We start from the raw sequence: 144,179 nt of genomic DNA on the forward strand, positions 1-144,179 counted from the left end.
CTAGCGGATAGGAGAGAGGAATGGAGAGCTGCATCAAACCAATCTTAGTCTTGCTGATAATCCATGATGATGACCCAATTCTTGGAAATTTGGATACATTTCCAAGGTAATCTCATCCATCTGCACTAATTTATCCAAATTTTATATTATTCGACTATTATCATCTGGACTTAAGTCTAAGTTCGCGGTATTAAAAGTGTAATTACAGTTAATCATCAATACGATTATTAGCAATGACGAAACTCATGATTAGTTTACACATCTTATCCTCAGCGTTTATTCCATTTGAATCTAGTTTCTTTATGTGTCGAATACTGTCTCAGTTTCTCACTGTGCTTTTTATTTTCTCGTTACAGGTAGAGTTAACTAACTATTTTACATCTTGTGCCACTCAAAATCATTTCCAAGGATATCGTGTTTTCTAGCCAACACTCACATAAATTATTCAGGTCTCACCTCTCACTAGTTTTTGTTAATTACCTATTCCGCGATGACCAAGCACAGAGCTCAGAATCCAGCCCTCGAAAAGGTGGCAAAAAGCTCTCCAAGTGAGTTAGGTTGGGTCTCTCTCTAAGGCGGAAATTTCTACAGTCTAGAAATGAAAACAAACGTCATTAGAGTTTTATTGTGAAAAGAGCTAACATTGCGAAGGAGCAGAGGGCGGAACGCAGAGAAGAAAGATGAATAGCGGGGAGCGGTGCTCGCTCACCGCAGGTGTTTCCACTTCTCATATCCCACTCGAGAGAGAGAGAGTCAAGTCAGTTTGAAGTGTTGGCAGTCGACAACGGCGTCGTCACGAACGTGGCGTATTAGAGCTTAATGGAGGCCCGTTGGGGAGGGGGGGGAGAAGAGGGAATATTGGGGGGGGGGATGTATGGAGGGTAGGAGAGGGATAGGAATGAGATGGCATGGCAACTGGGGAGCAGAACAGATTAAGTACTTCACCCTATCGATTATCGCTGCTTCAAGTACGTTTCAGTACCGGGGACTGAGTAGCGATTGCAATGAACTCGAGATTTTTTATTTGATTTTTCAAAATCACAATTTCTAATATTTTTCTTAAAGTAGACTTTTTGGAAGTGGTTTTTATTACGATATTGAAGAGACACTAAGGTAAGAGGACGAGAGACGACTGGAGGCTTTGGAGATGTGGGTGTGGAGAAGAATGGAGAAGGTGAAGTGGACGGAGAGGAAGAGGAACGAAGAAGTGCTGGACATGGTGGGTGAGGAGAGGCAGCTTTTAGATGAGATACGTAGGAGACAGAGGGTATGGATACAGATGGTATATTGAAAATAGTGTTAGAGGGCAGCATGTTGGGTAAACGAGGGAAAGGAAGGAAAAGAATGGGATTTTTTAGATAGGATGAAAGGGAGCAGGCCTTATTGTGCATTGAAGAGGGCAGTGCTGGAGGAAAGAGGATTTTCCCAGAAGGATTCTTAAGTACTTCATGGAAACCTTTCTTCATCGGTAGGAAACTAAATAATATTCCAAAGGATCCCTCTGGAATTGGCCTATTTAATTTCCGAAGATGAGTGAATAAAATGAGAAACCAACAGATTTCGATGTTGGATCCAATATTTTGCCCCAGCGTTGTATCTACTGTTTACAATATCAATGGTATGACTTTATTTGCACTTTCTCGCATATTTTACATTACATTTTTGTCTTTATGAGTTGTTTCTTTTACAGCCACCATTGTCGGTATTTTTCTTAAAGTAGTCCTTTGTGTATTATTTTTTTGCAATATTAACCTCAGACCGGACTTGATTATGGAAGACAAAAACATAGGTATAAGGTATCAGCTAACAACAAAGGCGTAATTTAAAGGTGAATCAGTAATTTTTACCAAAATTTTATAAAATTCGAATTTTTTTTTTTAATCCGATATCTTGGCTACCCTGGATCAGTGAATGTTTATATATAAAAACTGTTGAGTTTTATAAAATTTTGGTAAAAACTAAGCTTCATCTTTAAATTAAGCCTTTTTCAGCTATTATATATAACCAGTTTTTTCTCTTCCATCATCAAGCCAGGTCTGAAATTGGCTGAAAATGCGTGTCCATTATGTGGGAAGCCGGGTCTATATGGGTTAAAACTTCGTTTAACTCGATATCATGATAAATGTAAAACGGTCACTTTATTTCCACAGATTTTATCTTAACCCACCTAGGTTTCGACAATATCTGTACACTATCATTATCAAAGTACTTGACACTGACAGACAGATACTGAAAAGTGCCTTGAAGAAGGCTGTGTATATTGTCAAAACCTAGGTTGGTTAAAATAAAATCCGTTAAAATAAAGTAACTGTTTTACCTTTCTCACGATATCGATTTTCGATTTCCTCAAGATATCGCCAAAGACGTAAAACTCAATTCTTTTTACTCGTCAAGTTATTTAAAATTTAATTTGAAAGGCATACGTCTATATATGCTCTATTTAATATCAGGAAAACCTTCCCAAGAAGTTTGAATATGAGATGAAAAAATTAAAAGATGCGTGTACCAAAAGATCAGTGGCGTAGCCAGGATTTGAAATGGGGGGGGAGGTTTACCGGAGATTTTGGGGTCCTTCCTGGGTGTATGGAAAACACCCCAGGACAAAAGGGGGTCCTCCCCCGGAAAATTTTGGGATTTTTGATGCTAAAAACGTGATTCTTTCGGACTCAAAAAGAGTAATTTTGTACGAGTATTCATTATTGAGGCCGTGTTTTTAAAGGATCAAGGGGGGGGTAACCCTCCCCTCCCGTGGCTACGCCACTACAAAAGATTGACGAAGAGAACGCGGAGATAAAGACGAAATTCAAAAGGGAAGAAAGGAAGGAAGATAGAGGGGGCAAATTAGTTCGGGAGGAGGAGGGCATGATGGAGTTTCGGCGGTTTGTAAAACGGCGCGTGCATTACGTGAGGCTGAGTGTATTCGTACACACCCCCTTCCAGGGGGGGTTTGAGTTTGTCGCCGGCTTTTCTCTGGCGGGACGTTAACGGGGTGAGTTTGCTTTGTGGGGAGGAGACAAAGCACACACCCTCCCCTTGCTCCCATGTTATAATGATTTTAATAGGGCGCGGTTTTCGGGCTCTTATTTTTTTTCCTGCGCCCCGGAGGCAAATTGGCGTGCGATGTCTTGCGCCGCAGAGCGCGGCAAAGGGTGGCCGACGGCGACGGTGTAAAGGGTGCAGAGAGGGAGAGGGTTAGGGGGGGGTCGCGTGTCCCCCCCTCCCTCCTAAAAGCCCTTTGTCACGTTAAACCCTCTTGCGATGCATCTCCATCGCCTTTGCATTTACCTCTCTCCCTCCATTCAAACTCCGCTCATCTCCGCGTATATTGCTCCTGAAAACGATCTTTAATGGAACGGACTTGTTCACCAATTTATTAGCAAAATTCAAGTTAGGTTAAAGAATAAACTTTGTTCTATTCCACACAGTATTTATTAAAAGACTCTACCGGCTCACCACTTGCCAATTACTCTAAATGCGGAAAACGGTAGTCTTTTTTTTATAAATACTGAGTGGAATAGGGCAAAGTTTATTCTTTAATCTATCATGTGAAGATTCCACAAAGTAAAATCTCAATACATTGATTTCAAACCACATAGTTTATAATAATTCAATTTTGTATTTTTAATGACAAAATTAACATGAAATCTATGGGTAATTAAGAGCGTATCAATAATGTAAGCTATATTAAATCTGTATCTTGGAGTGTAGGTCTCGAAAAAATTGAAATGCAACTTTTTTCAAGGCATGAATTCCAAGATACTGTTTCAACATTAAATATAGAGATCAAGAGAAAAATTAAATGATGAAAGTTATCAGTGTTGGAAAAGTAACCTTCTGTTAACAAACTCGAAGACAAAAGAATATAAAATTCTATTCAAATCCTTGGGATCACTCTTTTCAACCATTTAGCCCCGCAGAAATTTTTAGAAAAGACCAACTTATCGAGATGCTTTCTTCACGTTCGGGTAGGTGCCTTTATAATTTTACCGGCTTTCGAGAAAAATCTTTGACTAGGGTCGGATGACTTTGTCATAGGCCGGTAATGACGCTGGTGATATCAAATGAAATGGTCAAGATCGAAGTTGAAAAATCGAGTTATGATCTAAAATCGAATATCATGGTTCGATCTCGATTTCCTCAATCTTCTAATATCAAAATCTGATTTTTATATATTTATTTCAATTACCCCCGAAAACAGCACAATGAGGCCCTCACATCGGGAGTTTTAACAATCAATAACAGACGGGAAGGGGCAATCTATCCAGGTGGGACTCGAACCCGCGACCTTCGGTATGGTAGGCAAGGACTTATCCCCGCCCTAACGGAGGCTGACAAGATTAGATTTCATTAGAAATCGATTTTTCCATCATGGCGGACTCCCTAGTATTTAAACGAGAAATTGCGCAACATTTGGTTACCATAATAGTGCATTTTGAGGGTAAATAACTGTAGCCTGGGCAGCGAATAATTTATATTCCAAGTCGCAACATCATCCAAAATTTATGAGCTGACAAAAAACTCAAAGTTGCGCGATTTCTCATTTATTGAAATGTATTTATTTTAACTTGGTGAGGGAATGCAATTATTCCATTGCTTAGAGTTCAGTGGTTACACACCAACAGTTATCAGTATTCGATCGTTTCCTTTGACTTCTTTTTAATTACATCCCCTTTTCAGAATTTCATATTCCTCCCTGACCACCCAACGCATACCATACTTCACGGGGAACTCGGGTTTTTCGCATGGCGTGGCATAGAAACCGCTTCGGTAATAATCTTCGTAATGAGAGGGGTGATGAGGGCTGGGAAACGGTGACCAGGTCCTGGAAAACAGCGTCCGGTCGGGGGGTTTGTGGGGTGGGGGAGGGTGAAAAGGGGTTAATAAGTGGGTCGCCGGTGAGCAGTGAGTGATAGGGTGTGGGTTGGAGGTCGGACGACGCTGTGAGTCATTTTGCGAGATAAAAGTGTCAAAGTGGAGGGAAGTGCAACGCTTTTGTAAATGCTTCAAGGGGTCATCCTCCCTCTAAAATAACCGCTAACGAGGGGGGGAGGCTTCACGAGTTGACTCCGCGATTTGAATGCCGTGTTGTTTGTTTGGCTCGTAAGTAATACGAAAAATGTTAGTTAATAGTTTTATATATTAGGGTCCAATCTTATTCATTCCATCTCTCATATAAATTCCACATTTTTAGAAAGAAATGTAATGCAGGTCATTTCTCTTGGCTCTGACGTCGGAAATCACTACATCGCTGTAATAAGTGATCAAAGCTCAGGAATTATTAATGGGAGATGGTTTTGTTGTTTGAGTGCCTGTGGAATTATTCAAGTGCTAACATTGTCTTGTACTGATTTTGAGAAGGTGTGTTACTCGGAAGAGTTGTAATGTGATAGTTTTGCACATATTTTTCGGTGTTTTTTCGTGGCCCGATTACGAACTAGCTTTTCCACACACCCCGAAAACACTTGGTAGTTTACACCGAAGATCCAAAAATTTAACAACTTTAAAAACACGAGCACTTTGGTTCAGATAGTTATTAAGTTTTAATTGAATGGTAGGATTTATAATCAGTCATATCATTAAAACAGAAACGCTGATAGACTGGTGAAAGCTAGGAAACGTCAGCGTATGTTGCCGAAGTGATAGATAGGGGTAACTTAACCATGCGTGACTCGAACCCGGAACCTTAGGATTAGTAGGCGAGGGCTCTACCCCGTTGCCACCGTGGCCAGCCGGAGTTTACTTTTATCTGTAATGCTCTTCAGTGAAGAGCTTAAATCATGAGCTCAACGACCATGAAGCATGCTCCATTACGCTCTGAAAAATCCTGTTTGAACCTCTTGACGTAACCGTGTAACTTCCACTCTGCTCCAACTCATTTCTTTCCCCTACCCCTCGTATTTTGTATCTATTGATTTTGCTCTGCCTTCATCAATGATTATTCCTACGGTTGCTGGGTTGCGGAATTTTGCGAAGTTTTAATGCTTTTTTTAAACTATGACTCCATGGTTATCTGCAATATTCATTCATCACAGGGAAATGTACTGAGAGATACCCTGTCATTCTGTTAATGATAATAAACTATAGTTTTAGAGAAATCAATTGAAGTATTGTTTTCTATAAAAATTACAATTATTATTTTACTGTAATAAGTAGCATAAGTACGTAAATTAATTGCTTTCTTTTTCGCTGCTTCATATTCATAAGTTTGCGAACGTTTTTATGACGCTCATTCGTTGTCACTGGCGTTGGTGTTGAATAAATATCTGTAGAAAATGCGAAGTGTTGCCAAATTCAGCATTTATTGTTCATGGCTGAATCGGGACTCGTTAAATTCTCGCGCATACATACTATTTGCATTTGTTCTTTAAGATTGGTCCCATTTAATTTTAATAAGCAGAGCTCCGCTGAGGAAATTTAAGGTGGAAGTAAGCGAGGTGGGTAAAAGCGAGTAAGAGAAAATAATGATGTGTCCTTTGGGGGACATCCTCATCAAATGGAGAAACATTACATGATCAAAGGAATCGAAAAACGAGATGATAAGGGGAGAAGAGATGTGGTCAAAGAAAGAAAAATGAGGAGAATTGTGAATTATTTGAAGTTTGTTTTTCCTTTTTTGATTCTGCTCGATTACTTTTTCTCTTTCCGGTGATCTAACGGAGATGGAACGAACGCAAGGGTGGTTTATAAGGGTCTTTCGCTCCGGTAAGGAGAAACGCGGCTAAATAAACCAAGGAAAAAGCGACAAGGGCTGGTCGGAAGCAATGCGTTAAGCGGTAGAGATAATGATTCCGAATGATTACCCCCGACCCAACCACGCGGGACAGATTTAAGGCTTCGGGTGGAAGGTTTTTGAGCTATGCGCCTTCTCAATGGAAAAAAAATAATTTTGGCATTATTCACCGCTGCTGGCATGAGGTTAGAGGCATGGAAGGTGTTAAGAAAGAATTGAAAAATATTTTTCCGCTCTTAAAAAAGTTTCTCATATTAAGTCTTAACCCATTATAACCGAATTTTGCTTCTAAGCAGCATCAAAAATGTATTAATTCTCTGCTATATTTAGGAAAAATGTGAAGCATGTTTTATTTTGTGTTGTAAATTGTAATGACGAAATGTTTAGCTGCCACATACATTATGATTGAGTGGAAATATTTCAAGTTATCAAAATGAAAAATTTTGAAATTTGATTTCTCCCATAAACAGCTCTGGGTTAGAAAGGGTTAATTAGACGCTATCCCCAAAACAATCTTATGGATGGGAATTGTTAAAAAGAATGGAATTGATCGTGTATTTATTAGAGTTCATTTAACTGTATTAGGAGTGACGCTCATATTTGATACCTAGTACTTCCGTATCAGAGCAACAACTTATGAGGGGTAAAAATGAATTTAAATGTTGAAAAGGCATATGTATAAAATTAATTGAAAGAAAGCGTCCATTGTTGGTGAAATTAATCGGTGATATCCATAACCAATGAATATAATTAAAGATTGAAGTAACTTGGAAGAAGTATTTGTAGAGGCCAATACTACGTTTTGGCCTCTATAAATACTATGCGGAACTCCTTGGGAACAGATAAAACTCATTATTTTTCCGTCAAAGTAATTGTTGATCCAAGACTTTATTTTGCAGCGTACTCTCGAATTAAATGGAAAAATACCAATGGAAATTATTAGGATTGATTATTATGGCATCACTGGTCTAAATAATTGTTTCAAGTCTGCCTAAGGGATTTCCTTAGTGTTTGGTTAAAAGTGAGATGTTATTTATTTTGTTGCACGTCGTTGTCTGTTCTAGGAACAAAAGCAGGTATAGACGGGAAAAACATAAAATCTCTTTGAAAAAAATAAGATATCCCTTTACTTATTGAAAGAAAAGAAGTCGTGATAATTTTTTTTAAATGTTGTACGGAAATACTAGAACAAAAGTTCTTAGCGGCACCTTTAATATTTTTATCTGTTTAAACTAGAAAAATAGAATAGTCAATGGTAGTATAACTTTTTAAGTTTAAAACCCACTGCTGGGTGACACGTCTCCCGTTAAGGCAACATTTGCGATAGCCCAGCGTGTCTGGTATAAAGCCTAAGTCCTTATTCAAGGGCACAAATCAAAGGCGGGAGAGGGTAGGAACACAATATGGAGATTTGAATGCGTGTGCCTCCATTCGTCTATGGAAATCTCAGCGGGGTCCCTCGGAGGGGGCCTCAATTAGTCCGGATTTTAAAAGTGCCGTGGGCGATCGGGCGCATGCCGTTAAGCACCGCGTGATTCAACGCTGGGAAAAGGGATGATGGCCACACGCACGACTTTGAATTTATTTGCGTGCGGAAGGCGTGACGGAAACAGGTTGGTGTGAGTTCTGCCTCCTGCGAAGTAGTCTCGAGAATGCTTCCTTACCAGATGACATGTGTTATCTAAGTACAGCGCTCTTGAAGACTTATTATTTCCAAAGAGAAGACTCGAAATATGATAACTCCAAAATGAGAATCTTTGGGAAATTGACGGACGGAATTAAGGTTTGTTTAAATTTTCTACGCTTCATCTATCTACATCTACGTACTATCCCGCAAGCCGCCTAAAAGGCGTATGGTAGGGGGTGTTAGGACACCTGCCATTTGCACATTAAAGGAAACGCTGCAACAAAATTTATTAAAATCCTTTATGACTCGAGGGAAAAAGAAATTCGCATATCTATCCGTTCCACAAAATATCTCTCTTTATGTATCGCTTCTGTCGGACCTGGAAAAAAAGTGGGGCTCTAATATTATGTTCTCCGTGTCACTCTTACAGATATACATTTTCAATTGTTCAAACAATCTAAGCCTAGCGCGCAGCCTGCGATTCTCCAGCGGCTCCAAGCTTAATTGACTTAACATCTGGGTAACGCTGTCTGTACGCCCGTAGCAGTTTCTGACGAACCGCGCAGACTTCTGGTTGTGCGGGCTGGAAGAGCCATTATTTCCAAAGAGAAAACTCCAAATTTATTCATTTAATCATAGCCAAAAACATCATGAAACTTTTACATTTAGTTGGTAATCAAATTAAATAAATTGATAATTAACTAATTAAAATTTCACAAGCGATAAATAATAATAAAAAGTTGTAGATATTAAGTGGAAAGCTGCTGTAAGTGTCGGTTAGAACTATTGCGTTAGTCAGATAATGATATGGCAGGAGAAGTGACAGAGAGGCTGTTGGATAGGGTAGGTAAATGGTATAATATGGGTGTGTGATAAAATTATGGGCGTGTTGAATTAAATGGAGCGGGAAAAATTTTTTTTGTGTCAGCGAGATCCATAACTTCCATTCTTCCAACTTCCAGCGAAATCCATAACTTTGGTGAAGCCATAGACTCGTAACGACATCATGGATAGGTTATTCATCGAAGGATGGGTGTATAGAATGTGAATATCTTTACATGGGGAACATTATGCATAGTGTGAACGAAGTTAAAAAGTAATAGTTGAGGAGATAATTATGAATAAGAGTTTTGTGGAATACTCTATCTAACAGTTGATTACCAATGGTTATTAATTCTATGTTATACAATATTTATTTCGCACAGTCAAACAAAGTAAAAAGTCTTCTTCCCTTCAAAATAAAAATCTTATTCGGCGTTTATTTAGCTCAATTTTGGTGGTGTGTAAAATAAATGATAAACGTTGAATCTATCGGACTAGTTCCTTGTTGAAGACGATGTTTCCTAACCTGCTTCCAAGAGCAATGGTGTCATTCACCAAGGCCCGAAATAAAGATTCATCAAGATCATTCCGTAAATGTTTGTGATAGATAAGTTATAACGAAAAAAATCTTCCTTACTCAGCTATTTTATCATAACATGCACGTGGAAAAAATGCTCAATTTACAGCCGACTTTTCATGAGTGAGTGACATCACTCAAGTTCCGGTTCGTTCCTTGAGGGAGGGAATCGCTTGTTAGAGTGTTATTGACAACGAGGCACGTGAGATGGATGCTCTAGGCCTAGAACAAGCGGAGAAGTGGTCAGCCGCTCGGCAGGAGTAAATGACGTCGTAAACTTATCAGTAAAAATGATAAGGTGTTCGCTTTTTCACTGCGAATTGCTCGAGAAGTAGTCGACCGGGTTTAAAATGGAAAAGTTAGGGCCTCTTTATTTTTTGCTTTTATATATTGCTATCAAAAATTTTCAGAAATGGTGAAGATTCAAGTTCTGATTCCTTTGCGAATGAGAACAATGGCGTGTGTCAGATAAGCCAAGTGAAGGAGCAGTGAGATAGAGGATGTTGGATAGGTAATTTACGGTAAAATAAGGGTGTGCATTTGAATTAAAGGGTGTGGAAAAAAAACATTTTTTTTATTGTCAGCGAGATTTATAACTTCCATCATGGCTAAACGAGATACTATGACTTTTTTCTTTGTTTAACTGTGCGATATAGATTTTGTAAAGCATGAAAAATATAATCATTCGTAATTAACTGCCGTATAGAGTGTTCTACTTAATTCTTACTCACAATTATTCCGGTTCATTCTGATCACTTGAGGACATCTTGGACGAGTTTAAATTGAATTGCGCGACCGGGAATACGATGGACGACCGGAATAGCAAATGGGCCGTGAAAAATAAGCGATCCTCCGCCCGAAGGGGTGGTCACGCAGTCAACAAGCGGCGACACACAAGATAAATATCACACGGATATCCCACCCTCCGCGAAGCGATGAATTCGTAATGTGCTGGGAGGCAAGCCTTTGGTTGGGAGGTGCGGGAGATGAGCGGGAAGTTTTTGAAGGAACCCAATCGGCAGTTAAGGTTTGGAAAGCGGACACGCGACTGCCACTCGCCTCCTCTCCCCCCCCATAAAAGCCCCAAAGTAAACCCTTCCTTCACAGCGGTGTGGGCGCGACGCCAGCCCCCCCTCCCCCCTGCACTCTTTCGAACATGAGCGGGGGCGATGGCTAGGGCCTCCCGTGGTCGCCGCGTGCCGCACACAATCTGCATACCACTCACTCTAAACGCGTGGCCGCTTCAGTGAGGATAGGGGTACGTGGACGGGGAATTACGATGGCCGTCCTAAAGGGAGTCATCCCTTCCCTCTCGTGCGCTCTCACGATTATGTCTTCGGCCTAATCCGACCAGATTCAAATCGACGGGGAGTCTTCCATACTCCTTACTTTTTTTTGCGACCACACCCGTTGACAATCGGTGAGCTAAAGAGGCTTATAAAGTCCTCCCTCCGCCATCGTCGAGGTTCGCTAGAGGAAAGCAAAACACGTGAGATAGATTCAAGAATAAACTTCTTTATATTTAATGAAAAAAACTTTCCTGTTTCGACCTTTTCAGGTCATTATCAAGGGGTAACAGAACTTTCTCTTACTTTTGAATCTATCATTTCACCATTCCACGAAGTGAACTCGCAAACCATCGATTTGTCATAACTCTTTTTCCTGGTAGGGATTTGACAGTTCCCCGTGACGTAATCCTTAGAGGAATTGGGAGGATACTGAAAACCCCTAAAAATTCGGATATGAAGCAAAATTTGATGCATAATTAGCCAGTTTGGTATGCTATCCAATCTAAACCATACCCCCGCAGAACCAAGTACCTGTTCCACCACTCGAAGTACCAATCTTCCTTTCGCAATTACCATGGCTAATGGTCGAATTCGAATGATCCAAGCTAATTATATGGAAGACTTTCGGAGTATATCGGGTGAAACTGTTGTCATCATGGTAGTAAGTACTTAGTGGGAGACCCGAAAGATAGTCAACCCTTCATTTCCACCGCCTGCTCCTCAATTGATTTTTTTCCCGAGAGTAGAATCATGTGCCTTACATCTTTATTGCCAACACCCGTTCCTTCTGCCCCACTGATCGGTGAGCATAAGAGGCTTACAAAACTCCCAGTTAAAAAGCTCAAATCCAAGCTAATGCACGGCACAAGATCCTCAATTTTTTCAGCGAAAACTCGTTATCATGCCCTATCCGAACCGTTTCGTTGGATTTTGCATCCAAATATCTCCTCCGAGGGGGTTCCACTTTATGGCTCGAATGCCAACTTTGCCGCGGACCGAAACAATTGAAACACTGTACTATCCTTTCCCATTATGCACCTAATTTTCCACACCAATGGATTTTCTATTCAGATTTCCAAAAGATTTACTCAAGAAATTTTTGCCAAAGTCGATACAAAAGGCATTTTAAATTGCTCCCAAGATTTAAAAAAATTAAGAACTAGCAATAGGCAGCCGTTGCAATTCAGCGAGTTATGAAGATTAAGATGTAGCTTTGCAATTATGGAACCATTGATTTATTCTTCACAGTGTTTAAGTACATCACAGGTTGACCTTCCAGCTTTCGTTAGCGCCGATTGCCGCAGTCTTTATCACTATTAATTGGAGATTCCCAAACGCGCAATAATATTCAGAAGAAATTGGTAAACCCACGAACCGGATTAGTGAAAAATATGTTTTTGAAAGGAATGTGGTTGTATCAGCGTTTCATCCCTAATTCTTCATCTCTACATTCCCCTTTTCTCCGTGATATATTCTTCATTACCTTAAATCTCTAGTATTTTTCATACCTTTAATATCTCATCACCTCTAACATCTCTCATTTGATCAACCGCTTCTCTTAACGTCGCGTCGTCAAGCTATCTCAACCGTTCTCTCAAATCCTCCTACAGGGTGGAGATAACTTTTTTCACAAATGTTTAATGCTGTATAGCTGATGCCAGTAGAAACCAAGATTACAATGCTGCTAAGATCTAAAACGCACCATTTATGAACTACAGAAACGTTGAGCTAAGCGCTTCGATTGCTACGTTGCCAGATGCTCTCGACAACTCACGACTTCGAATACTTTGCCTGCCGGACATTGCGAAGTAGCCAAGGCATCCGGCAACAGGGCAAACTCGCGGCTAATTGGAGCGCTTGGCTCAAAGTTTCTGTAGTTTAAAAAGAGTGCATTTCGGCCTAAACATCATTGGTAATTTTAGTTCCTACTGGCATCGGCTATCCAATGAAATTATCAATGGATTTTTATCCTCATAGAAAAATCTGCAAATTTCGTTGTAAAATCAAGTAAATGGTTTTGCTAGTAGTGGACCCCGTTGTCGTAATGGCCACGCGGGTATTCCCTAACCCACCCTTTCATCCATTTCCTCTCCCTACAAGGTTCGACGGACTCCTTTCGCGGCGCGCGACTTTCAAGTTTTCAAAATTATTATTAATCTTGTTATTCGATTTCATCCAGGAGTAGCTCTGGGTTAGAAAGAGTTCAAGAGTACTAGGTTATGTCTGAGGAATATGTTATCATTCGAAGTCTTTCGTTAATGACCAGCTTGCATGACACAATAGCGAAACTGGATCAGCCGAGACACACTTCGGCGTCGCAGTCCACTACACTCATTTCCTAATATTAGAAAATGAATAAAAGGAATGAAACACTGTAATTATAAATAATTCGTTGTCTTTCCAGGATGAGTATAATAAAATAATCAAATCTGATATTTTTATTGCATTAAAAGTGAAACTTTCATCAGGTTGCTCCGTGTTTTCTTTGTAGAGCCGTTAGAGGATTGGATTTCCACCCTCTTCCACGGTGCATTGTTCTCCTTACAATCGTATTTTCCGGGAAAGTGACCAAGGAAAAATGCGGGTACCTCCTCTGTAATGTAGCATATATACTTTCGTCCGGTCGATGGGACTCATTCTATTGACTTCTCTGTGTTATTAAAGCATTTTTATTTACACATTTATTTCTTGGCAGAAGTCAACTCTTTTTTCGTGGGTCCGATATAGTCCCTTGCTTCCGTATTTGAAGGGACAATTTCGCTCCAGTATCCGGGCACCTGGTTTCACAAACATGAATTCCAAAACAACGGACTTTCATCGTCCCTACCCGCTGCTCCCTTCCCCTTATATCTCGACGGACCCTACCGTTATTCCATACCCGACTTCGCCGCCAGATCCCAGATGACTCCATTTATATCGCACGCCGGGAGGACGAATCCTCGAATAATTCCCAGCTTAGTTATTTCCCGCGCGATGAAATAATTTTTCCTGCGAGCGCTCGGCCCGGAACAAAACATGCCCTTGCCGCTCAGAACCAGGAAACGTGAATTGGGAAGGATATAGAGGCCACATCAGTCTGTTCGATGTCCTTCGACTGCCACGCCCATTGTCGCGAACGCAAACAGCTTCCAGACCCCTGTGACGATTCTAATTGTGGATCATGGATTCCCTCCATTTGATTACGGCGTTTTGATGACTAATTATGACGCGGCTTAAAGCATTGTATCATCCTCCCAAACTACCCCCTTCGTCTCCGTCCTTTGTAAATAATGTGGACGAATGGTAAAATCTCCACTCACCCCAATCGTAACCATCTAAAATCGGAAACAAACCCCCTAGTGAAATTAAAAGAATATAACTTGGTGGATTTGATGCAATATGAAGATAAATATCAACATATGGGATAGCTAACGTTTTTTAGCTTCCAGAGGCACCTCTAACGATGCTGGAACGATCTAGCAGTGAAGATTCTTGGACCCTTCCTAAAAACGTAAATATATTTAGGAATAGGTTGAAGAAGGATTTGCTATCATTTGTTTGTACGATATCACTGATGAGGGTGAAGATGCATATCTCTAAAATTAAAATTTTGAAATTTTAAGATGCTACTAGTGGAAAAAAGTGGGCAAAAACGTTGCGGTCCTAAAATAGACATGCATGCTAAGCATTTTCAAATACTAATTACAACAATCAAATTCCATAACGAATAATATTTACTCTTATAACCAATCCAATGGATATATGGTCGAATAATGACTTGATTATGAATGAAAATGGATTTTTCACCCGATTTCTAAGATATATAATCAAAGAAATAACAACATTGGACTATCCCCCGAGACTATAACACATCTCGGTTAGCATGCTTTCGTTTACAACACACTTTTCTTATCGCACGTCAGAAATTATTTTCTATCCAATTCGTTTAAGGTATAAAGTAAAGGAAAAGGTCAATTTAAGGTATATGAAATGATATAAAGCGTACTTAGAATTTACCAGGCGATAGGTATTGTTTTTCACGTGTCATCTCTTTGTAGAATCGACCCTGAATGTACTCTGTGCGTACAAGCTAGATAACAATTAAAATAAATGGGAAACGGATAATTTTGTGTAAAATAGGTATCGTAAGGTAAAAATGATAATCTGTATTAATCTAAAATCATTTATGAAGTGTCATAGTGGTAATGAAGGTAGTAAATAATACAAATTTCATATTTCTAACATATTTTAAGGAGAATATATATTTGATAAAGGACATAAACAGTATATATGAAATATCGGCCAGAACATGTGTTTGAAACTTAGGGCTATACCTGGGCACACTTAAAAATATGAAGATCATTCCGAGATTTCATATTCAGTTACGAAAAATATCTATATAGTTTTGCATCTTATCATACCTTTTGCGAATCATTCACTTATTAGTGGAGCAGTCGAGGTTAAAACGTGTAATTTAAATCAAACGTCGGTAAACCTTACTCAAACATCAGGATAAAATTGTAGACATTATATTAATTAATTTTACCAATCCTTGTGCTGTGTACATTCATGTTTGATAAAAACTTTATTTTTTCCTTAAAGACATTTATCATCAAAATATTGTAGAATTATCATTGCTAAAGATAGAGGAAAATTTATGAGTGAGTCGTATTTTTTAATAAACATCCGCGCCCCAGGTTCATTTAATCTAAAATGCATTCTCAAATATATTTATCATACTAGGCTATTTTTATATATTTCCACAAAAAGAGGCTCAATTCTCTGTCTTCCTACCCCCACTGATGCTCCGGCAACAGCTTCCAGTTACGGTATATATAGTCATTTTTTTATTTAAAGATAATTGCAACAAAAGGCTATTTGCGGAGTCACCATGATTAAGTAATTGTTTGGAAGTATATCCGCAGCCGAGACTCATTCAGTATTAATATTTTGTTAAAATATATTTTGGAATATAAACATGAATACTACATTGAATATTGGACATATTTCAACAGTAGGGATTGTAATTTATGCTTTCGATGGAGTGAAAACATGAATTACGTTTTGTTTTGTTGTCTTTAACGCTGTAATGTGACTGGATTAAGAAATGCTGGTGCGACTACTCTGGCATCTCAAACTTTTTTTCAACCACAGCAATGGAAGAAGTGAATCCTTCCTTGTTAGCTAAGTACATCTTCCTTGTGGTTATAGCTCCCCTGCCTATTCTCCCAACCGTTGTCTCCAGCTTTCAATTACGTTCATTTACGTTCAATGTATATATAAGTTTTTATATGACGATACGTATCATTAATGGAGATCTCTTCTAGCAGTATTTCACGTGATGATGCATGAACAGTTATGATTAAGTAATATTTTGGAATCACAGTGGCGGTTGAAACTGATTATGACGTATGCGTTTTAAAGTACATTAATCCCCGTCTACAGCTTCCGATTTATCTTGAATATAATTTTTTTTTATTTAAAGGTACTTATTCCCAATAGGAATTCTGCAGAAGCAGTATCTTAAATAAAAAAATAGGAAAAGTTATGATCAAATTATTGTTTTAGAATGGCATCCGCCGCGCCGCATACAATCATTGCATTCCGTCGTGTTTTTAAATGCTTTTTGTCAGAGTTAAATGCGTAATTGAACGTATTTTCACCAAATAAAACGTAATTAATTTTTAGTTTGGTTACGACAAAATTAACTATAAATACTTTATTTTGCCCTCTTTCTGTTGTTATACGACTAAATCATTGGTTGTGGTGGTGCGACCTCGCTCTGATATCTCGTCGTCTTTATTTTTCAACGACAACTAGGGATGAGGTGGATCCCTTCCTCATATCCCTTATAAAATCCCCCTTCCCTTGCCTCCTCCTCATCGTCAGGGTCTCATTCCCCCCTCCTAAATCCCCTCCCCAGCTTCCAATTACCCCCATTGTTTGGCTACCGTTCCGTCGTGTTGATTCTGCCCCTCCACTACCCTTGCTTGCTGCGACGCACCTGCCTCTCCGCTGGAAAATGGCTTTTGCCTGCCCGTGACGTCTCGGGCCACACAACAGACTTCAGCTCCGCGTGCTGTTGGACAAAAGGGCTTATATTTACCCGCGCGCCATCGAGGAATCCGCTTCCGCACCAATGGACGCATGTGCCTCGGACGGGACGAGTATGGTCGTCAAAACGACGGAGCCTGGGAAAAGGTAGGATTTGATAAGGCGCTCAGTCGGTGGAGAAGGGGAAGACAGGGGAAAAATGTTCTCACGAAAGACACCCTCCTTCCTACGATTTAATTACCACAGAGGATGTTTTCCAGCCGGATTCTGGTTGCGCTGTCAACCACCGCGTATTTGAATGGGTTTTCAATTGTCACCACGCGCGTCGCTGATAAAAATAATAATTAGACGACGAAAATAATTTGGTAAACGAGCAAATCAAAGGAAGGGCCCTAGGAAAGATAGAATTTGACAAGGCTTTTAGTCAGTGGAGAATATATATAGATAATAGTGGATAATATATATACCTATAAAAGCGAACCTATTTCTTAACAATATTACAACAGAGATAATTCTCCTGTCGTCCAGTGCTGATACCCAACGCGTACTTCAGTCAGTTTACAAGTTGACACTCTCGTTGCTACAAAACATTATGTGTTGTCAAATTTTACTGAAATAAATTTAAACTATTTATAGTTAGAACCTTAAAATATCTCTTACATGGAAATCAGAATCGGTATCAACAGTTGTGTGTAATACATTACTTAATGTAGGGTCGTGCGCTAAGTTTGGACTCTTTCTGAGTGACTCTGAACCAAGCTTCCGCAGTTTCTGCGAGGTATGGTTTTTTTCTAGTCTGATTGGTGCAGTCGAAAAGATTATTAGTGTGCACTGACTCTTTGCTTGGATGCAATGTCATTTTAGACTTCACCCACACACAGCGATTGTTTGCTATCCATAAGTTTAGGGATGAAAATTTACATTTTTACGGGTTGCCGAAGTCAACGGTTGCTTTTCCATTGTCTTCCATAAAAATAATCTTTCTATCTGCCGTAGTATTTTCCAGCAGTATCTGTTTTCCAGGTGATGATTATCATATATTAATCTTTTGAGGCTTTTGCAAATATGCTGAAGAGCCCAATTTCAACTATGATACTCCTCCTTAATTGAATTACGGAAAGATCAACAATTTCTTCGTACTGATTCCCATGAAAAGATGTATACATAATATTCATAAGATCGAATTAAATATGTTAATTAGGTGATGCAATAAAATTGTGATGAGGATGCACGGATCACTTATTTATTGGCATTCGAGCTGTTCGAAATGCGATTAGATTTATGAGTTCCCATTGCTGTCGATTACTTAATAAGCTCAATTAGAAATAATTGGCGAACAAAAAATATTTGAATTCATAATATTTGCTTCTAAAGTTAATGCTGGTGGTTTTTGTGCTATTCATATGTAAATTTGAAAATTATAAAAACCCTGTTTTAATATTTTCCACAATCTCGGATTCTTTCATTCCCTTCTAAATTGATGATTTGTTATTTTCCAAACTTAAGCGATCATCAGAAATATACCCTCATTCTATTTATGAAAATAATCTTCGCTTCACGATATGGTTATAATGGAAAAAAACACGCCAAAAACACGAAAAGTGAGAGGAAGACCGGCAGTCGCTGACTGTGCTCCTTTTGTTTAACGCTCATTTTGAGCGCCTCCTATCCCAGCTCAGTCTACCATATCATCGCTTCGCTCTCGTCATCCATTCAGTGCAAACAAGCATTCTCGACCCGAGGTTGGGGGTAGCGCGGGGAGGCAAGAACGGAGGAACAGAGAAACAAACGAGGAGCATTAGTCGCAATAATCAAAACATCGAGGGCATTTTTGTGGTTCCGCGCTCCGCTGGATCCGTCGCTGTCCTGCCCTGCTGTATGCCTGTCTGTTCCTCAGCAACAACCACTCACGTGAACGTGTAATACCCGTCAGAAGCACTCTCCGGTAGTCGCGGCGAAGGGTTTTGAGGGGGAAGTTTACCGCACCCGCCATCCGTTCCCGCAATTCCATAACCGATGTCTCGTGAATGTGTGTGTACTTGACGAGAACAAGCGGGCTTATGCCGCTCAAGAGTGGTCAGTAGTTCCTCTCTACCTATTGCTAACGTACAATTCTTGAAGGCAAAAATCTGCCCACTATTACATGATTTTCACAGCTCATAAACTATCCAACTTTTGCCACGATTATTTTTCAGAGACAAATGCAGCCCTATGATTTTTTGTGAGCCTGTCCAATTTTCTCTCCATTATCTCCAACAATTTAATGGGAGTTTCATTTCAAAGCCTTGCAGTCCCCTATTGAGAAGAGCGTCAATATCTCGAGTAAATGCATATCCTGTAGAACAAGTTCTACTTAACACCATGCCACCCACGTCCAGAGTATTTGTCAGTGATCCCCACATTCGCACGACAAGGAAGTAAAAGAAAGTACATAAAGTAACAGAAGCAATGTATTCATATTCATGTTGGTGCCATGAGCTCGCAAGTTATGAGGTCACAATATAAATAAACTCGAGCGTTTAAACAAACGGTCTCTTTTACGTATCTGCTACATTCAAGTTGATTGCTTCATTTTGTAGATAGTGCTCCTCAAACCAGGGTATCTTGCATTTTTTTACAAACTATTAGCCATTCAATCATACGAGTTTTCATATTCGGCAGTAACGAAATTTTCAGGTAGGCTTACTCATACTTGATAACTGATTTTGAAAACTTACACACTTTCCAACTTTTCCCATGATTATTTTTCAGGGACGATTGGAGTCTATAATTTTGAGTGTGCATGTCCAATTAGCTCTCCATATCCAACAATTTGATTGGAGTTTCATTTCCAATTAATGAAGGTCCCTATTGAGGAGTGCGTCAATATCTCGAGTAAAATACATATCTTGTAGATCTATAACAATTATTCGCTAATTTTTTCACTATTAGCGTTGTAAGTCAATGCCAATTAACGAAGTTATCAATTTGAAAAAATGTCAATTTGGTGAGCGTGGTGAAAAGGTCAATTTTCAAATGTGATGTAGGCATTTAAGGTCATAATGCCGTTGATCTCTTTTTGGGTAACTATTTGTTTCGTACTTGCTATTAATAGCAGGAAATAAGTTTTAGGTTGCATATTAAATTGCGCACAAAATTCCCGATGACCTAAGGATCACAAAAGTTTTTGCCAATAATTTTTTGGAACCTTGAGAACTTCTTTAAGAACAAAAATAAGATGTATATATAGTATTTCTCACACGTGATATTGGCAATGTTTCTATTAATAACAGCAATATTGTTGCTGTTCTATAAATATGCTTGTGAGGAATTAAAATTTATCGGAAAAAGGCATTAAAAATAGACATCTTGCTAAATTTATTATTACTCTCTGAAATTTTTTCATAGTTTTTCACGCATGCCTATCATTTTGGAGTTGAAATTGATTTTTAATTTTCTCAATTATTTTTTCTAACTTTCCACCTCTGTTGTGTCAGAGAACCCCAGTCAAACATTATAACAGTAATGCCTGTGTAGTTTGTGTATTTCTTGTAATGCCTGTATCTTTATTCGAGTGGTTTCTTGCGCCAATAGGTATTTTATAATGTTCATGCGACGAATTTTTGTTATTTAATTTCTTGCAGTATTTCAGCATGTACGAGTTTCATAACACGTCAACCGTTTACCTCAACATAACCCGTACCTCTTCTGTTTATCGTGGGTTCTCAGAAACATCTGAAACTATTCATTTACCTCCATGGGTCTGTGATAAATTGTTTGCTCTGTGTTGTCCACGAGAAAGAACATCCCAGCCATCCGCGCAGTTTTCATGCGTCGATTTATAGGAGGAGAATGAAAAGAGCTTTGGGCATATAAATAGTCGCCGCGACTCCGGCCCTTCAAAGCCAGGCGAGCAAATAGAAGGAAATTTTGATCCGTAAAGGTGCTGAGAGCAAACAATTAGCGGTCGGCGGAGGGTCCTGTTTTGACAGCATCGATGCGCTGAAATAAATTTTGACGAAGTCTCACCACGCGCCACGCGATTTCCTCGTCCGCATCTCGAGCCTGCATCCCCTCACGTCCGCGGTCAGGCGTGGTTAAATGGCCGCTGCCCTGCCCGCCCTGGAGCAAGCGTGAGACTTTGGAACGGACGCGGAAGGAGAACACAGACTTACTACTTCGTTTTCATGGGTTCTTCATTAGGCTACTGAGAGGTTAGGAGCCGACAAACAGTCACTGGGCCACAAAATGGGATTTATAGCGCGTTTGTATGCCACGTAAGCAGAAAATGGAAAATGGAAGAGTAGGTATATTATGTTCGGTTCACTTATATATGTAAATATATATCTCTCTGAAAAAGCCCGACCCGGATTTCATAACATAGTTACATCGTCAGGTCATTCACACAGGCCTAAAATCATCAGTTACAAGTAAGCGGTGTTGGCTAAGTTACAAAAAATTTGGCTGACATAAGTTGCAGTTAATCTCGGTAAAAAGGGGATAATTATTTATTTTTTCCTTATCTTGACCTCGTTTAATTCATGCTAAAATATTTCTTGGGGTGTAGGTCACGTTGACCCACACTCCAAGAAATATTTTAACTTGGGGATAATTATGGTAAAAGTTGATTTTATGAAATACTTTGAGACTGATTAAATTTAAACTAGTGATGGGTCGGTTCGATTCCTCGATTCTTCGATTCCTCGATTCTCGGCCAAGAACCGGAATCGAAAACGAGTACTTGCCAAGGCGAAAAATCGATTCCGATTCCAGTAGTACTTCAAACAACAAAATAAACGACCGCGTTTCCAACAGTCATTTGAATTTTCGCGCCACGTAATCGTAATAACAAAACACATATCTTCTTGGGATGTGCGAGTACTCAAAAATTCAGGTCGATCGAGTAGTTAGTACTCGACTCGAGCGTTTCGAGTCGCATTACGAATGTCGAGTCGAGTAGTTAAGGTTACAGTGCTTTCGAGGCTAGTAAGTCCAGCAATCTGCCGACAGGAAGCGCTATCATGAAACTCATGTAATAATGCAGTTTTTAAAGCCGATAAGTCATTCTAATGCCTTGGCCTGGTAGTTTCAGCTTGCCTAATACACTATAGTTGTCGACGTGGGCGCCGAATACCTTTACGCCAGCCGCGGCGGCCGATCGTCTTCCTACCCGGAGCACACTGGTCTGAAATCGGAAAAAGCTGGAATAAAGTCCAAAATGACCTTTTTGGGGATAGAGACTTGAAACTCAGCATAAATACTCATACATCATTACCAAATATTGCTTTATATGCCATTTCATATAAATACGAACCTTTAGTGAGATACAGAGGCCCAAGCATGACCAATTTTTCAATGCCACGCGAGATATCGTTTTTCCTCAAAAAATCTTTGAATTTATCCAAGTGGTTTTGCGTTGGTGTGAGTTTTATGGAATATAAAACGCAATATTCCTTTGATCTGGTGCTTTGCCTATAATTTCAATGACTTTCGAAGATTTTGGCTCTCATCTGTCGGGTTTTACAACGCAAAATGGCCGACCCGTTTTTCACGTGAAATTTGACATAAAGTAGACATTATCTTTCGTTTACGAAAAATATAACTCGGAAAATTTGTACCACAATATAAAGTAGAGATTTATAAAGAGTACTAATAAGAAATCTTGAAAAAAAAGTTTGCGACGAAGGAAATAAGAGCGATTTTTCAATCGCGCGTCAAGGCTGAGCTACACGTTGCGGAACTTTAAGGCTCGGTAACTGAGGCCGATTTTTCAAGTTTTTTAAAACATTAGTCTTGAAAATCGTCATTTAAAGCATAGATAATCGTCTTTATAGACTTAAAACACTAAACTGAGGATGTTAAAAAGGATTATATATAGATCGACTTGACCATTTAGCGCATTACTCGAGTGAAAATACTAAGGATTGGGTATTTTTTGGAACCATCCCACGCATAAGAAATATGCCTCGGGTATTGAAGTAAAGTGAAGAGATTAAGTCAGCATGCTTAAGAGAGAGAAAAAAGAACTATTTCCGTGAAAGGCAACAACCGATACCCTTTTTCCTTTTCCACCTTCGCCGAGGTGAGTCGCGCGGTAGGGGGAGTTTTCACACCACAAGGCTCTTTTAGCCTTTTTTATTACTGCGACCGTCCGATGTGATATTCATTTGTAGCGTTTAGTTTCTTTATTGAACTTAAAAAAAGCAAGAGATTTTAAGGTTGATTAAATGACGTGAGAAGTATAGCATTTTTTTTGGCTCTACAAAACTAAAGTTTAGTTCTATAGTTGTTCGCTTCGACCACTTGAATTCCATGAAGATTCAAGATCCAAAAAATCGTTGATATAATTTTTAATAAAAATTCCAAAGTCTCCGAAATCTTGCAATTTTGGTGGGAAAGTACTTGCCCAATAACACACATGTGTAGCAAAAGGCAATTTTCAGGCAGGCAGTAATACTGTAACATGGAGACGTCAAAACCTGCTGGCTGAGCATGTAGAATAATTGGTTTTTCTGCTTGAGAATTTGAAAGGGCCAAATATTACATGATTCATATACGTAGTATGTAATCTTTATTACAGCTATGAAAATTTCTGTACTCAGGTATGTTCTGTTTTGAAATTAAGCTATTAAATTTTAATTACATAGTGATTATTTGAAAGATGCTTTTGTCAACTGACTCTTTCACAGAGTAATATTTTTAGAAGTGGTTTTCTTGTTGCCTGGAATTAAGTGATATTTTTCTTGGAGCCTATGGCATCAGAATCGATGGAATCGGTATCGGTAGAACCGGAATCGAAATGTCAGAATCGGAATCGGGATCGGAATCGATAAAATTTTGGAATCGACCCATCACTAATTTAAACTTTTACCTTAAAAGTTATTTTTTAATCAATTAAAAACATTCTAGTGTAAAATTATCATAAAAATCATTGAATGGTGACCTTTAAACCGTATATTTTTCGAGCATTCTTTAGATACGCTACTTTGAACTAGCACCCTCCTTGTTACTCGGTTTTTTGTCACCCCCTTTCTCGTGCTCAACACTCTGAAATGGTTTACAGGATATCGCCGCTGAGGCATTCGTACCATCGCGGACATTCCTTTTGAGTGGTCTCCACTATTGTCGGTAAAGGGTACATTCCGAAACTTAGCTATGTTTGCATTCAAGCCCGTAAATTCACACTGCCCTGCTTTTTTTTGGATGTATTCGTTCCGGGCATATTCATTGCCTTATTGCACGACTCCCCTGCTATAAAGGAATTAGATACCGTTTTATTTTCCCTTTGTCAGCTCCGACAAGTTCCGTGCCCCAAGTTGAACAGATCGAAATTCACCAAAATTTAACGAATAACTTCAATTGAGGTTAAGTTTGATTCGATTTCATAATTTTTTTACGAATAAAACCTTAATATCTCTACATTACTATTCTACAGTTAAAGAATGGAGTCAAGGGTTCCACTATAAATTCAATGATTTCTTTGGTGATTGAAAGAATTGGAGAGTTTGTATATATCTACCGTAAGATTATTTTAGTCTTCCTTATGTTGTAATAATATCCAAAGGGGAATCAGACTTTAATTTAAATATTACGTCATGAGGGGGTACGCTTTTAATGAAAATTTCAATCTTGACAGGATAAGTGATAACAACAGACACCATTTTATATATAGAATCCACAAAATGATCACGTAACTGATTAGCACGAGGTGGAAAGGTTGAATTATTTTGAATGTAACCAACCTCGTTATGAACCACTTTCCACATATCCTTGCTCAGGGCCGGATTTACCCAAAGTTACGCTGTAGGCACCTCTCCATTGAGCGCCCCTCAACACTTGAGCCCCTCCCCCTCCCTCCCAGAGTTTTATGATAATGCATAGCCACTAGAATGAGGTAAGGTTCGGAAAAAAGGAATAAACACATATATGGCTGACAGCATAAGTTTATGCTTGAATTTTTACGCAGGGAAAACATAGACAATTCAATTAAATAAAACAGATATTCACAAAGTCAAAACTTATGCTTTTGAAAGAAATTCCTTAAGTTACCAGACATAATTAAAGATCCATCATACACGCTCCTCAGATCTAAACAAGTAATAATACTACAATGGAAATAAAATACGGATAAAATATAATAACACAACAGCGGAAAGTACATGGCATAAATGAAACTAGAGAGAGTCTTTTCTTAGTAACCACACAAAACACAACTGAATAACGATCATTATGATTTCACGACAAAACACGAAGATAGAGACCGAGATAGCACCCAATGTTGTTAATTACTGATGCTAGAGATATAAAACTATCGCATTTGAAATAATATCGCTTTCAGAAACATCGTGAATATCCGCTTCCGTCATACACCATTAGAATTTGTTTTCGAGAATATTTTGCATTTTATCAAAAATTAGGCGCCACAGTTTCATGATGCTATTTCTACAACTATGTGAATTTTGCCTACAAAAAAATTTAAAATGGTAGACCATAACCTGCACTTTTCATTTTATAAATTTTGTGGTGATACGTTAAAAAAATAGCATAGGAAAAAAATTTCATGCGGTGCGAGATGGAAGCGGAGACATTACTTAACGTAAATCATGCTTTCTTTATATCTATTATTTACGTTTGTAGAGACACATTTTCACCCTCAGGAACTTTTTTCCTCGAAGAGTACTTAAAATTGCACCCCCATACAACGCAGTGGTTCACCATTCTTCTTCTAAAAAGCACCAAAATCGGTAAAAGTAGCCGCTCTAATACACGGGTGTTAATGGCACACGAGTAGCGGTCGGCGAAGGCAAGATGGCTGGTTGCGCAAAATTGTTCTGCCGGCCGGCTTCAGCGCCACCGTGAGGAAAACATAGGGACTGCCAATCTAGAAGTATATATCTGTGATACCGACGACCGTACAGAATCTCTGGAAGTGCCGTCGTCGGTAGGGAAACCGTTGTCGGTACGGGTTGATGTACAGTCGGTGGGCTCGAAATGGAAACCGATCGGTGCGGTACTGACGAAATACAGAATACGGCCCCAGGTCAGTGGAGGTAGAGAGGGGCACAATAGATGGCCAGTGACGGTGATAACCTTCGGAGCAGCCTGCTCATTTTCGTCCGCCCGAGATTCGATCGATTCGATCTTCACAATCCCAATGGGAATGCGGAAATAGAATTTACCGCTCCCCCCCAACCCCCAAGTTATCTCGTCAAAAGAATATGACAACCCTTCCGCCGTAATTTCCCAATTGGACGACAGGCGCGAGCAGAGTGCATAAATAATAGTCTGCTTCCTAAAACCAGACGGATATAGTCATTGATTTTGCGTCAATGCGCCGTTAAAGCAACTAATTCGGCTGGTAACTTAGTAGCCAACTTTGGGCGCTTAGACTCGTAGTAAGAAAAACTACAAACAGACGATTTTGGAGATATTAATTCCTATTACAAGGTTGGATCCTATGAAGTGGGAGATATTAATTGATATTATAATTGGCTTCTGGAGATTCTCATCTATCTTTAATTACATTCAATTAACAGCTCCAATTTTGTGCAGTCATGGCCTTCGCGCGAGCTTAATAAATTAAAAGGCGCTTGGAGATATTTATTCCTAAAATGATTGGATTAAGGAAATACACTTATAAAATTCACACACGGTTTACAATTTACTACTAACTTAGTATGCAACAGGCGATGCTGTATTAGTTACGGCAATTGGCTAAATCATGGCGGCAGTTAAGAGCATGAGCTGTAACACACCGTTCGTCAAAATTCGATCGGAAAAGAATTGCCCACAGACAAAATTCATCGGTATCCGCCTCTATATTTGAGTTTAACATGAAATCTGCGATCATCTTGCAGCAGTAAGCGGTACACCGAATTAAAAAATAAATCAAACCTTCCAGGCAAGAGGTATGCTTCAATGGCAATAAGCGTAATTAAAATTCCGAATGAAAATATAATTAATATATATTTTTTATAATTATTGCGATAGTTCTGTTTTTGGTGCTATCGTAACTAGTAAGCACATCTTAATTCCGGAATGAATTCAAGGATTATCGACTTCTTGTACTAATAGTTAATTTCTCCGTGTACCTAAATCGGGTCGCTCAACTGTCAGCGACGCCAGTAACGATTTTTCCCCTTTTAAATGCACGGCGGATGACAGAGCATCTAGAAAACGCCCATCTAATCCATCCATCGCGTCGAAAAGCATCCAAAATCATAATCATGTAGAATACATTGAGGGAACCACATTCCAACGCGTAGTAGCTAGATTTATGCTGCCGCTTTGGACGCACTTTCATCGGTTTTCGAAAATGTCCGCAGTGCGGCGTTGAGTGCAGAGCGATCGAATTATTCGCAATATTGCAAATACAGTATTTACATTTGCGAGGAATAGAACTGAAAATTTGTGAATTTCGTATATCACATTATCATTCATATAAATTTCGGTTAACAGCGATAGCTATTGTTTACTTCTCCGCGTAATTCAGATCACTCTGGCCTCAAGCAATGCGATTGGCGACTTCTGAGAACTTCTGTGTGATCCAATTTAAATGCGGGGCAGCTGACAGCGCATCTATGGGCCTATTATGTTGTAATATAGGTGAGTGGACGGCTGCCTGGGCTGTGTTATGTGTGCTGTGGACAGAGGAAGGATGAGCTTGGAAGGGTATCGGCCCATTGTGCTCCTATCATGCCCTGCGCATTGGTTTCCATGCCCTTGGCCCGATGGGTCCATCCAGTAAGTTTTGCGTCCCAGTCCATAGTCATCATGTCACCGCTCAGTGCTCCAGAAACCCCGTTAATAAGGTTTGAGGCCTAAAATGACCTTACCTTCAGATAATTTTGACGGGTAAGGTGTTTCTAGGAAAATTCGTGCTACTTCTATTAGTGATAGTAACATGTGCATGAGAGAACACTGATTGGCACATACCAGTCTAAAAGTGAGCGCACTTGAGTTCGCCACTGTATTCCTAGTGCGCAGGTAAAGAAGTCTCCACTACAGAAGGCTATATCATCACTGCTATTGCACTTATTTGAGTTCTATAAAGTGGGAAAAGTATACATCAGCATTTTTTAATTCAATGCAAAAAATGTACTATTTTCGTATGTTAATTAAACTTTTACGATAAAACGGAAACGTACGTTATCGTAATTGACAAGTAATCAGTTAGGAAAAAGCACCGCACGGTTTTGCAAACATCTTGCATTGCAAAAGTGAGTGATCTAGAATAGTTTGCAAAAACCAGCATCTTACTCTGAAACAACACCTAGTTGAGGTTATTATTCAAAGTTAAAGCTTTGAAGTCCATGCTATATACCGTGCAGAAGCTCACTAAAGTTCGCAAATGAAGACAACCTCCAACCCTGCCCCTTCTTAAACTGTACATTGCCTGTAGCCTTCACTATTAACTTGGGACAAAGAGGAGAGTATTATATGGTTAACATCTCCTTTTCACGAAATCATGATCATCGTGGCTGATGTTCTTCAATTTTCATTAGTTGGCAACAAATAATTCATTGAAACTTATTCTAGGTAGACTAGGTATTCTTGGTAAACTAGGCATACTTTCCAGGTGACAAGATTCGGGATTACCCAAATCCAATGGTATCGTACACTCAGAAACAATACGCAATTTAATAAGATAATTCGGGCAAGGATGGGAAAGATAAGTGATGACGAAAGATATTATTTCTTATTTAGCCATTTTCTTATAATTTATTAAGCTAAATTAAAGTTGTGAACTATGTTTAATGAGTTAGTGACATCGCAAAAGTTCTGGTTCATTTCATCATTCACATATGCCCGATCTTTGATGGAAAGAATCGCTCATTAGAGTGTTTACAACAATAAAGCACGTGGGATGGATGCGCGAGGCCGAGAAGTAGCGTAGAAGCGGTGGAGCCCTCGGCAAGAGTCAGTGACGACATCAACTTATCAGCGAAAGGGGTTTAAACCCGTAGTCGATATTTCATCGCTAATAGCCCTAGAAGTAGGCGAAGGACCGAAAAACGGATAAAATTAAACGGTTCTCTTTATTTTTCAAGCTCTATCGCAATTCAAAATAACTAAAAAATAGTGGGAGAGATTAAGAATTTCTATGCTCGCGTTAACTTTATTTTTTGAAGTTCCGAGGTAAAATTCGTAATCAGCGACCACAAAAATCAATCAACACTGTACTTTGTGCCGTACTTTCAGCATTCTGGACCGATGTACGCCGTTTTCCTGCTTCTGGGTATGATTCTCTCCATTTCGACGAGGCCGTACTTACACAACTTCCTTTCTTAGGCGCGTTTTTGCTCGCTTTATTGTTTTTTCACCTCCCGTTCGATCCTATTCCCCAACGTAACGGATTTAGATGCACCACCACTCTTCATGTGCACTCCTATATCTCCTCCCTGAGGTCGTCAAACCTGGAACCCATCTCTTTTTTCCATCTCTTTGTCCACGCCTCCGGACGTGTTCGTGGAAACCCCGCCCTATTTCGGGGCCCAGTGAAAGGATGTTGATATGGACACCACGCCGGCCGTTCTCTTGGACGGAAGCAGGATGGGGTCCTTCACACACATCCGAAATCGGAATTCCATAAAAGATATTGGCGGACGAATGGGATAGATAAAGAATGACGAAATGGAAATCTTCCTCATTTCCTCGTTATGTTGAAATGAAAAATTGTGGAGGTTGCCGCCCACTTTTCATTAGTTGGTGACGTCACTGGAGATTTAGCTCATTAACTAGCGCATTGGTAATCGCTCGATGACAGAAATAATCCCCCAGTGTTTTTCTTTTGTTTTTGGCAAAATTTTGTCCTGTGTTATCTCGAGCATTATCATTGTGTCTCTTTGGAGATACCATTTTATCACTGTGTAAACTGTATGTGTATGTATATATTACAAATGTTCAAATATATTGTGTGTGATGGAAGATTTAATTTCTGAAAAGACAATATGATTGCAGAGTGACCTACATATCTATTTACATACATGAGGAATGTAGGTCATCACCAATGATAAATATTGACGTAAAGTTATGTTTACATGCATAGATTGTTTTAATTTCCAGTGTTTTTATGCGACAAATACCGCTGATGTAGTCCCATGTATTGGCCACGAGATGACTCTGGGCACATACCCGCCATAAGGGAAGATACGTAGATGAGGAAATGAAACGAAAGATTGACACACTCACACAGACAGTAGGATTAATGTAGCACATGGGTTTCGGGAAACGCCTTTTCCAGCAAGGAGAAATCAACCATTTTGGTCACATAGGGTACACAAACATAAATACAAAGAGAAGATGAAGCAAACAGATAGGAATACCAACATATGACGATGACACTATCGTTTGTGTTGGTATCTCCTTGTAAACAACTCTAAACTGATCACGAAAGTTTCTCACGGGTTTTATTCCAGGTAGTCTTTATCCCCGCAATTATTTGAGTGTGCAATACAACCCTAATTTTTATTACTAATTAATTGTTCATTAAATAGTCGGCAGAAATGAATGATCTTGGCTAAAAGAAGTTATTAATGGATTATATTCCATATTTCAATTACGTTTACAGAGGTTAATGCATTGGCCATTATATTTTATAGTATCGATTTTCTCCATCCAATAAACATTCAAATTATCTCCTAAGATTTAAGGCTTATTTTTAAATTAGACTATAGTTTGAGAGAGATATGTTGCTGAAAGATTCAGTGGCAACAGTGATTTCGGAAGATTCATGCGATAACTATAACTATATTAATGATAACGATATCTAAATCCATAACGAATGTTGGTCTCCATCCGATCATCAATGATAAAAGCTGTAAAATTTCGTTCTCAGCGAAATAATACTCATCTCGAAATACATATCTTTGATTAAAATTGCATCTACGACTAAGTTTGATGGTTCTTCACGTTCACTTAACTCTAACGATAGTTCCTTACGGGATTTGATTAATGATATAAAATTTCAATTCTCGCATAAATTTATTGGAAGGTTGAAATTTGGGTTGGCTTGCGACAGAACGCAATATGAAAGTAAAACAGTCATATTTCAATGTTTATTTCTCTAAATTCTACCATTTTTACGTGCCCTCTCGAGTTGTCCGAGCTGATATTTGGCGAGTTACACTAGTAATCTCAGTAATCACAGAGACCTATGCGGTACAAAAAATCCTGATGAATACGAATAGTACACTGTGGCAAGCTCCTCTCTTAGAAGTATAAAATTTAAAGTATAAAGTTTTAATCAGCTTTTATCGATTTGGGACCGTTTTGCGATATGAGAAAATAATTTTGATAGATTAAAAAGTAAATATTGGTGTATTCCACACAGTATTCCTAAAAGACTTCAACTGGTTTCGACCTTCCCTGGTGAACCTCTTGATGATGACCTTTATAGGTCGAAGCCGATTGAGTTTTTTTATACATACTGTATGGCATACAACAAAGTTTACTTTTTAATATAGCATATCGCCAAAGTGAACTTTCCACAAAGTGAACACGCAAACCATTGATTTCAAAATAATTTTTACCCTTGATTCCTGTCTTTTTTCCTCTCTCTCTCTCCCTCGGAAAAAGTTTCACGAATATGTTACTGTAATGAACATTTTACCTATATGATCTTGAGATTCATTTTTTTTTGTCTCTCCCTTTCGCTGAACGTAGCGGTGCAGAACGAGCGGCAGCCTCGCAACACAGCCACCATCCGACCGGAGGCGCTAGTAGAAATGGACCACGAGAGGGCGCTGAGGGAAGCTGCCGTCGCCGTCGGCGTATTCGGGTGAGTTAAACCGGATTCACCACCAAAAAAAAAAGTACTCCAGCAGGAATCATGCCCTTATTCCATTGCAGTCAGTTTTTGGTTCGTCAACCGGATGCTATTTAGTAGAATCCATGAAAAAAGAGTGTATCCGGGTGATCATTGGATAACGCCTCAAACGCAACCACAAAATTGACCCCAAGGATGAAATTCTCTATGAAAAAATCATTTGCCTTAGTCGAAATTCTGGTTCTACCGATTCTCGTTCAGGTATGCTATCAGCTACTAGTAACAGTAGCAGCGTTTTGATTGCTAGTTCTTGGGTAATGGTTTTTTATTAGTAGAATCAGTGCACTTTTTTATTTTCCACGCTTTATCCACATAATACCACGAAAAATGTTATGCTGTTTTAATCCGTCTTTCTCAAGTGGAAAATTGGATGTGTGGCTATGGTACTTTTCAGTTGACCGTGGAGGAGTACAAACGTTACGCTCAGCAACTGCCGCAAGGCAAATTTACCGACGCTGCACATCGACATGTATATGCTTTTGATTTCATGGATCCATTAGCACAAAGTCAAATTGGAAATACTGCTTGTGAGGCGTTTCACATAAATAATTAAATTTCGTAGTAAATTGAATGTAAATAGCGTAGTCCTTGAAGCATACCTGTTATGCGGTAGAATAATTTTCAAATAGAATCTATAATACTGTTTCCTGAAGTCTGTATCGTTACTTCTGCGTGTAAGTTCTGCAAATCTTGAATTGTATATAGCCGTCCAAGCAAAGAATCGGTAAGGGCCATGAAATTGCGCATGACATTATCTTAGCAAGCTGTATGAGCGAGAGCTTTTATTCCAAAGTAAAATATTGACATATGATTATTCGCATATGAGCTCCTCCGGTTTTACATGTAGAACGTAGCACGAAAAGAATTTACTATTCCATTTCCTTTGAATTTAACATGCAGTGTCGGGATCCTAGAATAAAATTTTTAATGCCTATTTATTTTTGAACGAATTTGCACAAAAACGATTGATTTTACAATGAAAATTATATATAGTATAAATATTTTAAAAAAAGGATCTCTCATGGTGCAAAAGGGAGCACTTTCACTGGGAAATAAATCTTTATTCTAATCCACTTGGCCAATCATCTGGGCTCGCTCGGAATTTGTATAACATTTAGTGGCGTCGCGGTCGGAGGGAAATACAAGTTCGTTGGAGAAACGGGAGCATGGTCGAATGGCGCTCAAGGAACAAATTCGAGCGCGTGTCGCGGGTCCCATTCGGATCGCAGAGAAAGGACAAGGCAGGGAAGAAAACAACATCGCTGCTGTTACGAGAGGAGAGCCGCGGCGAACACCCGTCGCGAGGAACGGAAATAGGAATTGATTCCGAGGCCGACACGAGTCGAGGTGCACGATAATTGCCGTTTTACGCGCCCAACCCCAAACTCTCCCGCTACAATTCACCGTGCACAGATTGAGCAGCCCCGGATAAAGCGTAGGGGGTTGGGGGAGATTGGAGTTAGCAGCGGGCAAACATTCGAAACAGGTTTGTTTATACTGTTGCTGGACCGCGCTGCGACCCTCGATCACCACATATTTCTTCCTCGGGCGCGTTCGGATTGTGGGCCGACTGGGGAACGGGGCTCGGAGCATTGTATACGCTGGGGAGAGTCGCATATGGCCCGGAATATCTGCTATGAACGGGGATAAATATCATCTCATAACCTGTCCTCCTCCTACCCCTTACACCCCTTTTTCTCCCTCCCCGACCCTTCCCAAACCCTTTTCACCCCTCCTGCCCCTATCCACATCCCTTAAATAAACCACCACACCAGGAAGTCTCGTCATTTTTTTTGTTATACATCTGAATCGACGACCTTGACCCGATAATCAATCTAAAAGGTGAATGCGTATGGTTGGTTTGACGCATGCTCTCTCTCTCCGTGTTACCTCCCTGCTCTTATTTCTTCTTATTCCTTTCGCCTGCTAGAGTGATGTGATCCTTAAAGCCATCTCGAACGCCCCCCGACGGCAGATAGTGTGCACATGTGGGCACTTTCCGCTGCCCTTAGACGTTCTTCAATTCAGCATACGAGTGAGAGGCGAACACATGTCATTTAGTGCGGGACACCTATTTGCATTCCAAACGTTCCCCATTTGCTTCGCCACCGCTGAGTCCTCTGAATCATTTGACCAGCATTTGCGAGGCGGTGGCTCCCGTCTGCCATTTAATCATTGCCCCATTCTGATTATTGAGTTCTCCTTGGATGTCTTAAATTATAAAATGCACCTTATTTAAATGCGCAAAAGAAGTTTGTGGGGACGAATTCGTACCTAATGGATGGGTGTACAGTAAAAGATATCCATTAATAGCGTAAATAAGGGTGCATGAGGAGGATAAAATCCTCACCAATAACCCTAAAAATATTCGTATCGCAGCAATGATTCAACAATAGAAGTAAGGAAAAAATGTATCAGAACTTACATTTGGGGTATGATTCTATGAGGAATTGAATCATGGACAATAATAGCGGGGAAGAAATGAAACGTAGAGTCATTCGAAATGTGGCGCTACAGTAGAAAAATGAGTATCAAATGGATCGACTGAGTAAGTATTGTGGAAGTCCTCAGATTGAGTGGGAGATAAGAGAAGCCTCGTGAAAACCTAGTTAGGCAGATGAAATAATATAATCGGCCATATCGAGATAAATGATGAACTTATTTGGAAAAAGAAAACAATATTTTTTATAGACCAAGACGTCATGTACAAAGTGTGTTGCATGGAAGTCATTGATGTGTCGTACGTCACACCTAAATCTTTCATTGTATTAGTTTAATTTGAATCATATTTTATTATACTCTGTATGGTCGGATATCAATAGGGTGGTTTCCTATTATTTTTTTATTGCCTAAATCGAAAGATTATTAATCCTGGAGTGCGTATTTCACGCTTTTAGATTTTTATATGACGATATCTATTTTTCGCGATTAAATGAGAAGTGAAAATTTTCAAGCGCGCGAAAACGCGACGGCTAAGTGTGAATGCTGGGAAAAGCCCGTGTGACGTCGTTCTGGTTCCCGCTGCCGCAGGTGAGGTGACCTTGGGGCGAGGCTTTGAGCGCCGATACGATGCTGGATGCTAGCAGGTAGCAGAGTACCCTGCTAGCTGGTAGCGCTTTGCTTAAATAAGGATTATTAATACTTTATCAAACGAAGGAAACCTTCCGACCTTAGCCAGTTTTAATAGGTGATTATTAAGACATGTTTCCCTGAGCTCTGTGCCTTATGCATGCATTGGTAATCTCAGACGATGTAAAACTCCTATCTACTCGTAAAGAAACTAGGTCCCTGTGACGTCACGTGGAGTGGCATCGCATGGGCGCCAATCTGGCCTTTTTCAAATGAGGATAAAATTGACCATTGCCATTTATCTAAACCGGTATTTCTAAAACCAAATAATTTGTATACTATGAATACACTAATTGTGGGTAACGAATCGCAATCAATGCCTTTCGTTTTCCTTGATGAAGGTAACTATCCTATTCTGATGGACACGCCGAGAAGTCAAAAAGCGCTCTACCCATTCTATGAGTCCTATAGGCACAGCGTAACCAATGGTTTGATCCACGTCCATCCAACTTTCTCTCTACCATTATGTCCTTTCCTTGTCCTTTCTTCCGCTAACTGACTGCCACATCTTCACCTCCCGAACCATTCCACCCCATCTCACCAACACTTTACCCTCTCCCTGTTGTGATGCTAATGGGTTTGGAGGAAGGGGGTCCGCAGCACCCCGGGGGTGAAAGAGGCCGCAGGATTGTTGCCGTCGCGTCGCTGGGTTTTCGGCCTCACCCTCCCCTTCGCCTTCACCCAAGATGGGAGCTCAGAAGGGGCGGGAAGGGCCGCACATATATCCGTCGGGGGTTGCTCTCCCGGGCTGTGATTTTGCGTGAGCGCGTGTTGCTTCTGGGTGGTTTTTGTCCCCGGATGTGTGTGGGCGGGATCTAAGGGGGCGGGACCCCCTCCTTTTGTCCAATCTGTTAGTACTTGATTGATCGGGAGCGTGGATGCAGTTTGCTTTATGAAGTGGGCGTCGGAGACCCGCCCGTGCAGACGTGGCGAATCCATCTTAAACAGTTGTTTTTTGTACTTGCTTTATTGATTGATGATCAGGAACTGATGGTTTAGAGATAGAATACAGGTCATCCCAGAACGGTCATCTTCCTTCTGATATTTTGCTCTTCGGCCTCTGATAATAAATCATGTCGTTGATATTTCCTCGGTTAACTGAGCGGATAATTGAATAAACTCTTGCTAAGCGATCGCTGCGATTTCTTGAGCTATCCCTCACTTTCGGCATTCAAAGCCGCATTACATCGTTAGGAGTCAAGTTTTGATATACCAAAACGGGAGGAATAAATGGCCATAGGTAGTTAATATTAGATTCCATCATATTTTTAATTTCATTAATTTCACTCGAATTACTTAAACGGCTAGGTATGAATGCTGGGAAAATCCCGTGTGATGTCATTCTGGTTCCGTCTGCCGCCATGTGAGGCCACCTTGGTGCGAGGCTATGAGCGCCGCTATGATGCAGGCTGCTTGCATGTAGCAGAGTACCCTGCAATCAGGTAGTGCTTGGCTTAAATAGGGATTATTAATACCCTATCAAACGAAGGAAACTTTCCGACCATAGGCAATTTTAATAGGTGTTTATTAAGAGAAGTTTCCCTGAGCTCTGTGCCTCATGCATGCAATGGTAATCTCAGACGATGTAAAACTCCTGACTACTCGTATAGCATCTGGGAGAGACTTAGCACAACCACACATTTTTGCATATTTATGGAAAGTGGAATTCTTCCATTTCAATGAAATCAATCCACGAAATGGAAAATACAAGCAGAGAGAAGAGCAAACGGCTTTAAACTTCGTAGTAGATGAAGTTTGACGGTAGGGATAAAAAAAAATTTCCTACATTTCATGGGATTTATAACTTTAAAAAAAATAATTTAGTGGCTAAGAGATACAAATGAAAAATGACTGCAAAAAGAGAAACTAATTTTAAATGGCTGCTGTTTCGCCTGCGAATCCTTTTAGTTTCAAAAACATAATTTCGCACCGTCTCCATGGAAATGAGTATTTTTTTTTCAAATGTCCGCTAAAAATGAAGTTAATTTATTACTTCAATAATAGCTCAGATAGGATAGAAAGCCCAATTTTTCAATCAGCTCTTAGCAGGGTAAAGTAAAGCACGGAATGGCATTTTATTTTTATTTAGCTCACTTAATCGGATAATTCGCATGCGCGTTTGTCAGTTTCGCGGGAGCAAGCAGATTGTGCGAAGTACACGTGGAATCACATGGCGGCGACACCACCAGTGCTCCCCTCTGGTGGCGAATGCTGGGACCCTCCCTTGCTTTTATTGCCCCATACTCCGGATGAGGCACCTGCTCTCTCTATCTCTCATTCCACCCCTCCACTCCTCCATCGCCGTGGCACCACATCCGACGCCGATTCCGATAAAACCCCCCTCCCTCTCTGCCGGCCTAACCGCTGCCCCCGGTAGCCACGCCGCCAGAGCCCACGCGATGCCATCCCCCGTTCGCCGCCTTTCCAATCTCACTCCCCTCAAACTAAACTCATCCCTCAAACTCCATCTAAAACCTTAACCTCTTCGCTCAGCTGGATCGAGCTTGTGGATAGCCCCTCCCCTTGGCTCGCGGTCATCAAAAGGAACCAAAAATAATGTACCATAATAGGGTGGTTTCCTATTATTTTTTTATTGCCTAAATCGAAAGATTATTACTCCTGGAGTACGCATTTCACGCTCTTGGATTTTTAAATGACGATATCTATTTTTCGCGATTAAATGAAAAGTGAAATTTTTCAAGCGCGCGAAAATGCGACGGCTAAGTAGGAATGCTGGGAAAAGCCCGTCTGACGTATTTCTGGTTCCAGCTGTCCTGTGAGGTGACTTAGGGGCAAGGCTTCGAGCGCTGATACGATGCAGGCTGCTACCAGGTAGCAGAGTACCATAATAGCTGGTAGAGCTTGGCTTAAATAAGGAATATTAATACCCTATCAAACGAAGGAAACTTTCCGAGCATAGGCAATTTTAATGGGTGATTAGTAAGAGATGTTTCCCTGAGCTCTGTGCCTCATGCATGCATTGGTAATCTCAGACGATGTAAAACTCCTGATAACTCGTATTGCATCCGGGCCCCTGTGACATCACGTGGAGTGGCATCACTTGGCCACCAATCTGGCCTTTTTCAAATGCGGTTAAAATTGACCATTGCCATTCGTCTATACTGGGATTTTTAAAACAAAATAATTTTTATATTATGAATACACTAACGGTGGGCAACGAATCGCAATCAATGCCTTTCGTTGTATTTGATGAAGGAAACTACCCTATTGTTGAAGTAAGATTACTCGATGAAGAATCTTGAGTTTTTTCCAGTGAATGACTTGAATGAATCATTCTCGGCTTTCCAACCGGTTTGGCGTCTGCATATTGTAGGCTGACGTTTCGTTGAGAGAGTTTCCCAATATCTTCAGGGGTGATAATCCGTGGGCCTTCAACATGCAGACTCTAACCCGGTTGGAAACCTGAGAAGAATTTATTAATGATTTCTTGCCTTTCCGCCGATTTTCAGCGAAGAATTCTTCTCTGGCTCTGCGCCGGGTAAGTGAATGTAATGTTTTCCACGTTGCGGATAGCTACTCGTTACCCGTCTTAGAAAGAAATTATATTGAGTGGACGTGACGCAAACCGTTATTCCTGTGAAGAACTTAGCGCGAACTGCCATACTCCTTGCATTGAAATTAAGTGGTTGACAATTGCTTGAAGATGGGTTAAGAGTTGACACCCGAAAGGTTGCATTGCACTCATGTCAGTTACCTGGTGTAGAGCCCAATAAGTGTTTCCCACTACAATTATTGAGCTTTTTACTCCCGAGTTAATATTATTAGAAGGTATTGTATCATAGGAAAATGAAATCAACGGTACGGGGCGATTTAATGGAGAATATTGATGTAAAATGAAATATGAAAAGGATGTAGTAGTATATAAAAAGGCTAGGTTATTGATTTTTGCTACTGATTAAATATCACTTTCTCTTCAACCATCAAACTCCATCTAAAACCTCAATCTCATCGCTCTACCTTATGTATCTTCACAAAACAACCACCCGCGGAAGGCTGCATAAGGAGACCTTATGATTTCTTAAAATGTGTCAAAATTTACATCAAAATGGTCGAAAATTCCTGCATTCAAATCGGTCTTACGGGGATCATTTTTTGTTTTCAGTCTTGTGAGTGATTTAATCTTTTTCGGAATGATACCAAATCAGGTTTCAAAATTAATGTTAAATCTTTGAAAGACTTCTCGGTGAATATTCGTGGCGGTTTTCTGAAGGAGGAAGTTCATTCCTTCACTGGAATGAGTGAGCCCTAGTTAACCAAATTATGCCATGGGATCCTCTGTCGCTTTGTCATAGATTGCCCTCATGCTAATCTTTAACTCATTATGCGTTACACTCTTATTTCATGAGATGAGCCATCGTTTCTATTAGGTTTCCCCAGCTTTAACACCTGCTACTCTTCCACGCAAGCTCCTGCGTTCCAAACATGGATTTAACACAGCTCTACGTGCAGTCAAATGGGACTCGCGAAGCGCGCAATCAAATGGGGGGCTTTAATCTCTGTTTCCATTTCGTCTCGCTACCCCATCCCGCTGAGCGCCACTTCGACAGCCATTAACCGAGCACCCCGCTCCAGTCAAATAGGGAGGGGCGTCACTTACCCTTGACATTTCGGCACCATAACTCCCAGCGATTAATTTCAAATGAGCCAGACGGATCAGGTTCGTCCCTCCCTGCTGGTAGTGTTTGTGTATTTATTTAAAACGGTTCTGAATCTGTTTGTGGAGGAGAGGGACCGTTTACGTTGGGGGAGGGATAGTGGATGGAGCGAAGGAAGAACGCATGCATTAGAGAGGGGATGTAGGAGGTGACTGGCAAGCGTTGTCGTTCCTCGGCTGTGGTTAGAGCTGGGTCGTTCATGAACGAATCTAAAAAGTGAGCGATTCATAGTAACGAATAGAAGGATTTGATTCACGATTCTCCGGTGAAATCGTTCAAAACGTAGAAAATCGTTCGTGATGAACGATGAATCCTAATCCTGTTGAGCTGATTGTGGTATGTCATTACATTTAGAGGAGTCCAGCAACAGCTAAGGCCATTTATTTATATCACAGAAATGAGTAGGGTTGGAATGAAGTCATTTACGATGAACGATGAATTAAAAAATCAGTCGAGTTGACTGTGGTACGGAATTATATTTGGAGGAGTCCACCAGTAGCAACCTAGGCCATTTACGCCAGAGAAATAAGCAGGGAAGGAAGGGTGGAGAGAAACCCGGCGTCGGCATTAGCCTGCTCTTAACGAAAGACGACAATAAGACCGCGTTTTAACGTCCCATCGGAGCGATGTACCTGAAGTGCCCTCCACCAAGGACTCAAGTAGGGCTTTGCCACCGCCGGGCATTGAAACCGGGCTCATGGCATGTAAAGCCAACACTCAAGCCTCCAAATCATCGCGATCCCTACATAAATCGTTCTCAGTGAACGATTATTATTCAGAGGATTCAGATTGCAGCAAATGTGGATTTGTGAAAAGGTTGAAAAGGTATATTCTAGGGGACTGGAGGTTAATCCTTCTTTAGAGGCGTTTTTTGACGTTAAAATGTAGGTTAGTTGCGGAATTGAATCGTTTTTTATCGCCGTGAACTGATTTTGACTTAGTTCGGTATACATAATACTAATAGAAATAAAATATACTGATATCCTTGAAGGTTCATCTACAGTGACATCAAGAATCACTTGCAAGTGTCATGGAATCGTAGATTCGGCGCACTCTGGAGAACCGGACATTCTATAAACTCTTCAGCATTGAGGTCTACACAGATGTGCATCAAAATGCGATTTTTTTCTTACCTATTGTAAGACGCAGACACAAATTTTGACGCGGATTCTTTTAGTTTGAAAGTTTTTTTTTTAATTCAATACGAAATGATTTCCGTAAAGTTTTTCATTTATTGGCCATAAATCTTTTTCTAGCAAATACTAGTAAATATGGAAAATAGCGTCAAATTTATTGTGCAGTCCTGTAAATCATTATTTTTTTATTTTTATAAATACATGGTATTAGTAATTTTATGCACTTATAGGGCATTTCCATGAAAATTTCAACTATATCTCTTAAATTTAAATTTAAACAGGAAATATTTTATCTTGATAAATCAACAGCTAAATGGTTGAATTTTATGAAATCAGCATTTGAAACATTATTGAGAGCCTTATTAAAAGTTTTCAGATTATACTTCGATTCACAGAGTTTTGAATATGTTTGGAAGTTAAGAAGTTGACCTGGAAATAATTCCGTCACATGTTAATTTTGGGCATATTTAGAAGGTATTTCGATAGTTAATTTTGTTTCTGTATATGAGCATCACCTTCATAAATGTTTTAGATCATGCACAGTTAGAATTTTTTCATTTTTTTTTTGTATTTTACAATTTTATCGAAATATCCCATCTCTTACTTTCCTCTAAAGGTAATTCCGTCACAAATGGAATTGCCCAAAAACAATGAAAAGTTAATACTTTCTTTGTCATTATGGCCAGTTCCACGGTAATTTTAGCTGACAGAATTTGGGACCTCATTTTTGGACTTCATGGCTGAACTGCAACGGCGTACGTTTTTGATTTTTGGAAACAAATGATGATATTATTACCATATTCCGAAGAATAATCTCAATTTGTATATATGTGCTGGCATATGCGGCAGTGTATGCCAGCATGATGACCATGAGAAGCCGGCATCCATCTCCTTTATATACCATCGCTTATTTATATATTTTCAATTCCTGTAAACAGCAAAAACGGGATTTTTACAACGGGATTTCCAGTATTAACGAGACAAACACCCATGCGCTGGATTGGGACCCCAATTTAGGTGGGACTCGAACCCGCGACCTTCGGTTTGGTAGGCTAAGACTTTACCCCTCATGTTTTCCCTTTTGTATTTTGGAAGTCTTAAGGTCCATATAATAGGACCTCCAATTATAGAATACTAAGGTAGATAGCATTTTTTACGAGAGGATTGTTTTGCGTTACTCATTACGAATAGTGAATTTTTTAATGAAAGCGCTGATATCAAGACTAGATAGGTTTTGAACGATTTGAAGAATCGAATCACGCGAATCAAATCCTCAAAATGAATCGAAACTCCCAGCTCTGGTTATGGTTTGGGGGTTGAGTTGTCACGGGGGGGCGAGAATTTTGAATGGGAAAATAGGAGAGAGGGAGGTGTGGGGGGAACGGAAAACCATCGCATCTTCCCCTCTTGGCAATATCCCGCCTTGATGAATGCGTTTTGCGGGTTCCGGAGTGGGAAACAATCACACCCAAACGCTCCCCTGTCGATCGTCAACCCCAGTTCTCCCCCCTTTTCTTTTTTTTAATGCTCATCTCCCGCCCTGGATATCCTGACCGCCTCTCCCTTCCCTCCCCTTTCGGCTCAACGGTAGCCTCCGATGTGTAGAGGCCAGAACACCCGAAATTCGATCGTCATCTGTTTGAAATTAGTTGGCCTCTTTCTCTCTATGTACTTACTGAGATTCTATTAATTTTTCTTGCATGGTGCTATTCGGACAAAATATATGATAAAATATAAACGTTACATAATAATTTTCACATTTAAATATACAGAGTTAAGATAAATTATGTCACAAAATTTTAACCATGGATAGCTGATGCCAGAAGGAACCAAAATTACCAATGATGATTAGATGGAAAACGTTCCATTTTTAACAGTCGTTCACAGGAACTTTTAGCCAAGCGCTCCGATTGGCTGCGAGTTTGCCTTGTTGCCGGATGCTCTGGACGAAGGCAAAGGTTAATGCAGGCAAAGCATTCGAAGTCGTGAGTTTGTCTAGAGCATCCCGCAACAGGGCAATCTGAGTGCTAAGGTCAAAGTTTCTGTAGTTTATAAATGGTGCGTTTTCGACCCAAACATCATTGGTAATTTTGGTTTTTACAGGTATCAGCTATCCAGGATTAAAATTTTGTGACATATTTTTTCTCCAGCCTGTTTAACTCCACTATTGTGGCGTAACTACGGGGGAGGATGAGGGGATAGATAATAAATAAAACATAATATCTAAAACTATTGTCTAGTTTTGACATTAAATAACTGCATCTACTTAAAGTCATATTCCTAGTGCCAAAATTATGTAAAATGTGTTTCCAGTCCCGTCATTTTTCAAAAATATTCCTGGACCCCTGGATTTTCTCGGGGGGTTCGCCACCCCAGACCATCCTATCCCCGCCCAAAGCGTATTCCTAGTTACGTCACTGCTCCACTACCGATCGTGGTTTCGACACTATGTTATTTTCAAGGACAGAAAATGACTTCACGTCCGATGGTTGAACCCATAGTCATGTTCGGTAGTGGAATTATATATTGGTGTTTACATTACCGTTTGTTCTTTATATTTTATCATACATATATCGCATTCCACCATGTCAAGCCTTATACGAATTCATACGTTATTTGGGCTGCTAATAGTTGGTCTGTGCCGTAAATTTCTGTGTATAATTAATGTAGTTATCAAGTTATCGCTACCTAAGGCCAATTAAGCTTTTAATGCGATTTTATCAAACATATTATCGTTTCGTTCAAAGGTACACATCAATTGGAAAGATTTTTATTTACAATTTGTCTGGATCTTTTTTTTACCCCAGGATGGTATAATGCAATATTGTTAGAAATCGAGGATAGGCTACCCATAAAATAATCCGTTTGAATAAGTTTAATTTTTTGTGCTTTTCGAAAATAGCCATGAGAACACAGTGAGAGGCGATGAATATTTTTATTGTTTTCTGGTAATGAATACGTTAAAATCCGTATCTAAAAATACTAATACTTTCTATGAAACATAAATGCTTTTCATGAATTTTAATTGATGAAGTATCTTGAGTTTTTCCCGGTGAATGACTTGAATGAATTCTCAAGTTTCCAAGCAGGGTGAGGATGTGCATGTTGTAGGAAGAAGTTTGGAGAGTCTCTTAACGAAACGTCGGCCTGCATCATGCAGACAATGACCCCGAAAATTTCATTGAACGAAATTCAATTGGTACATAAAATGAGGCGCGCGACAGGATATGAGCGGGTTGGAAGCAAAGGGGACATGTGATTTCTTTTTTATATACAAAGTTAGGTACAGAAATCAGGAGAAAACAAACGAAATCAATTAGATGCTTAGTATTGCATTTCATTTCCCACTCGATGTCAGCATAGAACTGAGACTCACTCTTATCCCTTGGCAACCAATTTTTGTGTATTTCTTCTAATAAATAACTTTACCTAACTCTGTTTTGAAAGAAAATCACTTGTATCCCTTGGCTTCTAAACCCATCATGTGAATTTTAAACCCTATTGAACTCGACTATGAGAATACCACCGAGGGCGCATATCCCTCGCTTCACGTATGCCCTCTAAATGTAAGTGGGGAAGGGGGTGGTACATCTCTGAGCCTACGCCTCAACGCTGCGGTGGATGGTCGGGGGCAGCCGCCAAACCCCCTACCCCCGCCCACGCCCCCTCTATTCTTTCCCGCCCCCGCCCGGGGCAATTCGTTGAAGGGGGCGGCGGCCCACAGTGCTTGCGCTCTCCGCTAATTGATTTGCCTCCGCTGCCGCTGCCGACGGCCGAAACGTGATTTCCATCGCAGTTCCGAAAAATGTTACTCGTCACCCTGCTAACGATAAGAGGCAAAAGTTTTGCGCCCGCTCGGGTGAGGTTGATTAAAAATGCGCATTAATTAGCCGCAGTTGCCTTTAGCGAAGCCGACGGGTGGGTGAATATTTTGGCTACAATTATCTAGCGAGTTGATTGCGCCAATAAAAAAATTCTCTATTCTGTTTGGCTGCAGTAGATTTAATGATTTTAATATATGCAAATCAAGGCGTAATTTTACGCTTTTTCACTCCCGATGAATAAAAATTATGAAGCGCAATCAGTGTCTATATTATCTTTTACAGGTAATTATTTAAGACAGGAATTTTCATAACTGTATGAAGTGCATACGCTCCTGGAAATCTTTTGGAAAATCTACCGAAGTAAATAATTACATACGGAATCTTTTTCTGTAAAATGAACGTTATTTTTTTGGAGGTCAAAGCATTTAAGTATTCCTTGAAAAGACATTAACCATCAGTAATTTAAAAAATACCAATTTCTCTAGAATTCATCATGCATTACTTAGGTAGGCTTTAATTGGAGATAGTTAATGGATTTTACTGCCTGCGTCAATCTTCCCATATGACAGTTTCGCCGGAATTGCAACTGGCCTTTACACGTCACGTAAGATTTCTCTGCTGAATTTTTCATGCAGTTTTTTACTTTATTTCATAATTTCAATGAAAGACATTTTCCTTTCGCTTATCATGACGAAACGGATTTTTTTATCCAGTTGTGAGAATTGAATATTTGCGAATCCACATCGCGGCATTTGTTTTCACGGCAGCTTTAGTAAAAGAATGCCACTAATCAAGCTTCAAAATAAGGATACTTATACATATTTAATGTATTGATTTCAACTTACTTCTTTCAACAAAAAGTGCATTTGAATGTCCACTTCAGCTTGTTTTATCACTTGAATCTTTGATATGTTTTTGAATTATCATCGCTATCTCAATCTTAAGCTTAGAAGTTAAAAATCAATATAAACGGCTGAATAAACTTATAACTACGATTTTAATATCAGAGTGAATCGATACCTATTATTTTAACGAATTAGCAGCTTTTGAAACCTAAATGTCTATTTTATTTTATACTGTCTAAAATTAGGCTTTCGAAATTCCAATAGACTTTGTAAATATTTATTATAATTATCCCGAAATTCGTGCATAGAAAGTTGTAATAGATATTATTCTGACTTATTTCACAAAGACCATGGGAAGGTATAGAAAATTATCGAAAACACACAAATATCTCACTATTTTTCTTAGTTTACATATAAGGACGTCATTCTATTAAATATCTGAGTGTCATTCTAATTAAATTTGTTTTTATGAAATTAACTGTTTTCAACCCAAATTCATGAACTGAGAAATTCAAATTTTACTTAAATTTATGATAATTTTTTGAGACCTAATGTTACCTCCTAAATGCGTTATAACAAAGTTTTTATTATTACAGTGTTTATTCAATATTTTAAGTAAAATGTAAGAACCAATGTTTTTAAGCATATACTTGAAGAAAATGGTTTACTCTCTTTAGAAATAAGTCGCCTCATGTAGCAATCCTCCAGCAACTGTTGAAAAATTGGAAAATCCACACCGGATTTCCAGAATTAAAAGAGGATAACTATGTTATGACAAAGAAACCGTTGCCAGAAAAATCTTACTTTGAAAAGGCTAAATATCTTTAACTAGAATCAATGTACTAAAAGATAAGCTGTACTGTAGTTATACTCGCTCACCTTTAGAGGCGCTGGGCTCGCCACACCTCAAGTCGAGAAAGTGGTCCAGTTGAAGATTTCCGCCTCCGAATTCTTTGAAAGTTAGCCAATAAACTATAAAATGCAGTGCATCGTGAGAGTATGAGTCAAAAAACATGAGTGACATTGACTGGAGTGACGCTTCCTCTCTGAGGGTGGTTTCAACCCTTTCTCGGGGGTGTAATTTTTTTAACGCCGGGAATCGATGGGGGATCAAGCTTTTAGCAAAAAATGTAGGCAAAAGTTTTTGATGAATCATTCATTTTAATTTATTCACGGTTGAAAACTCAGCAATTTTGGTGGAAAAAAACATTTGTTCGAAGGATTTTAATTTAGTCAATTCACGAGTTGGTTAATCAATAATAATTCAGGGAAAATCTCATGGGATGACGCGACTGTATAGAATGTGGTGGAGGAATGAGGATAAAGAGGGAGGGTGAGGATGTTCGAATGTGAACGGAAACGCCGTCCGATTTTATCGGAATATCCCGAAGCCTCCGGAAAATCCGATTCCCGATACGTCACTTTCAACTCCGAGATGGCTCGATTAAATGACGATAATGAGAGTGGATGCGGTCGACACGGCAACGGAGGGGGAGGAGGATGTGGATTTTGAGTCGGAGCCGAGCGGGAGAAGGAGAGCGGAAAAACAGAGAGAAATGTCCATGAAATGCATGGAAACGGGGGGGAGAATTTCAGGCGTGCGAAATATGGTTTCCCGGGACAACGGAGCCAGAGGGGGTGAGAGTGAGACAAAAGAGGAGAGAGTCGCGTGCGGATTTGTTCATTAAAAATTAACGGAAGGCCTTATGGACACGAAGCGAGGAATATCAAACGGTTAAAGCGAGGGGAGGACACGGCGCATTTGTATGCGAGGCAGCGTTCTCTGCGGCTGGATGTTTCCTCCTCCAGTACATACCTACTACGCTGTGCCGCCACACGCTAGTAGTATGCAAAACGCGCCACATGCGCGCGCTGCGGCGCTGCTGTTCGCGGCGCGGTGGTGAGGATGGAATTTATGGGCAGGAGGACTTGGCGCAATTGGTTTATTCTCTGATTTCGGGGAGACTAATCCGGCGCTGGGCCGGAGTGGGGGACGAGAAGGAAGGGGGAATATGAATCATTGACGCCGTGTTGGGTGAGGGGAGAGCGGTCATTAAGGCTGGTGGAATTAAATATTTCGCGTTTTGATTCGACCCCTCGCTCCGGTCGGATTCCGGAGGGCTTGGTGCGTGCTTGGGTTTTATAATCGGGTACCGCCATTTTCTCGGCGATGCGGGCGGCAATGGGGATTGAACCTTTCATTGAATGCAGAGTCCTCTGAGTGGTCATTCTCAGCACTACTCTCGCATTATTTGGAGGTAACTCGTAGCGCTCGTTTAAGGGCACCGTGGAGCTAGATACCCCCGTGGACGGCAAGTGCTGTTCAACGTGGGGCAACAGCATAGCAGTTTAGTGTCGGCTTTTTAAAGTTTTCAAAATATTTTATGGGAAATTGATGGAAACTTCTAGTTTTGAAAAAATTACCGAGCGAGACACTTAATTGGCTCCAAACCTATCAAAATATTAAGCCTACACTTCATTAGATAGAGGCCTAAAAATATTTTATGATGTATGAGTGTAGCCTCATTCACCCGTTGTAGTCCCCAGAAAATTTTTTTTTGTTAACTTCAGCTTTGGCCGGTTTTCTAAGAGCCTTGGTCGAGTTTAGAAAAATGATAGGCACATAGTAAGAATTTTGCACCCATCTAGTATTTGAATAATAAATAACACGGTAAATAATTTGAATACTTTGGAGTCATTCAAGTGCCGGAATGTACCCCAAAACTTGAAATTAACGTTAACTTGTAAATTGTGTTGGGGAAGGAGTGGAAAATACGGGGTTTTCGGATTTTTTTCTATCATAAATGCTATTGTTTTTCTGCATCCATTAATATTTTCAGCTCTACAGCTCTTCCACAAGTGGTCGGGAATTTTTATACGTCTCCGATTAACACACCCAAGGGTCTCTATAAGATATAGAGCCTCACTTTTAGAGCCCATACCCACGGGAACGTTTCATTTTCAGAGGGTCATAACTGTTTCCTTGAGCAATGAAGGACTTATTTAAAGATTCATATTAAGATCCAAGAGTTCCCCGAATGTGGTAATTTTCATTTGGAAATGCATCGAAAAAATAGTGCTAGAGATGAAATTTTAAGCTACATCTCAATGGAATGACTGTTTATGTTTTATAATATTTTATTTTCATCTAATTCGTATAAATTTGTTGGTTTCATTTCCACAATATGGTAGAAATTGTGAACCTGAGTCATGTTAATCAAATAAAAAAAAACAACTGGCCAGAATTCACTGCATGATGGAAATCAACGTTTATTTGGTGTAACTAAGCCAGTTGGACAATTTAAAATGATTTCAACCATGTTTTGGTGCTAAAATGGGCAGATTATGTAGGTATTTCAGTAAAAACAATATCCTCTTAATAGACCTTATGGAGATTTGAAAAGTTACTGATAGAATGATTCTTGATCCAGGAAAGGTATGGTGATTTTAAAAAGAGAAAAGAGTCTCAAAGCGTTTTATTGTGAATATTGCATCCATCTAGTATTCGAATAATAAATAACATGGTAAATAAGTTTAATACTTTGGAGTCATTCAAGTGCCGGAATGTATCCAAAACTTGAAATTTACGTTAATTTGTAAATTGTGTTGGGGAAAGAGTGGAAAAATAATTGTATTTTCATAAACACACGGAATTTATCTCATCGCATAAAGCACTTTGAAATGAGAAATTATTCATATAAGAACATACGTAAGGATCGTTGTTTAAAATCGCATCGCATAAAATCATCATACCTTTCCTGAAATAAGAATAATTCTATCAGTAACTTTTCAAATTTCCATAAATTCTATTAAGAGATGTTATTTTTACTTTTCGGGGTCTCATTTTTTACTAAATCTTGGGCATGATGTGTATGAAGGACAATCAAAACATGATATGATAGTTACCGGTTGTATTTTGGTGAAATGTTACCTATTTTTGCGACATTATCCTTGTGTATTTTTGCAAGTACAATTATCGCAGTCAATTTTTTCTCCACAGTCCACCTGTGTCTTTGACGATGGGTCTCTCTCCTCTGCGATATTCATCGGGGATACTCGGCCCAACACCTTCTTCGCCGCCGCAAGATGGCTCCACTAAGCAAGAGATGGAAGATGGTGAGTAATGAACGATGGATACTAGCATTCATTAGATTCTTATATTATAAAAGATTGCAATAAAGTTGCAGATATGTAACCTTGTCCCTATGTGTGTATGTTTTCGTCCGTAGCGAAGACTGTTTCGAAATATAAAAAAGGAACTACTTTCCTTTACCTTAAATCGAACAAAATCTTGAAAATTTATGATTTTACAAAAGATTTATTCAAAAAATGAAGTTTTTTCGAATATGAAAAGTGTGAAAGTTAGCTTAAAACCCTCTACTTAGTCACCCGTTTTTCAAAAAAAAATTCCCCTTTTTTCGTTAGATGGAAGATGGGACTAGGGGTTGGATGGAAGATGGGACTTTCTAGTCCCAATCTCGCCCAATAAAGACGTATTATTATTATTATTATTATCCCCCCGAACGAAATACCTGGCTACACCACGGGTGCTTATCGCACTTTTGTGGCTTAGTTTTTGGCGAGCTTTACCACCCACTAGCCCAAAGTATAATCCTTTTTGAGTTAAAGAAAATATTGTATTTTTAATGATGAATCATTCAAGTTATGAGACCATCGGTAGTCCCAATGCGAAAATAATTGTATTTTCATAAACACACGGAATTTATCTCATCGCACAAAGCACTTTGAAATGAGAAATTATTAATATAAGAACATACGTAAGGATCGTCGTTTGATAGATGGAGCATTACCGCATTGAGTACTTCAGAAACTATTTTCTGCGTTGAGGTTTTCAATTACTTCACCATTTCCTCCATCAGCGCATAAAAACATGTCGTCTTGCATAATCCTATACCTCGCTTAAGCCCTGAGGTCACCGGCAAAATTAAAAATAATTCAAACTCGGAGTAAAGAATTTCACGTATGCATAACCAAGAGTTGAAAGAAAACGCTTACTTTTTGCGGGATAATCCGATTAGGGAGGGAAAAAACGGATGAAAGGAGAAGGGGCAAGGTTGCAAGAAGAACCCCGCACAACTTTCATCCCCCTCCCAACCCCTCCTTTGCTCCCGAAAATCCATCCCTATCCCCTCTTATTTATTTTTTTTTAATTTACTTTTTTTCTGCTTCCAACTCCTTTCCCTAACCGCTGCATCCGATATGTACAAGGAGGAACACTACACCTACCATTTTTACGTAGACGCGAAGCGCGGGATATTCGCTTCCAATAACATTCTTAAAGCACGCATCAATGAATTTTAACTGTTACATTTTCGCAGGCCTAATTTTATATACTAATTTAATTTTTATATTTATGCACTATGGAAAGCATTCTTATTATTTACAAGGAAATTTTTGGTTAATCATTGCTAGAAAACAAAAATAGTTACGTCGCTCCCCACAATATTCTTATAGCACATTGTGAGAAACATAAAAAAATTCATATGTTCGCACGAATCATTTAATAGCCACTTATATTTAATTTTAAATATCAATTCAATATTTATTCTACGAGGAAAAAGGGAAGCAAAGGCAAAAAAAAAAACATTCCGATTTACGTGTATCTTTCAACGACGCGCTAAAGTCATATAAAACGCTTCAAGTGATTTCGATGGCCATGATAATTATTGCATGGGCATTTATGGTACTAACCAATTATTATCAGTCCATATAACGCTACGTAAGAAATTTTTGTGATATCCCCGTAAGGGAACACAGAAAAATAGGCTTAGTAATTTCAAACAGATGACGATTGAAATTCGGATGTAATGGCGTGTACATCTCGGAGGCTACCCCCTAACGTATCATTCTACATACAGGAGACCCCAGTCCGTCCGATTTGTCTCCATTTTTGATCCCACTATGGGCGCATTTTAATCTGTTTTGGAAAATGTCGGAAGCACAGCCATGATTTCAGAGCGATCCTTGTAGTCTTTATATTTTCTTCGTATAATATGCAATCGCGACCTTGAATAGCGTTGAATAAATATGAAATTTGTAAATTAAAGTATCACCAATACAATTTCCGGTAATTGCCCTAATAATCATGGAGTTCGGAACGCTCTTTACGACAGCGACTTTGGATGACCCATTAAAATGGACGGTGGTCGGCAACACATTTGGTGGCCGACTTGAGAATGCTTTACTGAAATATAGTGGTACCATCACCAACATCGCGGTTGTTGCTAGAAAACAATTAATAGTTTCGTCATTTCCCACAGTATTCGTAAGGCACAATTAAAGGGCTAAAACAATTATAATCTTAATGGTTAATAATTATATTTATGAAAAACTAAATTTAATTGCCATTAATTAATTGTGATAGTTATTATAATCGTTGAAAACGTAGTGACGTCTCAAAGAAGGTCAGAGTGTTACCGGAGGGAGTTTAATTATTGAAAATAAGGATAATATAAAACTGTAGCGATATGACTGGGACACGAAAACGGGAGACAAGATATCGGATTATACAAGGGCAAAGCTGAGCGGAAGCCAGAAGGCGAAAAGGGGGGACCCTCAGGTAACAAATTATAATACATTTATTTCCAAAGACCATGTCCAATGGAATAACATAAATGAATTATACTGTGAGACTCAAAGTGGTAATCAAAAGAGGAACCTGCCATTGAAGTATTTTACATGAACGAGGCTGGTAGCTGCCATAGACTCGTAGGCTAAGTGATTGGCTTAGATATCTTGAACAGCTGCTAGCAAGTATCTTTAAGAGCGATACAAAGAGCATCTTGTTTAAACATCACAATATCTCTAGGTTCGATATGAACGATCAATTAAGAGTGATATTTAACCGAACGTTTATAGAATCATAAGGGACTCTAATAAGTGATAGAGGGAACTCATTGTGGGCATTTACATTTAGTAACGGCAGGTGTCCAAACCTCAGAGTAAGGATGGGGGAGAGTGCGCTTTGGCTACTGCGCATGTAGTCAAGATCCCGCATATACAGCATATACATCCCACACTTCCCACAATTCTTCCCACAAGGGATTCCCGCACTACTTCCCACGATCACGTGGTAACCATGTTGACTACAAGAATCTGCTACTGCGCAGCCTGAAAGCGCCCTCTACCCCAATCCTTACTCTGAGGTCCAAACACTCCATCCATACGCCTATTCAGGCGGCTTTCGAGGTAGCATGTAGATGTGTGTGTGATCAAAATAGATGGGAAAGGACAGAATAATTGAGCAACTCAGAAATCAATATAGCCTACTGGATAAAATAACTTCAAAATGAGCCAGTGATGCAATAATAGGTCCAGTTTTCCTAGATTTAAAATTACCTAAAATTAAATTTTTACGATGAAGCCATTTTCCTTCTTTTTGGAAAGTTTGTTAACTATTTGACCAAATCCCATGTAACTTTATGGAACTTCTATGAAAGCAGATGTTTTGCAGATGGGTGTAAACGCTTACGCGATATGCCACGCTCAGTAATTGCTCGGGCTAATCCAAAAGTAGGTATCACCGATGATGATCCACGTCGGGAGATTTTGGGGTGGATAAGACACGAAGGGAAGAATAATTAAAGAATGAAAAACACACAAGTAAGGACGCCATAAAACGGCTATAAGAACAATACTTAATGATAGGATGAAGGGCGCGGATCTTTCGGGGTTAAGCTGCGTATCTCAGGAGGGCGAAAAAAAAATAAAGACGGGAGAGGATGAGACGCATGGGATGACTAAGTGATATCAACCCGCTTCGGTTATGAAACCACGAAATTAATTAACGATCTGAATGCGCCCTTTTCTGCGGAGGCCCCGGGATTAAAAATACGCCGAGAAATTTGAATGGAGGGGGATAGGGGAGTGGGCTTTGAGGGGAAGGGGGTGAGATGGAAATGGAGAAGATGGAAGTCAAATTATGAGCGGGCGTGGTGCCTTGGTGGGGGGAGGGGGAGGAGAGCATGGGGAAAGAATTAAGAGGGTGTATCCGTCAAATGGGGTTCCGCCCGAAGAAAATGGAGCTAAGCTGAGTAGGGGAGGGGGGTGGGCAATTTCTTATGTAACCTTATTTGTGCTGCTGGTTAGTACAGTAAATTTCAATGCAATAATGGTCATAGCTATCAAGTTATCCTTATTGATATCGATCAGAATGATTCTTATTTGCCATTTGTTAATTTCAAATGTTTCTTAGTATACCGAATTCAATAATTAACCTTACATTACCGCAAATCAATTCAAAATTAACATGTACCCATATCTGTTTGAAAATTTGAACTGTTTAAAACTGTAATAAGATATCACTAAATTATATTTTTAAGTTTATCTATCCTCTGAGCTTCGCTGCTTTCTGAATATCCATTTTAAACGATTCAAAATTCTGTCTTTTTGTACTTCTATTTTTATTGTAATAAATACTTGTTTGGTATGTTTCTAATTTTCACGGCGCAGTCTCACTTTTACAATAATTTATGTGATTCATGGATAAGAGTAAAAATGTATTATTATGAAGACCAGTTTTGTAAATTATGGTTAGCATCCACCGGAATATAAATGAGCCGCAAACCTTGAGAATATTATATCACAACACTATAGTGAAGTAGTTTGGAATATAAGTTAGTCAAACTTGCATTGCTTGATCATGCATGGAAGTACCTACTCGTTAGCTGCGAATTTTTTACGCTTTGCAACAATTTAACTATCATCTACTGGGGTAAATTTGGCCCAACGATTTATGATTTCTTGAAACAAACAAACTTATGTAATTGTAAAATTAATAAACAATGTAATTCAAATAGAAACATTTTTGACAGGCCATGTAATTTCAATTTATCCTGTTTCTAAATCTCTATTTTAACAACCACGAATTTAAAAAAAAAATTTGAGCCAAAGTTACCTTGAATTGAAACTTTGACCCAATCTTATAAAAATATACTAATCTAGTTCTAAACCATAAGCTGGAGCAAAGATACCCACACAAAATATGTCTTAGAGTTCTGTTTTCAAGTGTGCCTTGATTTTAACTTGTAAATTTATTTTATTCAGGCAAATATGAAAAATAAAAAAAAACAATATATCTGCTAGGAAAACCATATTATATCACAATGTATCAATGTACATATAACCAGTTTATGTTCAGAATTCCTTCCTAACCTTCATCCGAATGTTAATTAATCTTGAACACAAGAAGAGTGATAACTGTCAGCTATCGGATTATATGAGAACTAAGTCGATAATTCATTAAAAATGGCAAAATAGAGAACTATGTATATTTTGTACGTCTCCGGGCCAAAGTTAACCCAGGTGACCGCAGCAATTATAAAACTTACCCTTATTATTTCATCCCCCTCCTCATGTTATCCCCCCCTCCTTACCGCTCTGCCCTCGCATAATCCGATATCTTACCTCCCCTCTTTCGTGTATCAGTCATCTCGCTCCATATTTATCTTCTCGTTATTTTTTTATTAATTTTTTTTCTCTGTCCCTCTTTGAAATCTCACCCGCCTTAACATCATCTCCACTTCTCCTCCCTTAAACCCATACCTCCGGCTTTTTTCTCCGTTTCCACAGACTGATACCTACCCTTCGCAGGAAAATCGCCGCTGTTGCTCCTTTTTTCTCCTTAAGCCTCACTTTTTAATTAAAAGCGCTTCATTTCCCATCCAAAAAAAGAAGATATTTGAAGTCCAAGAATTGATGGATATGGTGTATACATAGGTCTCTTCTCCCCACGGTTATTTTTTTATATATAATTTTTTCATCTCCTGTCAACTCCAATTCCTGCTAGCGCTCCCATCTCATCTACTTTTCCCTTGTGGACGACTTGAAAGATTTGGTTTTCTATAGACTTAATCCAAAGGAACGATCAGTTTTGAGTCCCGTGACAGCATTATGCTCACAATTGGCGAGCCGAAATCGGTACTATCGAAAAAAGGTTCATTTGTAGTTGGCATTTCCTCATGGTGTCATTGTTATACGTCTAACCTCATTCCAGTTGTTCTGATGAGACAGGCACGTAACCGAAAGCTCGTATCTTGTACTTGCCTAGTATACTCTTAAAGTTTGTTGTTAATTCGGTCGTAATGAAAAACCATGCATCTCACTAAATCAGCTATCTATATATTTCGTCTGCATAATTCTAAAATTTAAAATCATCTTAGGTCATTGCCACGCGTCATGAAATGGAGTGTAAGAGGATCGATGCCTCTGGGCTAGTGGTCTTCTCAGCTTTTACATATGACAAGTGGCTTTTAGATGTTCATCAAACATTTTTAATCGTTGCATACGAGGCTTTTGAAATTAAAACTGTCATAGGAAAATCACTTCAATGATTACAATATCTTCAATATTTCCAGAAGTTACAAGGGGCCATGCTTTCCCCTTAATCCGCCACTGTGCACCTGTAAATATGAAGTATTGTTGGCCTTATTTCCTCGTTTTTTTTTTTTGCTGCAATGATCCACTTTTTTTAAATACCGAAATTTATCAAATTTTTGTGACAGTTAATCAACGCGGAAAAAACCTCGGAGAGAATACGGTCATTACATTACCGCGTAAGCGTCCATGGCAAAATGAATTATTATTATTTGAAACAATTGAAAATATTTTTATTTAATATTCCAAAATCCAATGCGTGATCTTAGGTATCCAAGGTATCTTTTCCAGCATGTACATTAGCAAATTGAACTACAGCCTATATTTGGTTATCTTGTACCAGCCACGTATGCTGCGATGTAAACGGATGCCTTGAGAAAACAATCGAGCGACGAAGTAGAGCGTAAAAGTGCTCCCTAGCCTTTTGTTCGGGACGAAGCGCAAACCCTCGCACGTAGACTGAGTATCGGAAGAACTATTGGTTCGGGTATACACTCCCGAGTTTTCTTTTATCGTGTCATATAAATCAGACATTGGACGCAATGATATCAGGAGATGGAATCGTCAACGTTGAGATGGCTCCCGTCCCCTGCGACACCGAACCGCTCTTAACGCCAATCCCTCCCCTTCCGTCGTCCTGGCATTTTCCACCCCCGATATATGGACGTCGGAAGGGGGGTGCAAAGTGGTGCACTTGCTACCCCTTTGCTCTTGAAAACATTTTGAAAATGGCTCTACCAAATGATTTTATAATTTGATTAGGGACGGTATACTTAGGAAAGGAAAAATTACAAAAAACAATAAAAAATTCCTTTCTGGCAAAACTAATTTCGTTCACTGTTTAAACAATTGCCTCTTTATCCGTTTCCGGAGACTGATACCGGAAAATTGCCGATATTGCTAATTTTATTCCATAAGCCTCAACTTTTTAATTAAAAGTGCTTCATTTCCCATCCCAAAATAAAAGATGTTTGAGTCCAAGAGTTTATGGATATGATTCATAAACAGATCCCTTCTCCAAATGATTTTTTTTGTTATTTTCTTCACCTCCCGTCAACTCCAATTCTACACAATCTGCATCATCGCACTTTGAATTAGGCATGTGCATTTTGAAAAGGAAAACTTCTGCTAAACGACTAAAGAAGTACTTTTCAGCAAAAATACTATTATTCGCTCTTTAAACAATAGGCTCATTGCCAAACCTGGCGGTATAATATCCCAGAGGCGGCACTGGATGCATCCTCCTTGATAAGTTTTCTACCGGCGCGCCTATGCAGCCCTTGTAAACCCTGGTTCCAGAACACACAAGAGGGCGTACGCCTCTAGTCCCCCTATTTCCTCCAACCAAGTCGATCCGTCCGGCACCACCCCAACCACTCGGTCCTCTTCAATCTTTTCCAAAATGGCTTTCCACCGTCGGGGGAGGGATAGGGGGGAGGGATGCGGAAAGGAGAGAGAGAATCATACCCCATCAATTTTATGATTTGCGTCCGCCCTCCCCTTTTTACGCCCTCCTTCCGAAGGGACAACACTTCCAATATCCCTCGTCCTCTCCGTCGGCACTCGCCCCAATTTCTCGGCCGCCACCCTTTATCTGCCGTTCTAGGGTCTGGAACACGCTTGCTCGATACCAACAGATACAAGGCTTAGGGGGAAACAGGCAAAGCTGAGAATGATTGAGGATTTTTTTATTCTGCACAGGATTTTATCTGATCCGAAAGCTACGAGAAGTACTATCTTTGGCTGGCATGATTTTACATCAAAACACCGATTTATTTCGAGATTTATTTTGTTATATGAGGGCAGCTTCTTTTAAAAATGTTCAATACCAGCAGATACAAGGTTTTGGGGGAAACAGGCAAAGCTGAGATTGATTGAGGATGTTTTGTCTTGCACAGGATTTGATCTGATCCGAAGGCTACGAAAAGTACTACCTATGACTGGCTGGATTTACCGTGAAAAACGCTAATTTCATGTTATTATTTCGCAATCTATTTTGCAATTTCACGGATACTACGTCAAAAAAGAGGCATTACATTTATTTCATCTGACTTAACCATAGCTGTGGAATGCGAAGCATTTTTATGGGTGATGTTATTCTTGGTGCAGATGATTTTGTTTGTTTTTCGGTAGTATTCTGCTGATAATATTCTTGAGGCCAATTGTTGATTTTTCTTGAATAGTACGTATTTATTTTTTTTACTTCTGATGCAAAAATAAACTAAATATTAGCAGTCACACTTACGTGCTCTCAAGATTATGCTAACTTTTAATAACACAGTTTAGTAACTCAACAATGTAGTTGTACTGAACAATGCCGTCATTCAAAATTGTACCCATGTTCAACTCTATCATAGAAAGATGAGGTACTTGTCATTTTATGTTGCAACATGGTGTACATAATTCTACTGGGGTGATTATGATTGAGTGGAGAAATGACTAATTTTTTAAAGTGGAATATTTAATTTTTCGCATTAATGACGTTGGGCTAGAGTTAAAAAAGGCGAAAAAGAATTGTTGAAGATTAATTCGCTAACTCCCAGCTCATCGAAAGTTGGTATGGCGTTTGGAGGAGGAGACCGACAGCTGAGGTCATTTGCACCATGAGGAAAGAGTAATGAGAGAATCGTGGTAATAAACCTGGCGTCGGAATCTACATGCTCTTAACGAAAGGCGCCAAGGGAACCATGGCTTAACGTCCCATCCGACGGACGAAGTGTTGCGCTTGAAATGTCCTCCATACAACATTCAAGCAGGAATCGGGCAGTCTCTGAAAATTCTCTGCCACCATCGGGATTTGAACCCGAGCCCACGGGGTGGGAAGTCAACATTCTAATCACCACACCAACCCGATCCCTCTCATCGAAAGTTATGAAGCATGAACTGCAATGCTTCGCATTCCACAGCTAAACTCGAAAGTAATTGAAATGACATCCATTTTATGCCTCTTCAGTGAAAGTAGCTGCGTTTATACAGTAAAATATTGGCGTTACTAGTAAAGGTCAAGTAATATCAAGGAGAGTGAATGTCTTTCAAAATTTATGAACAATTTATACACATTTTTTGAGTTGCGATTAAGCAATAATAGGGGATATATCATTAAGTCTGGAACACTAGAAGGACCAGATTTATTAGTCATTAGAAGGACCAGAGTTACCAGTCATTTAGACTAGTAACTGACTTAATCATATTACCTATATTTTTTCCCAATGACTTCATTTGTTCTCACTTTGATTTATTTTTTTACGGTACGTATATTAAAATATAATTTAATTATTATTTTTTAAATATAATTTAATATATTCTCATAGAAATGGAGTTGTACCACCTGTCTACCTTAAAATACCAACGCCCATCAAAATAACAGGTTAAGTGTTTATATTTTATTTGTAACGGTAACGCGTATTCACGCAATTTATGAGTGGCGATTGAACAATAATAGAGTATATACCATTATGTCTGGAACACTAGAAGGACCAGACCGTAATTTTGACTGGTAAATTCTACTAAATCATAATGCCTAGAATTTTATTTCTGTCGTCCTAATTTTTTCTGGCTTCCAATTAAATCTTATGGTATGTATTAGATCACGGCATAATTTGATTCTTTTCTCATAGAAATCAATTTACACCACATGTCTATCTTATAAGACAACTACCCGTCAAATTACGGGCTAAGCGTTTCCATTTTATTGGTAATCGTGAGGCGTGTGTAATTCAGGAATTCACTAAACTATATTGCTCTGACAATTTTTATGTTTTATTTATCAAATGTATGCATTTCACATTCCTTACTGTATTTTGAATGGAAATTAGCAGAATATATCTGCTATACTGAGAGGCGTGTGGTGGACCAAGGCAGGGGAAGCAGGAGTCACGTGGCCACTGTTCATTAAAATTTTTTTCAGAATGATTTGTTAATGGAATTGAAATGAAAAAATTACTCAGTCGTATTCATAAATTAAGAAAAAGGCTATATTTCATGAAGTTATCAATCATTCAAGATACATATGCGAATAAATATTAAAAATATTTTAACGTTTTATTAAGCACACTTATGCATTTCACATTCCTTATTGCATTTTAAATGGAAATTAGCAGAATATATCTGCTATACTGAGAGGCGTGTGGTGTGCCATGGCAGGGGAAGCAGGAGCCACGTGCCCACTGCTCATTTAAAATATTTTTTGCAACATGATTTTTTAATGGAATTCGATGAAAAAATTACTCAGTCGTATTTATCAATAAAGAAAAAGGCTATATTTAATTAATGTATCAATAAATCAAGAAATATATGGCAATAAGTATTAAAAATAATTACTACCTTTCAAAATTGCGGATAACAGTCCTTCTTCGTAGCCATACAACTCCCTCGAGTGGCAAGGTCAATAGTCCTCCGAAAACTAACGTTTAATGTTTATAATTAACCCTTAGAGTGACGGGGAGCGCTATCACGCTCCTCCTATCTCTCGCGAAAAGTGCTATAGCGCTCCTCATGCAATGTCACTCCTAGATGCTGACAATTAACTAATCACACAATTGTCAATATTCATTTTATTTTAACATTAACTATTTTCTTCACATTATAAAAATTAACTCATATTACCAAAAATTCGTCAAATCATATAATAAAAAGGTGAAACCGCATGAAATAAGATTTCCTAAAGTTTTTGAACATATACCTTCACTTGTTTTTGAGGCCTAATTTTTTCCCTAACCTACCGCAAAATCAGCAAAAATGCCCCAACACTTTTGGCATAGTACCTAGAAAAGCGGTTAGCACTCAAAGGATTAAGTTATTAGTATTATCTAACCTCCATTCATTGTTCATCCACAGAGGATAGCATCGACGTCACCAACGAGGAGACCCCGCCGCCACTCCCTCCGCCTCCCGCACCGCACCACCAGCACCACCAGCACCCGCACCATCCGCACCCCCATCACCCGCACCACCCCCAAGGGCCGCACCACAACCACCACCACCACTCCCTGCAGCCGAGGGCGCTCTCCTCCGCCAACGCCGCCTCCAACTCCGCCCCCGCGTCCTCCCCGCCCCCGACCTCCAACGGCCCCCAGCACTCCTTCCCCCGCTCGCTCAGCTCCGCCTCCTCGCCCGCCTCCAACCAGACCACCGGGACAACGGCTGCGGCCGCCCCCAACGCCTCGGACCCCAGCGCCCTGGCGGCAGCCGCGGCCGCTGCTGCCGCCGCCGCGGCCGCCGCCGCCGCCATGTACCCGGCGCCCCCACACGCACCGCCCGCGCAGGAGACCGTCTACGAGACATCGGCCCGACTGCTCTTCATGGCGGTCAAGTGGGCCAAGAACCTGCCGTCGTTCGCCAGTCTGCCCTTCAGGGACCAGGTGAGTTGACTGCATACTATACTTCCAGTCTCTGATCTTCTACATGTACAATAAAACTCACTTATAGCGATAATGTAAATAGTACGGATGACACTACATCCTGCTCTGCTGAAATTGCTTGTACCCCTGGCGTCTTTTGTTAAAGGCCTGGTTACTCGTAACATTAACATGTACAAGTTGATGTCTGTTTGGATGCATGATTTTTGTGGACCGGGGCGGAATATGTACGAATGCATGAACAGTTGGGTGGTTACACGGAGCATTTTCGTGTTCATTTATGCGTTCGTACATTTAGACATTAACTTGTATCGTGTAACCAGGCCTTAAGAGCAGACTAATAACAACGCCTGTTTTTTCTCCACCCTAGCATTTAAACCATTCTTTATGGTCCAAATGAATCGGTCGGCTTCTCGAAATACTATATCATGAACGTCCTCTGATTTTAGTTAAATGAGACATTGCGATATTTCCACAGGATTTATTTGTGCACGGCGCGTTTCGTTGTTGAAACAACATTATCAAGTGCAAGTTATAGTTATTGTAATGTTTCATTTAACTAATGCTAAGGACTTTTACCTCATCGTATCGCATGTCATACAAGATTTTCCACTGATTTGTTTCTCCAGGTGATCCTGCTGGAGGAGTCGTGGGCGGAGCTGTTCCTGCTGAACGCCATCCAGTGGTGCCTGCCGCTGTCCGGGGGATCCTGTCCGCCTCCACTTTTCTCCGTCGCCGAGCACTCCAACAATGCATACGGGAACGGCACCCAACAGCAGCAGGGCCAGGGGCAGCAGCCGGGGGGCGGTGGCGGCGGGGGGCAGCAGCCTGGCGGTGGAGGCGGGGGGCAGGCGAACCATGGAGGCAGCAAGGCGGCGCACGCCACCGCCTCCGACGTCCGCCTCCTCGGCGACGCCCTCTCGCGGTTCAGAGCCGTCGCCGTCGACCCAGCCGAGTTCGCCTGCCTCAAAGCCATCGTCCTCTTCAGGCCAGGTACGACAAATCTCATGGAAACTAGAGCGGCAATTCCACCTTACATATTCCGAGCAACCCATCAGCCTAGCTCACGGTTGGCGTTATCTTTTACAGTAAACCGTGTTTTGAGTTCCGCCAGGCGATTTACGATTGAAGCCAACGGGAATGTTTCTCGAAGGTTGACGGTTATCTTCCGTGAGCCTTGGATTATGTCCGAAAAAGGCTATTCGGGCTTCCAGCCGGGTGGTCTCCTTCCATTCTGCCGACGTTTCGGAACAAGAGTCGGGTTCCATCCTCAGGGCTAAAACCCGGCTGGAAGCCCGAAAAGCCTTTTTTTAATATATTTGTCGGTAGAGCATCCCATTTTACTTCTTGGATCATGTGTTTACGTAAAGTCCGAATATCCATGCAAAATGGAGTGGAATTTTTCCATATTGAAAAAAACACTTGCAATTTTCCACAACTATAAACTCTATTCCGACCTAGCTTTCTAAGTTGCTACATCATCTTCAAGGTGACTACATCATCTCGGAACCATGGTCGGAATTAATTTTCTAAATGCAAGTGTTTATTTCAATATATTTTCGTAGAGCCTGGAGACCACCCCATGCGCAATTGAGTTGGAAGCTAAATCTATGTTTAAAGGATGGGTCAAGGTGGAAAGAAGAGGGAAAAGGGTAGTTGAGGAAGGAAATGACCAAGGCCTGGAGGTCAAAGTTGATTCTACGGGATGAGAAAATGTTTTATCACGTCCACCCAGAAAAAGGCTATTTCCTCCTGTCAATGCTATAGGAGTGTTGAAACTGGTCGAGGTTTTGCCAAGTAAAATTTTTTCCAATACAAAAAGTTGTCAATATACCGATTATCAATAACAGATATGGAGCCCTTCGACCACGTACAAGATTCAAGTTTCGATTTAAACTCAATATGCCTATTTCTTTAACCATGAGCAACTTCCATACAGTTATCTTGCATACCCATTCAGGTAAGGTGAAATGGAACCCTATTACTTAAATGCTTCATGACAAGCCTCGAAAGGATTTTCAGCAAAAGAAATCCATATCCAGCTTTAGAGAGCGATCATCTGAATATTGCACTACTTTTCTGTGAAATAAAATCAGTTCTGATCCTATTTTTTGACCTGTGCCTTAATACTTTCTGCTCAAATTTAGATTGCATCGATGATAGTCATATTGTCTGGTTGCTGCGAGTTGAGGCGTGGTTGAGGTCAGTTGAAATTTTGAGATATTGTAGTCAAAGGAAAATAATGCCAGTTTAGTTTACTGGCAATCAGACCTTTGTTTTCGAGTGAATGAGTTGCGGGAGCCATTGGAAGACGGACTGAAGAAGGATAACCAATATGGGATTGAATACGCATGGATGAGTGTGAAGAGTAAAACCGGTATGTCATCTGTAACGAGAATCGCATACCTCTAATTAATTATTAACATTAATTTATTTTTCTTCTCATTTATGGTCCTTAACCAGACAAAAACATTATTTTTATTCTTTTTTATTTTTCAAAGAAGCTTTTCTTACTTATTTATCTATATGCACTGCATTATTCTTTATTTTTTATGGTACGGTGGTGGTCTGGCAGTGGTTAGACGGCCTTCCCGCGGTTTTAGACCTATACCACTACTGCACCAGTGCTTTCAACTAAAGTTAACTGAAGAGGCGAGAGCCCACACATGGATTCCGTTGTTGTACGTTATTTTTTGTTTTCTTATCATATTTGATTTTTGTATAATTTTTATTATGTACTCATTTCTTCAATAAAAAAATCCTTATTTACGCCATAGAGGCACCTGGAGTGGGAGTTAGTGTTCTTACTTAAAACCAGCAGAAGCCTGTTAGGCGTCGCACATAGTTCAGCCATATTGCTCAACCGCGTTTGCTGTGTTTCCCCTTAGTGTTTGTGTTCCATGAATCGTCAATTTAGCTGTAATTCGAGGGTTCCGGAACATTCAGAAGGGAGCTTGCAATCATGATTTTCATCAACATAATAGATAATCAATTATTACCTTTGTCGATCAATGTGTAGTAAAGCTTTAAAATGAAATGTTATTGATCTTTCTCGCATGATTTTCTGGAGCGAACTTTCTTTACTTATGTGTTGAAAAGGGATAGTCTGCGTAAAGTCAGAAGTATTGTGATTTCATCGGTGTTTACATGATTACGCGCCGCGCTGCGCGCGTATGATTATGTATGCTTCTTCTTCACCCAAAGTGGAACAATGAGGTGGACAGGCTAAAATGCCTAGCCTCCAGGTTTCATGTGCCAATGGTAGAAAGTTCTCTATAGGAACCTCATTAAACAGCATTGATATGATACTTACATCATCATCGTTATCATCACCAGTCAAAAATCCTAATATTGATTTTTACGTGGCTTTCCATTCCTATCTCCTATCCGCTAGCCTTTACATAGCGACGTATTATTTTTCCTTTACTTCCTTGATAACTTTTCCTATGTAACTCATACAGGACCACCCCTTTCCCTTCTCTCTACCTGTCTTTCCACAATTATCTTCACCACGCTATCATGCCTCATGATGTTGCCGACTGAGTTGTTCCGCATTCTTCTTATGGCTTTGAGAAGTCTTCTCTTTTCCCCCTCTCTTCTTAACACTTCCTCATTGTTTACTTAATCGATCGATTTCATCTTCATCATTCTTCGGTAGCACCACATTTCTAATACTTCCACTCTTGACTTCTCTACTGCTGTCAGCGTCCAAGCCTCGCTCCCATTATGAAACATCCTCTAAATGTAGCATCTGATGATTTTTTTCTTGCTTTTAAGCTGATATTATCGCACTTGCTTGCCTGTTAACCTTTGAGCTAGTACGCTAATCTTACATTCTGAGCAGGAAAATTTGCCGAGGAGGTCAGAGCCTTTTTTTCTGCCGGAGAGGCGGAGTTGCTAATAGACCCTTGTAACCCCCATCCGACCTTTTTAACTTGGGCCTACGGAGAGGACCCCACCAATTAAGGGATGCATTAATGGAATTAAGATTATTATGTTGAAATTATTTCATTCCCCAAAACCTACAAAACAAAAACTATATGAAGTGCACCTGTTCAATTAGATACTAAACACCATAGAAGTCGTCTGATATTTATTCACATTGGTAGAAACTTATCTAACTTCTCGCATCTACTCACCAGATTGCATTCAGAGAATAATAGGGAAACAGGATATCTTCAAGGGAATGGAATGGAGCCGCTAACGAGCGAGAGGGGGACAAGTTTGGGTAATAAGGGTGGGGTGCCACTTATCCCATTCGTTAAAGAAAGAGTTTGGGCCATAGAGCTAAGATGGGCTGGGGGAACATGTCAGTTGAGATGGTAGGACGTTGTCCTACTTTTTTCACACAGGTTATCTTGTAAATGAACATTTGTCTCGACTAAAGGGTGGATTGATACCTTAATTAAGTTAAGATTTGGTTCCGAAATTTGGTAGTGATTCAAGCATTTTTGAAAAATCCCACGCTTTGAAAGAGTAAAGTTTTAATGTATATTATTTTTGTGCTGTGCAGAGACTCGAGGGCTGAAGGATCCGGCGCAGGTGGAGAATCTCCAGGACCAGGCTCAGGTGATGCTTGGTCAGCACGCGAGGGCCCAGCAGCCGGGTCAACCGGCGAGGTTCGGCCGGCTGCTCCTGATGCTGCCGCTGCTGAGACAGGTGCCCACGCACCGGGTGGAGCACGTCTTCTTCCACCGGACCATCGGCAACACGCCCATGGAGAAGGTGCTCTGCGACATGTACAAAAACTGAGGCATCTCCGCGCGGATCGACTGGAACAAGACGGCCTCCGCTCTCCGCAGATTCTGCGCCGATCGCGTCCTCCTCGGGGATAAGGAAAGAGCCTAATGCGCTCAAGTGCGGATTCTCGAGTACTTGAGTACTCATGCAGATGCTCTAGTTTCCATATGGATGTTAGACAAGGGCATATAGCCCCATTAAAACACTGGTTTCCGCAAGATCCCGGTAGTTAGGAAACAACGTTGGGCACGGGCTCGACGCTGGGTGGGTCAACATTCACACCGTTACGTGACAATCATATGCTTCGTCGGCATGTGTAAGTACCCGTATAGATAGTCAAGTATCCAGAAAGGAGTGTGACAAAGGTAAAACCTCATTAAAACACCGCATTCCGTAAGATTCCGGAAGTTGGCAAGCGATGTTGAGCCCTGGATGGCATTGGATGGACCTTCATCGTGGTGTTCTTGTGCTTCGTTGGCGGATGGTCCCCCATTTATAAATCATCTTCTAAACTACCAAGATACTCAAATACTCAGATCGGAGCTCAGGTACCCGTACCAATAGTCGGCTCTCTTGGATTCCTCCCAGGTCTTGAGTAATCCGACGATTACATAGGCAAGATGCCGGATTAACCCGAACATTTCACTTTTCTTGATAATCGAGGGTTCACGAAAATACTCAAGTTTCTTCATAAGGTTGGGAGGTATGATTTTACCCGTTTGGGTATTCATATATTACTCCCGGTACCTTATTGCTTATCTGAAAATTGGAATCACTCTAGGATGCATTTGGAACACACACTAGGGGATCATCGTGATGGTTTATCAGGATCGGCTCCAAGCGCAGACGGCAAAGGCATCTCACCTCAAAACATTTTGTGTTTTGCTGACACCTCATGCAAATTTCATCGGCGTACTTTTATCTTCGCTAGTTCCCTCGCAGGAGAGGTGGTGAAAAAACATTCACATAACTTATTAAGATGTGAAAACTGTGTGTGCGACGAAGTTGTTCTTTAAAAAAAATCGCTAAAAGTGGTATTGAAACATTGACCGTTGTGTTCCTATCCCATTACAATTGATTCAAAGTGATGATACAATTTTAAACCACACGCGGAATACAATAGTCTTCAAGATCCTATTTTTAGCGAAATTTCATCTGAATTTGGCCATTTTTACCTTTTTTATTCTCAGTTACAGTTAGCTCTGGATAATTTTTGAAATCTGACAGAGAGAGCATATTTTATATGATTATGTGATGGTTAAATGTGCTGAATACCATCCGTGTTCTCCTAAATTATCCCAAGAGCCTTGCAATTAAGGGCGTGTGCGCCCTAACACTGAAGGATTCTTTGATTCTCTTGGAAGAAATGATGCTCTTTATTTATTTTACAATGAAAATGTTCGAAGAAACTGGGGTGTGACTCTTGTTTTCTCGAAAAAATATGTGTTAATGATTTTCTAGTTAATGTACCCTCAAATGTGCAATATTTTCGAAAGTGTTTTAAACCTTTTCGTGCTTCGATTACGTAAGTGAGTTTCTGAGGGGAGCCATACATTATTTTCATATTATAAAGAATTTTCCCCTTCATTCGCTGACTCTTGGAGTAGTTTTTTTTTTTTGGAGGTGGGACATTAATAATGGACTGAATTCTAAACTTCTTCTTTTCTCGATTTTTTTCGAAAAACAGAATTCTTTAGTTTTTAATTTTTTATGCTAACCTCGTGTTCTACACTGATTGCAAAACTTATCTCTATGAATAGATATTTAAAGCACTGGAATCATACCTATCGTAAGAAATAGGATTTTTCATGCTTTGGGGGATGCGTTATTTTATTCGTATGTTTTGCCTACTTTTATTACATAGAGTAAAATAATGCTAAAAAAGATAAATCATGTTTATCGAGGTTTACTTATTATGAATGAGTTATTTGAAATTGCCTAGATAAAAACAATGAATTTGAAGACATATTTCACTGATCATCAGTAGTACACTAATTGGCTAATTGCGTGTACTAAGCGCAAACCAAGGGAGTGAATATTTTTTTCGTGATCGGTAAGTTAAGTAGTGATTCCTCTCCAAATTGATTAAATGGTGTTTTTAATCATGTGCGTCGTTGAGTTTGTTCCAAAGAAGTCTTTTATAAAGATGTGGCCTACCATTAGTGGATGTTTGTTCATATAACTTATGTCTATTGGTCAGCACGGTATATTATTAGTTGCACTGTGTTATAATTATTTAAGATATGTATGTCGTGTGTTGTAAATATTTGTAATGTTTATATGAGAGACTATTACAATATATCCAGGGCAATCCTGAAAAATTTGAGTGAGTTAATGGACTCTACTAAAATGTGTAAATAATTTGTCCAAAGGAAGGAATATATAGAAATTTATTTCTTCATTTTCAAACGAAAAGTACCTATTATGAGGCCTATATGTCACTCACTGTGTAAAAGATCGAATTCATCTTAAAATAAGTGTAAAATTGGAATATATGTAGTAATTTGTGCATATTTCATGGTAAGGGTAGTGCATAATTTTTCGTAAGCACCGAAAAGCTATCTCTAAAAGCTTAATGTTTTGATGTAAAAATTTATTTGATATTAAAATACTGCAAAATATATTATATTTTATCTATATCCATTTGTGATAAGTTTTACTCACAGCGGTTCCAAGGCTGAAGTTTTTGAATTATGAAAAATTAGTTAATAGCTGAGAGTCTTCAACGCTTGGTCAATCATTCATAGATCAAGTTTCTTCCAGTGGTTTTGGGGAGCGGGGGAAAATTAATTTGGGATATTATTATTCGGAAGAGCGTCCAGGGTTCTGACCGCGGACGAGGCCTTACGATACCCTTAAAAAATATTTTTTATTTATTTTACTGCCTAACCACTGAATTTACAATTGCCACGGAAATTAATTAACGCGGATAGCGTAGTGGTCTGAGCAGTGGCCTAGAAAGTCAAAGTTCCTAGTTCAATTCTCAGTCAATGGGAATTTTTACTCATGGCAGTTCATTTCTACTATACTATTTCACCGCCATTGGCACGGCAGACTTCAAAATATTACATATACCGCTTTGCGTGGACTTATATACCACATAGATGGATTGAAAGTTGACAACATTTATTACGAAGAGCCTTTTGGCATTCAAAATGGACAAAATTGGCTCAAAAACTCAAAAAGAAGGTGTAATTGTAATTTATGTCATGATAAAGAAACACAAAGAGCTCATATTGGCCATTTTATATCGGGGTAGTCAACATATTTAATTATGACAAGTACACAAACAACCACGCCCTGGATAGGGGAAACCTACCCAGGCGGGATTCAAACCCGCGAACTTTTGTTTGGCAGGCTTGGCCATTACGCCGCTGCCACCGAGGCCGGCGAAGTATCCTCGAAGTGGCCGAGAAAAGGGACTGCCCCCCTCATCCTGATTGTTTGTGATCACGCGCCTGTCGCTTACTCTGGAATGAGGTCTATCCTCACCTATCCAAACCAAACTTCGGCTCGAATTACTGACATTATATAACAAACACTGCTAAATGCAATCAGTGAAAGAAGAAGCACAATCATTAGCCACCCTCTATATCACTCCAAGGGGAAGAAAACCGTAATGGAGGGGTGGTTGACGGCCGTGGTAGAGGAGGTAAGACCAAGAATAGAATACCTGGGGGAGATCTACTTCGGGAGAAGGTATAATGAAATGCAGAGACAGGCTGTGGAGAGAAGAAATTTGGATGCCCACCAACCTTAGGGTTGAAAGGAAAAAGAAGATACTATCGTCATTCATGTAACGATGTAAGAAACACGAAAAGTTTACCTGATTGGAGGTATATGCTAAACCAAACTTAACAGCACTAAGAACCAGATTCTTACATCTGCATACGCATCTGTTTACGACTGTTTCTCCATCTTGCATGATCTGGTATGTTTTTGAATAAACTCCATCATCACTACGTCAGAAAGTCTATCCAGCTTACATATCGCTGCCACAGAGAAAACAATCCTCTTCTTCGTCGGTAGTGATTGTGCTAATGAGCATGGCGAGTGAAGGGTTAAGGATCAGCGTAATTTCTCCTCTTTGGGTGAAGATTAAATTGAATATAGGCATCCAGTGCGCAGGGGCGCAGCTAGGAATTAAGGCTGGGTGGGGGGGTTTAGGTGCAACTAATACCGGGGTGTGAGGGGGTATGGAATACCCACCAGGATAAGCGGTAGGTGCGAGATTAATAAATTGCGGAATTATAAGATAAATGGTTCAAAATGGTGAGTTTTACGGCTTTCTGAGGGATATTTTATTATTCTTACACTATTCTGTTATTAATATCAATCCAATTAAGTTCTCCAATCCAATTCTCGGTAACGGCCTTCTGAGGGATATTTTATTAATCCTTACACTATTCTATTATTATCAATCCAATTAAGTAAAATGGATTAAACTTAAAAATTTCTCTGAGCTCTGGGGGGGGGGGGGGTTAACCCCCAAACCCTCCCCCCTCGCTGCGCCACTGCCAGTGAGCGCATAAAGTGCACACTAAGTATCATATTCCACAACATTACTCGAATCTTGATCCTGAATCAAACTCGACTTGGTGGCCAAGTTTTTATAATAAGGCCTTAGTCGAGTCCTTATCCAAATTGAATCGTCAAGTTCCTAGATGTCCGCCGACATCGTCTTATGTTTCTAAAATGAAATATCTCTTTCATTTTAAATACAATAGTTCAAATACAACTTGAGTCTGAGATCTGAACCGCCTGAGTTGAGTGAGGGCTCAAGTTTAGGTCAGGTTCTGGAATACAGACCTATATCTAGGAAGAACCAAACCTAAACGACAATATGGCATCTGGAAGTGTCCGAATCGACAGAACACAGAATACACAAACAAAAGCACATGCTATACACGTGCAATACATTTTTTTTATTTCTTTAAATCCTTTTCCATAATTTTTGCATTCTTGCTGTTTTTATATTTCTTTCCGTTTGGAAAAATAACGAATTTTATTTTCTACCACTTCACCTTTTATCGTCGACTAGTTTCGATAGTCTGTCATTTATTAAGACAGGTGACTAGTCTTGAAAATTATACTGTGTATCAAAACTAGTCGACGATTGTAGGTTAAGTTGCAGCAAGTAAAGTTTGTTATTTTTCCTATCTAAAAATGGAATTCAACAAGATTAATGCCTCAATAATTCAGTGCAGGGATATTTCTTTGCCGCTGTTTTTCAATGAACTCACAAAACCTGCCCACGATCGTCCTTTTCACATTTATATTTCTTTCCCGCGCGTCTCGTGTGTACATGTTCGCGCGCACGAGGCGCTCGGGACGCGTTCAACGCACGCCTCCCCACAACGTACAACATAAAGTGGGGCCTATTCTCGGTGTATCCATCAGGGCCTTTCCTTCTCTCCCCCGTCCCTCTCCGGCCTCCCTCTTGGTCCTGAGGGGTCAGCCACGGGGCTCAGGGGCGGCAAGGATACGTGTTGGGGGCGGGAAGATACCGGAAAGGGGATGGTTCCTTGTGGATTGGGGGAGTTTTTCGTATTGAGGGGGCGGGTGGTACACATAATGGAAAGAAGAAGAAGAAGACGTCGCTGCATTGGGATGAGGGCAGGTTGATGTGAGGGTCCATTTGCCTCGCCTGCCCCTGACGCGGGAAGGATTTTACGGAAGAATATCTGGATTTCGCCCCGTCCCCTACCTTATTTTTTCTCCTCCCTACAAGGCACCATCCATACCCCCTCCTCCTCCTTCCACCTTAACCTCCGAGTGATACAAGCCGGAACACTGCCTCTCCCTCTTTTATCTAAGCGTCCTTCGCGCGGCGCGGGATATGCGCTATTGTATTCTTACGGATCATTTCAATAAACGTAAACGTTGATTAATGTCTCAGAGAGCAGGTATTTAAGAATTAGATTCAAATTTATTGCCAACGTTTCGGTATATTTTTACACCTTCATCAGGGCTTTTTTTGCGATGAATATGATTTGTTTATCAAACTATGTTTATTGAATTATTAATATATTTATAAAATCAGTGGAGTTGATAATAAAAAAGTCCTATTCTTTGCCAAAAGCCCTGATGGATTTATAGCAATCAACCGAAACGTTGGCAAAACATTTGCATTTTATTCTTAAAGACCTACACTCCAAGACAGTAATCAACGTAAAAAAATGAGAGCAAGAGAAAGAAAAAAGAAATCAAGAAACTTTTATCGTTAAATTTTGCCGCACACCTCATTTTATGTGCTAATACAATTTCATTCATAATTATTACACACTAGGGAAAGCATCAGTAATATTTTAGATGGAGTTTTACGCAATGTTTAGCAGAAAACAATAAATACCTGGCTTCGCCACTTTCTACCTATTCTTATGACAGTGTTCGAAAAACATAAATAATTATGTATTTTCGCGTGTATTCTTTTATGACCCACTTCTGCTTCGTCTTAAAAATCAATGCATTATTATATCCCTGGGATGATATATTAACCCGATCAGTGTTAAATATAAAATATACCGATCGACGTGTTACTTTAAACGACAATTATTACACAAAATGCTATATAGTGTAGAGTATTACGGTAATAACCAAAAGTAGACTGCCCAAATAACGTTATATTGTAATATTTTCATGGATTTCCCGTAAAAACAAACACAAAAGCAGGCCTATCAATTTCATTTTGAACACAGGACTACAGAAATTCCGGTCTGTGCATAAAATCAGGTGAAATAAATATGATGGAGTGTAATTTTTCCACAGTGAAAGAAACACATGCATTTTTCCACGATTATAAACTTTTACTACAGACCTAGGTTTCGACGTTACTACATCACCATCAATGTACAAAATAGTTCCAGATGTATTTTTTACCTTGTTTTTAACCTATTTTGTACCTTTATAACAGTGGAAAATTGCATGTGTTTATTTCGCTACTCTTCCACCCTCGCAGAGTAGGTACCCACTTTTATCGCGGGAGAACGAACCACAGCCGGGGAAACACAACGCTTCTTTCTTCCTGCCCATCTGACACTTGTATTAAGTTCAGTGCTCCCTTCTCTGCCCTTACTTATTTATTTTTTTTGTTTCCCTGCACGACCCCTCTCTTTGCAGCATCCTTTTTCCTTCCCTTCACACAGTCCTCTCTTACTGGGGGAGGGAGTGGGGTGGATCTCTCGGCGTATCCCTGCGGTCGTCCGTAATTCTTCTGTTTTTATCCCGGGGAATTTTTTTTTCGCTCCCCTCTCCGCGGTCGGTCGCCGGGTTAAAAAGTCTGGAAGTCGTTAGAGTGCGCGCGAGCAAGAAATAACAAGAGTTCAATCGGGCTGCACCTGGTGGCCTGAGGAGGGTTTGCGAGGAGGTATTCCCTGGATTAGGGACTCTTTCTAAGTTTTTATTGCGCCTGGGGATAATTCACGAAGTAGGAATATCGTCTTTGAAGCCTGCAAGTACTGGGAGAGGGTTTAAAAAAACGCGTATGAGTTTTTTTTCGACTTGCTCGCTATTATAATGGACTTAAATTGCCGCGAACTTCTTCATTTTCTTCCTTGAATGGGCTGCGAATATCTTATTCTACGGTGATTTTTGTCTGTGTAGCATTTTTGTTAAATAAAGAGCCTTGTACCTATTACTTAAAAAATCTACTTAAACAAAAACAAACTTGGATTTTATCTCTTCACTCCTCCTATAAGTAGGGAGGAAAATAGTTCGCTATATGTCACGCAAAAAATAACAGAATTATTGATCGCAATGAAGAAAAGATTGCTACATTGTCGAAAGATACAATCGTTGATCGAATAGCTACGAACGCTACGAACATAGCAAGCATATTCTTTTCGGACGTTATATTATAGCCACTTTTTACCGTCCTGCAAAATTCGATGACGTTCAGAATTGGCAATAGATATGAATGAAAGCATAACTTTTTCAGGCACTAAGAGACTTATTTCAGGCTTGGTTGGGCATGTATTGAAATGGACTCAATGAAAATATAACCCGCTCACCCAACTATTTACTATGCTGAGAATAATTTATAATTAAATATCATTAGATGAACCAACTTAGATTGACGTCACTTAGTAGATGAGTATGATATTTGTGAGCCAAGATGTAGTTAAATTCGGAAAAAGTTGAGCCTATAGTCATTTCTTAGAACAATTTTAAGTGATTCATTGTCCGGAGCAGTGGCGTAGTGAGGGAGGGGGTCCGAGGGATCCGAAATATAAAAGCGCAATTACTTCGAATCACAAAAGAAAGCAAAATATTGAATAATCATCAATTTGCAATAAAATTCTTTGAAAAATGAAGTTTTTTCGATTATGAAAAGTGTCAAAATTAGTTTTAAACCCTCTACTAAATACCATTTTATTATAATTTTCCCCTCTGGTTTTGGACCCCCCCGAACAAAACTGGCTACTTCACTGGTCCGAAGGGTACTCTTAAGAAACATACTTGCAAAAAATTACTAACAATTGATCTTTCCAAGGATCGTGCTTGGTTCGCAGTTTTCTTCGGTGCTCTGGTTTAACCCCATGGATGATCCTTTGCAGGGCGTCCAAAGGAAGTTGGTGGGTGGATGTGGTGGCTATATGGGCTTCCGGGAGTAGTTTTTGGAGACCCAACAAAATATCCTCCAAGTGCGAGGTGGCAGGAGTAAGAAACCAGTGGCGTATGGGGGGATAAGGGGATGTATCCCCCCCTAAAGCCTCAGAGAAATCAAAAAAATATTTTAAAATCTTGTCTGGATTTGATATAAAATAACTGCGTCTGCTTAAAGTTGTATTTTAAATGTCAAAATTATGTAAAATGCATATCCAGGCATGCTATTTTTCAAAATTTTTCCTGAACTCCCCGTTTCCTGAGGGGATAGCCCCCACTAACCCTTCTCATCCCCCCCCGAAACTCCCTCATCCCCCCCCCCCCAAATCTCCCTCCTCCCCCCAAAAGCGTATTCCTAGTTACGCCACTGTAAGAAACTGACCCCCCCTTCATTGTAGGAATGAATTTCACACGTCTGTGTCTTAAGAAACATTTACTCTATGCAACAATTTTATAAAACAATGCTCAATAAACAAACTTTAAAAAAATTTCAGTCGTCCAAACTACACTGCAACAAAGTTATATGTCATCGTTGTGTAGCTTCATTTCATCTTTATCGTTAGTAGATGGGAAACGTGTAACACTGTCATATATAACATATTTTCGATGTTATAACAGCGTTACATAATTTTTTGGTTTTCCAAAGTGCATTCCTTAAAAGTTGTTGCACAACATCGTTGTGTAACATTGTTATATATAATATCTCGATTCGATCTCGATACAAATATATATCTCGATTTTGAAAAACAGCATTCCACTGTAAAAAGTTTTATAGAACAACGTAATATAAAAATGCGTTTACGCTGTGTAACATGTTATACGAAAAAAGTTATGTATAATATGTTTTACGAAAACGTTACAAATCCGTGTTATATATTTCATGTAACATTGTGTTATAAAACAAAAATTCGTGTTATACGATGAGTTTTTGTTTCGTAACACAATGTTACACGGATTTGTAACTTTTTCGTAAAACATGTTGCATGTAGTAACTTGTTTTTTATAACATGTTACACAGTGTAAACGCACCTTAACAGTCATTTGTTACATAGTGCAAATGTGGCTTTATTCTGGTCTGCCGCAAACCAAGCTTTGGATTGAATGAACGACCATATGCACCGCAAACATTGGTGAGCGATGGGTCTCCACAGCACAGGGCCTCCCCCTTTCCTCCGTGTATACCTGCTCTTTTATCCGCCAATTTCATCTTCGGAATCCTCCAGTTCTCTGAGCAATGCATCCATCTTTTTCTCCTTGTATTTTCCCCTCAGTTCAAATTCCTCTCGTTCCCTCGTGGGTCCCCACTGCTCTCTCTCTCTCTCTTGGCCAACAGTCCATCTTTTCCACACCCCCTTATTTTTCTCCCACGAACATCACTCACTCAGGCGGGCAACAGAGTCCGTCACCGTCCATGGCTGTTCGCGATTGGATAGCGGGGGCTTCTCCATTCCTCTCTACTTCCACCAAAAGATAGCATACTGCTATAGAACTTAAATGAATGCTAGGCAGAAGTAGAATGAAGGTGTAGACACAGATTGTTGCTTTTTCAGATCAACACGAAGAATATTATCAATAAGAGACACTTTGTTACTTCTAAAAAATATTTATAAAAATTTCTATTTTGTGACCGTTTCGGCTGTTATGCCATTATCAAATGCAGAATATATTTCCACAACGTACAAGCTTCAATTTTCGATTCAACACGAATAACATCATATTAGAAACTCACCATGTTTTCAGGTCCGGCAGATACGATAAATTTAGAGATCTTTGCCGAACGAGTAGTTATGGGAATTCCTTATTCCCCCGGACTTCAATAAATAATATGCAACAAAATAAAGGACTTTACTAACTGCTAGGACGAAATTTGTTTAACCATATCCTTTTTATTTGTAAACGGCTGGTGTTCAAAAACTCCATGCCACACGCCAATTGAAGTGGCTAGTGGGATACAATGCAGTGGTGTCATGGCAAAATTAGCAGTACCGGAACGCATTTTCCTTTACTTGTTTTACTAGCGAAATATAACTCGGTGTTTTTTTATTGCAAGTTACGTCTGCATATTATAAAATAAGAACATTTTCAACTTTCTCATATTCTTGATTCTATTTAATACTAAGTTAATCGTGCGTGAAATTTTACATTATAAGTCTCTGATAAATATTGTTGTAGTGCATTAATTGTTTGAAAAATATACTAATTCCAATAAATTAGACGCAGTCAATTTTATAGTTCCTACTTAGTTAGCGGCGCACCGCTGGTTGTGATTTATTTATGATATTTTATTTTCATGGATGAGCTCCGTTTGAATCGCAAAAAGATCATAATGGCTTGCGATTCCGAATAATCTTTATGAAACCTCCGTTTACTGACTGCGTTGCTGCACACAGCGGTCGTGCGAAGCCATGCTAGTGGTGGAAAGAGGGGGTTGAATAGGATAGGAAGGGGTGCATGTTGGAGGAGAAGGAGGTGAGTGGATATCCCATTTGACGGGAGCGGCTGAGAGTCTCCGAGCATTGATTTGACCGCCGCCGCCACGATTCTCCACCCACCCCCTCCAACCCCCTCCCGCCCCTTCTGTCTATATCCCTTCCACCTGATGCCCACTCCCGATTGCCCCTCGAGCCAAATGCCTCGCTCTCTCGCCAACCCCCCCCCCCCCCCAGAACTTTAACATCCGAGTATGCCGGAGTGAACCACCATGACACGCATTGGCGACACTCCTGCAGAAAGCTTCAGGCTCTCGGCCCGTGTATACATAAAATAACATTCAAAAAGAGTGCGACACGAATGTCGCCTTGCGCCAGGATTTTGTATCCCAGTAACGGGGTCTGGTTCCGGTAAATAGAGGGGAAAAATTCACGTTATACACGTGTTCAGCGGAAGTAAGGAAGCGTTAAACTCTAAGCACAAGGGCGGTATTTAATCCCGAAACCTATACACGGAGGAGACACTCGCGCGTTCAGATGCGGTGCATGCAATGTTGCTAGATGCCATGAAGGCGTATGGTATGTTTCTGCTCGATGTAAATAGTAAATATTTCCCCCTCAGCAGTGAAGCTGATACTTTACAGCCAGAGAGAGAAATACATCAATCAAATTAAATATATTAAGCACCTTAATTCACTATCAAGGTCGATTACCGTGGTTGGTTAAGCAATAAAATGGTTTGACGAGGAAATTTACGTTTTTATAAATTTTTTATGTTGATTTTTCGATATTTTTCACATTTCATTTCCATATCTCGTTTTCCTGTTTTCTTTCGAATGGTTTTATAAGCGAACGGTTTCAAAAGCGAACGGTTTTTATTACCATAAGATTTTCATATTGAGGAGCACATAAGCGGATTTATGGGGGGGAATCCATGTGCCTCCCCTCCCGGGAGCTTAAAAAAATAGACGAAATTTTTAAAGCATATATTAATAAATTTTATATTTTCATATAAAAGTTATAAATATTTCCATATTAATAACTTTTGTAATAAAATTAAGAGTACATTTCGTAGCTAAATTGTTGGTAGTAGTTTTTAATCTTAAATTTGATAAGACCGTTTGCCTGTCAGACGCTGGTGCCCCCAAAAAAAATCCTGGATCCGCCCTTGGAGGAACAACTTTACTTTATTTTTTATGCACCGGAGTGGTCACGTGGTCGGGCAAATAGAAAGATAAACTGCACGACTGAGAAAAGGATGCCTTTCACTCCCATTAAAAGGTTGATTTGATAAACCATTTAATTCCACCAGGGATGAACACTATCTTATCGCATCTCATAAATGATGATGTCTGGAAAAAAGAGCCTTGCAATTTTATAAAAGAGTTATGTTTAAAAGCATGCTTAAAATCGGGCTCTTGATCCCTTTTTGTCGCAATTTTAATCCCTTTAATTTCGTATTAGGTGCTTTTCCCGCGTATCTTCCTCTATAAGTTTTCTTGGGTCGTCCACCGAGTCCATTTGGGGCGAAATTTCGACATTATCTCGCCTTGAAAATGATATTCGAGTTGAGAATAGAAATGTCGTCCCATGCGGACGCCCCGATCCGACATCGACGACCCGAGAAACTTCTTGAACCCTTCTCGTTCATACAAAATATTTTTGGCCGTGATAATTTAACTCCGATGAAGCTAGTTTTTATCCATTAGATGCAAGCAATGAAAAAGAGGAACTAATGGCCTGGGCCGTGAGTAAACTGCCCACTTGCTTCGCCCTCTCGACGGCACCATACTTTGTGGATGCATATGCCACTAATACTGCCATATTTTGGTTGAGGAATCAAACCTAATAAATTCCTTACTTCATCAGTGATCGTGAAAATTGGTAATCGCTGGCCTTTGACCGGCCGTAAGAAAAGGATCAGCGGCGTGACTATGGGGTTAAAACTCAACCCCTAAGGCCCCAATCCTAGAAATTATATATTCGCACCACAGTAATTTGAAATTTAGGATTTAAATGCTGTAGTTTGAATTTTACCTCTCTGGTTTATTCCGATTAGCAGTTCATTTGCTCAGTTTAAGTATTCTAGCAGATTTATTTAATTAATACACCCAATATGACATGTAACATAACGTCAGGCTTTACTTTGCGGAAATTCGGAATATCCGTATTGACATTAGAAAGCTGGTAAAACTCCACACTTAACGCTTTTAAGTAATGATCATGTTTTCAACACATGGTGTTATTATCAAGGTATTGCTATGTGTACGTCTTTCCTTACCTTGATGTCTCTTTTTCCTTCTGTTAAAAATCCTCTTATCCCTCTTGAACTCATTTCGAGGAAAAAAATTGATTAATGCATCACCAAAACACGATTGCTTAAGACGACCGTCGAAGCAAAATACTAAATTATCGTCAAATCGCAATTCGAAAGTTTTGTGGGCGGAAATGGGTTAAGCTTTATTTTTTAACACATCAAGAATTTATAGAACACACATTCTAAATTGGGTAAAACTTTCCAGGCAAAAGATTTCGAAAATACCCAAAACAATTTCAATGGGATTTTTAGGATTCACAAAAATTTCGATCTTTTTATTTCCGAGGTCAAATTCGTAATCAGCAACCTTAAATACCAATATATGTTCTACTTTAGTTTTGACAGGTTTCTTTTTTAAATTAGGGCATTCTTGATTATAATCGGCACCCTGTTGAAAGTTTTTGAGCCCAAACATAAATCCTTTAAATAGTTTAGACGTAAATGTTTAGTTTATTCAAGAAAAGGTTCTCGTATATAGCGTTATTATCGCAGTATTATCAATGTGTAGTTTTAGCATAAATTTTGCATCACCACCAGTAATTTGCCTACATAAATTCAAACGATTCAGGCGAGATACAGTAGAAGTTCTACATAACAAAATAAAATGTAATTACTCTGTTTCTTAATAATTTTAATGCGTACGAAGCGTTTCTGTCTCCCAATGTGAGTCTGTACCTTCCCTCTTCCTGCTTCTCGTCAATTCTCCCTCACCCCTCTCTATAAGGCATAAATGTGATGTTCTCATGTACTTTGACGATGGCTCTGTCAGCCGAAACGCGTTTTACGAATTAAAATAATTCTGCAACGCTGAAATTGCATTTGAGGGGGTGTAGAGACAAGGGGTACCTACGAGTGAGTTTTTTTCTGAAAAGAATAAGGTACAGAAATTTATAAATGGATTAAAATCTTAGTGGCCAAGTGAGTCTCAGTTCTGTGCTGACATTGAGCGGAAAATCAAATGCACTACATAATATGTAGTTAATCCTATTTGTATTCTTTGCCTAATTTCTGTACCTAGCTCTGTTTATTAAAAAAGCCACTTGTACCCCTTGGCTTCTCAACCACTCATTTTATTTTAATATTATTTGCTTGCTTGTAATGTAGATTAAATAAATACGACGAAATATATGGCATGTATTCGATGTATTTCTGAGTCTGAATGGTGCTACGTTTACACAGGAACACATAATTAAAGCTCTTGAGTAAACTTGTTGTTATGCTACAACGGTACCTCAACAGTATGCTCTGATAATTGTGATTTTTATGCTAAAAGGCGACAGTGAAGGAAATCAACAGGGATCGTGAGTGAAATCAATTTATGTAATGAGAAATTATATTTAAAAATAGTGGAAAAATCAATACTGAAATGGTTTGAACTGAAGAACTTACACCTTGCGTGAGTTATTATTACCCAAAAAGAAAAACATCAGAACAATTCTGCACATCAGAATTTTATTTACTTTCTCCAATTTTATTCTTATATTCGCTCTCCTCTCTCCCTTCGTTTTTGGTTCAATACTTTCTTATTTATGTTTTTTTATACTTCCTGCCAAAATAATAGCTCCAAGGGAAAAAACTCCGTGGGAGCAGGATTTTATTGCAAGGCCTGCGTGGATGAGACGCATTATTTTCCGAAATTAATGATGATAACATTTGTAAACCCTATTTTAGGAATTTTGACTCCATTAAAGTTATTTTTATACATTTTTATTGCTATAATATTCAACCAATCTTTCATTTTCCATCATATCCGTGCACACATTTAGGAAAACTGTTTATAGGGTGCATTTAAATTTAGCGCATCTTTTCCATTACGATCACTCCTGCCATCTTACGGGTATAGGATACACCACGGGTAACAAAGTAAATACGAAATTATTTATTGTTTTCATCGCATTGAATTTGACAGATTCTGTGTGCTTGTTTTAATCATGTCGTTTATTTTTGCTACGGTAAAATTTTGGTATTCCTTTGGAAGCAGTTCTAAACTTCCTTATTAGAAGCCTAACCAGATGGATGTGTTTTGTGCCAGCAATTCAGTTATGAGAAAGACGTAGCAGTGATTGGATCTGGGGAGAAGAAACGGCTCATGTCTTGAATTGATAAAGTACCTTAAAATATTCAACCTATATTGATTTTAATAGCTTAAGATATAGTTTTTCTGTGATACTCATGACCGATTCAATCTGTTTTTACCATGCGAATCCGTCTCGCCAAACTAAGCTCCATAGTGATAGTATTATTAAACTTGTTAGCGTTGGTATATATATGGAAATTAATTTCAATGGTTGGTGATGATCGGAGTGGAACTTCGAGCAAGGTTATTTTGAAAAATCCTCCTCCTCCTCATATTGATGCTCATCATTTAGGCAAATCAGTTACAGTTGTTATTAGGAGTTTTGAGCTCTTTGAGAATGATGTGGTTCCAACGATAAAATCATTCGTTTCTGTTTTTCCTCTGATTCATATCCTTGTTGTTAGTGATAGTATTCCATATCCACCTTTGAACTTCAATCAGTTAAGCAATGCAACTTTGCAAAACGTTAAAGTTGTAAGTCTTGAGTTACAACTTACCGGTTCAGTAGAGGAAAGGAATCCCTTGTGGTATATTAAAACTAAGTATGTGCTTTTAGTTCCTGATTCATCGAGAATACACAATGAAGTTGCTCTTCAGAGCATGATGTTAGAAATGAAAAAGTGGCCTCATAGTATAGTTTCATTGCCTTTCCCTACCACGAGAAAGCCGCATTGTTACTTAATAAATATGAACCGAAGAGAATGGACTGTTAACTATGAAAGAAAGCCTAATTTACTTGAGTGTGATGCAGTCGAGGGTAAGCAGCTAGTTCTAGTTGAAGCTGAGACCCTGAGAAGACTTCCAAATCCTTTCTTGCTTCCATTACCAGATTCTCTTTATATGCAGACAGCTGCCGTTGGAGTTAAGGTAAGATAGCTTCAAAGTACTCATTTGCCTACATCTTCATTTACTTTGAGTGAGGTAAATTTAGCTGATGGCTCTCTTGTGGTTACTTGTGTGTTAAATTTCTTAACCTCATCTTAATTCTCCGTATCTTAAATTAATTGATGCCAAAAATAAGTATGCCTGTTTTTGTTTGTTTTCTGGTTGAATGAAAAAAATCGTAATTTGTTTGGTTCTCTGGTATATTTTCCCCAATTTTCTAATTTACAGGTGCATTTACTTCCTCATCCTACGCCGTCCATTGTTGAAGGTCGCTTATTGTTTCAAGATAACCACTTGCAATGGAAAGCCAACGACTTGCACCAAGCGCGAAGGGCCAACATGTTCAAAGTTTTTGGTTTTAAGAAAGTTGTAACTATGGGTGGTACTGATGGTAAACTTGGTGATCCCAAGTCTTCAGTGAAAAATAAAGCCAATCCAGGCAACAACAGAAGAGTATCTGGCCAGTATTCTGGTCTTACTTCAAATACAGTTGAATGGTTTGGGTGTAGCCGTAGCACCCGTCGGTGCTTCCCAACTGTGGTGAATGATACACCATCATATCTCTTCGAAGGACGCTGGACTCCACCTTGTTGTCTTGAAGGGCTTAGAGCTACTGCAAGACATGCATTTGCCACTCTGAGAAAATCTGGGGCACGCTTCTGGTTAGAAGGTAAGTTTTTACCACCAATTGATTCTATCCTCTTATAATGAACCAATTTTACAATTCCCAGGGATGCCGACTTACAAAAAACATTGAGGGGGCCGACTTACAAAAAATAAACGGGGATCTTGCCCCGGGAAGTTTTATGAGTAGTGAGTTTGAAGTTTTTTAAGCATTTTAGAAGAGTCATATGATCAACATTAGAACCCTGATAACTCGAATTTTTATGTTTGGACTCTCCGGGGAAAATCGACAAGCCTGACACATTTTTTCCTCACTCCCATAACGAATTTTTGAGGGGGCTCGGGCCCCCTCAGGCCTGATGGAGTCGGCGCCACTGACCATTCCTACTTTAACTTATGCACAAATAAAATATTGGCAAAGCTAAGTAGCTAGCAGGCTAATGTTTAGTGCCGGCAAGGTTTCTCTGTCATTGAAGAGGAAGATGGCAGCCTTTCTATTCAGTGCAAGATCTGAAATATGAATTTTATACTATTCTTGCTGATGGGCATGGAGTACTTAAGGGGAAAATGTCTTCATGCGTATGCTTTATGCCTAAAAAGCTTTTTTTTGCCATTGCCATTTTTAAAAAATATGCAATTACTCCTTTGCCATCTTCAAAATTCTTGGTTCCAAGGCTCTCTGATGAGATACTTCTATCCAGAGGCTTTCCACTAGGTCATAAACTGCATTTGTGTTGATCCTTTGATGCACATTTTTTGTGTTACTTTTGGTTAAGTCATATATGGCATAATCAACCCATGATGCATCCAAATGTCAGCAGATGCATGGAGTGTGACATTGTGACTGGGTGACCCGAAGAGAAATATTTTACTGGGAAATATCATATCATCCATGTTGTGTTATATTTCCTCTTTGCTGATGCCATGTTTATGATACACTCAGTGATAAAACTGAACAAAATTACTTGACTAAATATGCTTAGAGAGAACAAAAAGTTTTAACTTGTACTTGGCCATCAACAATATATCTTTTTGTCCTTTGGATGGAAATCAGTCTCACGCAAACATTCTCTCACTCATGCTACCTCCTAGTGGTCCTCCTCCCGCAAGTTTTATCCCTCGGTAAGGTGGTAAACACTATTCAGTCTCTTTCAGGCTGCTGCCTTGTTGATGTGTGGTAGGCATATAGCTGGGGAGTGGAGGGGGTATTGAGGGAGTTCTGCTACCCCTCCCTTGCCAAAATATTTTTCCTTTTGGCAACTTGACCACCAATGATTCATCTGCTGATGAGACCACTAACCCAGGAGCTCTTCTCTTCTGACACCTCCAAGTTTTTAAATATAATTTTGTATCATAATGTCTGCTGTTAACCAACTTTGACTTAATTGATACCTCCACTGCACAAACGCTCAACAATCACCCACAGAATCAAATCCGCTCATCTAGTACTACTAGGGGTACTAGCTGAGCGGATTTGAATTGGTGGGCAATTGTTGAGCGGTTTTGCAATGGTGGTATTGTTATAGTTTTAAATATAATAAAATAGGAACCTAAAAATAAGTATCCATTTTGTAAGTAGCTACCATAGGTACCTACTGAAATGTATGAGAATTTGCTCAAATAGTAGCATCATCATAGAGATGAAAATACCTTATTGTTTTTCTGACTGATGCGACAAAATAACCGGGCAAAGGCATTTAGAGTTAACTTTATGGCTTTGGAAATCAATCTTATATGACTATTTCTGAACAACCTAGGAGGTATGTAGCGGTCATCAAAGTGTGAATGTCTTCAGTGCAATTGGAAATTTGGTGCTCGTTTTCTCAACCCTGCGACAACTGGTATATATCTTCTTTGTTGGAGATATGTACCGTATTTGTCTGAATATAGTCCCCCCTTTTTTCCAAAAATACCCGTGGTAAAAGTAATGGGGGTCTATATTCACATGCATTTCTTAAAATTTTCCTGAAGCTGAAGCCTCAAAATTAGGGGGGGGGGGGGGACTATATTCAGAGGGAGACTATATTCGGAGATATAAGGTAGTTGTAAATTTTCACTTGAGATCATTGTCCTATGTCATCAAGAGAATTCGATTTCAAATTAACTTCATTATTGGTTCTTTCAATTACACCCTTTAAATATCGACAAATTGTAGCACAAAATTTAGAAAACTGAAGAATCTGTGGGTTCATAGTTGACAATCATAGTTAATGATGCACATGACGGTGCACTGTCCTTATTTTAAAAATATTCACAGATTTTGTCACCATAATTAGACACAATTGTAAACTCCACACTTATTTTAAAATGTTAACCTACCCCGAGTTTCAGCTGCTCAGTGCTATGTATTATGGTGGTTGGGTTTGTTTAGGTAAAATTGTTGATGGGGGAGTTGATGAACTGACCACCTGGAAAAATGCCACTGAGCTGCCCAGTCTTATTAACAATTGTAACATGTCTAAGGCAAATATCACTGACGGCTCAAGTAGAATATTTTATTGTAAGAGAATTCATAACAGTCGGAGAAATGCCTGGGATTGTGGTAGAGTGAGCTCAGGGAAAAGCTCCAGAGGCACAGAGAAAAGATAAAAATCTTGCTTGATCGCAGCGAGCATTTCTTCATTCCAGCGAGAAGGTAGGCATTTTGTTGCTGTCATGGCTGGGTGGCTCAGAGTAGCATCAACTTGGCACTACTTGACTTTATTTCTGCTATCATTACCGATATTGACTGTCTTTCACAATTTGCCTTACTGCATTTTCCATAAAATCCATGTATATGACTGCTTTGGCTTTAATATAAAGTCGGTGAAGTTATGAAAATTCAAACCAGAAATTGAAAGTTAGTGAGGACCACGTATAAAAATTCTCTCATTATTATCTTTATCTTTATGTGCACACTCAACAGGAGGCAGTTTACTTGGAGCAGCTCGTACTGGAGACCTACTCCCATGGGATCATGATGTTGATGTGGGAATGTATGAGGAAGATATTGCCAGAGTCCCATGGCTTGCAAAACTTCTCGCTCCTAAGGGAGCCAAGGTGAGTAGAGCTGGAAATTTATATCTGCGTTGATGTTAGAAGAATGCTGAATTAATTTCCATTTTTATATCACGGCAATGATAAGTGCTGAATTTGATGAGAAAGCATTTCATTTTGGCGCTACACTCATTTCAAATACATCATTCAATTTATTGATTTGGATTTATTTACAGAATATTGGTCCTATAAAGGTACATGCAACTGGTTGATACTTAGCTGAAAGTTATCAAGAAATATATTATTTATTCAACCAATATTCCATAACTCTATCTCAATTCTTAAAATAAATGGTCATGAACAGTTCAAGGTAGAACTTGTTAACCCGGTAACGCCTGAATTAAAAAGTTTCTGCAATTTTTGTGGTGATCATATATTTTAATACCAATGAAATTCTAGCCATTCAGTGCAAATTTTATTCTTTTAGCACTAATAGTTATGGAGATACAGCCTGGTACCATATGGTACCGCTAGGCGTTGAAGGGGTCAAAAAATGGAAATTTTAAAAACATTTCGGAAATCACATTTATAAGCCAAGAACGTTAAATATTTATTATTTTCCGCAAAATACTTTCATTTTCATCCCAAATTAGGTTAAAATATCGATAATTTTCAATTAACTATTGCCCTGATACTTTGTAAGTAAAATTCCATCATGTGTCATTACCTATGTACTGTGAATCGGCGTTTTTGATGTTTTCACAGATACAGATATTTCTCTTTTTACCCTATTTATCGTTCCAACTAGAGCTCTTTCTTTTAGCATTTTCGCCAATTTTAGAGATGAAAAATAGTTATCCACGGTAACATTTCTACCTTTATTTAGATATGGCCCTATCAGACGCATCACCACATATTCCGGTAGACGCTGACAGTTGTAAATCATCCTTGCCGAGGTAGGGAAAGCCATTCAGCATATATTTTGAATGCACATCCACGGCAAGCCAGAACTTTTGCCAGTACTTGTCAGGTTTTGAAGCTATAAATTGCGCGAACGGACACCTGGCTTTGCAAGGAAATAATTGCCCAACAACAGTGCTATTTTCTCCTGGTCTATAATAGCTGCAACAATTCTTTGCAAACTTATTCCAAACTTCGGAAACTAAGTCAAATTTATCTGTTTTCAAACTAAAAGAGCAAGTCGTCCTCTTATCAAACCTGAGAAAACGCATAATTTCACTAAAACGATTTCGTGACATAGTTTTACATCAAAATCGTGGACCCAGAGGTTAGGACCAAAGCGCTTGCAGTTCAGTGTTTCCTCAAAACCCCTTGCATAAAGAATGCGATGAATGCCTCCAGTTCAGGTATTGATATGGACTAGGAATTACCTTGAAGAACACAATTAGACTCTGCCTCGGTGGACTTACGTATGTGGAGGAGTATGGAATTATCAATGAACAAACACCAGGCGCTAGCAACTCTTTCACCGCTCACGTGACTCTTTGCATATGAGGTTGGTCCAGCTTTTTCCCCTAAGGACATTATACTAAGGTTTACGCCCAGGAAGAAAAGTGCCTGTGTCCGCTTTCAACCACACCGTGTGGTCGGATCGGGGGTTGTGTGTTGGTCCTCTTTTGTTTCGCCTGGGAACAAATGTAAGCATGAAATGGCTAAAAGAAGTATCAAAATAAGGATGGATAATACTAGCGAAATGCATATAATACACCTACTGTCTTACCTATTGCTGACGGCAAAGTTTTCCTTTGAAACTCCTTGAGCTTCCTTAGTGCAAGGACTACTAGTTTTGTCATAACTTCGACGCTCCTTTAGGAATATATCTTGGCATCGAAGTATGCTGTGAGGCTCGTCATCAGAATCTGTATTTAGAGCATTATGCCATTGCAGCATGGATGATGGGCAAAAGTACTTGAAATATAGTTAGTAAGAAAGAAATATGGAAGTAAGGCTCACCATTACTATCACTGTTATTTTCGGAATTCCTTCCTTGGGTCTCGGGCACTTCTATTTCTACCCCAGATTCACTCGACTCTGAATCACTGCCTACTATATTCACTGTGTACTCTTCATCCCCTGAGGACAGTTCACTACCATAAGATTCCCCATAGTGGATATTAGTGAGCTCTCTAATGTAGTCTTGAGGACGCAGATGAAGTCTTCGTTCCAATTTAGAACCTCAATATAATCCGCACGCTGGCGATGACAGATTGTCCGACCGAAGGCAGTTGGAATGGATGCGAAATAGGTAATGGAAATTAGGGATATCAACTTGCATACATGAAAAGGCGGTGAAAACGTTTGAATGATAAGTTGCAACAAAATTAATGCTATCGCGGCAAGTCCAAAGGCTATCACCCTTCGTAATAAAATTTTTCTCGCTTTGGAATCAAATTGATCCCTGTGGACGTTTAAGGTGAAAATGACATTATCTTAGAAAGTAAAGAAATCTGGTGGTTCTTCTTCTTGGTGCACAAAGTAACTTAAAAATGTGTAAAAGTCACGAGACGAAATCACTCTACCTATTTTGGTTTCTAAAATAAATACATTGCAAATCGAAAAAGGATCAAATTGATCCGCTCGGACGTTCTAGTGTTTAATAACGCTAAATTTATGGTAAAAATGATGAAAAATAAATAATTGTAAAATAGAGAACTGATAGTAAACGAATGCCACAGAAATATTGGTATTTATGCTTAACGCCAAAACACGGTAGTGTAAGTCCCTAGCGGTACCAAATGGTACCACCAAAATGTTTTGCATCATAGCATCCAAAATATTAGGCTCACATCAAAAAACCATACTTAATATGAAATGTACATGTTATAACAATCATAATCACATAAAAACATCTTGGTATTATGAGTACATAAGACTCAATTAAAGAAAATCGAAATGCTTGCTCTAAAAATTCAGTTTTTTTTGGATAGTTGAAAATTCTCAATTTTCAAACGGCTCTAAATGTGTTAATTTCATCTTTAAAAAAGCAGACTTTTTGGAAAAATATAAATAAAAACATTCTAATCATGTTTGAGCTCTAAAAAACCCAATTAAATTACGCTAAGTGACAAACAAAGTTACGTTTGGCATTGCGCTACTGGCTGGTACCATATGGTACCGCTAGGCGTTAGTGGGTTAAGGTTAATCCTATAACCCATGAAATTATTATGTACTTGAAAGGAAGAGGAAGGGGATTACTTTTCTGTGACTCAATAATACTGTAATATATGCCTCTCGCGTAATGTCCATGGTCATATATATGCATCAGAAGAAATTGGATTGTATAGTAATTATAAATCTTAATGGTGAATGGTATGCAATGCTTAACTAACTCTTCATCCAAGTAAGGCAATGTGTTATACACCTATATGTGATGCTACTTCTTGAATTATCAATTAAAACCAAGTAAAACTTGCAGATTTTACTTTTTGACTTTTCTGCGTGGCATCCATGGATGGCATAATGCCTTCTTGAATAAAGTCTACTTGCTCAATAATTTTCCCAATCACCCTAAAAGCACATTTCATTCACAATGCATCTATAAATTTATAGATTCACATCAGTTACGCTTGGAAAAATTTTTCCTGGTCACGAAATCGAATGTTTGGCTTTCTGGGCCGCTGAGCAGACCACTATGCTTTCTAAGCTCCTGAATTCCCTGGGCAATTTTTCTGTGGTTCATTGTGCTAGATGTGATTCATCCATCCATGATGGCTATGCAAGAGAATATTGGCTACAAAGAAGCTGCTGCCAGTGGTGAACCCCATTCCAGCACTAAAGATTATTCTTGGCTGCAAGTGTTGTGTATTTCACCTCTGTTGCGTGAGTAATGGTGAAATTAACATTAGTTGCCATGGAAAAAAATTGCTTTCAGGCCAGGAATTGAAGTACACAAGGTGTGATCAGAGAAAGACCGGACTGATTTTATAACTTGTTTATTTCGACGGATACAGCTTAATCAAACTTGTCACCCTCAAAGTACACGCTGTGGCTCACGAGACACCTTTGCCAATGTTTCTTCCAGCTCTCATTCCCTGCTTGGTAAGCTGCCTTAAGGATCCTCTTCCAGTCCGCAGTACAATTAGTTTTAATGTCCGCAATAGAGCTGAATCGGTGCCCCTTCAAGTTTGATTTTAACTTTAGAAACAAAAAAAGTCTGATGGAGCCACGTCTGGAAAGTAAGAAAGCTGAGGGATCACGGAAATTCTGGTTTTGGCGAAAAACTCTCTCAGATCAGCATGTGAGCTGGCACATCATTGTGGTGGAAATGCCGTCATGAAGGATGAATTTAGATGCAACGTGGGTCATGCCCAAAATGTCTATCAAAATTGTCTGACAGAATCCAAAACTAATGTTAAACAAAAATAACGGATCTTTATCTGTCGAGGTTTTGCCCGATTTAAAATGACTGTACCATTCAAAATAATGGCTTTGACTCATAGCTTCATTACGAAAGGCTTACTGAATGACCTTAAACGTCTCTGTAGCACTTTTGCTAAGCTTGAAACAAAATTTCACTCACACACACTGTTCCTGTAGCTCCTTCATTTCTAACGTTGCATACAGTGATGACAGGTTAAGACAGGTACCACTGCTGCAAAGTAACAACTCGATGCAAACAAATGTGACACCTCTTGTTTTAGTCATCAGATTTGTCGCAAGAGGGTGCACTTTGTTTCATTTCGATCCGTTGAATGGTTTGCGTGGAATAAAATCAGTCTGGTCTTTTTTTGACCACGCCTTGTACATCCGTTCATGCAGCTGAGATGAAACATACTACAAATCAATAAATATTGGCGTTTATGATGTGGACCTTATTCTCGTAATATTCTTGGGGATCTGATTTATATGGAACTTGGATCTCCAGGGAAAAGAAATATTTTATGAAGTGTACGTGCATGCTACGCTCCTAATAATTCATCTTCAATTCTGATTGTTGTGCTAATTTGTCTTGTATATTTATTTAGGGTGGTGGTGCAGTAGGGGGAGAGTCCGTTACAGATGACCGTGGTTTTGTATGGGAGCGTGCCACAGAAGGTGATTTTTTCCGTGTTCATTGGAGTGGAACAAACCGTCTGCATTTGGACATATTCCCATTTCGTCCCACTGCTAATGGAACAATGACCAAAGACACCTGGTTTCCAACCCATCCTCAGGTAACTATAAAGCTAGTAAAGTAACTCTCTGAGTGAAATTTTGATGTGTATCTCCCTTAACCGTATTGAAATAGGAATTTATATTTCCGAAACCGGAATTTTGGTTGGCTAGGCAACCATCATTAGAGAGGAGAATGTGTCATATCCTGTCTGAAGATGTGGTTCCTCACTCTTTATGCTAGAAGGGCAAGAGCTGTCATTTTGACCGTTTTTGAAAGGTCTCCTCTTCCTTGACGATGGTTGAAATTTTTTATATTTCATGACTTTTAATGAATTTTGTCCTCCGACCATACACTAAATTTTATTATTATCGGCATCATGAATTATGAAATATTTGCTGATGCCTAAAACTGCCGTAGTGGTCATTTTGACCACTATTAACAATGTTCTTCTTATTTTTTGTGTCCTTTAAAATCAGACTTTTCTAGTTTATTAGTAGCAGTGACGTTAGCTTGAAATGGATTGAATTCACTACTGATTTTCTGCATTTTCTATACAATTTATTTGATGTATTCTATGCAGTTATATATCACAGGATCATTGTGTAGACTACCTCAGAGTTTACCGACCAAAGTTTGTGTTCAAGTTGTAAGACTAAATTGTTTAAAAATTTTATTTATTATATGAAAATATTGTAAATTTGAGCTAAAAATAAAAGAATCGTCCTTCAAAATACATTATACGATAGAAATTATTTACATACACCACCACAACAAAACAGCTACTGGTCAAAATGAATGCTGCTTGCACTTTTAGGTATGGGAAAAAGACTGGTGAAAAAAATATTTCATAATACACCATTGTATTCTTGGTTTTTTTTCAGGACAGGGAGTTTCCTGAGCATTTTCTACGCCCTCTCTCAACTGTAGACTTCATTGGTCGACGTGTACCTGCCCCTAATAATATTCGTGATTTTCTGGAGCTGAAATTTGGAAAAGGTGCTATCGAAAGGCCAGAATATCCCAATCCAAAAGCTGTGAAGTGGAAACCCCCACAAGGAGTCATTCCAACCGAGGAAGGAAGTGTCCAGTGATGTCTTTATTAAGGTGCTTATGTCGCATAGGTCTTTATCATTAAAGTGCCAAGGTAGTATTTTTATTGTAAATTGTTTGTATTTTTGGCCTGATAGATGAGTTGAAAAGTTTAGGCAATAATTGTTATAATGTGGGGAGATTCATTCCCTGTTGTTTTTTTGTCCTCTATAGCTTTCATGTATTGTTGTGCAATACTTGCAAGTCCTCATTAGAATATACGATAGTTGAAATTCGTGAGAGATGTGCACCATAGATTCATGCTCAAGGGTGGAATTCATTTCCACAGATCTCCAATCTTATCATTTTAAAACTTAATATATTTTAATAACAACTTTTAAATTTAAAATTCTAGTGCCAATCTAATAGATGTTACTTTATGAGCCGGAGATTTTAATGTTGTCTTCTGTCATTGAGTCAGTAGTTGAAAGTGACAAGATAACAAAATACATTTGTTGTTAAAGTGAGCAGCTGATATGTAGTTTTGTGTGTCAGTGGTATTTTATGATCTGCATACATGACCCATTTTATTTCTATTCAATTGGAAGTGTATTTACAACTCCATTTATATGGTGTTTTACAAGTGTTTATGAATTGGTATTTTTAAGGTTTATTGACCTTACTAGCATATTTATTTGTTCTTTACGATGTCATAACTATTGGTTATCAATATGTCATTGGTCTGATCCTAATTTTTAGTTTTTTTATAATGATGTATACAGTCCTTAATTTATCAAAATAGTTATGGAGTTCATGTAAACTGTGTTTAATTTGATTTGTTACATTAGCATTCTGTCTACACTTGTTGAGAATCATTATTTTAAAAATCATATTACCATTTTTAAAGTCAAATTTTGTACGTATGTAGTTGAACTTTGTATGTACATACATATATATCATAAGTGAAGTCATGTGCTTTGATGTGACTGACATAATGAGTTTTTGAAAGGAATATTTTAACTACTGTGAGAGACATCTTCTGAAATCACATTGTAGGTGCTTTTATAAGTTAGTTATCAATATAATTTGTACATTGGAGGATACTAATGAGGTTACAGATTGCAATAGCTTAGTTTGTTTTTCAATGCTGAATGGGTCGTTTGGAACTGTATAGTTAATAACTTAATAACCATTCTTCCTTGAAATCCCTGGTGGTGAGTGTATCACTGGTGAAATGTAATAATGTTCTTTAAAAAAAATTAATGGAAAAAGTTAGCTTTGAACCTGGCAAAATTAGTAGGAAAATTAGTGTGGTGTTTGGTCATTTTTCAATTGGCATGACATAAGTGGGATGGGCAGTGTTGTAGATGTTTGTTTCATGCGCTTTTTTTTTGGTGTTTTATTAACTCAAACTTTGAATCATGGAGGAGGGCTTCTCAGAATGAAAAATAAAGCATGGATTTGATGTAAAATGGAGAGGTTATCTCTGGACACCTAGGCAGCCAAAAAACAACTACCTAAATTTGTTAGTGTTATTATTATAATAGGGTGCGGCAGTTTGCTATTAGTTCCTCAGAAGTATGATAGATGGTGTCCATTATGGGTTAATTTATTTTTGGCCCTATTAGATCTTGTCTCTACCGCCTCAGAGCTATTAAGCTAATTTTTCATTAAGTGCATAATTTAGATTTTTTGCAATTTTGTCTATTGACTGCCTTAAGTCACTGATGGGGGTGAACATTTAAAATACAATTTGTATTATGTATTTGATTTTCCCTGACATGTGGAAGCTTGATAAGGTAATTTTATTTCATGTCAGATGCTGTGGGATGCAAGCCAAACCCATGTGCATAGGTAGTTTGAAGCTCAAATGCTAACTTCTGATTATTTCTTTGGCGTTGAAATAGTTCAAAATACAATCATAAAATTGCGGAAACTAAAGTGATTGTAGTCCCCTGGAAGGTGCCTGCCCTGCCTTCTTCTGCTTTGTTTTAGGCTTTCTTGGTGGAAAAATAAGTCATATCATGCTGCATTCTATATACAATGCTTGGCCAATCCTCAAAATTGTGGCAGGGAATTACCCTATTAAGGAGTATCTGTTGTGTTATAATCAGTGAGAGCGGCGTGTTATTGCTTGCATGCATTACCATTGGTGTTTTGATGTCTCACTGTTGAGAAAACACCACCTATTTTTGGGGTTCAATCAAGGTCAGCTTCCAGAGCGTAGGGCCATCTGATGGCCAATTCTCAAAAAGGAGACACCGATGGCTAAAATGTAGGAAATCATGGCAGAATGAGGGACAGTTGGGCAATCGACAAAATTTTACTGCTATATGACCTTTTACGAAGATGACCTTGAGCATATTACTATTACTACAAGGTTGGTCGTTGAATCTTATGGTGACATGAGTGGGGTGTATTAATTATTCTGTATCAACAGGTGTAAATTGCCCAAAGAAAAATATTGGGGAGGCCTTAAGTCACTGTAGTTGGTTTACCTCATGTTATGGGTAGGTCTTAGCTGGAGAATATTTATGTTTACAGTTGTCTGGCCTCAAGGCCTGGTTACATGATACATTGACATGTATAAGTTAACGTGTAAATGCATGAATGCTAGAGTGAATGTAAAAATGTGCAGTTTTACTACCCAACTTGTGTGAATTTATCGACAGAAAATAGAACCTGTTCTAATCGGTTCATGAATTTGTACATGTTCCATCCAGTCCACCAAAATAATACATGATATCTTTCATTAACTATTTTAATGAATCATGTAACCAGATCTTTAAATTATGTATTCTGTGAACAGTGCATACTTATGTTATTTTGTGCTGAGAAAGATGTTCCACTATTCAAAAGGCATTGGGAATGGAAGGCTTCATTGAATGTTTTGAGATCTGAAAATCTCTGAGGCTCGTATTCTTGGTGGTAGGAAAATTGAATTGAGCATACATATATTGTTTGCTATATACTTTAATATGGAATGTCCACTGCCCAAAAGTCGTGATCTGTAGAGGCAAAAGTAGTTCTGTATGCAAAATAGGTGGTCTTGAGATAACTGCTGGATTTACTTGCCACTCTTCATAATTTTCGTCAGCATTTAAGAGTTTATTAGGTCACAATTTAGGTCTACCTGGAATTATTTTCATGTTCTTACCTTGACTTAGTTTTTGAACTAGTGGAGTACTGGAGTGTTTAAATGAGGATGTATACATTCTATTACGGGTAAATTGTATGACTGTGAATGTTTTTGAATCCAATTATGATATTCTACAGCTTTTCATCTTCTTCATCTTACCTTCATAAAATGTCAACCTCAAGGAAACGAATGGGGAAAACCAGACATTGAGTTTGTTTTTACTATTACATGAATGGATAAATAGTAATTTGGAACTGATTTATTTATTTGAGATATTTTGGTGTGGAATTAAATGTGCCATAACTTTATTGAATCATTATTTACTTTTCTAAATATATTTTGTAGACTTGAAAAAAGAGTGTGTCATTTATACTTTTTGTGTTTGCTTATTCCCCATAATTTTGTGATAGATTGTGATATTCCTGGTCACAACACAACTAAAATCTACTATTGTGTGCTTGTTTTTTATTTACTCTTCTTATTGGTGCTCTGTTGAAAGTTTTCCTTCATTATGTATCGGACACTCTTGGAAATGCTATAGGCATATTTTATCTCTCTATATTTTCATCTTGTTTGTTCCTTAATGAAATTACATATGCTTTATTGAGTTATGATTTCACCATTCTGTCGTCAATTACTGTCCAAAATTGTATATTAGGATAGTTTTATGTATTACGAAGATGGTTTTCATGCCTACAGTTTCAGAAAGACCTAATTAAATATTCTGCTGATGCTTGAAATGCACTGGAAAACAATGGGCTACTAATTATCTTTTGCAGCAGTTAGCTGTCAGCAACTGTAATCTGTTATTAGAGAAAATATCTATTATTAATAGACTTGTTGATTTAAAACTTAATATTTCAGAATCATCATTTCGCATGCTTGCATGTAACAGCTTTTTCATTCTTTCTGCATTCCATTCTTGTAAAAAGTAAAAGTTGTGATAAGTGTTACCAATTGTGATGTCATTTCTTTCCTCCATGCATTTATTTACTGTGTTGTGGTGATTATTGTTTCTTTATCTCTGATTTCATTATTTTATATCAATTATCGCAAGCCTTGAAACATATTGCTCCTGCATGCTGACTGTATTTCATGATGGAATACATGAGCGTGAATAGGAAGTTGCTTGTTATTTCATTTTGTGATTTACTTGCGTCTTCCCTTACGGAAAGGCACTGGTGAAAAACTGATTTGATTCCTCTTTTTGGTGGTGAAATCCATTTGTGGCCAGTGATTTTTAAAAATAGTAGCGAAAAATACAATAAAACTGATCGGCAACTGATAATAAAACAGAAAGCTAACCAAAATATATGCAAACCTCTTTTTAGAACATATACCAGTTGGTGCAGAAACGTGGTCAATTTATGATAGAGTTCACTTTAATATTTGGTGAAGATGCATTGTGGACCAGTTCTTTTTCATAGGGGTTTGTTCTGTTGGTGAGTTTTTAAGTGCATTCTGTTCTAATTGTAAATGTTTTTCTTGTGTTATTTTTTTAGGTTTTAGTGGAGTTAATGACGGTTAACATCAGTTTTTCAAAATTCTTGAAGCTTTTTCTGACTTCTGCATTAATTTTCTTCCCTTGTAATGTAGCAGTAGTTTGCAGCCTTCGCAGTAGTACTTCGCTGTAATCTCAAATTGATTTCATCTTACCTTCATACCTGCCCATATAGAGCAACCACTGTTTCATACTTCAAATTTTAATTGTGATGCATTCTTTATCTATGTTTACATAGTGCTTGTCTAGTTCCGTTATAGTAAATGCACAGTAACAGATCTCATTAAAATGCTTCTGCATAACCTGTATAGGTAGTACATCTTTCATTTCTTTCACATTCTGCATACTGAAAAAAATTTGCACTCACTGGCATGTCTTTTTGATCAAGCCATTCCTATGTTTCATGTAAATACATATGTAATTATATTGTAATAAATCATGCAGAGTAGAAAAACTGCTGACTTAATCCGTGCATCTTTTTTCTCATTAATTTGTTTACTATAGCTTCTAAGATCATAACTTTGCAATTGCTACTTCTATTTTAGTTTCGTCATAGCAGGATTAACCATTAATGTAGTCAATGTATACTCTAATTGAACACTTGGGCTGTTTCCAAACCTTCCGAATGTGCAACTATCTGTCTTTTTAGATATCTTGATCCCTGTGAAGATTGGCTAAAATCTTATCTCCATGCTCTTTTATTTGTAACTAAAAATACACTTAATGCATTTGCTACCTCATCATTCGAGTGTCAGTATATGTTACCCTTCAATGTTAAATCTTTAAAAAAATTATCCTTATACATTGTGAGAATATAGCTAACATAAGTTAAAAAGTGGTTGATAGCGAATTAATTTTTTTAGCATTATCTAAAATCATTGACTGGGGGTATAAATGTTGCTGGAAGGCGTTGATCATTGGGCATTGTAAGGGGTCAAGAAAATTAATACTCTATTCAGCAACTGTTTTTGTGTCATTATTTTTTTTGCCTCTAATGATGCAGCTCATGGCTCAGGCACCGTCTTCAAGAAAATGAGTGTCAAGAGTGAATGGTTGCCTATTATCTATACCTCCTCTTCTTAGCCAGGCCGGAGTTGAGGCATTATAAATACCGGCTGGTAATTCATTCTGTGCTCTTGCTTTCCTGTAGGCAGTGCCTGAGTGGTGATACGAAATGTTGGAGGCCATAGAGACATTCACCCAGCTGGAAACCCAAGAGAAGTTTCTGAATATAATTCACCTGGAAAGAACAATGTCAAATTTTATTAATTTCCCTAGATAAGTGTGAGACCAAGATTTGATATTACTCATTCTCTTGATAACACTTATAGGAGGAGGTGTGGAAGGCTAAGGGAAAGTGAATCAGACTAGCATTTACCATAATGAACACGGATACATAATTGATAAAAGAAACTGCTAAAACCTCCTAGAAAAAATATTGAAGATTCGTTGAGAGATAATGAGCATTTTTAAGGTTTAGAAATGGCCTTAGCTATCTGTAGACTTTCTGCTTGTTGGTATTTTATATTCATAAACTTCTGGAGTTACTTTAACAGTGCATTTTGTGTGTCTGCTGCTGTTAGTCACGTAGCCACGGGGAGCAGTGGGGGGGTTTCTGCATTAAAATCCTCCCCTTGAGCAGTTAAAGCTTTTACTTCATCCAATTTATATACTTTATTTTAATAAATATGTGCTCATGGAAAATCACTGTTTTGGAGTCCTAAAAATCATGTTTTCAGCATAAAAAATTTCAGGGGAGAATCTCCAGTTCCCATTGCCCTGGGGTGTTTTCTATACATTCCGGAAGGGCCCCGAAATCTCCGGTAAGCCTTCCCCATTTCAAAATCCTGGCTACGCCACTGTCTGCTGCCATTTTTTTTAGTATCCCAGGTGGAATTGAATGATAATTCATTAAAGGAGAAATTATTTAAACCACAAAAAATCAATGGTAGTGTTGGGAATGCATTAGAAGTGGGTTACTGTGAGTCTGAAATATGTACGTAGTCTTAATTATAATGCATAGTTTTTTATCTAATTTTTCAATTAGTACAAGGAAATGGACAATAGCATTAGGCTCCTCATGAAAACATGAAGTCCCTTGCTCTAAGATGCATACATCTTTGACAGTAATTATCTGTGAATGTCCCTTGTCTTTGAGTCTTCTTGAAACGCCAGCCCTGTTAGAAGTCAGCTGAAAATTTTTATGAGGCATGTTAAATTTTTAATTTTGCCTTGAATCTCAGTGATTTCTAGAGAAGCTAAAAATCTAAAGAAAATTAGTAAATCTTAAATGCATGATTGCTCTTTATATTTATAACTTAATCAAATATTTATTGACATGATACTGATTTATATTGATGAAATGAGTTGTTTTTGGTTGCTATAATAATAGTGAGGTCTTAGCAAAGAGGAAAGATGTCAAGGATTTTTCGTATGTAATGGGAAAGAGTTGGATCAAGTGAAATAAGAAGTGAAGTCTTGAGTATAAAATTCTGGATCTCAATCTCCCAGTGTACTAGACCCCTAAAATTTGGAGAACCCTTCCAATCATATCATTATGTTCTTATGTCACCCTACCATTTAAGGCATCACCAACTCAAATTTTAGTACTTTTTATCAGTTTATGTACATATTTGGGTTTCATTTTTTGTGAATAGCTCGTTGATCGGTAGAAATATGTTTCAGTCATATGCATGTCAATGTTTGTACATTGAATTTGATGTGTGTAACTTTAATGCTATAACTTGTAAATATGGTATTGTGCTGTAGAAAATTTATGTTCCCTTGAAATGTGCCAAATATACATGTAAATTCTGTCATTGTTCTATTTTAATGTGTAAATATGAGACTGTTTTAATAAAGTATGAATAGTTAAGAACATTAATTATACTTTAACCACCTTTCTCTGTAGTATCTAACTATGTATACATATACTTTGGTTATGTCTGTCTTATTTGTCTGTACATATGTATAATCAAAAGGAATGACTCGTATTCTTAACTTATTTTTTTCATGCAAAAATATTGATGCTGCTATGTTTTTCAACATTTCATGTAATTTATTGAATAATTTATTATCAATACAGGTTCAAGTTTAACACTCAAGGTATTAAACACCCATCTATCCATAAGTATGTGAAGAAAGCATCAATTTAATTTTTGCAAAAAGTCACATCTATTAATTGTTTAATTGGTTTTCATATTTTTCTTAGATGCTATGCAATCCTTTTCTCTTGTGCACTTTTTATTGCTTTGCATATTTTTGGTCAGTGGATTGCTTCAGCTTCAGGGTATTTAGCAAAAATGATCTGAGGGGAAATTTTTAATTGGGCATTAGTTTCAATGGAGGAGACATTATGAAATATGTTTTGATGGCATAAATTAACTTTTGGATTTGTGCCAGAAATTTTCCTAGCAAAAATGATATCTGCAGATAACTTAAGATCTGCATATTGCAGTCTCTCTTGTTATAGGCATCCCCTGCATGTTACTTCTCTGTTCTCTGAGCTTCTGTTGTCCTCATGATGACCGATACTTCCTGATTTTGAGGTTCCTTTGGAAGGGCCTCTGTCTTTTTTCATATCCTGCGTGCAGTAGCAGAGGTAAGTGGAGCCAAAACAGTGACCTTGGGTTCTGAGGGTTCACTGAAAATTATTCTCATGGTCAGTATTCCACATACTAATAATTTGAGTAAATCTGAAAAGTTTTAATGAATGGCATCCACTTCTCTTTTACTCATCTCTAGAAAAATCCGAGGATCATCCAGGGATGCCGACTTACAAAAAATACTGGGGGGACCCAAAATGGAGATCTTAACTCAGGATAATTTTATAAGTAGTGAGTTATAAGTTTTTTAAAGCATTTTAGAAGAGTCATATGATCAACATCAGAACCCTGATAACTCGAATCTCGATATCTGGGCACTCCGGGGAAAATCGAAAAGCCTGACACATTGTTTCCTCTCACCCATAACGATTTTTTGTGGGGGCTCGGGCCCCCTCAGCCCCCATGGAGTCGGCGCCACTGATCTTAGGACGCCAACATTTGCAACCATCATTTAAAGTCAATTGTTTTTTTTGGAGATCATTTCATCAGGACTTTCTTCCACGCTATTCTGAAGGCTGAGGCCCCATGGACCACTGGGATCATCCATCTCATAGATTTGTATTCACTTTCTTTGGGAACATCAAAGTAAGTTTTCCCAGTGGTAGCTCACATGTCCTCCATAACAGCATTCTATTCATCCATTCGCTCAAGCATCATTGGGCTCATAATCAAGTGTAACACACTATCGCAACTTCTTAATCGGTAGTAATGAAATAACGTGGAAATAATAGGAAATTTATTTAAATGTTTTATAATAAAATTTTTGGGCATTAATTACGATGAAAGTATACCGGGACTAGCCACGGTGATAACTTTTTACGGAGTCACCCGCAATGCAAAATAGTGCGAAAAATCCACAGAGGAAAAATCATTCGCCTTGACCGGGATCCCGGATTCGCCTTGATCCCGGTCAAGGCGAATGATTTTTCCTCTGTGGATTTTTCGCACTATTTGTGCATTGCGGGTGACTCCGTAAAAAGTTATCACCGTGGCTAGTCCCGGTATACTTTCATAAGTCCAGAGCAAACACCTCTAGTGTTCAAAGTTCGGGCTTTGCTCTCCGGCTGTGGCGCCATGCGCACGACCTGGACTGCTAGTCGCATCATATGCTCAGCAGTCCATACCACCTTGTCCGGTATAGTCCACAAATTTCCACAGGGGAGAATGACGCCTCGGTAGCTTAACTGGCTAAAGCACTCGGCCGGAAATCGAGGGATCCCGGTCAAGGCGAATGATTTTTCCTCTGTGGATTTTTCGCACATTAATTACGATATCTTTGTTTATAATCCTAATGACATCAGGTGCAGGCACTGGTTTTTGGTTCCTGTTCCTTTTCAAGGGCTTTTTTTTCACCAAATTAACAATTACTTAAGTCGATTTGTTTGCTTGAATGTTAGTCTTGTCTAGAATAACATCAGTTTCATCTATGTTACCATACAGTTTGCAAAATAATCATTCTAAAAATCACCTGTTCCAGGCACCTAATATCAGTTCCTATTCCCTTCATGGTTTTTAATTTGATTAATTACTTGTCGAATATGACTATTAGATGCTTTAATGTTAATTTGATCTAAAATAGCATGAGTATCATTCAGTTGGTCATTGCAATATTTAATGATATCACACATGGGCATACCCAGAATCAAAACTAGTGGGGGGAGGGGGGGGTTGGGGTGTGCAAAACTAGCTGTGGTCGTTCAAGTAGTAACTTTTTTGCACAGTAAAGGTTAATGAAACCAAAATTTTAAGGAAATTATGACAGCAATTTATTAGTTTTTATAATTATTTGCTTGAAAAAATTATGATTTTTATTTTAGTTTCGGATGTCTTGTATCATTTTTCTTCTAAAGGAAAATTTGTTCATAACTTTTGTTTTGAACTAAACTTATTTTCCTTTCTAGAGGGGGGTTCCCCCCTCCGCACTTGGGTATGCCCATGACATCACATTTAAGTGCTAAAAAAGGAACAGTAATGGAGACTCAGTCCTGGAACCATTGTCTTTGCAATGTTCATTTTGCTAATTTCGTGGCCAGTCAATTAAAATTGGTGCTATGTTAGAGAAGATTCATATTTAGCCATGTTATATCTTTTTTATTAGGTTATACGGTGCACTCCCGATTATCTGAGCTATTGATGGGGAGAGACGGCACGAATAATCGGTAAACACAGATAACCCAAACTTTCACTTAAATGTCTGGAAATGTTCATAATTTACATGAAAAAACAATATATTATTATTTATGCAGTTATTATGTTATTTTAGAGTGCTTCCCGGACTCAATGAGAGCTTTCTTTGCCAGTGCATGATCTTTTTAGGGGAACGAGGTCGCGCACTGCGAGGCTTGGTAAACAGGAACACGGTGCTCCCGTGAATGCACCTAGCGCGCGATAGCTTCCATTTAACTAAGGGCATTCTAACGGAAATAATAAGCCTGGTTTATCCTAGTGCATTAATGCAGTAATTCTGATGATTTTGCGTCTGATTTTATTTTTTTAACGAAGATCATGGAAAAAATTGAGTGAGAGTAAAAATCATGCACGGATAATCCACAACCCGGATAAACTGCAGCGGGATAATTGGGAGTCTGCTGTACTTAATTCAGCATTTGAAAGTGGAAGAGGAACCGAGAATCAGTTCCAGCTAGTGTAAGTGGTGGTGGGTTTTCCCATCAGCAGTTCATGCATCCAGTCATATCTTTCAGCATTACCAGGAAGAGAGGTGGAGAATTTGGAGAAATTTGCTAGAAAAGTGATAGGTGGAACTCCATTTCCAGAAAAGTAATAAAATGCCGAATCCTCTAAAATAACATTGAAATAATGACCTAGTCCTCTTGACTCCATTTTCAGGTTCAGCAACTTCAGAAATTGAGTGGTGGTTGATGTTCAATGAAATAGTGGATGATTGAGGCTCTGTTGCATGTACATACTTTCAAAATATAGTTTAAAGCCTGCCTACAAATATGTATTAATCGCCTAGGAGTTATTACTAAACTTAGCTTCCATGGTAAAGTACCACATTAAACAACTTACTCTTTGGGGGAATTGGATTTTTTCATGACATCACAAGCTCTCTGCAGGCCAATTATGAGTGTTGAAGCCTTTCATGTGTGAAGGAGACTGTTGCAAATTTTTGGTGTTCAAATGTGCACCCTTACGTACTTTCTAGTCCAAGCTCTTGCCACTAGGGAAACACTATGGCGCAACTTGTTCATACACCACCAGTAACTGCTGTGAGTGCCTGTTCGCTCTCCCTCTCTCTCTCTGGATCTGCAGAGGAACTAGAACACTTCCCTCGTTTTTTTGTACTCCGCGACATCTTGCCCGCTTCACTGATACTGCTTGACGGATTAAATCTATTTTTAAAGGAGCTAACGTACCTTATTCTTTGTAATGAGTAACAGAGGCATAGGGCTATTTCACAGGCGTGTCTTCCTGTGTGTCATAGATGTTGTCAGTGCACAGGTTTGAATTGAAAAAAAAACATTCAAAAAGGGTTCAGATTATTACAACCGGTACCACTACGGCTTGAACCATACAATTTTTCTTTGATAAATAGTTTGGTTTGAACCAAACCCCTCTACTGGTATGGAAGAACGGTATGGTTAACAGAAGTCATACCACTTGAGGCGGTGCGGTTACATTTCATATTACTAATTCTAATACTCATCGTAAGAACATGATCAGGCTATGAAAGGTTACTATGGATGTATGAACTAAAGTGAAAGACACCCAATTCTGGAGAATAGGGTGGTTTCCTAGTATTTTTTTTATTGCCTAAATTGAAAGATTTTACTCCTGGAGTACGTACTTCACGCTTTTAGATTTTTTAATGGCAATATCTATTTTTCATGATTTAATGAAAAGTGAAAATTTCCAAGCGAATGAAAACGCAACGGCTAACTATGAATGCTGGGAAAAGCCCATGTGACGTCATTCTAGTTCCCGCTGCCACCGTGTGAGGCTATGGGCGCCGCTACGATGCAGGCAGGTAGCTGAGTGCCCTGCTAGCAGATAGCACTTGGCTTAAATAAGGATTATTTATACCCTATCAAACGAAGTAAACTTTCTGACCTTAGGTAATTTTAATAGGTGATTATTAAGAGATGCTTCCCTTAGCTCTGAGCCTCCTGCATGCATTGGTAATCTCAGAGGATATAAAACTCCCGAATACTCGCATAGCATCTGGGTCCCTGTGAAGTCATGTGTAGTGGCATTGCATGGGTGCCAGTCTGGCTGTTTTCAAATGAGGTTAAAGTTGACCATTAACATTCGTCTAAACTGGGATTTCTAAAACCAAATAATTTGTATATGTATTATGAATACACTAATGGTGGGTAACTAATCACAATCAATATCTTTTATTTTTTTTTGAAGAAGAAAACTACCCTATTGAGTGACTTTTACTTAAGCAGCTTCAGTTAGGAATGGATGGATCCAGGATTTTTTCCAGTTCCGAATCTGAACTCGTATCCTCTTTCATTGTCCCTCTTACTCTAAGAGTTCACACTGGTTGGGGAAATCTTCAGGGGCACAGTAGAAAGGTGATACATATTCTAATTGAGCCTGTGGGGCATTGTTACGTTTTAGTGGTGAGGTGAAGATTTTGTTTAGTTTGCTCCGAGAAAGAGAGAGGGAAAAGGTAAGGACAAGGTCATTGGTGGAAAAAAGTCAACCTGAAAGCCAAGTTAGCAGCAGAGAAGGTTGAGGGAATTGTTACACTATATGATCATATTGCAGTAATAATGGTAAGCTAAGTTTCGTTTTAAGTGAGGATTTGTGTGATTAATAATCTCAGGTTTTTAAGCAAAGGCTGCTTAAATTTTACTTTCTGTTGTTTTTTTGAATCTACACTGGAATATTTTACATTCCTGGAATAAATAATTTTTTTATGATATACCTTGTTGCATTTCTGTATTAAATCCCCATATGGGGCTGCCTTATATTTGAAGTAAGGGAAATTTACAAAATTCAGGCTGGAAATTGGGGAAAGGTGATGTGAAGTTGAAAGTTGATATGAACCCTGTTACTGTCGCATTAGTTATAAATGCACTTGTTCATTAGAGGAGGCTGAGAAAAATATGTGTAAGTTTAATTTCCCTCTCAGACTAGGCTCAATCTCCAATTTTTCAAGTTTTTGATTGTGGTTGAGTTTGAAAAATAAGGAGGCCGTACTTCTTGGTTTTTTGATCAGTTGCATGCATCTCAAACTATTCATCACAAAATATCAACGCAAAAAACCATGACCCTTTCACAGATAAGTTGATGTAACTGACTCCTCATAATCAGGTGACTTTGAAACAGTTGCTTCTTGACCTCGCTCGAGCATGATCATCAGGGTCTTGTCATTCACGCTCCTGAAAGCCATAATTACATACTTCCTTCTGAGATGAGTACATTTCTTTAAAAGATTCAATGACCTGAAACTAATGAGCCATCAAACACTCTTGACAAATGGACTGTAACGTTAACATTTTCGTACTTTAAAAGAATGGAAGAAAGGCGAGATGCAAAAGTTTTATTTCATCATAACCTATTTTTCCCTTCCATCTATCGAATTTTTTAAATGAATCATGATGTTAGGTCTCAGTGAATGACCCTATTTGAGATAAATGTTTTTATAATTTTATTATTTTTACATAATTATATTATTTAAATAATAGTTCGCCAAAACTACATTTTAATCCTGAAACAGTCTTCTTTGTTACCTTTCCATATCCACATTCCAGGGAGAATGACTTACCAGGGAGAATGAAATATTTGGGGGCCCAAACTAGGGATCTTGCCGCAGGAAATTTTATAATTATAGGTGGTGAGTTTTACTTAAGTGGTGAGTTTTAAGTTTTTTAAGCATTTTAGAAGTCATATGATCAACATCAGAACCCTGATAACTCGAATCTTGATATATGGACACTCCAGGGAAAATTGACAACCCTGACACATTTTTTACTTACACCCATAACAAATTTTTGAGGGGTCTCGGGCCCTCACAGGCCCCATGGAGTTGGCGCCACTGCCACATACGCATATGCATAGAATGGTTCTGACTAGAGCAGGCAAGTAGCCAAAATTATTGCTTTGGTGGTATGCAGGTTGCTTGCGCTGATATTTTGTAGTCAATTCACATACTTTCAAAAACCATGCACATAATTAAATCGGCCATGTCTTTTTTCATAACATTGAAAGTTAAATTCATTATTGGTTATTTCCAGGTAGTTTAAAATGTACCAAACGATAAAAAAATGGAGAATGATGCTCCTGGGCCAGTTGTTTACTTGCCAGATGTGTCGTAGATGGTTGCTGAAAGGGAACAATTATTTATTAATTTAAATTTCAGAGATCGTTAAAGACCCTAGGCTTCGTGCCTGCCCCTGAATCCGATGTAGAAATTATGAATCGCAAAGCCTTTCGTCAGTATGAAAGAACATAATTTTCTACTTTTTTACCATTATTTTTTGTTTAGGAACATAGACTATAGTCTATAATGATGAAGGAATAATTCTCAGGATTGCTGTCACCAGCATCGTAGATGTTTCAGTGCATTCATCTTAATTATGAAGGTGGCTTATTAGCATATATTTTTTTTAACCCTCGATGTTCTGTAAAATAATCCTCCCGTCGGTAAGTTATATAACAATATTTTCAATGGGCATCGGGCACAGTTTGAAATGTTTGAATGCAGCGCCAGCGGCAAATAAATGTCTCAGCGTTACAGCGTCACCTTACGGAAAAATATTTAAGCTGAGATCACGTGCTGATGTTTATTTCTCTCTGCGCCATCTTTGATGAGCTTCCCTGGCAATCAATCAAGGGAGGCGGGAGGTGATAGCTTCTATTCGGATTGGTGTGAAGTTCGTGACTCCGCGAGGTCATCTGTCATGTGACGGGATTCTTCAGATTGAAGTGGAAGTACTGTGGAGGCCCTGTTCAACTGTTGTAAACTTTGACGATATTAAAATGTTGAGCCTGGAGCGAATACCTGATCAAGTGGGCTATCTAGTACTGACTGATGACGGTGCTGTTGTGGCAGTAAGTTTTAAAGTTATTTAACATAAATTCTATTGGTAATAATTTAGTTACGGTTACTTTGTTAACTGCTACATCCGCAGTTAGGGTGAGTACGATGTGGGAAACTTCGGTGTGGGCCTCGTAGTTCTCGGATGATCCCGCTTACCATTGAATGCTATACATCGGATAGCATTAAATAAATCGTTATTTTATATTTACATATTCGACGTTGGACGTGTGCTCTTTTGTGCACACGGTCAAGAACACTGCTCGCCTGGATTCGTAATTAACTTTCAGGATTACACGTGTAGTTCGTAATTTTCTTAATCAAATCATTGTGATGAGAATAATCTGTACAGTACTTTGCCCACCTGTGCACTTCTTTTAAATGTTTTTAAAGCTCCACACGAAGTATCCCATGCTGAGGTTGACAGTTTCGGGGGTGCTAAGTTTGTTCTGGGGATATCGTTTTTCATGAGAGCTAACGACATAAATTTACTAAAATATTGTAATTTTTAATTCTTGCAATTAAAGGGAATTGAAACTAAGTGTTATAGATACTAATGTGGGGGATTGGATGGATCTTATCATTGTTAAAGTCCATTTCAACCACGTGTGATTTATCGGTATTAATATTGTATTTTTCCGCTCTTGTTTCTATTCATGGGACCATGAATCATTGTCATTCTTTAAAGGCATTGATATGGTATGTGAACATGATCGACGCAACTAGTTGCTCCAAGGAAATCTAAACTTAGTATTATCAGTTTTTATAATAACAGTTTTCTTAATTTCATTGCAAATCTGGAAAGACATTATTGGTGTACACATCGATCATGGTGTAGAAAATGATATGCTGATGTTTCACTGACACCTCAGCCACAGAAATCGCGTGGAAGTCGTAATTTGTCGGAAGTGGTGACTATTTCAGTATATAATGAATCTCCAGTGCAGCGTCTAGCGGTAGACATTTACATGCTATAGCTGCGTGTAAAAATATTTTACAATGATGTTCATCTGATGATAAATGAAGAAGATAGAAGTTACAATTATTTGTTTTCATGAAAGAAACGAAATATTGTATTATAGAGCATTAAAACTGATGGGAGACAAAACTACGATTTCCTTAGTGTCTGTGAGACTACTCCCGGCAAAGTTATGGGAGTTCACACTGTGCAATTGAAATAGAGGTAGCGTCCACTTTTCATTTTTATGGGAATAATAGCTGTAATTTATCATCCTCTTTCATTTTTTACCACATTGTGCATGCTCTTAGGCATTTCCGTTGTTGTGCTTGTGATTCTTCCTTGTTTTTTTATATTGTTTATACATATGCAACAATTTTCCCTAGAGTAAGAGGGAACTTAACTTTAGAGGTGATTTTAAAATAAGGCTCAGTTCAATGTCGAAGTATTGAAGTTGTGTGTTCATAATGCCTCATTTCATCAGTTTCATGAGGCCGTTTTACATGGGGCACAGAATTAAGCAGGTTAGAACTGCTTTCATTTCTTAAATGGCGTGGAATTGCATGAATGCATAAACAAAATTAGAACGGGATTGCCATCTCACGACCACGCATTCTCGCATGTATTCTAGTAAGTCACAGCTTTACACTTCACAATTTTGACTGTGCCTTCGTACACATGACAGATTGTGCAAGTACCTGCCCCGTGTAAAATGGTCTATACCCATTTCTTTTAAAAGCCTGGTTAAATAATGCATTCATGCTTTTGGATTAATGTGTAAATTGGACATCAACATCAAAGACATTAACTTGCCTGGTTAAATAATGCATTCATGCGTGTGAATTAATGTGTAAATTGGACATTAACATTGGAGATATTAACTTGCATCTATAAATGGATAATTCAAAGTCAAGCCATTTTCCATTCATGCAATGGTGTGTTGTGTGGTAACGCATTCCATTTTTCTGTTCATTTTTCGCTTACGTTTGCATTAAGGTGAATTTTTTTGTGTTTAGGCAATGTGTTTCCAGGCTTTAATTTTGTGTAGAAAGAATTTTTTTTTGATATTTATTTGGTGGGGTGGATACACTTTGGGGTGTTTTTTAGGAAAGGGTGCACCTAACGGGGTATTATGTAGATTAATTGGTAATCCCTTAGGATTCTTAAAAATAGGGCTAGCTTATTTTATAATTTTTCATTTGACTGGATAGTGTATTGTTCATGATAGATAATTATTTAATGTATTCCGTATTAGTTGGGACTTAGTACTTGATACAGATTTTATATGTGACCTATTTCTTCAAAATTTTTATAAAGTTGCGTTGGGAAGTTAGTCATTTAAATGGCCTTAATGGCCATTTTAATGGCCTTATATAATATCAGTACATATATGCATTCATAGTTAAGTAATATCTAATGAAGATAATTGGGTAATTTCCGTCATCAAAGAAAACTAAAGGCATTGATTGCGATTCATTACCCACCATTAGTGTATTCATAATACAAATTATTTGGTTTTAGAAATACCAGTTAAGACTAATGTTAATGGTCAATTTATACCTCATTTGAAAATGGCCTGATTGGCACCCATGCGATGCCACTTCACGTGTCAAGTCACAGGGACCTAGATGCTATACGAGTAGTCGCCAGTCGGGAGTTTTATATCGTCTGAGATTACCAATGCATGCAGGAGGCTCAGAGCTCAGGGAAGCATCTCTCAATGACCACCAATCAAAATTACCTATGGTCGGAAAGTTTCCTTCGTTTGATAGGATATTAATAATCTATATTTAAGTCAAGTGCTACCTGCTATCATCCTGCATCATAGCGGCAGTCATAGCCTCGCACCAAAGTGGCCTCACGCAGCGGCTCCTGGAAACAGAATGACATCCCATGGGCTTTTCCCGCAATCATACTTAGCTGTTGCGTTTTCACGCACTTGAAAATTTTCACTTTTCATTTAATCGCAAAAAATAGATATCGTCATTTTAAAATGGAAAAGCGTGAAATACTTACTCCAGGAGCAATAATCTTTCGATGCTTAAGGCAATAAAAAAGGAAACCATCCCATACTATTAATGGACACATTATTGTTGATGTTTTCTTTGTTTTTAGATAATCTCTTAAAGGGATTCAACGCAAGAGCATGTAGATGAAGGTGAGAATGAAATGCATTCTAAAAGCATACATTCATTTCCATAGCCCTCAATTAGAGCATCCGAAAAAAGTAAAATTCAAAATTTTTTAGTCGAATGAGTCCTATGCAGTGCTCCAAAAATAAAGAGGAATTTCTTGTCTGGGTTTACCCAATCAGGCCATGGGAAATGAATAGTCATGCATGGCACTTGGATGGTTAACTTAGGTAATCATAGAAATGAGAGGATTGCTTCACTGCCAGGTTCCAAAATATTGGTCAAATAGAAAATTGCATCTTCTGGAATATATGCAGAATGGTCTATTTAAGGGTGAAAAAGGAAAAAAAGTTGGAATCTCAAATAATAAGTAAAAATTTATTGCCTTCCATATCGGAGCAACAATTTTTTGCAATAATTTGCCGCAAAAAAGGTCAAATTTCAATGGGGAACTTGTACAATGTTTTTAAATTGCTAGATTAAGAAGGACCTTACCTCAAATGTACTCGCCGAAAATTATGCGGATGAATAATTTTTTTTAGCCGAGTTATGAGTCTTTAAAAATACTCTTCATTGGCTGCTTGGAAACATGACGACATTGAAGCATGATGTCATGTTTTCAATTGATTTTTGACTAACCTGTTGGCAACCATTAGCCTGTGCAGCATTGAAGTATGCTTCCTTTTTCCTCCTTCATATTGATATCCTAATCGTTATTATCTGGTAATTCTTACCTGATTGATTATACTCCATAATATCTTGGTTGAAGTCCTCTACTTTTTCATCTTCATAATCTGATGTAGGCATGTGAATCTGCACCACTAGATTAGCTATGGATTTGGTTTCTATCTTCCCCATTGTGATCCTTTCATTAAATTGTAGGTAGCTTTTCACATGAATCCAGCATTATCATTTAGTGATACTGTTTGGATCATTCTGTAGCTTACTCTCTAAAAATCTCCTTATTCAGGCCACATCATTTCACATGCCTAACATGTCAAGGTTCATTTGTAGCGTTTTCACCTTCCAGTTCTCCAGCCTATTGCATGTAGTAAATTGTTGGAAAAGGTATGGTTCGCAAGTAATAAAATAAAGAGTTACGATCCTTTACTTAAAGTAAGAATTGCCTTGTTCAACACTAAATGTAGGATCACTCCGATTTTACAACAACTTAACATAATGTATGATCTTAGGTTTTCCTGGCGTATCAGTTGCAGAAAAGTTTCTCGGGTTTTCCACCAGTTGATGTCGTCCATGTCTCCCGACGTTTCGATCCGCGACTTGCTGATCATCCTCTAACTCATCCTCTTATTCATTCGGAAGATCCCCTGAGGATGATCAGCAAGTCGCGGATCGAAACGTCGGGAGACATGGATGACATCAACCGGTGGAAAACCCGAGAAACTTTTCTGCAACTTAACATAATGCTGGCTAGTGAGTGACTCATCTGTGCTCACTTGCCGCACACACCTCACTGCTACAACTAGCTTGTGCACACAATACACACACCAGATAACGCTGATATCTCACATTCTTATTTTTTTAAATATTCAAATTATAAATACTTTTTCTAAACAGAAATGATCTCACATTCCAAATTATTGTCCTGGAAATTCTAACGCATTTGATCGATGTACCCTCATGTTTTGGAATTTTTTGCTTGAGATTGTTCCTACTATTTTTGCTATATCAGGTATTATGTTTAAACACCTTTATGTTTCTTCTACTTTACATCCTTCATTGCCTGCTCTATACATCTCATCCGATGCCTGCTCCTTCAGCTTTTTCCCTTTCACATGGTCTTCAATGTTAATTTTCGTTAGACCATCATGTCTCATGATGTTACCAATGAAATTGTTCCATCTTCCACCCAAGGTCTTTAATAGTATTCTCTCCTCTCCCATACTTCTTAGAACTGCTGCATTACTTACATGATCTATCCATTCGAGTTTCATAATTCTTTCATAACACCATATTTCATAAGCTCCCAAAAATGATCTCTCTGCTGCTGTCATCATCCATGCGTCTGTGTAGAGGTGTGCTCCAAATATAAGTCCTAAAAAATTGCTTTTTAACTTCCACCTTCGTGTTCTCAGCTGGAAGGAGACTACTCTTTTTTTGGAATGCCTCTGTACTTAAGCTATTCTATTGACTATTTCCTTCTTGCTTTGTCCATTGGTGGTCACTGGACTACCCAAGTAGCAGAAATCAGCCTCATCAAATCACATTTCTCCGCTGTCTTCTTATCAGGAATAAGAATGATGTTCTTTTTCACTAAGTGGTCTGGTATTTTTTCTGTTGTGTAAATGCGGAAGAGTTTTTTAATTCTCTAGTAACGTCTTTCTGCATTTTTAATGAGCCCTCTGGGAATACCGTCAAATCCAGATAATTAATTCATCTATAAGTTCTTCACTGTGGCATCAACTTTGGATCTCAAGATTGAAGATCTAATGTCCTACTTTTGGACTTCACTTTCCTCTTTAATTATTTTTTATGTAAGATTAATTCCCATGTTTAAATCTTCCAGGTACTACTTCCATCTCTTCATTTTCAGTCTTCCTTGCTCGAAATGGAATTTCATTTTTTGCTCAAATTCTTAGTGGTTCCACGCTGTCATATAGACAGCTTTCACTTCTACATGCTAGAGTTTGTACAGTTCATCTTTCTGATATTCTTCATCCACATTTCTCCAACTTTCATCATTGTTACATATTTTGTACCTTACTTTCTAGTAGTTAAGTATTTCGTCTTCAGTTTTTGTGTTATTGTACTTCCTTCAATTAGTTGTGAGATATCATTTGTCATCAATGGATTTTTCTCGACAGATATTGTTCAATCAATAACTTCTTTTGTGGGCTCCTACATTCTACTTTTAATGTCATTCAAGCTTTCTTGCACTGATTTGGTTTTTTTTGTAACTGTGCTGCTTCTGAAATGCAAGCTAGTATTGATCTTTCTTCAATTTTTCTACCAGCCGTATGTTCTTCATAGTTTTCTTCAGTTTTTGACTTTTTGGTGGCATTGTTCATATCTGAATTATTGTCGCTTTTGATATCTGCCCCAGGGTAGCTTCTGCAGACTCTCACATTGTTTCTAAATGTCTGCTTTGCCAAGATATAGTGTATTTGGTGACTTCTCAGATTTCCAGGCATTTTCTGCCTGTATAAAAAGTCTTAGCTACCACTAACGAGTATTTTGTGGGAATTCCTTTAATCTTTTTCTTTGATTTCTTATATTTATTCCCTGGTTATTCTTCCATCCTGACCTTCTCCGACCACGGTGTTCCAATCTCCTATAGTAATAAAATTCTTTTCCCCTCTTACCTGTTGTATTACTTTCTCGATGCCCTGCTACATGTCCTTTACCTCATCATTATCGCAGTCCATGTGGGCATGTATCTACCACATTACCACTATTGTATCTACAGGGTTGGTCTTGATCTTAACCATGATTTTCCTTACATTCTACAGTAGAAATCTTTTCAACAGCATTCAGGTATTCTTTCTGAGCATTGTCCCTACTCCCATGTTGCTATTTACAGACCCAGTGTGTATAATCCTACAGCTTCCACTTCCTCCCTCATTTGCCCATTCCATTTCGCCGATTTCTTGCACATCCAAGGTCATTCTTTGCTATTCCATCTTCCAATGCGAGACTGGAAATCCAATTGGGGACAGTTTACCTCCAGAATATTTGACTTGCCATCACATGTTTTATGTTAATGATTGGAATAGCTGCAACTCTTTGGGATAATAATGTGGTGGTTTCCACCTCGACTTACACATTAATTTGAAATCTCTGTTAAATTAAACGTGACCATGTTTGCAGAGATAAGATCAACCACTGTGGTCTCCACCTTCACTCAAATGAAGAAGAGTTGCTACCCACTCCTCTGGGTGTTGGGAAGCATAACTTTTGGTGGCCTTTCGTCACCAAGTCATGCCTCCTTTGCAGGTTACTTTATCATTGGAATAGTTTGCCTTTTCTAAGAATAGACCGATACCCCTCATATGCTGTTGTCTTTTTGTTAACGACTGCTTCTTCAATTAAACTCTTACGTAGAGGTTGACCCACTGTTTGCAATTTGTGAGATGCCCTCGGTGGCTTTAGCAGCAGAGGAACTTTTGTGTATTAGTAAAAAGTTTTAATTACATAGGTTAATTATGATTTTAAGGTATGTAGCTGTGTTGTATAATCAGGAAACCGACCAAAATTTGCAGACCATAATGATACCTCCACTGCATAAACGCTCAACAATCGCCCATCGAATCAAATTCGCTCATCTAGATAGCCCTTATAATACTAGATGAGCGGATTTGATTCAGTGGGCAATTGTTGAGTGTTTATGCTGTGGAGGTATCGATAAATATGTAAGTTACTAAGTAATGTATGCTACTCTATCTCATTGGTGGTGATAGCACTAGTCTTAATTGTCACAACATACTATGTAGTTGTTGTCACATTGATTGTCCTAACAGCTCTAGTGCAATTGTGATAATATTTTGGTTGTAAAAATTCAGTACACTTGCAAATTAATTGTGGGAAGCAGAATTTCTGACATGATATTTAATGATGATTAGGATATCTGTATTGTGATCTCTGTATTCCTATTATTGTCCCAGTCTTTTTTTAATTGTGAGTACCTTTTACGGATATGACTTTTTTCTCCAAGAGATGCTTTATCGGTTACAGATGGTTATGATGGAATGGGTTATATTGACCAGATATAAAAGCAAACAAATTAGACAAAATGACAAATTTAACAAATTAATAGTGCTTCTAAATTTTATGTTGATTGGTGAAGAGGTAAACAAATGTTCATCATATTATTGATATTATCATGGAAAGAAGTAATTTTGTGTGTTAAAGTAGTCTCCTGTAATATTTAGTCTTTCACTCTTAGAATTCATTTATTAAGTATTGTATTTATACTTTTATTTCCATGTATTTCCAGTCAGGTGGAGAGCTGGAGAATGACGAGCATATGGCAAATATCATAACTGGCCTGGTTACAATCACTGATAAGGTGGATCCTGTGGCATTCTCTGCAGAAGAAGGGTTCAAGAAAATATCAGGTAAAATTGTGGACTTACGTAACAACACATTGTGTTTATGAAATAATTCAATGGAATATTGTCTAATATCTACCAATTCTCAACTTCCCTTTTTCAGTGAATTTCGAAAGGCATTCCTATGTCATATGCATGTCAAATAAGAAGATTCATGTAGTCAAGAGAAGAATAATGCAAGAGGTGCCTGGGGAAAGTAATGACCTGATCTGATTGAAGTAATGATGGATGAGTTTTGTATATATTCAACTAAAAAATTTTTTGTGATGAAAAAATGTTAAGTCATATATATATATATAATGTGGTAAGGAACTTGTGCATTGGAAGGATATTTAAAAACTATTTTAATAATTTTTTGTTGTTAATATTCAATGGTGTCCTGCAATGAAGTGATAATTAAACATGTGTCATGTTTTTGTTTGTTTTCATTTGGTGAGATCTTGATTTGTCTTGCTATACCTCCTATATTAGTGATGTGTTATATTTTCATCATTTTGTGATTCATATTTTATTTGTGGAGAAGAAGTTATTCTTATTGATAGCTGTCAAAGTCATTTTTGAAATGGTGGTTTCTAATTATCCACTTTCTCAACACCCCTTTACGTATGTGTCGGCCCTTATCCTTTATACCTTTTTGTGACAGTAGCTGTACTCTATTTTGTGTAGGAACCAGGTTACAGTAGCACAGTAATGAATAGGATCGTTCTATTGTCTGAAGCAACCAGGGCTGTGGGAATATATTATTTTGATTTTGAATGTGAAATTTACCTTAGGATGTGTAGATATAGTGTGAAAGATATTTATTAGCTTTGTGAATTTTGTGCAGTCTTCTCAATTATCTTTCTATGACTTTATTATCAGTTCTGTTTTTGACTGACAAGCAGACTTAAGGAGATATAGATGACTACACATTAATGAAAAATACCACAGCTGGAGATATTTTTACTTTTACTTCTGATTTTCTTAACCCTCTTAGCTCTGTCCTTCTTTCTTGGGTACTGGTAAGAAATACAGTGGATATTTTAGTAAAATATAGGTACTAGGAAATACAGTATAAATACATTTTTTACATGTTTGGGTTCCTGTAATTGATGAGATTAAGCTGATCAATAATGATGAAATTGTTTTACTTTTACTGAAATATAAATGTTTTCATTTCAATGTCATGGAGTTGAACCAAATTTTTGAAGAGCCGATGTAATGGCACACTGCACATTTTGTGTGAGTAGCAAAAGGCAAAGTATCAGCCTTCCTCTCTAAAGGGGTCAAGAGAACACATGGATAGAGAATGTGACTGTGACTGAAATGAACATGAAAGCCTATTCGAAAGTTTTGTTTTCTAAATGTGCTTAAGTGAAGAAATGGGAGTAATATTGTACAGTGCTATGATTGGAGGGCTAGGTCAAGCTCGGGAAATATATTTGTCAAGGGTACTTCGCTATAAGGTTGAAAGTTGTTGATAGGATAGTCGAGGTTGTTTTTATGGTTTATCACCGCTAAGGAATAGGAAAGTAAAAGATTTTGTGGTTGAATGGAATATTTTGTATACTGATTGGCAGTTAATCAGGCCATAGGACAATACTGCTTCATCCATTGCATAAAAATGAGATTCCATGAAGGCCATGCAACCATCTTGTATTTCAGTCAAAAGCTAAGGTGTATTGATGGCAATTTGGATTCAAATGAAGCAGGTGATTACCTATTGTTGAGAAGTGGATAATAGTAACGTTTTTAAAAAGTATTATCTTATAGTCTGAATTGGTCTTAATGCCTACTTCATGCTCTGGAAGTCTGGTGGAGCATGAACCAATAGTGCCTGTTTTTGAAGCAATCTTGATAGTTATGCTTGTCCTCCAAAAGTGAATTAAATGCATAATTGTAATTAAGACTTCTCATTGCCCTGTATTATATTTTATGGGAATTAATTTCCCACTACTAATGTTTTTTACCATCGCCCAGGGAATTTGTGATTCGTTGAGATGATTGAGGGAGTACATTTGGGCATTGACTTGATTCGTTTTTCCAGTAGTTCACTGTTTTATGATGTGTGTCCCTCTTGTTTTTTTGGGATTTGTTAGGAGGCAGATGGAGGAATTAGTTTTGTGTTTCAATGAATTCCCTAAATGTATCAGTTAGCTTGGTTGGGGGTCAGCAGCATGTACTCGATAAGTGAAGGAGGGATGAGAATGCTGTTTTAGCTCATGGTCAGGTGTATTGTAGTGGTGTGTATACTAGGCCTAATTCAACAGTTGATTATTCTCTAGCAGACTTAAAGCAGATATGATTGCACAGACATGAAAAATACCACAGCTGGAGCTGGTTGTACTGGATATTACACTTCTTCCCTGCAGGAGGGGGCTAGAATACTCCTGCAGTATCCCTGCTTGTCGTAAAAGGCGACTAAAAGGGTAAATAAGCACTTTGGTGGAAAGACTTAAAATTGTCAATATTTTTGCATGGAAGGAAAAATTTTCTAATTCTTTGTAAGATTCTCTCACTGAATCAGTGAGATGTGCCATTTCACAGTTTAGCATTGCACAGGTATCTGCAGTAGAAAGATCGCCTTTGTTGCCACTTTAAGTAGGACTTTGGTGCTGTTAAATTGTGTTACATGGCTTATACATGCAGTCTGGAATCTAGTTCTGACATTAATGACTCATATCCAGGTTACAGTATTAGTGATCTCCTGACCATGCTTCCATTAATTTGGAATTGGATAATTCTTGTGATTTGGTTTATGTGAAGCCTCCATGACGACCTCCATGGCATCATAAAATTATATCTATATAATGAAATATAATTTGTTGAATATTTGAAATTTTAGAACATATTTTGGCATGGTTTTTTAAAACTGGCTCTGCTTATTTCATATAGTCTAATTTCTTATTGTGAGGCCACTGTGAGAATCACTAATATGTCTAAGTCTCATCACTGTTTTCCATAGACTTCTCTCTTCACCCATTTTTCTTGAACTCAAAGCTCATATTGTGCTGTAGAGGTTAATGCAAGGGTATTTTTTATTTATAGAAAAATGTCATTACCTCCCTGCAAACACTATTTCATAGCAAATTATGTATTCAGGTGGGCTTTAGTAATGGCTTTAAGAATTGAAACAGGATTTTAGATTAATTTGGGAAATGTGAGACAGCATTGTGTGACTCAGACAATAGATCTGGTCACAGATTATAAAACTAACTTTTGCCAATGAATTGGTATACACAAATATACACGGTGGAGTGGGGTAATTTGGACCATTTTTATAATTTTTATTAATGAAAGTACCTAGTAGTACTTAAGTGCCCCTTTGGTGTCCCTTCTATAATACCTTTGAGACCTTCCTGATGTGACTGGGTAGTAAGTGAGATCATGAGTGTGTGCCAACTTTCCAATAATTTTTACAAAAATTGAAAATAGTGATGGTGATATGCTTTTCCCCATGAGGTGGGGTAAAGTGGATTGCTATTCTATTTGTTGCTAAGGCTGTTTATACTGGCAATGAGGACCAAGTGGGCCATCAACATTTGTATCAAGTTTTTATGCTTGTAACTCCAAAAATACAAGCTCAAGCGTATCTCTCCAAATTTTAACGAAAAAACACAAAATACTAAAATTCGATGGATTGCAGTACTAGTCTTTTGGGTTTGAAAATGAATTAAATGTTAATAATTTTTTGCATCATAAATTGGAGTTTAAAAAGAGTAGTCCCTTATTTTGTCTTGGTGTCTTTTGCCACTCAGACCAGAACTTTCACTGACCATGGGTCATCACTAAAGTTTGTCTCATTATAGTTGACAATATTTTGAGGTGGAATATCTGTCTAGGATACTCGAGAGATTGACTGTTTCAACACCAATCTGGGCTCTACTTTTTATGCTCTCAGAATATTACAGCGAGTTCTTGGTGACAAGCCAGGAAGTCTTATCCATTCTCGACATGGCCTATTATTTTTAGATCATTTCTTTTTCACACTTTTTATAAGTATGCTTGGACACGACTACAAACATCACTTGCTGTCATGGGACAGCCCCATTCTCCACTTAAAATCAAGCCCTCAACTATGTAATTTTCTGAGAGCATGGTTTTTCTGCCATTTTTCATAGGATTTAAAATTTTCCCCCTCGACAATGTTGTATGAGGAACAGGAGAGATCCGGCGGCACCTCCCAAGTGCCCGTCATCCGACCAACTGTCCTAGCCAGGCGTCATCCTGCCTATATACTCAACCTGCCGCCGACGAATAGGCAGCCGAGTAGACATACGGTGGCAGGACGGTAGGCCGGACTGTAGGTACTGGGGTTGGACCGCCAGGGCACATTTCGTGACTTATCCTATCTTATCTTTAAGAACAAAAGAATAACGTCAAGGACATAAAAGATTAGGACTTTGCCTGGCTCTACTACATCTCCTACATAGGATGACACCTTAGTATGAGATAGCATGGAGTAATTGTGTTCCCCTCTGTGAGAGAAATTAATCACTTCGGAATAGCTGACTTACCACTAAGGGAAAATAGATTGAGGGATGTGAGAGTTGGTTGAGAGAACATAAAATTGGCAAAACTGTATTCTTATCTTGGGGGATACAATTACCTTTCTGAGTCAGGGAGACGTCTTTATGGAGGTAGTTTTTTATATGCCGCCGTGAAATGATTGACAATGGGGTTATTGTCGAGCCCCCTTTGTTGAAAACCAAGCTGAAACAAAGTTTCCACGTGATACAAGCTCAGCTTGTAAGTCACGAAGAACTTAAGCTTCCCTGAAACAACGAGATTGTGTGGCAATCCTTTAACATAGGAATTTGCCATAAGGAAGCCAAATAATCCAGTCCTCCTTTGGTTATCCAACACTCGTACAACATCACATTTGTTAGGCTTGTAATGCAACCAAACACGCGACTATGCAAATCCATCCGTTCAATCAAATTCTTCTTGATGGGTGCCTTGTATCTCCCAGAAAGCAAACACCTAGTGTTGAGAATGTCAAAATTTTCTAAGAATTCCACAGAAGCATCACAGCCAACAAATCTGGGATGTTTCAGTTCACAGGAGGGATATTTTATAGCACTTACAACACTGCGGCAGAGGGTCTTGGCAGCCAACCTCACTCTGATCTTCTCCTAAAACCTCTCAATGTGATGTTTCCTCAACTTAGTGCCAGCATGAAGCCCTTGCTCTCCCTGAAAAATTTTCAGCTCATCTATTAGCTACCCCTTCACATGGCTCCCGTACCTATCCACCAATACCCTCTCTGTGGCAAGGGCATTCCTGACAAACTTCAGCGTGTGGATCGGATCAAGAAGATTAGTCTTGGCGCCATGTATAAAGAATGGAGTCATACCATCAGGATACAGGGTTGCCCCCAATGATGAGACAATGCCTACTTTTTAACTGAGTCCATCGGAAGTTATGCAACATACGTCGACTCTAGTCTCAGTATTGAAGTCCAGTGCCTGCTTTACTAAATTGACACCCTCAATGGAATGGATGCTATTGAAGAAGTACCCAAATGGGTACTTTCCAATGGCCAGTAATGGTAGTTAGCATGGAGATCAAAGCGATATTTCCAGTGTACCAACGTTCAACAATCGCCCACCAAAAGAAATCCGCTCATCTTGTAGCACTAGTTGTAAAAGATGAGCGGGTTTGATTTGGTGGGCGATTTTTGACCGTTTGTGCAATGGTGGTATCGAATGCTTACTTGGCAGCAGGCAGATTGTCATCATCCATGCCTGTGTCAAAATCCACATAACCGGCAAGCTGTCATCCCACGCAATTAGTTGCCTGATGGCCAACTCATTCGCTGTCTCACATCCCATGTGGTCTCCCCATAATAACACAGCCATAGACATATGAACTAATTATTAATTGAGCTGAGTCGAGCTTTGACTTTGGTTGTACCTTCCTTTGAAGAGACTAATCTCATCCGTTCCTAGCCTTACTTTATCTCCGTTATCGTTGTTGGCAGCTAATAAATCGGTTTTGTCGGCTGAAGCCATTTAAGCGTTATACTTCAGCTAAGGAAAGACTCTGACCGCATATGCCACCTGATTGTGTTGGTAATCTCATTCAATATTGAGAGTTCCCCGAGATGGGTGCCAACAAGGTAGTGAAAGGCAAGTTCTGAGGCAACCCCCTTGCGTCCTTCAAAGTTCAGAACAAACTACTTGTTCATGATGTTCTTATACAAAAAGGATAATCAAGTGTCCTGAGAAGTGAAATTCTTGATCCAATCTGTACCTATAATTGCTCTCAAACCTTTGCAATCATTAATCTACGGCTTAGTATCTCGGTATCTTTTCTCCACCACCTTGGTTGATATCAATGTGTCCAAATCTGAGTCATCACATATGATAGCGTCAATTTCCAGTTTCTGTGCAATATCTTAATCATCTGTAAAGGTCCATTAAATTTCATGGTTATTAATTATTAAAAATATTGTACAGCTGCTTCTATGGGGGAGAGTAGCGTGGTTGGCGGCAGTAACATTATTGGTGGGGAGCGTATTCTCAATAACTGGACGGTGATTTAATGCGTGGTTTTTAATGGTCCGATACACTTACCGATCAGGCACAGAGGGTAAGGGGGAGATGGAGTCAAAGCATTAAGCATTTTATATTAATTTATCTATTTATTTAATTTTTTGACCAATTTTTAACGGCTTTTATCATACAAATGTGTAGGTACTGGTAGAGATGCGTGGGGAGATGATGGACAGCAGGAGGCGCGGTGATTATTAATTCTAAGATTGAGGGGGGTGGTTCATTGGCCGATAAGAAAGCGGGGCAGAAATTGCAATGAAGGAGGTAAATGGTATTGGTGGACGTACAAGTAGTAGAGGGGAAACGGATTTTGTGAAGGATATCATCAGGTAATGGATCGTTTGGGCCGGGGTTCGGTGAAAAATGAAGGTCGTGAAGAATTATTTTTACATATTCCTGCAAGTTGTCTATTGCGTGATGGCAGTAACAGATTCACACACATGAATAACAAATCTACCTATCTAATAACAAAGTAAGAAACAGAAATGACACCTATAGTAAAAAATGCACGGGAACATCAGAGTGAAGCTACACCCGATGTGTAGTGTTAACACGGCGGAGCTCTATGCTATAAGGACAGCTGTAGAGGCCCTAAATGACGACGCACAGTGGGCTAGAATCGAAAAAAGCTGGCCAAAAGTCGCTAGAGTCTAAAGAATTGGTAAATTAACGAATCTTTTTACAAATTGTGTATTGCAAAAATACAATTGAACTTATTTAGGATTATGTAGGCCACAATATTGTTTAGAAGGGCGATAACAATTAAAATAGGCTAATGTGATGCGGGAAGCAAACTCCACAGGGGCATGCCTACCTTCTGCTATCGAAATATCAAGGGAAAAATAGAATTTTTCTGCCGTTGAAGCTGTCAAATAGTTGTGCATAAGGTAAATTTTGAGTCCATAAGGTTAAATTTTGAGTTGAAACTTTTCTGGTATGTTTTTCCCGATATGTTCTGATCTTCTAACTTCCTCGTTTCGGGCTCCCAATGTCTCCTCGGAAAGCTGTCCAATAGGAAGAATGTCATGTTTCACAAATCCCGCTCCATGTATTAAAACTTTGTGAATAGTCCCCTCTCTATTTGCCAAGACCACATTATGTAAATCTTGACTAGTCACTTTCGTTGTATCCATAACTGAGCAACTACTCTGTGAACGTCATTCGGCAATTCGACTAGGAATACTGAAAGGAGACTGACTCGGCTAGAAATGAGCGAGCCAATCGCATAGACGGCTTATTTCTGGAAAACTAAATTTCTATATTGGAAATATTTGCACGTGTTCAAAGTAAAAGAACAAATTTGGGTACACAAATGGGCAGCCGACGAGTGAAAAGGGCTTGGGGAGCGCGCGAACCGTTAGGTTTATTACCGTCTGCACGCGGCCTCCGCGCGAAGGCTCAAGGGTAAAACCGTCATAAAAGGGTACATACCATAAAGGCACCGCATATAATTAGTAGTTGAGTGCAATGCAACATAAATTTAAACCAGTGACTGAGACCATGATAATTTATAATTTCAATATTGAAGAAATATTAGCCAATAATTTCATTGTCAAAAACTTGAATCAATATTTTTAATCAATTAATACATAAAATAAAAGTGGTCACTCATCCTCTAATGACTCGTAATCACTCTCATCTTCAAATTCATCATTCCCGTAGTCAATAAGTTTTTTCACTTCTGGATCTAAATCTTCCCTCAATTTACTATTGCGAAATGAAATCGAAGATATCAAGGGATCAGAGGTGAGCAGCAACCTCCGAAATAAATCTTCATTAGTCGCCTCTCTTGATATCTTCCGCGTATTGTGTTGCCGGAATTTCCTAATATCTTTATTTCTCGATTCCAAGGCATCTTCTGAAAGCTGCCCGATGGGTAGAATAGCTTCCTTGGATATATCTGCACCATGAATTAAAGGACCATGTATGACTGATGATAGTTGGGCCACAGCCCAACTATCATCAGTCATACATGGGTAGCAAAAAAAAATTGCGGACTCCAACTAGGAATCCATTTTTAAAATGAAAATTTTGCTTACCATTAGCACTGCTTCTCACCACAATGGAGAGTAAAATCGTTTTCGATGAATGAGGAGTACACTTATTGTAGTCACAACGAAACGGAGGCGGGTGCAAGGAGGCTTTGCTTCCCAGGTACAACTATATCCTCCTTTGAAGTGCTTCTAACGTTGACAGATCAATCCAGTGTTATAACACAGCACAGTCACTTACAGTGGATGTTCACTCGACACTCTCTCTAGGACAACTGATGCATGTGGTAGGCAAAAACAACCGAAAAACCCCTAGGGACACTAACTGAGAATTCCATTTGTCGGAACAAGTGGCGGAAAGGGTCGCCAAGAGGCAAAAACGTGTAAAAAGCATAACTTGGGATAGCTACCGATGAATTAGGGGAAGTAGGAAAGAGTCATTACCGGCAAGGTTGTAAAACCAGCATTGTTGGGCCAGTAAGTACGGAGGGTCGCAAATCCTCAACCAGCCGGCGCGGGCGCCTGCCGCTGCACGTGCATGACCTTCCCTAAACCCCTCGACCGCAGCCTGCCCATGATGCTTGAGGGAAATCCGAAATTCTGGAAAAATCCTTTCAAACTCTGTAACTCTGCCCATAACTCTGCTGAGAAACCTCCCAATGACCTCCTAATCGTAGAATTGCCAGTCACCAATTTAGCAAGAAACTGTTATCTGCGCCAAGATGTACGTTGAATTTAGCCATTTATAGTGTAATATGCAAAAATCAAGGTGATTATTATTCATAAAATATGTATTCAAGTGACTAATGTCATTGAATAGGCATTCCGTCGTCTTTATGCACGAATATCATATCCTTTCCTCGCTTAGTCCCGCCGCCGTTTCGTGGCTGCCACAGTGGTCCGAGTGGCCGGGGTGGATTCACATAAATATGGTTGTTTAAATTAGGATCGCAAGTTATCGCAAAAACTGCATTCTGGACATTGTTCTATATGCTTTTGTCTATCTCACAGTATAAATAACTCCGTGTATTTCGATGTACATATAAACGATAATTACCGTTGAACATAAAATTTCATGGAAAATCAACACAGTTTTTGAAAAATTATAAAAATATTAATTAACAAGTAAAATCAAACAAAAACTGTCTTTATTCATTAAATAAAGATCAATTTTATGGATAAAAATACTTTGAAACCAATATTCTTAACAACGACTCTGTAATGAAGCCACAAATTTAGCTATTTTCAACGGAAAAAATCAGGTCACTAAAATCTGTCTGACATGCTCTACTTTGACCAGCTGTAAAAATTATATTAACGCATTCTATGCTCTGTATAGCACCCTATCTTAAAGAGTACATGCTTAATAATAAATATCAACTGTTTTTGGTTGATTTGCGCTAACTTCATTTTTCGACTTTTGGCCAGCTTTTTTCGGTTTTGGCCCACTGTGCGACGGTGGCTCCTTCGTCATATGCACTGACTTTCTGAGCTCGTTACAAGCCATCTCTGGCTTCTCACCCGTGCACCCGATCGTACAAGAAAGATACTCACTGCTGCTGACCCTTACGAGAAAGGGTTTTAATATCCGTTTTCTGTGGGTACCGGGACATGAAGGCATAGCCGGGAATGAGATAGCAGACTCTATGGCTAATTCTGTTGAATTTGGATCTGTGCTCCGGATTAGGTCTATTTCTTTCTCTGATTGTATGATGTGCTCTAATAATAAGTAATTTCGCAGAAATTATTCTTTTCAGGTCCGTTAAATGTGTGATCATTGGGTCGAGATCTAAAAAAATTAAATTTGGCCTCGCAAACTCCCAGTAGCATTTTTCTGTTAGTTCACAGACAGTCACAACATCTTTGGATGGATAGAGAAGGCCACCCTTGTCCTTGAATATAATGAATGAGCAATCCTTCTTTTCAGATACTAGAGCCTTTTTGCATGGTTCACAATGTAAGGCTTCTGGGCCCATAACCTGTTATTTAAGAGGTACAAAGGTTCAGCGAAATAAGAAAGCCGTGCATTCCAGTCAGACAACAATACCCAGACTGCCCGATACACACGTATCGAACCTTTTTATTTATAAGTAGGTTTTCAAGAAATACACAGCAGTAAAATGAGTATAATCATCCACAAATGTCATTATATACTTCATCCCATCATATGGCACACATTATGAAAAACTCAAGAATGAATTTAAAATGACTGATCTTCTAGGCTCTGGACATGAGGGTTCACCAGGACCGGAAGATCGCTTACGAAATGAAATTAGAAGGTGAGCGATATTGTCCCATACGCAGCCAAGAAGAGCAATACTAAATCCATAGACTCGATAAAGAGCAATCCCATTCATGACTGAGTCTATTACAATTTTAATTATTTTCCCTATAATCACAAATCCCAAGACTCCCGACATAATTTGGCCAAAATTGGAGAAGATGCCCCATGCACGAACAAAGAAGTTTTTTGTAATTCGTGACATCACATCTTCATCAATGTATGTATGGATGGAGCTCCCTTGTGAATCTATGTCTCTTCCGATGAATTTATTTGTTATAATTTTCGTTAAGGCTGTTTGACTCGAAGCTAACATTAGAGTTTGTTGCCAAGATTCAACATTCTCTTGAGTATAAATTCCAGATTTGGATAGTTCGTGAGGACTCTTATAACTCCATTCACGTTCTCGATTGGGATTCAAGATTATCGGACTAGGTACAGAAATTGGAGTAGGATACACATTGTACCATTTTCCCTGCAACTCATATAGAACTGAGAACATTCAACTTCTTCGCTAAAGTCTTGGATAATGTTTGTCTTGGATGCAAGAAACTTTGTCTGATTGTTATAATTTATGACTACATCATTGTAGCATCTTGAAGAAGATTGTACAGATACAAACACAGGGACGCATTTGATAAGATAAGACACTTCACCCCTTCTAAATGAAGTATAACCTGGTTTACCCATATAAGCATAAGCAAATTCATCCTCATTGATAGATTCCATGGGTAACAAATTAGTCAAAGTTTGCTAAGTTACACGGCATCTGAACTTCAGAACATCCTCATAAAGGGTCTCTATATTTGTTCTTAAATGTCTTTCCACATAGACAAACTTAGCATTTATATTTGTAGACAAGTTGATGTCCAAACTATCAGCAACCTTACGGAAGAAAAACAGGTTGGTGGCGGAAGTAATAACCTTGAGTTGATCATGCTCGGTGTTATATGCATGCTGTGAACAGAGGAGGGTTGGTTCTTTAAGCTGAAGGGAGAAAGTAGTCGCCTGTTGCTCAACCGCTATAACTGTCCTGTTGTCTCTTCCAGACACCAGCTTCTCAGCGGGGCCTTCGTACAATACAACATAACTTCGAGAATTTGAACAGTCTTCATCTTGTCTGTTTGACCAGAAAATTTATCCATAATTTCTGTCGAGAAGGGCACCTTCTTTGTATGGACCAGTACTTCCCAGGCCAGTTATCATAAGCCCTCCTTCAGCATCATGAGTTCCATAACCAGTTTTCAAAAATATTTCGTAAGACACTTGCGTAACACTAGCACTGTAATAACGTCCATTAAATGAGAATCCTGATCCCGAGCATCTAGCATCTCCACCCCACATGGACCCGTGAGGAACAATTGATCCAGTTACAGAAGAGTTCAACACAGGAACATCCACAGGAACACCGAGAATCATAACAGTCTTGGTTGCGATTGCTTTTTTACATGACTCTGGTGTGAAAGATTCTATCCTCTGGGCAAAGCCTCCATTGACCACTGAAGCATGACTATGCACACCGCAATGTGTGATTAATACATTCACATGTACATAGCAGGCTACATAAAAGACTTTGGAAAGTCTACGTTTTTGCAGCAGCTGAATATTTAGAGTGGATTGAGAAGCAGCCGTCTTTACATCCTCACATTCAGCAACATCTTTAATAGAAACAGCAGAGTACTGGACATCCTTGTGCTTGCAATTATAGCCTATGAGACCTACAACCGATGCAGGGAACAGTAAGTACAACAGCACACAGATCCTCATGATGGGAGATGGTTACTAAGAGTGTATTCTTAGAGAAACTAGTTAAACTTTTAATACAAGATTATTAAAATGAATGCGTTAATGTTTACATACTGTCTTCGCCTTCTTTACATACTGTCAGGAAAGCATAACTTGGAATATAATCGTGAACGAAATTTCCCCCTGTAGTAAAGTCGTTCAGCAGGGCATTGAAATTTTCCTCGCTGGCCGCCAGAAACTGACTGCTTCGACCCCTCACAGTGCTGCTTAACATGGAGCATGTTAACTTCCCCTAGAGGAACAGTGTTTCCCGATTTGCTGCTTTTAAGGTCATTCCTAATGATGAGCCTTTTAAAAGCAGCTTTGAATTTCCGGCAGTTAGGATTGTTATTCCACCCACCCCTTTTCCTAATGATATTGCCTAATGAATATCTCCAGGTGGTCCTGGCTCAACTTATATGTCAGAAGATACTTGCTGGTATTGCATCCAACAACAGAACTGAAATTATTGACCACACTCAGAAGGCACACCATTAATTCGAGGAAACCCATTTTCCCTTGGCGCAGATAGCAGAGGTCTTGCACCATTTTCATCTAGAGAAAGTTTCCCCAAGTACCGAATGGCCTCTTCTATGAATGTTCTCCACGAGCTTACATTGGAGCATCTCAGAGGTGTCTTGAATGATTTTCTACAGGAACTGGAGGTATTCAGAAGGGCAAATATTATATTTTTGTATGCCTAATGAAGACAACAGTTTGTTCAGATCCCTGAAAATTGTCCAAGTACAAATGGTTTGCACAATATTCCAAGGCTTCTGCCACTGAGTCACTGAAAACTTTAGCCGCTGGCCTCACTTTCATTTTGTTGCTCCCTTCAATTAATGTGGCTAGTGTTCAGCCTCTTTGCAAGTCGCAAACCCTCACTGCTTTGCAGTTCAAACAGAGCTTCTATGTATGACCATCGAATTGCCCTACCTTCATAATAAATGACCCTTGCATCTGTTATAGTGTTGCGTATCAACTTTTACATGTGGCAAGGATGCAGGAAAATGTTCAATGTGAGTCCTCTTCAAAGGGGCGTGGAAAAGACACCTTTAAATTGGCATTGTCAGCTACAATGGCACCTAAAGCTGATGCCATGGTGATGTTGCTGTCTGCGTCGTCAAAAGTTAAAGATGCGACATTCACCCCTATCGCATTTAGTTTTTAGAGAGCCGCAACAATTAAGTTGGCCCTCTCTAGACCAGAGAGCGACTCAGCAAAGGAGTATCCACATGGGATCTTCCAATGGCTGTTGATGGCTGTGCACATGATTACACATGCCATCTTGGCCCTAGGAAGGAAGCCATTGTCTACTTCTGTCCCCACGTCTGCATACCCCACAACCTTCACTCCATCAAACTACTCACTCTCTTTCAACGACACATGTTGACTTCCCCGCACGGGGGGAAGGGGGTCATCACAATTGGGTAGTTAGGAAAGAGCAGTAGGACTTAAGGCAGCACCATATTAAAGGAACACGGTGAAAGGGGTGCTTACATAATCAGGAGATCAATGCTTCATATAAAAAAATATCATTTTGGATCAAGGTATGATAGATAGATATATTAAATCAAATAATCACACAAGATGGTTTGAAATGAGTTTTATTTTCTAATGACTCATGTTACGAATGTTGAATAAATAACGTCGAATAACAGTCATAACTTCAATGCAGTCTTGTTCAATCCTTAATTAATTTGTCACTTGATGAAATAGGAGTAGACAAATTAGTGATACCACACACACAGGTCATGATTTCATCAGATAGATGGCACAATGTCACTGGTATTGCATCTGACAGCATTTGAAATTTATTTTCTTTCAATGGCCCTCTCCACATGCTCTCTAGCTCTAGCAATTTCACTGAGAAACTTACTTATTTTTTCTAAACTTTTTTTATTGAGAGATTTCGTATGAGAAACTCAAGAATGAATTTAAAATGACTGATCTGCATCTCTAGGCTCTGGACATGAGGGTTCACCAGGACCGGAAGATCGCTTACGAAATGAAATTAGAAGGTGAGCGATATTGTCCCATACGCAGCCAAGAAGAGCAATACTAAATCCATAGACTCGATAACGAGCAATCCCATTCATGACGGAGTCTATTACAATTTTAATTATTTTCCCTATAATCACAAATCCCAAGACTCCCGACATAATTTGGCCAAAATTGGAGAAGATGCTCCATGCACGAACAAAGAAGTTTTTTGTAATTCGTGACATCACATCTTCATCAATGTATGTATGGATGGAGCTCCCTTGTGAATCTATGTCTCTTCCGATGAATTTATTTGTTATAATTTTCGTTAAGGCTGTTTGACTCGAAGCTAACATTAGAGTTTGTTGCCAAGATTCAACATTCTCTTGAGTATAAATTCCAGATTTGGATAGTTCGTGAGGACTCTTATAACTCCATTCACGTTCTCGATTGGGATTCAAGATTATCGGACTAGGTACAGAAATTGGAGTAGGATACACATTGTACCATTTTCCCTGCAACTCATATAGAACTGAGAACATTCAACTTCCTCGCTAAAGTCTTGGATAATGTTTGTCTTGGATGCAAGAAACTTTGTCTGATTGTTATAATTTATGACTACATCATTGTAGCATCTTGAAGAAGACTGTACAGATACATACATAGGGACGCATTTGATAAGATAAGACACTTCACCCCTTCTAACTGAAGTATAACCGGGTTTACCCATATAAGCATAAGCAAATTCATCCTCATTGATAGATTCCATGGGTAACAGATTAGTCAAAGTTTGCTTAGTTACACGGCATCTGAACTTCAGAACATCCTCATAAAGGGTCTCTATATTTGTTCTTAAATGTCTTTCCACATAGACAAACTTAGCATATATATATGTAGACAAGTTGATGTCCAAACTATCAGCAACCTTACGGAAGAAAAATAGGTTGGTGGCGAAAGTAATAACCCTGAGTTGATCATGCTCGGTGTTATATGCATGCTGTGAACAGAGGAGGGTTGGTTCTTTAAGCTGAAGGGAGAAAGTAGTCGCCTGTTGCTCAACCGCTATAACTGTCCTGTTGTCTCTTCCAGACACCAGCTTCTCAGCGGGGCCTTCGTACAATACAACATAACTTCGAGAATTTGAACAGTCTTCATCTTGTCTGTTTGACCAGAAAATGTATCCATAATTTCTGTCGAGAAGGGCACCTTCTTTGTATGGACCAGTACTTCCCAGGCCAGTTATCATAAGCCCTCCTTCAGCATCATGGGTTCCATAACCAGTTTTTAAAAGATTTCGTAAGACACTTGCGTAACACTAGCACTGTAATAACGTCCATTAAATGAGAATCCTGATCCCGAGCATCTAGCATCTCCACACCACATGGACCCGTGAGGAACAATTGATCCAGTTACAGAAGAGTTCAACACAGGAACACCGAGAATCATAACAGTCTTGGTTGCGATTGCTTTTTTACATGACTGGTGTGAAAGATTCTATCCTCTGGGCAAAGCCTCCATTGACCACTGAAGCATGACTATGCATACCGCAATGTGTGATTAATACATTCACATGTACATAGCAGGCTACATAAAAGACTTTGGAAAGTCTACGTTTTTGCAGCAGCTGAATATTTAGAGTGGATTGAGAAGCAGCCGTCTTTACATCCTCACATTCAGCAACATCTTTAATAGAAACAGCAGAGTACTGGACATCCTTGTGCTTACAATCATAGGCTATGAGAACTACAACCGATGGAGGGAACAGTAAGTACAACAGCATACAGATCCTCATAATGGGAGATGGTTACTATGAGTGTATTCTTAGAGAAACTAGTTAAAATTTTAATACAAGATTATGGCAATGAATGCGGTTATGTTTACGTACCGTCTTCGCCTTCTTTACATACTCTCAGGAAAGCATAACTTGGAATAAAATCGTGAACGAAATTTCCCCATGTAGTAAAGTCGTTCAGCAGGGCATTGAAATTTTCCTCGCTGGCCACCAGAAACTGACTGCTTCGACCCCTCACAGTGCTACTTAACATGGAGCATGTTAACTTCCCCTAGAGGAACAGTGTTTCCCTATTTGCTGCTTTTAAGGCCATTCCTAATGATGAGCCTTTTAAAAGCAGCCTTGAATTTCTGGCAGTTAGGATTGTTATTCCACCCACCCCTTTGCCTAATGATATTGCCTAATGAATATCTCCAGGTGGTCCTGGCACAACTTATATGTCAGAAGATACTTGCTGGTATTGCATCCAACAACAGAACTGAAATTATTGACCACACTCAGAAGGCACACCATTAATTCGAGGAAACCCATTTTCCTTGGCGCAGATAGCAGAGGTCTTGCACCATTTTCATCTAGAGAAAGTTTCCCCAAGTACCGAATGGCCTCTTCTATGAATGTTCTCAACGAGCTTTCATTGGAGCATCTCAGAGGTGTCTTGAATGATTTTCTACAGGAACTGGAGGTATTCAGAAGGGCAAATATATTATTTGTATACCTAATGAAGACAACAGTTTGTTCAGATCCCTGAAAATTGTCCAAGTACAAATGGTTTGCACAATATTCCAAGGCATCTGCCACTGAGTCACTGAAAACTTTAGCCGCTGGCCTCACTTTCAGTTTGTTGCTCTTCCAATTAATGAGGCTAGTGTTCAGCCTCTTTGCAAGTCTCAAACCCTCACTGCTTTGCAGTTCATACAGAGCTTCTATGTATGACCATCCAATTGCCCTACCTTCATAATAAATGACCCTTGAATCTGTTATAGTGTTGCGTATCAACTTTTACATGTGGCAAGGATGCAGGAAAATGTTCAATGTGAGTCCTCTTCAAAGGGGCGTGGAAAAGACACCTTTAAATTGGCATTGTCAGCTACAATGGCACCTAAAGCTGATGCCATGGTGATGTTGCTGTCTGCGTCGTCAAAAGTTAAAGATGCGACATTCACCCCTATCGCATTTAGTTTTTAGAGAGCCGCAACAATTAAGTTGGCCCTCTCTAGACCAGAGAGCGACTCAGCAAAGGAGTATCCACATGGGATCTTCCAATGGCTGTTGATGGCTGTGCACATGATTACACATGCCATCTTGGGCCTAGGAAGGAAGTCATTGTTTACTTCTGTCCCCACTAAGGAAGTCATTGTCTACTTCTGTCTCACGAAGGAAGTCATTGTCTACTTCTGTCCCCACGTCTGCATACCCCACAACCTTCACTTCATCATACTACTCACTCTCTTTCAACGACACATGTTGACTTCCCCGCACTGGGGGAAGGGGGTCATCACAGCTGGGTAGTTAGGAAAGAGCAGTAGGACTTAAGGCAGCACCATATTAAAGGAACACGTTGAAAGGGGTGCTTACATAATCAGGAAATCAATGCTTCATATAAAAAAATATCATTTTGGATCAAGGTATGATAGATAGATATATTAAATTAAATAATCACACAAGATGGTTTGAAATGAGTTTTATTTTCTAATGGTTCATGTTACGAATGTTGAATAAATAACGTCGAATTACACTCATAACTTCAATGCAGTCTTGTTCAATCCTTAATTAATTTGTCACTTGATAAAATAGGAGTAGACAAATTAGTGATACCACACACACAGGTCATGATTTCATCAGATAGATGGCACAATGTCACTGTTATTGCATCTGACAGCATTTTAAACATTTTTATTTTTTCAATGGCCCTCTCCACATGTTCTCTAGCTCTAGCAATTTCACATGTGGCCCTTGCGTCCCCCCTTGAAAATTGCTTTTGTTTTCTTAGAAATGGTGGATGAAGAACCCTTATTCCATTTTGCTCACATAAATTTTTAATGATGAAGCCCTTGTGTACCATCACGTCATCCTGGTCTGGCTACAATAAGTTAAGAAGGTAGTTCTCCTCAAATATTTTTTATCTGAGGCCCTACCTCCATACCCTTCGCTCGGAAAGAAAAGAACGTACGATTAGTGGAGGGGGAATGTTATCGCAAGGTCAACAACTTTCATGGCGGACAGAGGGGTTACCCCTCCGCGTCATACGTCACGGCGGGGAGATAATTTCTACGATAACCTCTACCCCAAGCAAGTGTGAACCTGTCTCGGTTATAATCCCATATACTACTACGCCTCAAGTCAAAATAAATACAATATTGAATATTTTCCAAATTTCTATCTAAAAGTATTATTACAGCAACAATTTTACGAATATCTAAAGGAAATGGATTATGAATAAAAATTGAAGCTAAAACAATATCAGTTGGAATTCTATTACAAAAAGTAAATATAACAATTTCCCTCATTCTCCTGGCTGAGAAAGAAAAACAGAATAAACAATTTTGAATAAATGACGGCCATTCATTGACAGGATGGCCGGAGATATTTCCCAAAGCACGGAGGCATGAGGTAGGCTGTGCAGCAATAAATCTTCGAAACCTTTGAATGTCAAATAATCTGACATTACATAAGAGTCTAATTGTGTTAACCGAAAGTGTCTCAAGCAATGAGCACCGACGTATACCTCGACGTCTTCGTCGCTCACTTCGTCCCAAATCCATCTCCTTAATGTAATCCAATCCTGCGGGTGCCTTGGGAATCCACTCTCTCTTCTTTGAAATAACGAAACAATGTCTGAAATTAAAACAATTCCTTTATTTCCCTTCCACTCATTACCCAAGTAACATACAAAAATACCTTAGCCTTTAAGGTAACAACATGAACAGTTACATTATTTAATGAATCGGCCATAGGAGGCGGTTCTGCAGAATAATACATATAAGGCACTTGCCTTTTGCCATTCATGGCTAACAATATGTCACAAAATTTACTTAAACCATCGGTAGTAGAATTTAATTTAGCACTTTTTATAGTATTTCTACTACCAGGATACCACTTAACAGAATGTGAAAGATTTGTTACAACCCTAAAATTATCAGCATCTTTACGAGGAAAATTAACTAATACATCACCATCCTTCATCTCCTGGGCATCATAAGATGCCTTATATAATAAAAATTTTGGTTTATAAGATTCCTGCAAATTCACTACAGATACTCCAGCAGGAAGAGCTGGCATTATACCAGTAGTACCAAATTCCTTTGCTATAGCCTCCGCACCAACACCAAAAAAACTAAAACTTCTTATTTCAGCATATATATGTTTTACATAACATACTACGTTAGACAACAAAACCTTGCGATAACCGTTCTTCAAGCTTGAAATAATTCCCCAAGATTCAGACGCGAAATAACGGTTCGGATCAATACAATAAAACTTATCATCCCAATTTTCTGATACTTTATAAAAAACAAAATCCTCATCCAAGTCGGTAACGTATTTAGTTCTGAAACGCAAAACAGGAGTAGAATGCAAAAATAAACTACGAGGCTTTCGTTTGCGTCGACGAAAAAGCCGCCTCGAGGGGCGACGAAGATATTTCGATGACCTCGTTTTCCCCCTGGAGTAACACGTATCATATATTTCACAGTGTGAAATCCTTTATAATGCGAGTATGATTTAATTCTACATTTTAAGTATTTAAATTTACTTATGTGTATCTCCGTGCAGTATAAGACAATTCTGACCCTTTTGAATTTCTCGAAGCAAAGAGGCATACTTTTTAAAACTTCCTCCTTACTGGGCCAGCTTATGACACTCTTTGACTTCGCTTTTATTCTTGAATTTTTCCGATCCGCCCTAATGTACAGTAAGGCGGATATGAAAAATTAATTTTTTCTTCAAATCCATCGGGCCCACTAAAAAAATGGGACTGATAAAATGTCGTGCATTTTGGCGTATCTGGCACCGTTAAGCCGCAAAATGCCGACTTTGAGTGGGCGCCTGCGAAGAAAATATTCCAACGTCCACGCACAGCGGCGGGAGGAGAACAGGATGCCGCCCGTGATTGCTCAAACAATTGTTGAATTTCCTCTGTGCTAATGTCTGACATAGCCGGAGGTACCGTTGTCTACGCCCAATTTATCAACTGCGGGTATTCCTCAGCTTCGAAATTTAAGTCTGGCAGTTCAAAAAATCTCGGTTTCGTCCCAACATGCGTGTTCTTCCATGCGTTCTTCTTTAACCTCAGATTGGCAAGTCCTCTTGACTCTTTTCATAAGGACAAGTGTATCGTACCATCTTCCATCCAAATTAAACCCACTTACGACTCTTAATTTCTTTTCTTTTCCTTTTCGCAGTATCCAACATCTTTTTATGCCTGCGCAAACAGTAACGGTCCTCTACTTTGGATTTGTCTTCCAAGGTTATGATCTTTACGTCAGTTAAAGTTCACTACCGAAATGACAATGGTATTTATACATGCCAAACATTTAGGAATACCCTTCGTGTGAGAGGTAAGGCACATGATATGATAAGGTCAAGTGATATGTAACCTCACTTTATCTTCATCCTGCAATATGGACACCTTGGTACGGCTCATTAAGGCAAGTAACGATCCCACTTCTCAAAAGTGCATGAATTATTAAAAGCTCCCATTCCCTCCACCACGAAAAGGTGGTGTCTGTTGGAGGGGCCTCCAATCACATATGTACGAAGGTAAACAATAAAAACAAGGGCGAAAATGGCAAACATCAAGTCATCATACAAAGAGTGGACTAAAATGAACTGGAAAAATTATGGTTAGAAAAACAAGAACATAAATGGAAAAACAATGGAGTGGGCAAATGTACCACGCAGCACACAAAAAAAAACACAATAATATAGCTTCGCACTCAGGCGTAGCAACCTCGCCTTCTCTTGCTGAATATTGTCAGCCTTGTTGGCAACCCTCCATGCGAAGTGCACTCTGGTTAACAGGAAGAGCCTTACAATTGCCTCTGTGAATTACCAGCAGTGTTCTCCACAGCCTACTGAGGGCAGAGCATCTACATCTGCCAAAAGGAAACCATATAAAAAAGTGTCTTTGTCTAAAACCCTGAAGGTCTTAACCCCCACAATCTTATCCTGCATGGTTTGTAGAAGCAGGAATAGTCTTTTAGAGCCTCGGGTCAAATACCCTCGGTTCATTTCGTTCAGAAAAAAATCACGCTCTTCATTGGATTCCCCCAGAGAGCACACAGTATTCCTACGTGATTCACGCTGAGCGAATCTTTGTGATTTTCTGGCCACATATGCACAGACGTGAAACAGGACCAAATCCGATGTCTGAGTGGGGAAGAAGTCGTGATCTGAATAAGTAAGAAGCACAGTAATATCCTCCGACAGGTTTCCTTTTTCAATAATGCCGTCCAAAATGTTATGGAATTCCTAATGGCGACTGCTGCGGTGTTCAATGTATTTCACTGGCAGAGTGGTACCCAGCAGATCACCACCAGAAACATTACTTCCTTTTGGTGGCTTGATAAGTGAATAAGTGCTTATCAAGCGGAACATCTGTTTAAAGAGGATAGGATCTGGGTGGTCATTAGACCCACATACAGGTCTCATCAATCCAAAAAATTTCTGCAATAAAACTGTTGCATGATACATTAATCTCTAAGTGTTAGCATAAGTATGTAATGAAAAATTAAAATAATTCGAGTACACTTCTCTAATGCATCTTGGTTTGCCCGAGCAGTCGCTAGGAACTGGAAGCCACAATCCCTCACCATGAAATCTAACAACTGAAAGGTGGCCTTAAGTGTCAACTGGAACACTGCAGCAGTGTTGTGCGACAGGAAGAAAATAATTTTCCTTGCGAGCATTTCTTTCCCACTCCTTCAAGTACTGCAGGAATTTATTATAATCAGTGAAAGACAAGGAGGAATAATTAACAAAAGCGACTAAATTACGACATTTAGGCAATTATAAATAATAAATATGCAGGCTAAATATGAAAAAAAGTTTGAACGGTCAAAACGTGTTCATGAAGTTGCTACTTACACTTTCTTTCCCTTATGCGACTATTGGTTTTTGATTCACCGTTTTGTGGCAACGTACGGTATAGTGGTTAATGGATATTAACAAGAAATTAAGCGTAGATTAGTGGGATATTAGGACAAATGTAATCGGTATATGGCCCATGCGGCAGGAGTGAAGGTAGAGGACACAGAATCTGCGTGGGCAAGCATAGGCTGAGGATTGAGGAAAGGCTGTCCACTATCACTGTTGCTTTCCAATGTGAACGCCGAGGAGATGGTAAGGCATGTTTGGGTTGATTTTGAAAGAGTGAAATATTGCAAGAGTGGGGAGTATGACTGGAGGCATACAAGGTATTGGTCTTCCAGTTGAGGTATGGAGTAAAATGAAGGTATGGATGGAGTGAGTACTGCATGCGGACAGCATTTAGTAAACAGTTTTGGAGGATTGCATGTAGGGTAAACAAGAGATGGAAAGATAATAGAATTATTATATGGCAAAGAACTTAGTAAAAACATAAAAATGAAGAGCAAATCAGAATAGGCAAAATTTACCTCCCACTCCTGATTATTCGTCTCGAGAGCATCCACAGGCCTTTGACAACTTCATCTCATCGATGAGAAGAGTACCTAATAGAAAGTAATCATTTTATCACTCTGTTAATCATATTGAATAACACAATATTACCGAAAAGTTTAACTACCCCTTCTATCAGCCTCAAGAAGTTCTCCAGCTCTGACTCAAACACTAAAAGGTGGCCTCTTGAAACCCATACTGGCCTTTCACTGAAATTAGATATCTCTGTAATGTTGTCCCACCTGGGAGGGCCAGAATCCCATGGCTTCTTATATATGCTCATAAGATTTTCTACTTTAGATGCGTAGCAGGAGGCATTCATACACCCAGTCGCGAGTGTATCTCCTCCCCCTGGCTCCACGGGCTTTTGCTGCATCAAAGCAGGCTTAAACAGCCTCCTGCTGACCCAAAGGCAGAGCAGCATTTTCGTGTTCGAAAATCCTCCGTCAAGCCTGCACATTCCCTTTTCATGGCCTTCACCCTTGATTCCAGTTTATTTACCTAGTAAATACAGGTTAATTTAGGAAACACTATTAAGTGTTTGGATGCAGTCATTCTCAGGGAAAAAATCATATTATGCAAGGAAAGCTCTCGGTTTATAAAATTAAGGGAGCCTCTACCACCATGAGACAAGACATTCGCACCTTGCACTGAAGCCGAGTGGTCCGAATGCGACAGTTCGTTCCTCACTTTGCTGGCCCTCTTCATACCAGCCTTCTCTCTCCTCCTGGTCCTATCAGCCAGGAGCTTCCTTTCTGCTTTGCAGCAGGCACACCAAATATCAGGCCCTCTACCACGCTTCCTATTAGTGTTCTGAGCCATAAACCCCTGGCATTTGGCATCAAGTCTGCGTGTATTTCATACATGTACATTAGAGTAAGTAAATTCTGACAACAGTCTAGAAACACTAGTGCATGCAGCAACAATATGGTACTACTGAAATTAATTTGACGGAACAATTGCTGTGAATGTGCTTGGTCTTCCAACTTAGTTAGGTACTGTATTTCAGCAAACTTTTTGATGGAATACTTTTTCATCAAACCTCGCACGAGGGTAGAGAGTGATCTCTTCCTTTAAGGAGTCGCGCCCCCACGGACCCGAGCCCACCGAGGAGGAACTGTAACGGTTTATATCGGAATAAGGAGGAGCTAGACATTTTAATCTGAGATTTTAACCCGTCCTTTATATGTTTGCAGGAAACGCGTTTTAAGGACACGGACAAGGGATATATAAAATATTTTAACTTGAGGTAATGAATAAGAAAGTGAAGGATATTACATGGAAGGGAAATAGAGGAAGAGCAAGAATTAGAGACGTTGAAGATAAGGAATGTCAAATAATATGCGAACAAGTGGAATTAAGAGAAAGTTGGAAGGAATATGTAGACGAGATATATGCAACAGATGAAAATCCAGAATCGTTGGATATAGAAATGGTTTTATCATTACCTTTTCTTTTTGTGGCAACAGAGGGACTCTCTCCGTGTTCTACAGGTGCTGCATCTTCAAGCACCTCGATGACCACTGGCAATTCTATTTCATCTTGTAAAAGCATTGGATCTGAAATAGCAATGAAGAACATAATGAAATTATTAGGACAGGCATATTTTCATGATAAAATATGGAGACGTTAAATATTCTGAAAACGTAGCGCTAAGTAATATCATAGATAAAAATTACTGAAATACCTGGCATATCTCCCTGTCTGGCAGTCATTGACACTGGCAAGGCATTCAATATACTATCATCTCCACCCATTAGCTTATCGATCGCCTGGTCCTGAATTGCCTAAGTTTCATTGTCAGTAAGTGTCCAATAACTTAAATATTAAAAATATATTTTATTGAAAGTTATAATTATTTCCATAGGATTTTGATTAATTACCTGTTCTTCTGGAAAGGCATCCGGACATTCCGCCATTCCCTCGGCACAATCCCACCCCATAATGCCCAGTACCTTATTATCACGGGCAGTTAGAGGAGGGAGATCAATTTCAGAATTGCCAGTTTTTTTTCCTGGCTACCCTCAATGCTGCTGCCTTCTTCGAGGTTGTTGATTTTAGGTCCCTCCAGCACTGCAAGAATAGCACACAAGCGGATATAAGTTACCTCATTTACACCACATTAATGAATGGATATGGTATTAGCACCAACATAAATTTGCACAAGAAAATAACTTCACGGTATGCTTCGACATCCATCCATCCTCTTTTGCAATTATTATACCATCACAAACCAACAAGTAGTACATTCAAATGAAAGAAAATGAATCACTAAGCATTTCTGACCACATAATTTAAATAATACTTTCAGGTATCAGTTACACTTTGCTGGTAATCTTGCGAGCTAAACCATAATTACATCACTGAATATAAAACCCCAATTTTCAGTTCGTTATTGAAATTCCTTGAAGATCAGGATCAACTATTAACTCCTATTAACTCCACCAAATCAATTTTTTTAGGGTGTGCACTGCACTTACTATGAAAATCCATTTTTATTTTAGAAACTCTTTAATTCCATAGTTTTATCAGTACAATCCTAAAGGCACGGAACAACTGAGTCTCCATTATTCCAGTACTAACCTCCTTCCACGACTTTACATTTTTGTCCTTTGCCATGGGGTTTCGAAGGGAATTCAGCTCCATGGCTAACTCCTCCCAACTCCCCACCAGCTTCTCCCTCCCATTCATTCCCACAAATTTCCCACTAGCCACATGGGGATGACTGATGAAATATTCCACCATGGCTTCCACCTGGCGTTCACTCCTTCGCCCTAGTCTGCACTTCTTTGCTGGGGTGGCTTCATTCATCTTGTCGAATCCACTCGAAAATAAATATAAACTATTCATAAATCTCCTTCCATATCTGTACCTGATGAATTATCTTCGTTGAAATCACTATATTTCATAGGCGCTCAATATACACATAGATTATACAACTATGGATATACCAAAACTTTCTCTAGATCTCTATACGCATCAGTATCATTTCCTTTGGAACTACTTTCTTAAACCTTTTATGTACTATTTAGGCTCTAAATACTTATCTAGTAAACACTCAGAATAGAAATGAAATACGAATGAAGCTATCTACGTAAGAATCGAAACCATATTCATCAATTCGTGCTCGGAAAGGAGATGGTGATATAATTCCACTTTCTCCGTAGCTAATGATTAAAGATAAAATAAATTTACATGCATATCTTTCACCCACGTTACATATTAAGAAATAATCATAGTTCACATTTATAAAAGGATGCATAACATTATTTAAATGATATTTATCTCATAGCGTACTCACTCAGTGGTTGACTCCATCTTTCTGAAGACTTCCGTATTCCCGGCTTCATCTCTTCTATTGTTGCAGCTAGCTATCGGATCAGCTGCTGCTGGCCACACGTTCCAGTGCCCCCGACAACGATCCGACTAACCCCCGCGTGCAGGCGTCCCCGTATATACGGCACGGCCGCCATGATGGCCGCCGCCCGCATATATGGTTTCTTGCACTGCCCGCGAGGGTGCGTCGGCCAAGTTGTCGGCGGTTGGGACGTATGACCAGGTCACGGTATGTGACTGATCTTCTTTAATAAAAATGTCCAAATACAATTTAACAAGCTCAGGGTACATAGTAAATACAAAGCCTCTGCCTTTCTTAAGGCTATACAGAGCACAAGTATTATCAATAAAAACATTTATACATACATTAGTCATTTGAAAGGCAGATAAAAGATCCATAGTTTTACTAAGCCCTATCAGGGCTGCATATGTTTCCGCTCCATTAATGGTGGTAATTGTGTCAGGAATAGGAAATGATTGTGATAATGTCCACACGGGAATAACTACCCCCCCCTGTGTTGGTGTGGCGTCTGTGTACACTTGCAACTCTTCTGTTGCACGTGGCAGGGAAACTTTGCGTTGGAATATTTCACTTTCACCAAGCATTAGCCACCACTTGTTATTTCGTTGAAACACATGGGAAACTAGGAATGTGGGTAGTCGTAGGATCCAACAGATCCAACTAAGATATCCCGCTACCTTTGGGATGTCTGTTTGACGCACAGAGGGGAACAATGGGATCACTTGTAACACACGCTTAATGGATGCTTTGGTAAGTTGTACCGATGAATCTTTGGTGTCGATTAATACACCTAAATATTTGAGCCGTTGTACATTTATTAACCCTGATTTATAACATTCACTTGTATACCAAATTCAACACTTAAATAATCAACAATTTCATAGCCACAAAACCTTTTCTTGGAAAATATGAGCCAGTCGTCAAGATATGTAACAACTTTAACTTTAAATCGTTCTTCAATGAAGAGGGCCACGTCCTCGGCCCAGCGTTGCAAGATGGCCGGTGATAGTGAATGCCCCATGGGCAGCCTTGTGAAGGCATATTTCGGCGTGCGTGGGTTCGGAAGGCGTGCGGTCCGGGTCTGTACCGCGATGCGAGGCTCTCCTCTTCGCCGTCGAGATCACTGAGATCTCCCTGGTCCGCGTCACTCGGACCTCTTCCCGAGTCCTCTTCCTCCGAGGAGGATTCGGAATCGGTGTCAGGGAGATCGGTGGTAGAGTCGGGCTCCGCCGAGTCGCACCACCGGAGCAGCTGGGGTTCACCGCTGCTGAGAGAGCCCTCTGGAAGGTGAATTTGGGCGCCATTAGGACCGCGTGCGCCCAACTCCCCGGCGAGGGGCCCGTCCTCGGCGGGGAGGTGCTCGAAAGGGCTGCGGAGGTGGAGGCGGCGGCTGCGCGGCTTGTTGCGATGGCTGGAAGTTCTGCGGGAGTCTTAGGATGTCGGGAGGTATGTTGGGCGCGGTCCGTAGAGCATCCGGCCAGCCGTATGTGGCGACCGTCAGCATGAGGCGCGCCCTATTATAGACAGCACGCTGTAGCACTTCAGGCAGGTTTTCATATTCGGTAGCCATCACCAGGATAAAATCTATCTCGTGGACGTCCCTGGGTCTTAGTCTAATAGAGTTCTTATTGTTTTAAGTAATGTTAATAATTGCAGTACCTCAGGGTTGGCTGGTGCTTCTAGGCCTGGGTTTCCGTCCGCCGGCATCAAGGCTGCGAAGGATTCGGGCCGCTGTGTGGCTGCAGGCTGGCGTAGCTCGGTGATTGCCTGGGTGAGCTGCGCCACTTGCTCCGTAAGTATTTTCAGCTGGTCGTCTGCCATGCTGGAGTCGGATTCTGACGATAATTCTGCAAGCGCCTGCAATCTGCTGATTTCAGCTTCTTCGTCTTCGGTGAATAATGGTTCGGTGGTTGGCTCTCTATGCGAACGAGTAACTGGCATTTAGAGACAACCGACTGCTGCTGGCCACACGTTCCAGTGCCCCCGACAACGATCCGACTCTTTGGCCGAAAATCCTAGCCTCTTCCACAGGCTCCGTGAAAAGTATTATTCCGTCGGTAGCCTAACGACAGGCTGTTACCATTCCTTGCATCGATGAGCTGTCGTTAGGAAGAGTTAGAGAAACGGGTTTTCGCAAAGCGGGTGTCGTGGCAAAAGAGGAGTTTCGTTAACAGCGCGCTACCGAAAGTATGTGGTTGAGTTATAGAAAGCCCCTACTGGCGGGAGTCCGTCATTGTTCCCATCCCAAATCATGGAAAAGACCGATCTGATAAGAATTATTACCGGCCGATTTATCTCACCAGCTGCCTGTGCAAGTTAATGGAGCGAATGGTGAATCGACGTCTCATTTGGTGGCTG

At 39.1% G+C, this 144,179-nt stretch overlaps 3 protein-coding genes across 6 annotated transcripts; all 3 read left to right on the plus strand.

The window, feature by feature from the left end:
- The first annotated feature begins 490 nt into the window (after positions 1–490).
- LOC124165910 (homeobox protein engrailed-1-like) lies at positions 491–61,258 on the plus strand. The gene is made up of 4 exons (XM_046543448.1): positions 491–548; positions 31,722–31,836; positions 49,495–49,610; positions 60,726–61,258. Exons 1-4 carry the CDS (start codon positions 491–493, stop codon positions 61,256–61,258), a joined length of 822 nt encoding a protein of 273 aa, XP_046399404.1.
- Positions 61,259–81,213: 19,955 nt separating this feature from the next.
- LOC124165260 (fukutin-related protein) lies at positions 81,214–100,284 on the plus strand. 4 transcript variants are annotated; one of them, XM_046542583.1, is made up of 6 exons: positions 81,214–82,280; positions 82,527–82,968; positions 85,828–85,961; positions 90,884–91,072; positions 91,896–92,118; positions 100,141–100,284. In XM_046542583.1, the coding sequence occupies exons 1-5, from the start codon at positions 81,534–81,536 to the stop codon at positions 92,103–92,105; spliced, it is 1,722 nt and encodes a 573-aa protein (XP_046398539.1). In that variant the 5' UTR covers positions 81,214–81,533; the 3' UTR covers positions 92,106–92,118; positions 100,141–100,284. The 4 variants fall into 4 exon arrangements, with proteins under 4 accessions (XP_046398539.1, XP_046398538.1, XP_046398540.1 ...); XM_046542582.1 differs by having other exon boundaries at positions 100,156–100,284; XM_046542584.1 differs by lacking the exon at positions 100,141–100,284 and having other exon boundaries at positions 81,214–81,443; positions 81,970–82,280; positions 91,896–99,561.
- A 6,796-nt stretch (positions 100,285–107,080) lies between these two features.
- On the plus strand, positions 107,081–115,873 carry LOC124165486 (ragulator complex protein LAMTOR4 homolog). The gene is made up of 3 exons (XM_046542925.1): positions 107,081–107,314; positions 115,345–115,465; positions 115,563–115,873. The coding sequence occupies exons 1-3, from the start codon at positions 107,243–107,245 to the stop codon at positions 115,670–115,672; spliced, it is 303 nt and encodes a 100-aa protein (XP_046398881.1). The 5' UTR covers positions 107,081–107,242; the 3' UTR covers positions 115,673–115,873.
- The last annotated feature ends 28,306 nt before the right edge of the window (positions 115,874–144,179 follow it).

Source organism: Ischnura elegans, chromosome 9, assembly GCF_921293095.1.
Source record: "Ischnura elegans chromosome 9, ioIscEleg1.1, whole genome shotgun sequence".
Classification (NCBI taxonomy): Eukaryota; Metazoa; Arthropoda; class Insecta; order Odonata; family Coenagrionidae; genus Ischnura; species Ischnura elegans.

Excerpts from the sequence above, each read along its gene's own strand:
- LOC124165910 (XM_046543448.1), top strand. The coding sequence starts at position 491 with ATGACCAAGCACAGAGCTCAGAATCCAGCCCTCGAAAAGGTGGCAAAA. Across the intron at positions 549-31,721 it reads GGTGGCAAAAAGCTCTCCAA|CGGTGCAGAACGAGCGGCAG; the intron begins GTGAGTTAGGTT and ends CGCTGAACGTAG. Across the intron at positions 31,837-49,494 it reads GTCGCCGTCGGCGTATTCGG|TCCACCTGTGTCTTTGACGA; the intron begins GTGAGTTAAACC and ends TTTTCTCCACAG.
- LOC124165260 (XM_046542583.1), top strand. The coding sequence starts at position 81,534 with ATGCGAATCCGTCTCGCCAAACTAAGCTCCATAGTGATAGTATTATTA. Across the intron at positions 85,962-90,883 it reads TCGCTCCTAAGGGAGCCAAG|GGTGGTGGTGCAGTAGGGGG; the intron begins GTGAGTAGAGCT and ends ATATTTATTTAG. Across the intron at positions 91,073-91,895 it reads GGTTTCCAACCCATCCTCAG|GACAGGGAGTTTCCTGAGCA; the intron begins GTAACTATAAAG and ends GTTTTTTTTCAG.
- LOC124165486 (XM_046542925.1), top strand. The coding sequence starts at position 107,243 with ATGTTGAGCCTGGAGCGAATACCTGATCAAGTGGGCTATCTAGTACTG. Across the intron at positions 107,315-115,344 it reads ATGACGGTGCTGTTGTGGCA|TCAGGTGGAGAGCTGGAGAA; the intron begins GTAAGTTTTAAA and ends ATGTATTTCCAG. Across the intron at positions 115,466-115,562 it reads AGGGTTCAAGAAAATATCAG|TGAATTTCGAAAGGCATTCC; the intron begins GTAAAATTGTGG and ends TCCCTTTTTCAG.